The sequence below is a fragment of the Meriones unguiculatus genome, chromosome 15, assembly GCF_030254825.1.
Source record: "Meriones unguiculatus strain TT.TT164.6M chromosome 15, Bangor_MerUng_6.1, whole genome shotgun sequence".
Lineage (NCBI taxonomy): Eukaryota > Metazoa > Chordata > Mammalia > Rodentia > Muridae > Meriones > Meriones unguiculatus.
Window position 1 is genome coordinate 8,224,511 of NC_083362.1, and position 144,179 is coordinate 8,368,689.

Genomic DNA, 144,179 nt, shown 5'->3' on the forward strand with positions numbered 1-144,179 from the left:
ATGACTTGGAGTTTCTGGCCCCCCTGCCCCTACCACTTGAGTGTTGGGTGTGTATGACACCACCACGCCTGGTTTATAGGGTGCAGGCAATAGAACCCAGGGCTTCCTCCATGCTAAGCAAGCAAGGGACTCTACCAACTCAATCACATCCCCAGCACAAACCTGAACTCTGATCCTCCTGTCCTCATAGTTTAAGTGCTGGGATTAAAGGTGTGTAGAGCCATGCCAGGTTTTTTTACAGACAGGTCTTGTTCTTTTTTGAGACAGGGTCTCACTAGATAGCCTGAGCTGGCCTAGAATTCAGAGATCTGGTGGTGTCTGCATCCCAAAGTGCTGGGACTAAAGGTATGCCTGCCTAGAAATAGTCTTTTTGTTGTTGTTTGCTTTGTTTTGTTTTGTTTGGGTGGGGGTGTTTCAAGACAGGGTTTCTCTGTGTGGCCCTGGCTGTCTTGAAGCTTGCTTTGTAGACCAGGCTGGCCTCAAACCTAGAACTTTCCCTGCCTCTGACTCCTGAGTATTGTCAATGTATTTTTGCAAACCACCTTCCTTCTCTCAACTTCAGTCTATCAATAAGAGTGAGGGGAGGCAATTTTTGTTTGTTTGTTTGAGACCGGGTCTCTCTGTGTAGCCTTGGCTGTCCTGAAACTCACTATGTTGACCAGGCTGGCCTTGAACTCACAGAGACCCTCCTGCTCTGCCTCCCAAGTGCTGGGATTAAAGGCCTGTGCTCAGCCTGGGAGGCAATGTTTTTTAAAAAATTGAAAATGATCTGACCCTAGTCTGATTGAAAGTATGTGAGTGTTACTGCTTGGTCTTTGGTATAACGTCACCTGTAAAAAAATACCTGTAGCTGGACCCAGGATAGAAGAACAATGGAAAATGTAAACATAGAAGTTTTGGACTGCTAGGCTCATTTCCTTCCGTTAAGATGGTCCTGTTATATATAACATGTAAATATTATAAGCACGGTCTCCAGGTCAAGAAGAGAAAGAAAGAAAGAAAGAAAGAAAGAAAGGAAGGAAGGAAGGAAGGAAGGAAGGAAGGAAGGAAGGAAGGAAGGAAGGAAGAAAGGAAGAAAGGAAGGAAGAAAGAGAAGGAAGGAAGGAAGGAAGGAAAGAAAGAAAGGAAAGAAAGAAAGAAAGAGGAAGAAAGAAAAAGAAAATCTTTCTGAAAACGAATGGCTTGACCTGAAGAGTGCATGGCCCAGAGAATGGGAGAATGGAAGGAGAGAAGTCACATTTGCCAGATCTCTGTGCTTGCTAAGCACACTCTGCCCCTGTACTATACACCAGGCCAAAATTCCCAACTTAGATAGTTGTGATCATCTACTTGAATAGCCCAGGATCCCGCAGTCACCCAATGGCTGTCTGTCCTGCATCTCCAATCAGTATGAAGGATTTTTATTATATATATATAATATATATATAATATATATATATAATATATTATATATATATATTTTCCCTCTTAAACAGTGCTTTGGATGGATTTGGGCTGTGCACTGCCAGGGAAGTGCTATAACTCTGAGCCACAGCCACAGTTCCTTACTGGGAACTCTGTGCAGATGTTCTACTGTTGGACCACAACCCCAGTCCCTGACTGGGGAGTTCTAGGCAAGTGCTCTACTGCTGAACCACACCCAACGCCCTGAGGACCTTTCAGTTTTGAGCAGAGAAGGCAAGGCTAACAGATCTTTCATGGAATCCTTGGGCTTGAGCACATCAAGTTAAAAATTAGTACAAGCCCCCACCACCACCACCACACACACACACACACACACACACACACACACACTGCAAAAGAGGAAGCCAATTCCACAGCTGTGGGGTAGGATCTCAGATTAATGAGAGAGGAATCTTGAAAAGGGAAATCCATATAAACAAATTCCTCAAATTAAGTGGCTGCAGAAAAGAAAAGCCTTCTGGGAGGAATGATAAGGGAAAGTGGAAGAAACAGCCCAGGGCAGAAAATTCAATAATAGCAAATAGAAAAATTAGAGCCACAACTTCTGGAATGCTCACACTAGAAATTCCAGAGGAGAAAGTGTGTGTGTGTGTGTGTGTGTGTGTGTGTGTGTGTAACATGACACAAGCTAGAGTCTTAGGAAAGGAGGGACCCTCAATTGAGAAAATGCCAAATGCCTCCATAATACAGTGCTACAAGGCATTTTCTTATTTAGCAATAGATAGGAAAAGGCTAAGCCCGTAGTGGGTGGTTCACTCCTGCACAGGAGATCCTATGCACTAAAAGTCAGGCAGGCTGAGCAAGCCTTGATGGCAAGCCAGCACACTGATGCACTCTGCCACAGCCTCTGCATCAGCTCCTGCCTCCAAGTTCCTGCTGTGTTTTGAGTTCCTGTCCTGACTTCCATGTTCAGTGATGAACAGTGATGCCGCATAAGGGAAAGAAACCCTTTCCTCCCCCAAGCCTCTTTGGTCACGGTGTTTCCTAACAGCAGTAGTAACCCTAGCTATGACAGTGTGTGTGTGTGTGTGTGTGTGTGTGCTGTGTGAAGATCAGAGGACAACTTGAGCAATCAATTTTTTTTTCTTTCATCATGTAGGTTTTGAGGACAGAACTCAGGTCCTCAGGCTAATAGGCAATAACTTCAGCCACAGAACTATCTTGCTGTCCTATCTCATACTCCCACCCCCTTTTTTATATTTTGAGATAGGGTCAGCCCTGGCTGTGCTAAAACTTTGTAGCTAAAACTCACTTTGTAGACCAGGCTAGCCTTAAACTCAGAGATCCACCTGTGTCTTTCTCCTGAGTGCTGGTGTTAAAACTGTGGGCCACTGTGCCAGCTAGTGCTCTTCTTACTAAAGATTTATTTTTATTAATTGTGTGTGTGTGTGTGTGCCTGTGCATGCACACGCACTGGGGTGGTGGGCTGTACACATGAGTGTGTATTTTTAAAGTGCTGAAGAACAGGATTCTAGGCTTCAAGGCTGATGCTTGGAGATCTAGATGTGAGTTTTCTACACAAGCACTACTACTCACTTAAAAACACTGCAGAGAAGGGGCTGGAGAGATGGCATAAGTGGGCAAGAGTGCTTGCTTTGCAAGAATGGAGATGTAAGTTCAAATCCCCAACACCACATGAAAAGGTCTTTATGCTGTCCACGCCTGCAACCCCAGCATTGTGGCGCAAAGACAGGCAGCCCCGAGAGTCCCTTGGCCGGCCAGCATGGCTGAGATGATAAATTCTGACTCACCGAGAACTCTTGTCTCTAGTCAGCCAGGCTAACGCCTGATACCCTGCTCTGAGCTCCTCTCGCAAACACAGAAGGTTGGACACACCTGGACACTCATGTGCAGGTGCCCCACATACACCTCTTGCTATCAAAAGTGTCACTGCTATCAAAGTGTGAGGACTTGAGTTCAGAGAACTAGGTCCCATACAGCTGGAGAAAGCAGTGTGTGTCTCTCTGATTCCTGAGTTTCTACTTCAAAATGGGGGAAAGAAACTAGAGAGATGGCTCGGTGGTTAAAAGCACTGGCTGCTCTTGCAGAAGACCTGAGTTCAGTTCCATCAACCATATGGAGACTCACAACCATCTGTAACTCCAGTTCCAGGCTATCCAATATCCTCTTCTGGCCTCTTTGGGCTCTGCATGCACATGGCACATTTACACACTTACAAGCAATCATATACATAAAAATAAGTCAATTTTAAAACTGAAATCATATGCATTTATTATTGTTACAAGTGTATGAACCAGAGATGGACACGGTGGCGCACTCCTGCGATCTTAGCACTGGGAAATAGAGGCGGAAGGAACTGTTCAGGGCCAGCTTTGCCTACATGGGGAGTTTGAGGCCAGCTGAAAACACGAATCCCTGTTTCAGAAAATGAAAAGAAAATACCAAACACCAAAACTCAACATAATGACAGGAAATATTACATTCTTTTCATAACAACTGTATATTAATGATCTCAATTCTACAGTCAAAAGAAACAGACTAACAAATGGGAACATAACAGCAAAAACAAAACAAAAAACCCCTGGTCCCCAGCCAGTTAGATTCCTCAGTAAAACATTTGCCATGTATATTTGACTACCTTATTTGAATCCCCAGAACCTATATTTAGTCACCTGATGTGGGAGTGGGCACTTAAAATACTAGCTAATGTGTGATGATATGGGGGGTAAAAACAAGCCATTATGAAGTTCAAGGGCCAGCCAGTCTGGAGTGTGCAAAGACAACAGTAGGCACCCTGGCTCAGCAAGCTGGAGGAGGAGAAGCGAGTCCTGAACGTTGTCCCTGACCTGCACTCACATCCACACTCTAACTCAGAACAGGTTCCATTTCTGTCACCTCTGGGAAATGCACCTTGCCGTCAAAGGCAGATGCAAGCTCGGGTGGAAGGGGAAGAACCGAACCAGAAGGACAACAATCACGCCCAGCATGAGGGCAGGGTGTTGTGCAGTGGCCTGGAGCTCCCGGGCTAGAAGCACAAAGGCTGAGCCTCAGGGAGCCTTGGGCTTCAGACTTTAAGGATGGAGAGGAGTGCAGCAGCCAGGAGCTCACACTGAACCTGTCCCAGACTCCCGGCCTAGCCACACCCTGACTCTAGGCAACAGCAGGATAGCCGAGAGGAGTCCCGGCAATGGACTAGTATTTACTGTGCTCCGGAAACCTAGAACCAGACCAGCAACTCATTGCAATGAAGATTTGCGTGTAAAAGCTGTTTGGGCATAAAAAATATACTCATTTGGCAGTTTCCAATATGGAGAGGTAAGAAAGGTAGAGGACAGGAGTGGTGAGTAGGCAGTGGAGGCACAGGAACAGAGACAAAAAGGTGGTGACGTGTGATAGAAGGCTGAGACAGACTGGGATGAACATGTCCTTGCTGAGTGGGGCTGACAGCGTGGTGCCCAGCAGCCTGGCGCTTGTGCAGGCTCACCCCCCTCCTCCCAACACACTGCCCAGCCACACAATTGCCCTGGTTCTGAGCAACAATGACAGCATGTCTGACACGAAGGGTTCATTTTCTGGATTGGACCTCCTTGAAAGACCGCTACAGTCCATGCCTCACTTGGAGGCCACCTTGATATCTGTATCCATGGCCTGCTGTCCCAGGCTGTGTTGAAGCCACAGGTTCATGTGGATGTCCAAGTTATGTCTGTGGTTCATGCTGCTGCCCAGAGCCAGGCTTGGGTTCATGGTCCTGATGTGGCTGGAGACTGTTAATGTCTGTGGCCTGTGTTACCACAGAGGGCCATTGTCTCTGGTCTGTGCTGCCCCTGAAGCCACATTGATGTGCTTAGCATCTACTGCCAATGAGGGTTTTGATGCTGACCATGAGCCTCGCTGCAGAAGAGGGCCCTGTTGATGTCTGAGATCTGTCCTGCTTCTGTGACAACCCCCACCCACCCCCAACCCCAAAAGTAAGAGCCTAGACAGAAAGCGATTGATGTGAACTCTTTAAAATTGTGGTGAGGAGGTATCCTCACCACAATTGATGATGGCCTCTGTCAGGGGTACAGGTAGGGAAGGGTTCCGTTTTCTTTAAGGGGCTGGCCACTGTGAGTTTGACCATGGTCTAATGAGAACATGGGCAACACAAGCTGATTTTTTTTTCCTTTTCTTTCTTTTGGGGTGGCAGGTCTCAAAGGTGGGGGGCAAACCTGGAAGGACTGGGAAGGGATAGTGATCTGGATTCATGATGTGAGATCCTGAAATATTTTGTAAAAAATTAAAATCGCTTAACTATAAAAGTCCAGGTACAGATGGGTTCGCTGTTGAATTTTAGCAGACCTTCAGCCAGTGCTTATCAAATTTTTCAATAAACGAGAAAACAAAGAGATGCTCCCAAACTCCTTTTTATGATGCAAGTACTAATACTGATATAAACCCAGACAGATACACTGACAACAAGAGAACATTAAGCCCAGCCTCCCTGATGAACACAGATCCAAAGTTCTCATGAATTCACAAGAGGACTGAGGGTTTCAGAGGTGTTCGGTAGTTAAGAGCATGAACTGCTGTAGCAGAGGACTAAGCTCAGTTCCCAACACCCACACTGGCAGCTCACAACCGTATGTACCTCCAGCTCCAGGCAATTCAACTCCCTCATCTGACATCTGCCGGCAACTGCAATTACATGGCACATATTCAGACAGACACATACACATAGATAGACACAAATAAAACCTTTTAATAGGAAAAACACTAGCAACAAACGATGGTGACGATGCGGGGCAAGGGGAAATCTTATGCACTGTTTGTGGGGCCATAAGTGATCCTTCACTACGGAAGTCAGCATGGAGATGGCTCAACAAACTAAAAGCAGATGTACCCTACAACCCAGCTGTACCACTCCTAGGTAGTCACACCAGAGGCTCTAAATCAACACAGCACAGAAGCACCTGCACTCCAGTGTTGACTGTAACTTCACAATAGCTAAGTTATGGAACCAGTCTGGGTCCCCAAAGATAGAGGAACTGTAAAGGTGATCATGGCTTCTACACACAACGGAGGTTTCTCAGCCGCAAAGCAGAGTGAAGTCCTGTTTTCCTCAGGAAAATGCACGTAGTGAGGTGATCACATTAATGAATTAGCCTCAGAAAGACCGAAGATTGTGTTTGTGACATCAGTGCTTCTCGGATACATAGAGACACGTAAAAGCATAAATGGATGCCTGCCACAAGAGGAGATGTGAGGCTGCCTAGGGGAGCCAAGGGATTAAGTGTGGAAGAGGGGCCAGAAGGGAGGCCACAGAGAGGGAGTTATGCTCAACATACAGTATATGAAAATATGCTGGTACCGACGCTCAGTGGTGAGGACACTTGCCCCAAGGCTGATGATGGAAGTTTGAGCCCTGAATCCACATTTCAGTAGGAGAGAACCAACTCTCACAAGTTGTCCTCTGACCTCCACACACACACACACACACACACACACACACACACACACTGTGGCATGCGCATGCACACATGAATAAGTGAAAACAATTATAAAATACCCTAATGTATTATGAATATACACAATGAAAAATGTAAAGGAATTTTAAAACAATCCAAATCTCTGACGGCTAATATTGTTGCCTTGATGGTATCTAGCCATCTTCCCAGCCCCTGTGAAAGATTTTTTTTTTTTAGATGTGGTTAACTGAGGTGGGAGGAAACATTCTCATCTCAGGTAGCACTGTCTCATGGATGGGGGCCCCAGGCCACATAGAAAGGAGACAGTGAGCTGAAAACAGCATTTATCTCTCTTTGCTTCCCAATTATAGGTGCAATATGACCAGTGGGCGCTGGCTCCTGTCACCATGCTGGGCTGTACCCTCAATCTGTGAGCCAGAACAAATCTTTCCTTGAGTCACTTTTGTCAGGTACTTTGTGATAACAAGAAAATTAACGTGAAGCTGCATATAAGAAGTAAAAGTGTTAGATTTTTTAAATTAAGTTTTGAAAGCTTTATAGGTGACAAACTAAAAGTTAGGGGTGGTGTTCCTCAAAGATGTTAACTCTGTGTTGCCTGGCTATCACGAGGCTGTGAGAAGTCTCTGTTTTTCAGTTGCTTCATGACTCACACTCACGGCCCCAGACTGGGGAAGCTGTCATCATCTTCATCCTTAAAGGAAGAACAAACATCCTCCGTTATGGCCCCGGGTCACCAGCCTGCTGTCACAGCACCTTTGACTCTAATATCCCAGCTGGAACTACAGCTTGCTCGAGTGAATTCTAGAACTCATCTCGAGTGACCTTGTGACCCCGCAGAGGCACAAGCCATCCGCTACTTCTTAGGGTGGGCTTGTGGGGCTGGATTTGGGGAGGGGGTGTGTGGAGCATGAGTTCTCGGCAGCTGTGACCTGCTCAGTGAGGGTGCTGTCAGCTGAACTCGGGTCCTCCGCAAGAGCAGTGTGTGTACGTAACTATGGAGCACCCCTCCAGCCTCCACCTAGTTTGAGAAAGAGCTTTCACTGGTCTGTGCTCACACGTTAGACTATGCTGGCTGGCCATCAAGCCCCACATCCCCTACTGCCTTCACTTCCCAGCTCTGGATGACAAGTGTATGACATCATGCTCAGCTCTTACGTGGTACTGGAGCCTGAACTCAGGTCCTCGTGCCCGCAAGGTAGGCACTCTGAACTGTCTCCTCAGACATAAACAGCCGTGCATGGCAACATGTACCTGGAACACGTGAGGGTTTAACATGGGCTCTAAACACAGTTGTATATGTGGTAAAATACAGACAACGAAAGGCAATCTGTTTTGTTTTGTTTTGTTTTGTTTTTTCCCCTTTTGAGTCAGGGTCTTGTTGTGTAGCCCAGACTGGCCTCTAACTTTCAGCCTTCCTCAGTCTGGGATTACAGTTGTACACCTTCATGAATGACCCTCTTAGCTTTTCTTTTTCAGAGAGATTCTCATGTAGCCTAGGCTGGACTAAAATTCCTACTATGCCTGCCTTTGCCTCCCAAGTGCTAGGATTACAGCTGTGGAGCTTCCGTCTAACAATATTCGAACAATATTGTGTGAGTGTGTGTGTGTGTATGTTTGAGAGAGACAGACAGACAGACAGACACAGAGAGAGACAGAGACGGAAGTAGAGCAAGCGAGAGAGAATACACATGTACGTGTTCCATAGCATGTTGGCAGTTAAAGGACAACTTGGGGAGGTTTCCTCTCTCTCACTTAGTGGGTCCCCTTAATCAAACTTAAATCCTCAGGTTAGACAGCAAGCGCCTTTACACACTGAGCCATTTTACAGTTCCATATTAAGGATTTTTAAGCAGACCTGGCTGCCACTGAGAACATGTGTGCTGTGTACCCATGACCTCTATCCATCTCCATCTTCCTAAACCGAATCTCTTTGTCCCTCACACTTATTTCCATCTTCCTCTGCCCACAGCCGCTGGGACCCAGCATTTTCTACTCACGGTTGCTATGAGTTTGCTCACTCTCAGGACCTCATGGAAGTGGAATCAAATGAGATCCGTCCTTTCATAACTGGCTCTGTGGCTATGTGCAGTATGTGTGCCTAAATGTGTGTGCTACTGTTCACATGCACTCATGTATACAGAGGCCAGATGTTGACTTCAGGTATCTTCTTCCTCAATCGTGACCTTAGTTTTTTCAGACAGGGTCTCTCACTGAATCTGCAGCTCACTGGTTTGTCTCAAAAGCAAGAGGATTATAGATGCAGGCACCATGCCCAGCTTTCTACATGGACTTTGGGCTACAAGCTCAGGTCCTCATGCTTGTCTGACAAACAATTTACCAACTAAAGTCCCCATGACCTTGAGCTCACTACGCACTCAAGGATGGCCTTGAACCTGTGACCCTCCCTGTCTTTACTTCCTGTGCACTGGGGTCACAGTCCTGTGTCATTTTCCCCATTTAAATGGTCACCTGGTAAACTTAATGTTATGGGATTTTCCCCCACTCAACAGGCTTTTATGAAAACTTGTTATCTGATCTCCGCTCCCCCAGGCAGCAGGCAATGCAGACGTTTTGTGGAGTAACTCATCCCCAAACTATGTATTCTAGAAACAGACAAATGCAATCACTGAAAAATGTTTTCCGAAAGCTTGGTCAGACTACATTGTTTGCATTCTTAGATAGAAAATATTTTTTAGAATGCCTGTCCCTTCCCTTCCTATTCCCCCTGCTCCAGAAAAAGTGGCAAGAAAAAGGCAGTTTTAAGCAAAAAAACCCCACAACAACAAAAACAAAAAACCAAAAAAACCAAAGAGATAAACTTCCACTTCCAGATGTAGACTGGCTTTTTTTTCTGTATGCTAGGGAGGCAAAGGTCAGCTTCAGCTGTGGTTCCTTAGGAGCGGTCCGGTGTTGTTTAACAGTGTCTGTGTTGTGTGTGTGTGTGTGTGTGTGTGTGTGTGTGTGAGTGAGTGTGTCTGTGTTTAAGGGGGAAGGGATGTGTGTGTGCCTCATTGTGCATGAAACTCAAGTTGTGGAGCTTGAAAGCAAGTACCTTTATACAAATATGCTGGATAGTTTTTTATTTTATGTTAATATATATTTATTTTTCTTTTTTTTTTAAATTCACTTTACATCCTTGTAGCCCCATCCCTCCCCCCTCCCCTTTTCCTCATCCCTTTCCCATGCAGCCCAGCTCATCAAGTTGTACCAGGACTGAGCATGTCCTCTTCCCTGTGGCTTAGCAAAACAGTCCTACCAGGAGAAAGTGATCAAAAGCTGTCAAGTGAGTCTGTGTCCAATGCAGCCCCCACCTCCCTTACTAGAGGACCCACATGAGGCCTAAGCTGCCCATCTGCTACCTCTTTGTAGGGGGTCTAGGTCCAGTTCATGCATGGTCCTCGGTTGATGCTCCAGTCTCCACAGGCCCCTCTGGACCCTGGTTAGTTGGCTCTGTTGGTCTTCTTGTGGAGCTCCTGTCACCTCCAGGTCCTTTTCTCCTTCCTCCCACTTTTCCACAAGACTCCCTATACATCACCCAGTGTTTGGCCATGAGTCTCAAGCCTCTCAGAGGACAGCTCTGTCAGGCTCCTGTCTGCGAGTTTAGCCCAGCATCGTTCATAGTGCCAGGGGTTGGCACTCTCCAACAGGGTGGGGTCTTTGGTTGGGCCAGGCACTGGTTGGCATTCCCTCAGTCTCTGCTCTATCTTTATCCTTGCACATCCTGTAGGTGGGGTAAATTTTAGGTCGAATTTTTTATGGGTTGCTTGGTGTTCCCCTCCCTCTACTAGAAGACTAGTCTAGTTAGCTGGGTGTCCTCCTCAGTCTCTATAGCTTCTGATACTAGGAGTCTCTGCTTCAGTCCCCCTCATATTCTTCCAGGAGCCTACCCTGACTTAGGTGTCCAGCTTGTCACAGAGATGCCCCCACCCTCAGTTTCTTTCTTCTCTACAGGCCTTCTGTCCTCTTGCGCTTGCTCTCCCCAGGTCTGTTTCTCTACCCTCTTAACTCTTTGAGCCCCCTCTCCTATATTGTTACCTCTCTTTAGCCACTGCTATGCTGGATAGTTTTATGTCATCTTGACACACTTTAAAATTGTTTTAGAGGAGGGAACTTTAATTAAGAAAATGTCTGCAGGGGCTGGTGAGATGGCTCAAGAGTTAAGAGCAGTGGCTACTGCTCTTCCAGAAGTCCTGAGTTCAATCTCCAGAAACCACGCTGTTGCTCATGAACACCTATAAAGAGGTCTGATGCCCTCTGCTGGCCTGAAGGCATTCCTGCAGACAGTGCTCGTGTTAAAAAGAAGGAAAAGAAGATGATGCCTCCATAAGACACGCCTGAGTCTATGGGCTACATCTGAGCCGGGGTTTTAGGTCCTCTCCATGCATTGTCCTTGGTTGGGGTATAAGTCTCTATGGGGCTCCCAGGGATCAGTTTTTTTTTTTCTCTGTTGGTCTCCTTTTGGAGCTTCTGTCTCTTCCAGGCCTTTCTATCTCCCCCTTCTTTCATAAAATTCAATGCCCTCTGCCTAAAGTTTGGCTATAAGTCTCAGCCTCTGCTTCGATACCTCAAGCATGAGTCTTTCAGAGGCCCTCTGCGGTAGGCTCCTGTCCTGTTCCCTGTCTTCACCTGCTTCCAATGTCTATAGTGTTTACCCTTCTGAATGAGGATTGAGCATCTTTCCTAGGGTCTTCATTGTTGTTTAGCTTCTTTAGCAGTATAGGTTTTAGTATGTTTATCCGATGTTATATGGGTAATATCCACTTAGGATGGCTGGGGGAGGGCCCAGCCCATTGTGGGTGGTGCAGTTCTTGAGCTGGCGGTTCTGACTTCTGTAAGAAAGCAGAGCGAGCAAGCCATGAGTATCAGGCCAGTAAGCAGCACTCCCCCTCCCCCACCAATAGCCTCTGCACCAGCCCCTGCCCAGTTTCACGTGTGTTTGAGTTCCTGTCCTGACTTCTTTCAATGGTGAACAGTGACATGGAAGCAAAGCCAAATTAACCCTGTCATCTCAATTTGGTTTTGGTCATGGTGTTCCATTATAGCAATAGGAACCCTCAGAAACCGCTGATTCGTCTCACGAGCCCCTCCACATCGTTTTGTTTGTTTGTTTGTTTTGTTTTGTTGTTTTGTCTGTGAGATAGGATCTCTTACTGGATTGGCACTCCGTTGGCTGGACCGGCTCGCCATTGAGTCCCAGGGGTCTCTACTTACCCAGAATTGGGATTATAAACATGTATTAACATACCTGGCTTTTTCACATGGCTTCAAACTCAGGACTTCACACTTGCATATCAAGCACTGGACCAGCTGAGCCACCTCCAACCTCACAGACAAGCTTCTTGATACTCAAAGGCCACCTGAAGAACAGGGGCCAGGGAGGTAGCCCCCTAAAAATCACAGGAGGGCATGGAGAGAAGTCAGCCTGTCTGATCTCAGGGTTGATAGCAAGAGCACTGGAAGCAGGGCTCCAGAGAGGTAGCTCCAGACATGGGGCCCTTGTTGCTCAATGTTTCTCTATGATGTTCAGGGCACTCTGGCAAATACGACAGTTCTAGCGGTGCTGTAAGACTCAGCTTTTTTTCTAAAGCCACCAACTTCACTTATCTGAAAACACAGCCTTTTCTTCTCCTGAGGCTGAGTAGGAAACCAGCAAAAAGCCAGTAAGAGCCAGCATGTATTTGGAGAGGAGGGAGGTGGTTGCATAGAGCTTTAGCTGGACAGATCTAAAGAAGCTTTTTTAGTTGGATTCAGACCTGATCCAGGCGGAGTAGTCACAGACCCATTGAAAATGCCAATATTTTCCTCTCATTTCATTAATTAATTTCCTTAATAGTGCTTGTGTGCATTCATTTACAAAATTACCCATGGATTCACTCATTCACAAGTCACCCATGAATTCCTTAATTAATTCACAAAATTACCCATGAATTCATTAGTTCACAAATGCATCTGTGAATTCATTCATTCACAAAATCATCCATGAATTCATCCAATCAGAAATACATTCATGAACTCACCCATGAATTTACTTGTTCACAGTCATTCATTTACTTTTCTACTCAAAATTTTTCAACATTAGAGAATACCAATGTAATAAACATATTAAAAAAGATTTTATCCAAAGCACCAAAGAATTCAAAATGAAAAAGTATGAAAAGGTATTTAATATAAAAACCAAGTCTAGATGAGCATTACAGGACTCGTGTAGCCCAGGCCAGCCTTGAACTTGCCTACGTAGCTGAATATACTAACTCAACTCCTGATCCTCCCACCTCCGCCTCCCTGGTGTTGGTTTGACAAGCACATCCAGCTCAAACATGAGAAGAATTCATGGTATCAGTATATGATGTTTATCTTTTCACCTACATCCTTACTGCCCTTGGGGATGATGTTATCATATCTGGGTACCACTCAGGAAAGATTTACCAACCTGCCCTGTGTCCTTCTGTGACTTAATCCCCTGATGGTTCACCAGATCTTCCTCCTCCTCCTCTTCTTCTTCTTCCTCTTCTTCTTCTTAACTGTTTGATATAGAGAAATGGTTCACTGGCCAAGAATATTGACTATTTTTTACAAAGACACCAGTTCAGTTCCCAGATCCTACAGAGAAGCCCACAACCATCTCTAACTACAGGTCTAGAGGATCCCATGCCCTCTTCTGACCTCTGTAACTCCTGCAGGCATGTGGTGCATGGGGGTAAAATTCTCATTCATATTAAATTAAAAAAAAGAAATCATTCTTTAAACAAAACATGATACAGGAGTGGACATGGCATGCCTGTAATACCAGCATTTCGGCAACCTCATGATGCAGGAGGATTACCAGGAGTTCCATGTATGGCTGGGCTATAAAGGGAGACCTTGTGTCAAAAGCAAAAGAATAAAAAAAAAAAAAAAGTTTGGGGATGGAGAGCTGGCTGAGTGGTTAAGAGCACAAACCAGTCCTACAAAGGACTTCTGATTGTGGCTCACAATCTCCTGCAGCTCCACCTTCAGGGGAATCTGGTGTCTCTGGCCACCACTGGCACCTGTGCAGATATCCACACAGAGACTCAAGTACACACAATTGGAAATAAAAATAAAACTTGTCTCCTAGCTTAGTTTCTTGATTTTGTTGTATTTGAACCTTCTGTGCTTTTCTCAGCCTGAGGCAGGGCAAATCCACATCTTTACCAGCTTGTCTCATTTACCCCAGTCAGAGCTTTTAGGTCACTCCTTCTCCATTTTCCAGTCATGTGCTATGCCTCCCTCTTGTCCTTATTTCTTTGCCTAGAATGTTCTTCCACAAGACACACACACACACACGCACACACACATATTCTCTGCTTGAGACACTTTCATTGAATGTTCCCTGCCCTGAGTGAGCAGTGACTGTTCAGTCTGACTTTCTTCATGTGACATGCCTGCAGTCTCCCTGTGTCACTCACACACATGCTCCCTAGAACAAGAATTTGAACAGGTAGGTTCGGAGCACTTATCACAAAAAGGCTCCTGTGAGAAAATAGCCTCGAAAACATGCTCCTTACCCGAGGCTGCCCTCAAATTCATGGCCTCCTTCCTCTGACTCCTGTGTGCTAGGATGACAGCTGTACACCGACAAGCCTGGACTGGAGTCCTTTTCTTGAATGTTTTTTTTTTCTTTGTGTTATCCATAGGATGTGGAGAGAGTGGGAAGAATGGCAATAGTTCATACTGGGGATTGATCGATCGATCGATTCATTCATTCATATTCAGGGTCTCATGCAACCCAGACTGACACTAAGACGTTGTCTAGCTGAGAATGACCTTGAACTCCTGATCCTCGTACTTCTACCTCCCAAGTGCTGGGATGATGGGCACATACCAGCAAGCCCGGATTATGTGGTGCTGTAAATGGAATCCAGAGCTTCATGCGTGTTAGGGTGGCGTGCTGCCAAATGAGTTACATCCCAGCCCAACCTACTTGTGTTATTTTTCTTGAACTTTTTTAACATTCACTTTCTCTCTCACCCCCTTCCCCATTGTGTGTGCATCCACACACCATTGCACACGTGCGGGTGTCAGACAACTTGCAGGGGTCAGTTCTCTTGGTGGCAAGTATCCTTACATACCGAGCCTTCTTGTCCCCTTCAGTGACAACCCCATGTTACTAAGAAGCAGACTCAATGTCTTCAGCTGGGGACTGCCTAATCAGAATAACTCTCATGAAGGAAATGAGAAAATATGTCAAAGAAGAAGAAGAGGAAGAAGAAGAGGAGGAGGAGGAGGAGGAGGAAGAGGAGGAAGAGGAGGAGGAGGAGGAGAAAGAGGAGGAGGAGGAGGAGAAAGAGGAGGAGGAGGAGGAGGAGGAAAACCTCCATGTCTGGGGCAGTGAGCAGATTCAGCAGCGGCTCCAAGATTCCTGAGTGGACAAGAATAGTCAGCTTGCACTGAGAATCCCCTGTTACAAAATTAGCTATGCAGCTTCCTTTGGACTTTAAATTCTGTCTGCAAAGACAGAGGTTTGGGGTCTCTATGGAGCCTAAGGCCCACCATAAAGTGATGCTGCTTGATTACTTTTTGGTTGTTGTTGGTTTTATCTGTTTTTGAGATAGGCTCTCATGAAGACTATGCTGGCCGCCAACTTGAGGAGGACCTTGAACTTCTGACTCTCCTACCTCTACTCCCAAATGCCATCTTTATGGATGAGCACCACAATGCCAAGTATTTGTGGTGCTGTCAATCAGCCCCAGGGCTTTGTGCATGGTAGGCATGCACTCTACAAAATAAACCACGCCCTCCGCCTTTCGTTTCGTTTTAGCTTTTAAAAATGGGACTCTAGGACTCACTATGAAGCCTAGGCACGCCTTCATTTGCATCCCTCCTGCAGCGGTCTCCTGAGTGTTGGGATTGCAGGTGTGTACCACCAGACCTGGTTTGGTTCACTCTCTAGGTCAGCTGTAAGAGCTGAGCTTACACATGAAATTTATGTCCAACACCCTAACGCCCTGCCTTCAGTTCTTGATCAGAACGCAGCGTCTAAGAGAAGCCACGAAGCAGGCAACACAATTCCCACCAGAGAATTTTCTTTTTCTATTTCTTTTTTTCTTAGACAGGGTCTTATATAGCTCAGGCTGGCTTTACTGCAACTATGTGGGTCAAACATGACTTTGAACTTCTGACTACCCTACTTCTATCTCTCTTTTCATGTGGACGCAGGAGATTGAGCTCATATCCTCACGTCTGTACAACAGACTCTCTCCCCGTATTTGCCACTTACATTCTGTAGTAGGGCCACCAATGGAGACAGCAGGTCATATGTTGTCAACGGGTAGATATGGTGTTTGGGACCAGCAGCTATGTTGTTCATGGCCCAGGCAGCATCCTTCTGAAGGGAGAACACTGGGTGTTTCAGGGGCTTGCCCAGTACCTTCAGCATGCCAACATCGGTGGCTATCTGAGTCCGTTTATCTGCTCCAGTCACAAGGCTGCCCATAGTGCTGAGAGAAGGAATCTAGAAGGACAAAGAAAGGTGTCTAAGAACTGTAAATGTGTCACAATACAGTTGAGTAGCTGTGCTAAGAAATGTCTGGAAGTTTGTGGTGTTTTATTCTGTCAGCATGCCCACAGCTGCTTTCACGCGGTTTCAAGTGCTTGCTATCTTTCCTAAAGTTCTTGGCCAAGGAGAGTAGACAAGGGACACTTTTATCAGAAAGTGATGGTACACTGGGGCTGGGTGTGTAGCTGTTGGAAAAGTGCTAATCTGTCATGTATGAATTTCTGTGTATAAACCTGGTATAGTGATACACACTTGTGATAAGTCTCTGTGTCTGTCTGCCGCTCTGCCTGTGTGTCTATGCCTATCTGTCTTTGTCTAGTCTGTCTGTCTATCTTTGTCTCTGTTTCTGGCTGTCTCTGTCTCTCTATGTGAATTCCTGTTTCTGTATCTGTGTGTCTCTTTATCAGTGTCTGTACATTTTTGATCTGTGTCTGTCTGTGTCTTTCTGTCTCTGTCTGCCTTTGTCTGTCTCTTGTCTCTGTGTCAGTATGGCTAAGTGTCTGTGTGATGCTTTTTCTCTCTTTTGTCTCTCTGTCTCTATATTTGTCTGTCTGTCTTTCTGTCTTTGAGTCTGTCTGTCTCTCTGTCTTTCTATCCCTCTGTCTGTGAGTCTGTCTGGTTCTCTTTCTGCCTATCTCTTTCTATCTGTTTTTTATTCTCTCTGTATCTCTGTCGGTCTAATTTCCAGTCTGTCTCACTGTCTGTCAGTTTGTCCCTCTGCCTGTCAGTCTGTCTGTGTCTGTCTTCCTGTGTCTGTCCCTATGTCTGTCTGTTCCTGTCTTTGCGTCTGCCTGTTTGGGTGTGTGTCAGTCTCTGTGTCTTTCAGTTCCTCTGTTTGTCTGTCTCACTGTCTATTTATCAGTTTTTCTGTCTGTCTCTGACTGACTCTATTTGTGTCTTGGTCAGTGTCATGTCTCTTCTTAATTTCTATCTGTCTGTGTGTCTGTCTCTGAGAATACATCCTGTCTCTCCATCTCTGTGTCTGTATCTGTCTCTGATTCTGTCTTGGTTATCTGTCTGTATGTCAGTCTCTCTCTGTTTACCCCTCTGTCTGTCTGTCTTTTTGTCTGTCTTTCTGTCTCTGTGTATTTGTGTCTGCGCTTGTGTCTTTCTGTCTCTGTCTGATTTTCTCTGTCTCTGTCTGTCACTGTGTCTGTCTGTCTGTTAATTTGTATCTTTATCACACTGTTTATTGCTGTCTCTCTGTGTCAGTATCTGTCAGTCTATCAGTGCTTGTGTCTGTCTGTGCCTAGGTTTAGCTGTCTCACCCTGTGTTTGTCACTCCCTGTGTCTGTCTGTCTGTCAGTTTGTTCATATATCTGTCTCTCCCTGTGTATTTCTATTCACCTGTCCTAGTGTATGTCTGTCCTGGTGTCTTTCTATCTTGCTGACTGTCTATCTGTCCATCTGTCTCATTGTCTATCTGTGCTGGTGTCCATTTGTCAGACTGTTCCAGAGCTTAGCTGTCCCAGTGTCCAGCTGTCCTGGTGCCAGTCTGCCTGGCTGTCAGTCTGCCCTGCTGACAGTCTGTCCTGCAGTCTCTCAGTCTCTCAGTCTCACTGTCTACCTGTCTTACTGTCTTCCTCTGCCTGTCATCTCTGTCTTTTTGTTTCTCCTCAGTGTCTGTCTGTCTTTGGTTTCTGCATCTGTGTGTCTGTCTCTGTCTAAATGTTTGTTTCTATCAGTCTCTATAACTGTGGATATGTCTGGATATTTGTGTCTCTATCTGTCTGTCTCTGTTTTCTGTCTTTTGTTTCTTTCTGTTCTTGTTTCTTTCTTTCTGTCTGTATCTGCCTGTGTCTTTCTGCCTCTTTCAGTTTGTCTTTCTGTCAGTCTGGCCCTCTATCTGTATGTTGGACTGTCTCTCTTTATCAGTGTCTATCTTTGTGTGTCTCTGTGTCTGTCCTTATGTCTGTCTCTTTCTGTCTGTATGTCTTTGTCTCTGTGCTGTACTGTTTCTGTCTCTCTCTCTCTGTCTCTTTCTGTGTCTGTCTGTCTGTCTCTATCCCTGTTTGTTTCTCTCTGTCTATCTGATGATTCGGTCTCTCTATGTGTCTCTGTCTCTTTGCCTTTCCATCTCTCTCCCTGTTTGTTTCTCATATGCACACAGTGGGTCCACACAGTCACATACATACAGACAGACACATGCACATATACATATGAATGTGCCCACAGAGGCATGCATACTGGCATGCACAGGGTGGAGAAGGAGAGAGAGAACAAACCTATTTGTTCAAGTTAAACTCCGTTGAACAGTAGGAAAATATGTAAGAAAAGTCCCTGGGTGGTAGGATTTTAAGCACTTCACTGACTGCTTTTCTAGTTATCATATCAAGAGAAATCTAAGATTTTAACACCTACTAGGATCTGAGATGGAAGTGGATGTAAGAGTTAGTCTAGAAAGTCTCAAAGAACAGAGGCTCAGGAAGACAAGCTGAAGGTAAAGGCTTAGAGCTGACAGGAAGACCTGGGGTGGGAGATGAAGATGACAATCTGATACAGTTAATCTGACACACATGATCTAATCTGTTTTTGTATTCTGAGACCTGATGTCCCATCCTCAAGGCTAGTCTTGAACTCACTGTGCAGCCAAGCATGACCTTGAACTATGATCTTCTTGCCTTCATCTCCCCAGTGCTGGGATGATAGGCATGTTTCACTGTGCCCAGATTATGCCGTATTAGGGATGGAACCAGGGCTTCATGCATGCTAGGCAAGCAGTTTCCTAACTGTCCTGTGATCATAGCACCCACACACTCTGACCTGAAGGCTCTTGAAGGTGGGAACCAGGATGACATTTACCAAGTCATTGAGTTCTGAGCTGGTCACGAGATCTATGAGTCTGGGCAGGAACCCTGTGGTCACCACAAGATGGATTTACTCTTTGCAGCATACAGTCAGGTAGGACAGAGCCCATCTGGAGTGGAGAGAGGCTGGGTGATATCTGCTTCACCAGCTCCTAACAAGGGTATAGACTTTTGTTTTGGTGTAAGTTGGACCAAGTCCATGTGTTACAAAGAAATATGATTTGTGACGGGGTGCAAAGGAGACAGCATGGAAATTGTGGCCTTTCCAAACCTTCCCATGATTAGTGTAGACCAAAGCTTTTGAGCATCAAAAGAAGTTCTTTCAGGCAGTGATATGTGTCAGGGACAAATACAATGAGCCTTATATTTAAATATGTAAATGTCACATGAAGGTCTCTAGGTATTCTTCATAATGCCTTTCTCCACTCTACTCAATGGATGACTTAATTATTTTAAGCTTCTATTTTTAAATATGTGCACAGTCAGCTGTCTGTGTTTGAGAATGTGCTTGTGTGTACACATGCTTATGGAGGCCAGAAGATGGGGTGGATCCCTTGTCCAATGAAGCTGAAGTCACAGGTACTTGAGAGCCACCTGACATGGGTGCTGGGAGCCAAACTCTGGTCTTATTCTAGAGCATAATGGTTTAAAAATGTTACCGTGTGTGTGTGTGTGTGTGTGTGCCTTTGTCATGCCACGCATGTCATGACAATCTCAGGTGTCAGTCCTTCCCTTCCCCTTTCATGTTGTCTGAGTAGGGTCTCTATGTTTGTGTTGTGTTCTGGGTTTGTGTATACCAGGCTTGCTAGACAGCAAGATTCCAGGGACTCTTCTCTTTTTGCCTCCCATCTCACTGTCTAAACTGGGGTTACGGCTGTGTGCTACCGAACCTGGTGTCGCGTGGCCTTTTGGATCTGAACTCAGGTCCTCCCACTTGCAATGCAAGCACTTTACCCATGAAACCATCTCCCCAGCCCTTGATTTTTTTCTACTCACAAAAACAAACAAACAAACAAACAAACAAACAAACAAACACCAAAAACAATAATCAAGCAGCTGAGTGCAGAAGCACATATATAACCCCAGTCACGGTGGAAGAAGAGGGATGCTGAGCATGCACATTGAGTTTACAGCCAGTCTAGGACACATGAAACTCTGTTAAAAGCAAAATCAGGAATTACTTCTTCTCGCTGTCTATAACTCTACTGGCCTGCTATAATTCCTTATATGCATATATATTGATATATATACATATATCTATATGATAAGTTCTATTAAATACATAATAAAATAATTATTGTTTTTATATTATACAGTAAATTATATATTTTATTTTATATATTAAATTTATTATAGTTTATATATATATATCAATTTTAGTTATAATATTTTAAAAAAAATCCCAGGTTCTTGTGTATGCTAAGCAAGCATGCTACCACTGAGCTACATTTCTATTCCTTTAAAAAAATAATTTATTTTCTTGTGTAGCTATGTGTGTGTATATGACATGTAAGTGTTGGTACCTAGGGAGGCCAGAAGGGGGCATCAGATTCCTCACAGCTAGAGTTATGAACTGTTGTGAGCCACCTAATGAGGCTGCTGGGAGCTGAATGCAGGTCCTCTGGAAGAGCAGGAAGTGTTTGTGACTTCTGAAACATCTCTCATGTTCCATTTCTAGTCCTTTTAAATTTTTATTTTGAGACATGGTGCTCCTAAGTTGTCCAAGCAGGATCTGAACATGAGATCTTTCTGCCTCCACCTCCCAAGTAGCAGGGATTACAGGCCAGCTATATTAAGCCCAGCCATACCCATTTCCTTTCCCTCTCCCCTCTTTTCCATTGTTTGAGACAAGGATTTATCATATAGCTCAGGCAGCTTAAAAAATGTTTTAAAATTACGTTTATGTATGTGTGTTTGAGCCATGATGTCTTGCAGGAGTCAGTTCTGTCCTACTCTGTGGATTCTGAGGGTTAAACTCAGGTCCCCAGGCTCTGCAGCAAGCACCTTTGCTCACTGAGACATTTTGCCAGTTTAGACCTCAAACTCTTGATAATCCTCCTGCCTAAGCCTCCTGCTAAGCCTTTCTGATCCTTTAAGATCATTCTTCTGGCCAGGCAATGACGGTGAACACCTTTAATCCCAGCACTTGGGAGACAGTAGAAAGTGGATGTCTGAGTTTGAGGCCATCCTGGCCTACAGAGGGAGTTACAGGACAGCCAGGACTACACAGGGGATTCCTGTGATTAGAGTGGAAACAATCTGAGATCATCAATCCTACCCCCGTCAATTCTCCAGCCACTACCCCGCTTGTACTTTTCAGAGTAGATGATGAGGCAGGGTCTTCCTATGCATCTCTAGCCTGACCTTCAGGTTCACTCTATAGCCCAGGCTGACCATAAACTTGCCATCCTTCTGCAGAAGCTTCTCAGGTGCTGAGATCATTTGTGAATACCACTATGGCAAGCTTTCCACTTTCTGTCTGAACACTGGAGGCCCAAGGGCCTGATCTCAGGCCCTCTTTCTAGGTTAAGGGTTGGCAATGCTTTCCATAAAGAGTAACACAATGACAACTTTTAGCCTCTTGTCTCACATGATTCTTTTGTGAGTGTTGAAATGTATCCTCTTGGGCTGGACCACGGTTTAGTTGGCGGAGTGTTTGCTTGAATGAATCCCTGGGTCCCATCTGGTTTGGGTGGTGTAAATCTGGTAGTGGTGGTATACAACTATCACTGGTAAGATGAGATAGAGGTAGGGAAATCAGAAGTTCAAGGCCATCCTTGACTACATAGTAAGTTTGAGTCCTGCTGTGAATCTGTGAGACTGTCTCAGAAGAAGAAGAAGAAGAAGAAGAAGAAGAAGAAGAAGAAGAAGAAGAAGAAGAAGAAGAAGAAGAGCAACAACAACAACAGCCAGCATGATGGCTCAGCAGGCAAAGACACTTGTTAAGTGTGACTACCTGAGTTCAATCCCTTGGTTCTTATAGTGGAAAAGGAAAACTAGCAGCATAAGCGCACATGTATGTGCACGCAAAGACATTCACATGCATGCACGCACACACACACACAGGTACGGAAATATACACACACCAAATAAAATGCAATAAAAATAAAATCTCAACTGGTATGTTTGTTGAAATAAGGTTGAGCAGGTGTGTGATAGCATTGTTGGAAATGATAGTGTCCTAATTCTGCATAGTCACCTACAAGTGGAGGAGAGCATGAGAACAAAGATGCCGGCAAACACCTTTGAGCCCAACATTCAGGAAGCGGAGGCAAGCTCGTCTGTGTGTTCAAGGCCAGCCTGGGACTCATCTCAATCTCCCCTCTTCAAAAAGTCAACAAGGAGAAACTCAAATTGGGTGTCAGTTTTAAAGTTTATACATAAACTTTATAGAGTTTATACATAATGGTGCTGGAGAGATGGCTTGGTGGTTAAGGCTATATACTGTACTTGCAGTGTCTCTGAGATCTGTTCCCAGCACCCATGTCAGTAACTCCAACTGTCTGTAACTCCAACTCCTGAGAGATCTCTCTTCTGGCCTCAGTGGGCACCTGTACTCACAGGCGCATGCCAATACACACACATACAAACTTTAGTTAGATGGCTTAGTGGAACTTGCAGCTAAGCCTGATGACCCGCGTTCAATTCCCTGGACTCACATATGGGAAGGGAGAGTCAGTTCTTGAAAGTCATCCTCTTACGTTCTGAGACAAATGAGCTGTGGCATGTGTACAATCCCCACCCACCTCAAAGAAATAAAATGTAATTTTAAAAGTTTATACAAAGGGTGAGAGACTAAAACTGAGTTTGGGGTATTTGGTATGTAGTTAGAATGGCTGTATAATAGATCCTGGTTTTCCTAGGTGTCTAGTAAGTGCACATGCCTAGGGATGGAGAGATGGCTCAGTTAAGAGCATTGTCTGTTCTTCCAGAGGACTAGAGTTCAATTCCCAGCACCCACATGGCAGCTCACAACTGTCTGTAATTCCAATTCCAGAGGATCTGGCATCCTTGAGTAGACATGCAGGCAGAACACCAATGCATAGAAAAGTAAATAAATCTTTTTTTTTAGAAAGTGCACATGCCCAGTGCCGCTAGGAGGCATTGACAGCTGCAGTTGTTCAGAGCAGAGGTCGTGGATACAGACTAAAGACAGCAAGCTCTGCCAAGGTGGTCATACGTGATTGTAAACACTAGCTGCATGTCATACCACAGCTGCCAGAAGGACTGAGGTTGGTAGAGAACACAGCAGTTCTCTGAGGAATATTGGTAGGAGCATTCATTTCCAAATGCAATTCAGAACACACTCTGGGGTACACAGAGGGGGCAGATCAGCCATAAGAAAATTTGCCCTGTGTACTAAATTTTTTTTGAGGTGGGATATTATATGTTGTGCTCAACTCAGAGATCCACCTGCCTTCTGCCTCCTGGGTGTTAGGATAAAAGGCAAATGATGTCATGCCTACCCAATTTTTGTTGTTATTTTTTTATGTATCTCAGGCTGGCCTCAAATTCAGTATGTAGCCACGGGTGTCCTTGAACTCCTTATTCTCCTGCCTCCACCTTCCAAGTGCTGGGATCAGGGCACCACCATGCCCAGTGTTGCATAGTCCTGAGGGATGAAATCCAGTGTCTCCTTCATGCCAAGCAAAGACTCTACCAACAGAGCTACATTTCCAGGCCCAGTACACGACTGTGACACTCAGGAAGCCTTGGTTTGTTCCATTAGCCATCAAGACAAAGCCCAAGTCACACCTGCCATTCGGTCTAGTTAGTTTCCTACTGATCCAAGTGAAATGAACCCAACCACTGTCCGAGAGGCAAGGCTTACTGAAGCATTTTCAAAGCAGTTGTTTTCCCTGGGAGTGGTGGTGCATGCCTTTAATCCCTTCACTTGGGAGGCAGAGTCAGGCCTGCTCTGAGTTTGAGGTTAGCCTGACCTACAGAGCAAGTTCTAGAACATCCAGGATTACACAGAGAAACTTTGTCTCAAAGACAGACAAGAATGAGGAGGAGGAGGAAGAAGAGGAGGAAAAGGAGGAAAAAGAGGAAAAGGAGGAGGAGGAGGAGGAGGAGGAGAAGGAGGAGGAGGAGGAGGAGGAGGAGGAGGAGGAGGAGGAGGAGGAGGAGGAGGAAAGCATCAGAGGGGTCGTTTTGTATTTCCCTGGAGCATCAAGGCTCTGCAGTCCCTGCAGATTGAAGTGCTGACTCAGCACATTCCAGCTTCTCTGAACTAACACTAGGTGGGTTTTAATTTGTCAAAATCCTGAGGGACCCAACTGAACCTTCCCCAGAGATAACTGTTGTATTCATTTCAGCCAGGAACATGGGGCTCAAGTCTTCAGAGCTAACTCCCTTTCTTGGGTTTTCCCATACCATACAGGGCATAAAGCATTAACCTCCCAGACCACTCTGGGCTTTTCAGGGAAAACATCTCATTCTAAGCTCAGGAAACTCTGTCTCTGGCTCTGTATCTCCATCTCTCCAGATCTATATCATCTATATGTCTGGACACACACACACACACACACACACACACACACACACTCTTACTGAATTTCCTTCGACATACAGGTTTCTAAGGTCCTGGATTAAGTACAAATAAACACATACTGCAAGGGCCAAGGACTTATTTTTATTTCCTTTTGAGACATGTTCTCATTTAGTCCAGGTTGACTTCAAACTCACTGCAAAGAATGACCTTGAACTTCTGATGCTCCCTCCCTTACCTCCTTAGTGCTAGGCCTTTGGACAGAAACCACCATTCCTGGTTTATGTGAGTTGGTGATGTAACCCTGGACTTCATGCATGCTACTTTTCCAGACTATGTTTTTTTGAGACAGGGGCTTGCTGTGTGTCCTGACTGGCTTAGAACCCATTTGCTTTACCAAGCTGGCCTTGAACACAAGATACTCCTTTTACTTCTGTGTTCTAAGTGCTGAAATTACAAGCATGCCACCGAGAAACATTCCCAGTCCCTCACTGGGGGATTCCAGGCAGGTTCTGAACCACTGAACTACACTCCTAACGTCTCACTGGGAGATTCTAACAAGTGCTTTACCACAGAGCCATACCCCCAGGCCATCACTGGAGGATTCTAGGTTGGTGCTCTACCCCTAAGCTAATGCCCCAAAACTTTAACTAACTATCAGATAAGAGAGTTAGCTAGGGCTACTGTTACTTTTGCAACTCTCTGCAGCTGTCCTAAAGCAACATTTACCCTTCACAGATTATTTATGACCAAAAATTCCTGCAGAGGCCAGTGTAAACTAAGCAATTCATCTCTGACCACAGAATGCATTTCTTAAGTTGCTGTTAAGGATGATGGTAATTGCCTCAAGCTTTTGGGTGCACTAACCTTTCTGCATAGTATGGGCATTTTGCCAATGCCAGGAAATCCAACAGGCTACTAGAACTCACTTTTGGCTATAAAACTACATATGCCAGAGCTGTGCATGGTGATACCTGGCATATTGGATTTGAACTATTCACACCTTTGATTATGTCTTCCATACTGAAGCTGGCTTGTCAGAAAACAAAAAAACAAACAAACAAACAAAAAAACACATCCAGGTCAGCCATCCATCTCTGTCAAAGGAAAGCAAAGGGCCAATGAGACGGTTTAGAGGGTAATTGGCATTTGCTGCCAGGTCTGATGACCTGAGTTTGATACCCAGGACCTCCAGGATGGAGAAAACTGACCAATTGTCCCGAGATCTCTGTGTGCACACGGTTATACACAGTCGTGCAGAGTAAACAAGCGCCTTAAACAACTTACAATCGTAATAAAAATACAACTCAGGCAGGCACAAACATCAACTAGATCAGTCATCCACCTGATTTGAGCAGGGTCCATGGTGCACCCACCTCTACACTAAGCAGTGAGGAATACTTGCTGACCCGTAGGTCATATGTCAAAGTACAGAACTCTCCGTGCTTAGGGAGAGCATCCTGGTGCCTTCAGCACCTTTCTGAAAAAGATCGTTTTTATGATTTTTAAATGAGTGTTTATGGCACATGATAGCAGGTGCACACCAAGGCTAGAGGTGACTGAACTCTCTAAAGCTGTAGTAACTGGTGCTTTAAGACCAGTTACATGGTCCTGAAAACCAAAGTTGGGTCTTCTGTAAAATCAGCAAGTGCTCTTAACTTTTGTGTTCAGCAACCCTTTTTAAAATTTTTATTTGTGTGAATATGGATGGGGTTTTGGTTTTTGGAGGACGGTGCGGTTTTCCACATGTATGTCTGGGCACCCTGTATGAAGTACCATGTTTTGAAATACCAGACAGGGTATTGAATCTTTCTGGTCTGGAGGTGCAGATGTTTATGAGTGCTGGAATTGAACCTGGTTTCTTTGAATCACCAGCCAGTGCTCTTAGCCACCAAGCCACCTCTACAGTTTCATTTAACATCTTTTCATCACTTGTCATAATAATATGACAGTGAAGGGGTGTGGTGTAGCACAAGGATGTCATGCTTGCCCAGGATGCACACGTGTTCACCTTCCAGAAGAGAGAAATGGGGGGAGAGGCAAAGTGGGAAAAGAGAAAAAAGAAAAAGTGAGAAAGGAAAGGAAAGAATGGAAGGAAAGACAAAGGAAGGAGAAGAAAGGAAAAAGGAGAGATGGGTAAGAGAAGAGAGGAAGAAGGGGAAGGAAAAAAGAGAATGGAAGGACAGGCAAGGAGGAATTATACAAATAAGAATGTCCAAAATATCCCTCATCCGTAAACGTAAAAAGAAAATTTACAAGAACAAAAAACCACAGAGGAAACAATGAGCACCTGATCCAGAGAATTGCAAAACAATCAGGTCAACAAATGACAAGCCTTGTAAAAGCCAGACAGAGCGAGATAAGACCCCCAGGCCATTAAAATCAGAAAACTGGTGAGGAGATCACTTCTGCACTTAAAAAAATGAAATAAAATCAAGTAAAAAGTGGAAAAAAAACCCCCAACAAAACAAAGGCAAACCAGAGGACAGCAAGTTAAATAATGCGGGGAAAAATATATAAGTTCTGGTAAATATACCATCAAGATGACGATAAGAGAGAAAACCTTGGGCTGAGGCTCAATTGTATAAAGGCCTTGCAAAGCAAACATGAGAACTTGAGTGAAAATTTCTCCACCCACTCACACCACTGGAGGATTTTAGACAGGCACTCTACTACTGAGCCATGTGCACAGCCCCTCACTGGGCATTCGAGGCCAGGGATCTACTGCAAAACCATACCCACAGCACTACTCTTCCTTTCTTTAAACTGAATTAAATAGCAAGATCTGACTCTATTAAGCCTTCTCATGCTAGAGATACTACTAATGCTATCCCCTGCACAGGAATGCCTTCAACACTGAGTTCCAACATACCACTTTGACTGATACTTGAGTAATCAGGTCAGTAGAAAAATGGCTGATATTGATTCTCTTTAAAGCTTGTTTATCTTTCTTGGCCTTCTGGAGTTACAGGCTGGCAGCCATCCTCTGTTATCACCTAATCTAATGAAAATAACAAATGATTGAAGTTGTGATAACCAGGTTGATGGTGAACCAGGGCATTATTACATTTATTATCATTACTATTATTATTATTAGTATTAGATGTTTTGCTTGCTTGTAGGCATGTCTGTGTACCGCGTGTGTGTATATGTGTGTGAGAGAGAAAGAGACAGATAGATAGATAGGTATAAAAAGATAATACTCACCTGCCAGAGGAAAATACTGAGTCTCGGATAGGCAGAGAGAGAGAGAGAGAGAGAGAGAGAGAGAGAGAAAGAGAGAAACAGCCAAACAGTCAAGGCATGGCTGCTTCAGAGGGAACTTGAGATAACTCAGTGTAGGTGATGCTCTGTCTTAAAACAGTTGAGAACAATTTGAGAAGACTGCGAGCATCTTCTCACACATGCATGTCCTGACATTCACTCTAACACTGCAGTATACTAAGACTGTGGTTTGGTTTCAGAGCCATGAGCATGAGGGTTCACAAGACCTAGCAAGTCAAGCCAAGCCAGAGAAGTGATCCTGGGCCATGGCTGGTCTGCTTGTCAGTGACTGACCACTAAGAGAGGCTTCAATACTGATGCATTTTCCTGAATTCCAAGCCTGGGCAAGGGAGTCTTGAGTACTATGGCCACATCAGGAGAGACAGTACAAGTGAGTACAGTACAGTAGAGTAGAGTAGAGTATAAAGTGGACATTTTATGTCCTGGTCACTGGAGGGAGCCTGTCAGCTTATGATTAGGCTGACAGCCTCAGCAACTTCCCTTCCCTTACTGCCTGCCTGATGGACAGGTGCACTGAGCATCAACTATTCGTACCAAGACCTACACACATTGGCCAGTAATATTCACTGGCCAGAGGAGAATACTGAGTCCCAGAGAGGTTTGGTAGCTTGCTCTTTTGGGCAGAGAATGATCAGTTGGTGCACTGTTTAATTCCAAACCAATTCTTTGACCCCGATGTGATGACCATTGTGGTAACACACTGGGACCTTTGTAGTCTCAGTGGTCAACTTCAGAACTCTCTGTCCCCTTCCTTTCTTTCCCTGAGTTAAGCAGGTCCTGATGGACATGTTCTGTGCTCAATGCTCATTTTAAACAACTATGCATCCTATCTCATCTAGGCTCCTGGAGCCTGTTTATAGCACAGCGGCTGGGAAGCCAGGCCAAAGCAATGCCTGCAGGCAACGTTCCCTGAAGTGACACCACTGAGCTCTTTCTCAGGAAGGTCACATAAGGAGAAAATGGACATTGTCCCTGCATCATTGGGTAATGAACAGAATGCAGAATAACCTATTCTTTCCTGAAAAAACATGGGTCTTGGGCTGAATGAATCTTTCTGCCAGCTTTATCATTGGTCTAAAATAAGCCTTCACATTTAGGTACCACCTTGAAACAGGTGCCTTGAAAATTTCAGACTGAATATGTGCACACTCAGCATTAATGACGCTGAGGGAGGAGAGTGCCTTTCATCACAGCTGCTCTGGAAGAATTGCATGTCATTGGCTGAGCTTAAACGGAGCTCAGAGGCTCCACACAGCATCAGGAGGGCATTCTCTGGAGGACAATGAAATGCTTTTTTTTTTCCCCTACTATCCACCTACAGACACCACCTCAAATTGCCAACAATATCTGAGGACTAGATAGAAGGATCCCTCTTTGAGAGCTACCCAGTGGGTAGATACTGCTGAATCCTTGCCCAAGATAGGCACTGCTTGCAATTTGACAGTACAGAAAGGTCATATATGCTTCCCTGTCTTCAAAGACATCCCAGGAAACCTGCCTGAACACACCAGGAACATAGTCCTAACCCCATAAGAAATGGCAGATTTCTCAAGGTCCTGCACTCTGGTTGTAGCACTTCTCACAAAGCCTCAGAGATACAGAATGTGCTACAGGGAAGTAATGGACATTAAATACTGGGTCTGATCACAAAGCCCAGCAAAAGACCCACCTAATAAAAGGAGCTAATAAGCACTGGTCACTAGTGTCTATCAACATCAGTAAACTCAACTCTCCAAGAAAAAGACAGACTGACAGAATGGTTATGGAAATATGACCCAACATTATGCTGCCTTCAAGAAACACACCTCAGTAACAAAGATAGACACTACCTCAGAGTACAGGGCTAGAAAAAGTTTTTCCAAGCTAAAGGACACAAGAAGCAAGCTGGAGTAGGCACCCCAATATCTAATAAAATAGACTCTCCACCTAAATAAATCAAAAGAGATGGGGAAGGACATTTCATTGTCATCAAAGGAAAAATTCAAAAGAGGACATCACAATCCTGAGCATCTAAGTCCCAAATACAAGGGCACCTGCATTCATAAATATATCATTGTTAAAGCTTAAATCACACCTTGATCCCAACACATTAATAGTGGGAGACTACAACATCCCACTCTCACCAGTGGACAGGCTACCAAGGTAGAAACTAAACAGAGAGCTAATGAAACTAACATACATCATAAATCAAATGGAACTAGCAGACATCTGCAGAACTTTTCACCCAAACACAAAAGAATACACCTTCTTCTCAGCACCACATGTTACCTTTTCTAAAATTCACCATATACTTGTTCACAAAGCAAACCTCAACTGATCATTAAAATTGTATCAACCAATCTTTTTTTTTTTTTAGCAGATCACCATGGATTAAAGCAAGACCTCAACAACAACAGAAACAACAAAAAGCCTACAAACTCCTGGAATCTTCACAACTACTTGCTTAATGATCACTGGATGAGGGACAAAATAAAGAAACAAATTAAAGAGCATCTAGAATTCACTGAAAATGAGAGCAAACTTACCCAGACTTACTGGACACCATGCATGTAGTGCTAAGAGGAAAGTGCATTTTACTACGTGCCTTCATAAAGAAATTGGAGAGAGCCCATAGTAGCAACATAAAAGATCACCTGAAAGCTTTAGAAAAAAAAAGAAGCAAACACACCAAGAGGAGTAGATGGCAGGAAATAATTAAACTCAGGGCTGAAATCAATAAATTAGGAAGAAAGAGAGCAATACAAAGAATCAATGAATCCAAGAGTTGGTTCTTTGAGAAAATCAACAAGATAGACAAAGCCATAGTCAAACTAAGTAAAAGGCAGAGAGACAGTTCCCAAATTAACAAAATTAAAAAAGAAAAGGGGCCATAACAACAGACACTAAAGAAATCCAATGAATCATTAGGTCTTATTTCAAAAGCCTGTATTCCACTAAATTGGAAAATCTAAATGAAACGGGTGGTTTTCTTGATAGTTTTCAACTACCAAAGTTAAATCAAGAACAGGTAAAAAGTGTAAACAGCTCTATAACCCCTCAGAAAATAGAAGCTGCCATTAAAAGTCTCCCAACCCCCAAACACACAGACACAAAAACAGTGGAGGGCTGGATGATTTTAGTGTGGAATTCTTTGTGGAGCCATAGAATGGCTGTTTGACTCTTGCCTACTTGGAATCTATGATGCACATTGTGCCTTGCATGGTACAGTGAGTTTCCATCCCTGGACCGCAGGTGCTGCTTTGAACTTTGTAGAGGTTTGTTCAACCGTTTAGATTTGGCAAGGTATGCATATGAGAACTTGCCTCCCACTTACCTGAGAACTGTCCTCCCGCCTTCTAGAATTTCCTTGAGAATATCCTGCTTTGTGATTTTCACTGAAACTAGTTCCTCCCCCCGAGTTGCCCATTCTTACTCTTTATAAGCTGTAACCTAAAGTACAATAAACTGAGACTTGATCAGAATTCTGTCTTGTCTCCATTCTTTGCGTCTCCTGTTCCATCTCATTCCCTACCCCCCCTCCAGATTCCACGCTGACAGTCCTGCAGGTCGGGACAGAAGTCTACCAGATATTCAAAGAAAATCTAAGAACAATACTCCTCAAACTACAAAGTGCAAACAGAAGGGACTCTACCAAACTCACTCTATGAAGCCAGAGTCACCCTGATACCTTAACAACACAAAGACACCCTCCCCACAAAAGAGAACTTCAGACCTATCTCTCTTATGAACATTGGTGCAAAAAAATTCAATAAAATACTTGCAAACTAAATTCAGGAACACATAATAGATATCATCCACCATGATCAAGTAGGCTTCATCCTAGTCATGCAGTGATGGTTTAATATAAGGAAGTCCATTAATGTAATCCACCATATAAACAAACTGAAGGAGAAAACCCACCTGATTATCTCCTTGGATGCCAAAAAAGCATTTAACAAATTCCAATATCCATTCATGTTTAAAGTCTTAGAGAGACGAGGGATACAAAGCACACACTTAAACACACACACACACACACACACACACACACACACATATATATGACAATATACAGCAAGCCTATAGCCAACACTAAACTAAACGGAGAGAAACTTAAATCAATCCCACTGAAATCAAGTACAAGGCAAGGCTGCCCACACTGTCTGTATCTCTTCAAAGCAGTACTTGAAGTCCTAACTAGAGCAATAAAACAACTAAAGGAGATCAAGGGGATACAACTTGGAAAGGAAGAAGTGAAAGTATCACACTATCACACTGTTTGCAGATGATATGATAGTGTACATGAGTGACACCAAAAATTCCATCAGAGAATTCCCGCAGCTGATAAACTCCTTCAGCAAAGTGGCTGAATACAAGGTAAATAAAAAAAAAAAAAAATCAGTAGCCTTCCTGTATACTTATGACAAATGGGCTGTGAAAGAAATTAGGGAAACCACATCTTTCACAAAAGCCAGAAGTAAAGTATCTAGGGGTAACAGTAACTAAGGAAGTCAAACACCTGAATGACAAGAACTTCAAGCGAATGAAGAAAGTAGTTAAAAAAAGATACCAGAAGATGGAAAGACGTCCCATGCTCAAGGATTTGTAGGATTAACATAAATCAATAAAAATGGTCATCTTACCAAAGGCAATCTATAGTGTCAATGCAAACCCCATCAAAGTACCAGAACAATTTTTCACAGACCCTGAAAGAACAATTCTAAACTCCATATGAAAAAAAACAACCCATGAAATACCTAATACAATTCTATAAAATAATAGAACTTCTGGAGGAATCTCCATCCCTGACTTAAGCTATACTATGGATCAATAGTAATAAAAACTGCATGATACTGACATAGAAATAGGCTCATTTCTCAATGGAGTCAAATCAAAGACCCAGAAATAAACCCACACAGCTATGCATGCCTGATTTTTGACAAAGAAGCCAAAACCATAAAATGGATAAAAGATAGTATCTTCAACAAATTGCGCTGGTTCGACTGGGTGTCTACATGTAGAAAAAAAAATGCAAATAGATCCATATTTATGGCCCTGCATACACTCAAGTCCTAGTGGATCAAAGACCTCAACATAAAACCAGATACACTAAATCTGCTAGAGAAGAAAAAGTGAGTACGAGTCTTGAGCTCATTGCCACAGGCGGCAATTCCTGAACAGCACAACAGAGCAGGCTCTAAGATCTACAATTAATAAATGGGACTTCTTGAAACTGAAATCTTTTGTAAAGCAAAGGACACTATCAATGGAAAGAAACGGCAGTCTACAGACTGGGAAGAGATGTTCATGAATCCTATATCTGGCAAAGGGCTAATATCCAGAATATACAAAGAACTCAAGAAATTAGATACCATCAATCCAAATAATCCAATTTAAAAATTGGATACAGAGCTAAACAGAGAATTCTCAGCAGAGGAATCACTAAGGGTGGAGAAGCAGATAAAGAAATCTTCAGTGTCCTTAGCCACCAGGGAAATACAAATCAAAACAACACTGAGATTCCATCTTACAGAAGACTCAATGGCTAAGGTCAACAACTCAAGTGACAACACATGCTGGAGAGGCTGTGGAGAAAGGGGACTTCAACTGCTCTGGAAATCAACCTGGTGCTTTCTCAGAAAACTTGGAATACCCATACCTCAATACCAATCTATACCACCCCGCAGCATACACCCAAAAGATGCTCCACCATGCAACAAGGAAATTTCTCAACTATGATCATAGCAGTTTTATTTGTAATAGCCAGAAACTGGAAACAACCTAGAAGTCCCTCAACTGAAGAATGAATAAAGAAAGGTGTGGTACATTGACACAATGGAATACTACTTAGCCATTAAAAACAAAATAATCAGGAAATTTGCAGGGCTGGAACTACAAAAGATCATCCTGAGTGGGGTAACCCAGACCCAGAAAGACACACATGGTATATACTTACTTATAAGCAGATTTTCATTATATATTACTGGATAGGCATACTGCAATGCACAGACCCCAAGAAGATAAGCCTAATGGACATCTTAGGCTTCATGTGGGCCCAGTAGCTAGGGAAGTAATTGAATTAATTAATAAAAGAAAGTATAAAGCAACTAGAGAGATAGCTTAGCAGTGAAGAGCAATGGGTGTTGTTACTGAGGACACAGAGTTCCATCCTAGAAGCCACAAGGTAGCTAACCATTTGTTGAAATGGCGTCTCCTCCATTCTTCTTACTTCATTTGGCAAACACCCATATGTATAAAATAAAAATAAGCTTACAAAAAATAGAATTCTATACAGTGGTGCAACAGCTATGAGCCAGACAGCAGCCAAGGCTGTTAAAATGACCACCTGCTGGGCCTGCATGGAAGCAGCTGTGGCTTTCCTCTGAGCCAGCCTGCACAAAACAGCCTTATTCTGAGGTAAGAACAGCTCAGCAAAGCTGATCTTCTAAGAACAGTGTCCATAGTGCTGATAGGTGGCTTTTTCTTTATGTATTATGAATTTGTGTTCTTGTCCTTTGCAGATGTGAGAACTGTGGCATAGACGCATCTATCTGTTAGATCATACCTCATGATTAATGGGTAGCATTTGCTCTAACCAATCTGCTTTCACAGTTTTATTTACTTGACTTTTAGCTTGTGGTACAAGATGAACATTCCAGAGGCATTTCTATAATTTTTATAATTTACAGATGTTTCTGCATGACTTTGAGCTAAGAATTCACTTAAATTTATCTGCTTTTACACTGTGACTTACCATGCTTAGGAGTAGGCAAACCTATATGTGGCTGAATCCAGAGTCCCTAAATTAATCTCAATGTGTCTTTTGTTGAAGAAAAGCATTGCTTTGAAAATGATTTCCATGCTCTCTTTGCCTGCCACAGGCAGAAAAAAAAAATCTTAGCTCTTTTGTCTTGGCTGTTGTGATGGCTATTCTTGGTAGTCAAATTTGCTACATCCGGGATTAACTAAAACCCAAAGACTTGGGTACTATGGGAACTTTTTCTTAATTATACCTTTGAAGTGGAAAAACACTTCTTTAATGTGGATCCCCCCATTTTAAATTAATTTTTTGATTATTACAATTTATTTACTTTGTATTCCAGTTGTAGCCCCCTCCTTTGCCCACTCCCAATCCCACTCTCACTCCCTTCCCTCCTCCACTTCCATTTGACCCTAGCTTATAAGGTCTCATTAGGACTGGCTGCATTGTCTTCCTCTGTGGCCTGGTACATCTGCACTCCCTAATCTGGATCTTTTAAGGTTTTAAGAACTACCTTTAATCTAGGCCATAGCTTCTGGTGGCAGCCTACATATATAAAGGAAAACGAAGAAGTCAGCTCTTTTTCTTTGTCTGCTTGCCCTACCTCTGTCTAGTAAGTTTCTTTTTCTTTTCTTTTCTTTTCTTTCTTTTTTTTTTTTTTTTTCGTCTGGCATTAGAGACTACTTCATCAGAATTCTGGTAATTACCGAGGACCATCTGAGACATTCAGCTTCACGGACTGAGCCTCTACTGGATTCTTCTACTGTGCATTGATAGACAGCCCTTGTTTGACTAGTTTGATCACAGCCTGTGAGATACTCTATGAAGCCCACATTCTAGACACATGGATTCATTCTATCCCTTCTGCTCATCTGCAGCCCTTGACTAATGCAGCTGTTTGTTTCCTTTTCCCTTTCCCCTAAGGAAGATGGGCTGGCTAACACAGGAGCTCCACAGGGCCTGTTATCTATTTCCTGCTTTTCTCCGGAGACGTCTCCTATCTACTAGGTGAAAAGTAGCTGCAGTTTACATGAAGCCACAAAACAAATTCTTGTTTCCCAAATTCACTCTTTAATTGTTAATATTCTGGGCATGCTTGTACTTTGTGGGGCAGATTGATAACTCCATTGCAAGTTGAGAAATGGGCTATGCAAATTATCCACCTTGATGCCAGGAGGAAGAAGTTTTTCCTGGGAGCTATGGGGGAAGCTTAGCCAAGCTCCAAACAAGGGACAAGGTGAACAGGAAAGGGGAGTGTCAGGAGGCTGCGCTGCAGGAGTTGGAGTGATGGGTCCTCCTCCGGGCCAGGGGTGGGGAAGATGGAGAGGAGATTAGAGGAACCGCACAATTACTACTGAAATGCAAATCTCTGTGTATCTGGAAAATGTCTGGCCACTAACTGAAAGCCTAAGCCGGGAACTTCTATGCTGTGTCCCTGCTTGTCATTCCAAACTCACTGGCGAATCAGTGAGTCTCCAGGCAGACCTGCCAGTCAGACGAGGCGGGCCCTCTCAGGTGCCGTTTTTTTTTTTTTTTTTGTTTTTTTGTTTTTGTTTTTTTTTTTTTTTTTTCAGGATATGCTCTGTAGCCGAGCAGGCTCGACAGGTTCCTTGTTATGTACTCTGAGCGCTGCTGCTGGGTGCTGCGGTGGGATCAAGCAAACTTCATGCCTTGGTTAGCTCAGGGCCCGGAGCAGGGAAGAGCAGGCGGCTGAGCAGCGGGAGCTGCAGTGCTGGGTGCTTCCCGGGCTGGGCGGGACGACAGGCGGGTGGGCTACTGTAGGACGAGGCACAAGTGCTACTGAAAGGCAAATCTCTGCAGATACGGAAAAACTCTGCAGATCTGGAAAAACTCTGGCATTGGACTGGAAGCTAAGGCAGGAAACACTATGCTGTGTCCCTCCAGTACACTCCAGCCCTAAGGGAGGTGCTGATGTCACTCAAAACTCACCGGCCAATAAGGGCCTTTACGCGGACCTGTCAGTCAAATTCGGAGGAGAGATTTTTCCGGGTTGCGAGGTGTAGCTTCTGCTGTGTAGCTGAGCAGGCTTGAATCTATCCCTGTGATCTACTCTGAGTGCTGCTGCTGGGTGCTTTGAGTGGATTCAGACAAGCTCCGAAGTCGGGACATGGTGAGTGCAGGGTCACTGCCCACAGCGGGGAAGAGCGGGCGGCTGCACAGCGGGGAAGAGCGGGCGGCGGCACAGCGGGGAAGAGCGGGCGGCTGCACAGCGGGAGCTGGTGTAGTGGCTCCTCTCTGGGGCTGGAAGGTGAGCGGCGGCCAGAGGCGGCCGCGTGTGAGATCCCCTGTGGTTCTAGTCACTGTCTGGACCCCGCGGTGGCCTCTGAACAACTTCGCTATGGGGGCTGCATCCGGGCAAGGCGTTTGGAGCAAGGCCTATGTGTAGAAACATCCTAGGCAGGATGCCAAACTCGGGGAACCTTAGTTTCTCCTTGTCTTTTACAAGTTCGGCTCTTACCATTTAACATTTAGGGATAACATCCATTTGGAGTTGATTTTATGGAGGCTGTGAAAGGCAACTCATGTGTAGAGTAGGACTCCAATGTTAACTGTGATGTAGAAGATTATAATTGATGATGGAAAGGATTTGCCAATGCTGAGAACATAGTAAGAGAAAACAAAGTAGAATTTAGCTGAGGGAGGACGTCTCTGAAATGTCCCCACAGAGAACTCCTATGCTGACCAGGCCTCTTAGGGATTAGTATGCTATGAAACACATGCTTGTTCACCAGAAGTGTCCAGAAATTTGGCTCCAAACTATGACAAAGGAGACACCTCTTATGTACAACCAGCTGCTAGGTCCATCCTCACATCAACAAACAAACAAACAAACAAAACAAACAACAAACCCAGCGTCTGACAAGCTGCTCAGTGGGGCATTACAGGGTCACAAGCAACGCTAAGGCGGGGTGTGACATAAAGGTTCACTTTTCTTCTTGAGAAAAGCAGAGCTTTGCCACACGGGCAAGACTTCCCAGGTGACAACTCTTTGAAAAGGAAAAACGCTGTTGTGTTGAGTGGCTGGCCTGATGGGGCAAGGCTTTCTATGAGGCCCTCATGCATGGAGAATGACATAGGTCCTTCTCAAACCCAGGAACATGCTTGGCAAAGCTAGTAATGGCCTGGGGCCTCGGCCTTGGGTGCTGCCCCTAAGGCCCCTATGTATTGGGTAAGGAATTGAGCTCCTTCTCTAAAGCAAGGGATACTGTTTGGGAGAGCTGGTAATGGTCTCAGGTCAGGGCCTTTGGGGAGGGATTGCTTCAGATCCTGAGAATAGAACTCATTCCACCACATGGGGCTGTGGTTATCAGTCCCAAGTCCACTGTGGGCTTGGTCAGTGGAAATACCCTGTGTTCCCCTTGTGCAGTATTGTTTTATTAGACTCTCCTGAGTTTGTCCCATTGCATAATAGTTTCTGCTGACTTCGTAGAAATTTCCCATTTTGACCAAGCCCTCTCAGTCAGTCAATGGAGATCACAGCTATGGGAGTGAGGATTAGAAGAAGGCAAGAATGAAATAAGCCCAGTCAGGACTTGATGAGATAGGAAACCAGTTTTATTTTTCTCCAAGCTCCTTCTGTTCTGAAGAACAGCTTATATGAGCACAACCTGCCACATATGAAGACAAGGAGTAAAAATTAGCTCTAAGTTGCTCTTCCAACTTCCTTATGGTTGCTCTTCCAACTTCCTTATGACATGTATTCTTGGAACATTCGCTCTGAATAGTTTCTTTGCAAAAACATCCTGATGGTAGAAAAACAAGTCTAACTTGGCCAGGGGAAGTTGAATTAACAGCAGCCTTCTGAGATAGCTGCACCATGGCTCCTGACACCATTTCTTTCCATTGCCCCCCGTAAGTAGTCTACAAGATGCTGTTCTGAAGATGCTTGGACATTGTAAGACATAGCTTACGGAAGAACTACTCACCCCAGCTGTTATGCTTTCCATCTTCTACCTTCCCTATGGTCTCATCTTCTGGCATCTTCAACTTGGGACCCTGTCGATGAAAAGTGTCCTGATGTTTTAGAGCTTAGGGTACTTAAACAATCCTGGGAACATCTTTGCTGTACGAATCTCCCATCTGTCTAGGTGGCTAGACTTGCAGTCTCCAGTCCATATTAAATTGTTCAAAACCTAACAATTTCAGGCCTGAACCTGAAAGAGGCTTACGGGTGTCAGCATCTGTGGCATGCAGAATCTGTTCTCGACTGGCTTTTCTTGGAGCATTAGCCAGAGCTGGATGCATGCTGTCATTAAAGAGATTTTTCTTACTCTTTTAATTTTGTGTGGAGTGATTTCTTCCTAGGAAGGCATATTAATTCTAAGACAGCTATATTTTCAGGCTTTGAGAAAAATGTGTCAGAGAGAAGCTATTTTGACTCAGGTTTCCTTGTTCCTGGTCTGTTGCTTCCCATGGCAATGACTTTGCTTTCCTCTATGAAAATTTCTATATTCTTTAAAGGACTGCACCAAAAGAGGGTTTTAAAATAACCCATCTGAGCCATGAAATGAACTTTTCAGTGTAGTAACAGGGAAAGGATTTGCATGTGGAGCGTGACTTCTTCCTTCAGACCAGACAGGAGGAAAGGCTTGCTGTGTACACTGCAGGGTGAAACAGGATAAGCAATAGCTAGATCTCAGACTCAAGTTTAAGGAAGTTAGCTGTGGTTGTCATCCTCGTGAAGAAGGACTTGTTTGATGCAGGGTGGGTGATTTTTAGCAATTTCCCAGCATGGATTAATTCATGCATGTGAATAAAACAGACCAGATTGGTGGGTGTACAATTTGGGTAGGTTAGCTTGAGCCAGTGAGTAAAGAATTTTCACTTTAAGGGGGTGTCCTATGTAGATATGTGCAATCCTTATTGACACAGTGAATTCAGCTCAGGAATTTGAAAACATATGCCATTAGTGGTAGCTGTGTGTATCGGGTTACAGATCTCAGCAGCTGACATTGAACACAGGGACAAGGTCAAACAGTATCTTATTAATGTCATTCCCTCTATGCGGGAAGGACCTGCTCTTTTTCAAAGTCAGTATTCCTGTGTGTTTCTTCAGTTATGTTTATCTTTTTGTTTGTTTTAGTTTCATTTTCTACAGAGGATTTCTCTGTGTAGTCTTGGCTGTCCTGGATTTGCTTTGTAGACCAGGCTGACCTTGAACTCACAGTGATCCACCTGCCTCTGCCTTCTCGAGAGTGCTGGGATTACACGTATGCTCCACTGTGCCCAGTTTATATTTATCTTTTTAAAATGTCATTGTTGTTATTACTTATCAGATTTTTTTCTTTATGCATCACTGCTCTAATCTCTTATTTGTCTCTATTTTTTCATGTTTCCCAGTCATTAAGAATTTCATTCCTTTTTCTCAGGGGCTTTCATATTTGTTTCTGTTTAGAGCAATGTCTCCTGTAGCTCAGACTTTCTTCACGCTGTGTGGTTAAGACTTGCTTTGTACACCTAATCCTGCCTGTGCTTCCCAGTGCCTAGAAGACAGTTGTGGAACTCCTTTCAGGCTGGGCCTTGACAGGTTAGTGAGAAAGAAAAGACAACAGTAAATGAGTATCTTCCAACCTTTCTGGATTTGGGTGGAGAAATTACAAATTAGAGGGAACTGTATAAGAACTGAGATCACTGACCAGTTTTGAAGCTGCTGTAATCAGAACACAGAAAAAGAGGACGAGGAAGGAAGGTGAGAGCTTTCTTCCTTTGACAGCATTTGATACGAGCAATGAGGAGTTAGGTATTCAATTTTGGATGATGGGTAAAAGTCCAAACTGGCTGTTTTTGGGGGGCTGGAGGGCGGAGGTGTTGTGGGCATGGGTGTGTGGGTCACAGACCAAGGCGATCAAGAATATGGATGAGGAGCTGAACTTATTTCCAGAAAGCAAATTTCTGTTATTACACTGGCTTACCCAATGCAGAAGATCTGGACAAACTAACAACTCACAATATCAGAGAAATGATGTAATGGTTGGCTTGCTCTAGTATTTATGTTTAATCCCTGAAGTGTATTGAAGCATAAAGCCTGCTTCAACTTAAAAAAGAAAAGTTTGAGATTATAAATAAGTGATGTCAACCTTCTTGCTTTTCCCTACTATTAAGGCTCAGATCCTGGGAAAAACGGCCAATGTGTCTGTTAAACAAATCAAAGCATACCTGCCTGTCGGGTTCTCTCAGCATCCCTCAGTTCCCACCTGTTGCAGGGTAATGGTCTGTATACACTGTCCTCTAGCCCAGGTATTGGACTGCCCTTCTCCCAGCTGCCCTTCCTTATGTAACCCAAACATTTTGGTTACCTGGTCTTTTTCATCTATCATTTACCCTCCTGGCCTCTTGGACTGGCTCTCCCCTCATCCCTGTCTTCACACAGCTCAGAGTCATGTCCATTATGGACTCTCCAGATGGCCCTGTGTCTGGCTGTGCTCTCTCTTTCATCTGTAATAAACTTTCTACTCCACCATACTTAGGAGCAGCCATGTCCTTTCCTTTATCTTTCTTTCTTTTCTTTCTTTCTTTCTTTCTTTCTTTCTTTCTTTCTTTCTTTCTTTCTTTCCTTCTTTCCTTCCTTCCTTCCTTTCCTTCCTTTCTGCTTTCTTTCTTTCTTTCTTTCTTTCTTTCTTTCTTTCTTTCTTTCTTTCTTTCCTTCCTTCCTTCCTTCCTTCCTTCCTTCCTTCCTTCCTTCCTTCTTTTTTTATTCATCTCCACTTATAGTCAAAGTTCTAGAGCATAGGGCCTCTCTGTTTGGAAAAGAGATCAGTACTATCTGGAGGATCAGAAATGTAACAGTTTAGCTGTCACTTTGAGTTACTTTTGTTAGAGTCATGGAGTCTGTTTTTATTTAATTTCTAAATACTAACAATCAAAGGCAATATTGGTGAAGTTCACACTTTTCCTGGTGGAGTTTCCTCATGTATTTTGATGAAAACTTGAAAATATATTTAGGCTTATGTCTTTGGCTTTTTCTATCCATCCTCTCATTCTTTCACAAATGTTGAACACATTCTTAAGTGTTGTAAATTTGTGGTAAGGACAGAAGTTACATTGAGCCAATGTGTACTCTTTCTTCATAAATCTATTGAGAATTTTGTGTTTTCTCACATGGCATATAGGTTTGGAATTGGCTTTCTTGTTATAAATTGTTAGGAATTTTTTTTGATTGTATTGAATTTATGCTGCAAACTGAACAAAGCCAACATCCTTTTTTTTTTTTTTTTGGAAAATACATTATCTTAATGATGTTGTTTACTGTAGTACATATGGGTAAAAGATATTCTTCTACATAATCATTCATTTAGCAAACTACAGTGTGTGTAACTGAAACTGAAATTGATGTGAAATAATGTAAAAAGCCATAGAAAGAGGACTTAATTATAGAGTTTAGTGACACAGAATACATCATAAAAGCTCTCACAGCAAGTATCATTTAATTGATAAGACAAAATATGAAAATAAAATGTGTTCCAGAATTGAACAATGAACATGAATGTGACATGGGATTGTGTATTAGCATGCAAAATAAACTCTGATAGCAGTAATTTGGGAATTTCCACAGATATAAACTAAAGTTTGTTAAAACCATGTTCTATTGTTAGAGTTGACGTAAAATTGCACATATTCAGTGTGTGTATTCTACTGCATCTGGACCTATTATCACATTACCACACACACAAAAAAAACCAACACAGTAAACCATGCTCTCACACACTCTCACTGTATTCATGCTGATGTGTGCCTACAGAGTTTTCATAAAGTGACAGAAATGCTATGGATTCCAGCAAATCTCGGTATATTTTCCATACACTTGAAATTAGTATTATGACACATCAGAATTCTCATGTTCATTGCAGTTATATTCACAGTGCCCTAAATAGGAAAGTCACCTCAGTGCTCAGGAAGACATTGTGCTAAATGAATGAAGACAATAGGTTTGTGTATAAAGGATTATCCACTTATAAAAGACTGCCGCAGTTAGTGTTATATTCATTACGAAACAGCGTGTAATTACCACTTAGTCAGTGTCAACCAACCCACTTCTTTCTCCCACCTGATTTTCTTCTGTAGTGCACTCTCATCTGTCAGATGGGTGTCAGGACTTCAGCCATCTTCTCTACACTACACGTAGCAATAGAAAACAAAGGGGAGAAGGAACACAGAATCTAGCTGAAGTCTTCACCTTCAAAGAAAGTTTCTAACATTTTTTTTGGTTGGTATGTGCAGAAGAAAAAGTCAAGATCAAGCTTTTGTAGCAAGAGTTGTTATAGAGATGATAAGCCAATGTGCCATTATAGTATACAGTAAAATGCAGAAAGTCAGTTCATATGGATGGTATGAGAACTTTTTGCGAATGATCCATACTACACAAGAAGTAAAAATGGGGTTATGAAGCAAACTGACGTGTATTATTTGAATTTCAATAATCACAATAAATTGTAGTTGAATAAAATAATAACAGCCTCAGACAAGTGACCCATCTCTCAGTTTTCTTCTAGTCACTTAACATGCCTTCAACGGTAACACTTTCATTTTTGCTTTGGAGAATTTGTTTAAACATTTAACATTTTTATATATCATTTTGTATATGTTTAGCACATTACACAAATAATGTAGCAATACTACATAACATTACATAAGTGTTTTGATTATTTGAATATGATTAAAGCATTAGTTTTTGCTTGTTATTTTTATAGAGAAGTAAGAGTACTCTTTTGGAATTAAATGAGCAGGAAATAGAGGTAATTAATTCCACAAACAAAACTAGTGAAAGCTAACACAGGGAAATGACCTGTGTTCATTTTCTTTATGATACGTGTTTCACATTTCTGAGAGCAAAACTTCTAATTTCACAGATCTGGACAGGGTCCCAAAATGAGCTTGTCCCGAACTTCTGCATGACGCTCACCCTCTGCACACCATGAGAACTGTGTCTGTGAAAATCATGCTTTTTCCTGTCTTCACTGTTCTGCTTCTCTTTGCTCACTGTTGCTTCCCTTCTTTGCATTTTCATTTAGGAAAATTTGAATGAATGTTTTTTAATGGAAATAGATTTTTTCTCTCATATAATATATTTTGATAACTGTTGTCTTCCCTCAACTCCTATTTCCAGCCTTTTTCTCTCTTTCCTAGAGCCACTCCACTGTTGCAGTATATTTGATCCCATTGTGAACCCCCAAATTGTGAACTCTAAAACGCTGTTTCTTGTTTGGTTCAGTTAAGCCCCATCACACTCCTTTACTCCAATACCTTTTTATTGTAAACGGGTGAATAAACAAACAGGGTTTCACAGTTCACAATTTTGGGGTTCACAACGGGATCAAATATCTTTCAACATTTACCCCTTTTGTCTAATAAAAGACTTTTTCTGGAACATCAATGAATTGTAAATTATCAGGGAAATATTATATTCACAGTGTCTAGTCTATATGTAATTAGCAACCTTGAAGAAAGTATTCTACTAACCTATCTTGGTGAGTCCAAAGTACTGAACCTAAATCACTTTGTATCAAAACTTGCAATACCAATTAAAAATCATCTTTTTAGACCTAAAACATCTTTCTAAATCCTAAAGAACTTAATCTTAATTCTAAGATGATAACTATTCAGTCTTCAACCCTTCTCAGAGACCTGAGAAGGATTAATATCTGAATAAACAAGAAGTGCAGAGCAAGCAGCTTCCAAAACTATAGAAATGACAGAGACTGCTGGCTGCCTGGACATTTAATGAAGCTATCTCTAAAAGGATGGAGCATCACCTTCAGCCTTCTGACTCGGAATATCTGACACATTTTTCTGTGTAACAGGTATTATTCAGAACTTGCATACCTTGTCCTTGCAAAGCTCAGCATTTGACTTTCTTCACCCAGTTTGTCCAGCATTCTGTCTGCAGTAGAAACAAGAGCATTCCTTGCTTGGTGGGTTAGCTTGCCACATAGGAAGCCATCTCCTAAAGGAGAAAATTTTTTGATGGTCATCATCTTCTTCAAAGTCTAAAAGGGATGCTGTGGGAGCTGACATGTCTCATTGTAAAAAAAATTCTCTAATTAATAAAATATCTTTAAATGCCATTATTTAACTTTATTAAGTCCTATGTACAGAAAGCTCTTGGATTAAAAGTGTGTGTTAGGGCTGGGTGAGCCACACCATAATCCCCTGTTTACAATGAAAAGTTGTAGGATTAACGGTGTGTGATAGGACGCAACCACACCAAACAAGATACAGGGTTTTACAGTCCACAATGTTGGCATTCACATCGGGATCAAATATCCTGCAGCACTCTACCTTCTCTGTTTCCTCTTCAGAAAAGAGCTTTCCTCTCTAGGACAGCCAAACAAGACCAAACAAGATATAAAAAGACAAGACAGTAGTCCTCTATTGAGGCCGGACAAGGCAACCCAATAGGAGGAAAAGTCACAAGAGCAGGTGAGAGAGTCAGAGCTACACCTGCTCCTGCTGTGAGGAGTCACACACACACAAAATACCAAGCTAACAGCCATAATATATCAGCAGAGGACCTGGCGCAGACCCGTACACTCACCATGCCTGCTCTTTAAGTCCCTGGGAGTTTCCTGGGCACCCACGCAGTGGAAGGTATGGATTTCTTTTTGTGGCATGGGTCTCAAGTTAAACCTAACATTGGTTGGCCGCTCAAACAAATTTGGTGCCACCATGCCTCTGCATATGTTGCAGGGAAGACAGATTTTAGTTAAAAGGTTTTTCAGGTGGGTTGGTGTCCAGGGTGTTCTTTAGGCAGCCTATAGATACCTTCTCCCCCCAAACAGACTAGAACATAGGGTGAAGTCTCCAGGCCTGCACCTGCTTGACCTCTCTTAATTCGGTGAGCTCTGTGGAAGTTGCCCTCAGAGATGTGGCCCTGCTGTAAGTTCTCAGAGAGCAATGTTCTGTCCTGCATCAGCCTGGGTTCTTTAGGGATCTCCATGAGACCTGCTCTGCCAATAGCTCAATGGAATGTAACCCAGAACCACCACTGGAGCCCTGCCTATCTAGGTCAGACTCCATATCTCCATTGCTAGGGCTCTTCACTAAGGTCCTAGATTCCAGGGTGTCACCAGGGCACTAGGTTTCTACACTAACCCAAATGCCCCCTAATTCCAGCTGTTCCCCCTGCACTGAATTCTGTCCCTCTATCCACCCCTACCTTATCACTCCCAATCCTGTCTGCATTCACCCCTGGTCTACCCACAGACTCTGTTCTATTTCCTTCTTCTGGGAAAATTCATGCTGCAACCCTATACCTGTCCTCTCTTGTTGATTATAGACGGATTATCATTTATGTAATAGGTAATATCCATTTATAAGTTTCTGGGTCTTGGTTCCCTCACCTGGCTTAGGTTTTTTTTTTTCCTAAGTTGCATCTATTTTCCTGTAAATTTAATGATGTCATTTTTAACAGCTTAAGTATATACTCCATTGTGTAAATGTACCAAATTTTCTTCATCTGTTCTTCAGTTGAGAGAAATCTAACTTGTTTTCCAGTTTCTGTCCAGTATGAGTAAAGCCAACATAGATGAGCAAGTGCCCTTGTGGTAAGATGGAACGTCTTTTGGGTCTATGCCCAGGAGTAGTTTAGCTGGGCCTTGAGGTGGATTGATTTCTAGTTTTCTGAGGAACTGAAACACTGAGCTCCACTGGGGCTGTCTTAGTTTGTCCTCCCACCAGCAATGATGGGGTGTTTCCCCCTTTCCACATCCTTGCCAGCACGAGCTGTCACTGTATTACTGATTATTGGTCTTAGTCATTCTGACATGTGTGAGAAGGAATCTCCAAGTAGTTTTCACTTGCATTGCTGTGATGGCTAAGTTGCTGAAGATTTCTTTACGTGTTTCCTAGCCATTTGAGATTCCTGTTTACATTTTTACCCCCTTTCTTTCAATCGAAGTTTTCATTTATTGAATATCTAGTTTCTTGAGATCTTTATACAGTTTGTATTTGTGGAGTTGGTAAAACTCTTTCCCCATTCCTTAGGTTGTCTCTTTGTCCATTTGACTCTGTGTGTGTGTGGGTCTCTGTGTTTGTATGTGTATTTGCATTTGTGTGTGTGTTTTACAGGAGCTTTTAAGTTTTATGAGGACCCATTTATTAATTGTTGATCTTAGTGCCTGTACTATTGGTGCTCTGTTCAGAAGATTGTCTTTTGTGCCACTGCATTCATGGCTGTTTCCCACTTCTGTTGTATCAGTTTCAGTGTGTCTGGCTTTACTTTGAGGTTTTTGATCCACTTGGACTTGTGTTTTGTGCAGAGTGATGTATATGGATTTCTTTGCATTCTGCATGCAGAGATACAGTTTAACCAGCACCATTTATTGAAGGTGCTGTCTTTGTAAAAATGTTTTATTTGTTTATTATTAATATAGTGTTCTGTCTGTATGTGTGCCTGCATGCTAGAAGAGAGCACCATATCTCATTATAGATGGTTATGAGCCACCATGTGGTTGCTAGGGATTGAACTTGGGACCTTTGGAAATACAACCAGTGTTCTTATTTATCCTCTGAGCCATCTCTCCAACCCCAACAGCTAGCACTCTTAACCTGTAAGCCATCTGTCCAGCTCCAAAGGTGCTGTCTTTTTCCATTGTGTATTTCTGGATTCCTTATAAAACATCAGATGTCCATATGTGGGTGGGATTATATTTGGGTTTTTAATTTGATTCCATTGATGGACATGTTTGGTTTTTATGTTAATTCCATGCAGTTCTTTTATTGTTCAGAATTGGTTCAGCTCTCTTTGTTTTTGTTATTCTATATCAGGAGTGAAATGTCTTTTCAAGGTCTATAAAACAATTTTGTTGTAATTTTATGGGAACTATGTTAAGTATGAAGATTGGTTTTGGTAGTATGGCATTTTTATTGTGTTAATCCTAATGATCCATGAATGAGAGATTTTTATATCTTGTGACATATTCTTCAATTTCTTTCTTCAAAGACTTGAAGTTTTTATTATACAACTTTTTCACTTGCTTTGTAAGAGTTACTCCAGCATATTATTTTTTATTGGAGCATATGGTGAAGGGTAGTGTTTGCTCAATTTCTTCCTCAATCCTTTTGTCATTTTAATATAGGAGGGCTACCGATTTTTTTTTTTTAGCAAATTTTCTATCCAGCCATTTTTTGTGAAAATGTTTATGAGCTGCAGATGTTTGGTATTATATACTGTTATATCACCTGCTGATTAGGATACTTTGAGTTCTTCCTTTTCAGTTATTTCCCTATGATGTCTTTCTTTTGTCTTATTGCTCTAGCTTATTGATCTTATTGATCTTCAGGTACTATGTTGAATAGACATGGGGAGAGTGAACTGCCTTTTCTTGTTCCTGATTTTAGTGGAATTGTTTTGTGTACGTCTCCATTTAATCACATGTTGGCTATAGGCTTGCTGTAAATTTTCTTTATTATGTTTAGATATATCCCTATTATCCCTAATCTCTTTTATTATGAATGAGTGTTGGATATTGTCAAAGGTTTGTTCATTGTTTAATGGAACGATCCTGTGTCTTTTTAAAAATTAACTAATTATTTCACTTTACATCCCTGTTATAGCCCTCCTCCCTCCTCTTCTCGTGGTTCATCCTCCTCCCCCTTTCCCCACTACCCTCTCCCCTACTACTCAGAAAACGGGAGGCCCTCCTAACCCACCTCAGCACATCAAGTCCCATCAAGACTGAGTGCATCTTCTTTCTGAGTGGCTTGGCAAGAGAGCTTTTCCAGGAGGATGTGAGCAAAAAGTATTCAACAGAGTCCTTATTACAGACAGCCCTACCCACCCCTATTCCCCTTACTAGGTAACCTATCTGAAGACCAAAATGCCCACTGGGTACATATATGTAGGGGTCCTAAGTGTAGTCCGTGCATGGTCCTTGGTTGGTGCTTCAGGTTAGTTGGCTTTATTGGTCTTCTTGTGAAATTCCTCTCTTGCTGCATGCCCTTCTATCTTTACCCCGACTCTTCTGCAAGGCTCCCTGTGTTCCACCAAGTGTTGGCTATGAGCCTCAGCAGGTGATTAGATCTGCTGCTGGTTGGAGCCTCTTAAAGGACAGCTATGCTAGGCTTGCATCTGCAAGCATAACAGAGCATTGTTAATAGTGTCAGGGTTGGCCCCCTCCCTTGGTTTGGGTCTCAGCGTAGGCCAGGCATTGGTTGGATATTCCCTCAGTTCCTGCTCTATCTTACTCATGCACATCTTGTAGGCAGGGTAAATTTTGGGTTGAAGTTTTTTTTTGTGTGTACTGGTGTTCTCCTTCCTCTGCTATGAGTCCTGTCTAGTTAGAGGGTGGTCTCTTCAGTCTCCATGACCACTGCTGCTAGGGTTCTCAGCTAGAGTCACACTCATATCCTCCCAGGAGCCTACCTGGTCTCAGAGCTTGTCTCAGAGGTGCCTGGCCCACAGTTTCTGTTCTCTCCGCAAGCCCTCTGTCCTCCCTTCCCTCCCCACTCCCCACATCTGATACCCACCCTCATTTCCCTTAGCAATCCTGAGGAAGTACTTCCCTCTTATATCCTTTTTCATCTCTTCACCCACTTCCACAGTCTATTCTATTTCCCCATCTGAGTAATATTCAAACATCATCCCTTGTGCCCTCCTTGTAACTTGGCTTCTTTGGGTCTGTGGAGTGTAGTATGGTAGTATAAGGCCTACATGTGCTTATAAGTGAGTGTATATCATATGTTTCTTTCTGGGTCTGGGTTACCCCACTTAGGATGATCCTTTCTAGTTCCATTTGTCTGCAAATTTCATGATTTCTCTCTCTCTCTCTCTCTCTTATAATAGCTGAGTACTATTCCATTGTGTAAATGTACCACATATTCTTTATCCCTTCTCTGTTTTGTTTTTTTTTTTCAGTTTCTGGCTAATACTAATAAAGCTGCTATGTACATAGTTGAGCAAATTTCCTTGTTGTATGTTAGAGCACCATTTGGGTATATGCCCGAGTGGTATACCTGGGTCTTGAGATAGAACTATTCCTAGTGTTCTGAGAAAGTGCCAGATTGATTTGCAAAGTGGTTGTGCAAGTTTGCACTCCCACCAGCTATGAAGGAATGGGCCCCTTTCTCCACATCCTTGCCAGCATGTGCTTTCCCTTGAGTTTTTGATCTTAGCCATTCTGACAGGTGTAGGATGGTGTCTTAGAGTCATTTTGATTTGCATTTCCCTGATGACTAAAGACTTTGAACATTTCTTTAAGTGCTTCTCAGCCATTCGAGATTTCTCTGTTGTCAATTCTCTGTTTAGCTCTATTTTTTGACTGGATTATTTGGTTTGTTGGTGTCTATTTTCTTGAGTTCTTTATATATTTTGGATATTAGCCCTTTGTTAGGTGTAGGATTGGTGAATAACTTTTTCCAGTTTTGTTGCAGACTGTTGTTTTGTTCTATTTGCATTACCTTTGTCTTACAGAAGCTTTTCAGTTTCATGAGGTCCCATTTATTAATTTTTGGTCTTAGAGCCTGAACTGTTGGTATTCTGTTCAAGAACTTGTCTCCTGTGCCAATGAGTAGAGGCTCTTCACCACTTTCTCTTCTAATAAATCTTGTGCATGTGGTTTTATGTTGAGGTCTTCAATCCATTTGGACTTGAGTATCATGAAGCATGATAAATATGACTATATTTGCATTTTTCTGCATGTAGACATCTGGTTAGACCAGCACCATTTGTTGAGGGTGCTTTCCATTGTCAATTGTATGGTTTTGGCTCCTTTGTCCAAAATCACGTGTCCGTAGGTATGTGGGTTTATTTCTCTGCCTTTGTTTCTATTTCATTCATTGACAAGTCTTTTTTTGATGACTGTACCATGCAGGTTTTATTACTGTTTATCTGTAGTACAGCTTAAATTTGGGGATGGATATACCTCCAGCAATTCTTTTATTCTATAAGATTGTTTTAATTATTCTAGGATTTTGTTTTTCTGTATGAAGTTGAAAATTTTTCTTTCAAGATCTATAAAGAACTGTGTTGGTATTTTGATAGAATTGCATTGGATCTGTAGAGTGCTTTTGGTAAGATGGCCATTTTCACTATGTTATTGATGCTGATCATGACCATCTTCTGATATCTTCTTCAATTTCTTTCTTCAGAGACTTGAAGTTCTTGTCACATAGGTCTTTGACTTACTTGGTGAAAGTTGTACCAAAATACTTTATATTATTTGTGGCTATTGTGAAGGGTGTAGTTTCCCCAATTAATTTCTCAGCCTGTTTGTTGTTTGTATATAAGAGGGCTACTGATTGTTTTGAGTTAATTTTGTGTCCAGCCACTTTGCTGAAGATGTTTATCAGTTCTAGGTGTTTTCTTGCATAATACTTGGTGCCACTTATGTATATTATCATGTCAGCTGTGAATGGGAATACTTTGACTTCTTCCTTTGCATTTTGTATTCCTTTGATCTCTTTAAGGCTAGGACTTCTAATACTATATTGAAGAGATATATTGAGATTGGGCAGTCTTGCCTTGTCCCTGATTTCAGTGGGATTGCTTTAAGTTTCTCTCCATGTAATTTGATGTTGGCTATAGGCTTGTTTTATATAGCCTGTATTGTGTTTAGGTATATGCCTTATGTCCCTGAACTTTCCAAGACTTTTACCATGAAAAGGATATTGGATTAGGTTGAGTGCTTTTTTGGCATTCAATAAGATGAGCATGTGTTTTTTTTTCTTTTTGTTTGTTTACATGGTAGATTATGCTGATGGAATTTTGCATAGTGAACCACCCCTGCATGCCTGGGATGAAGCTTGCTTGATCATGGTGGATGATATTTTTTTGATATGTTCTTAGATTCGGTTTGTGAGTATTTTGACTTTTTTTTTCATCTATGTACATAACGGAAATTGGTCTGAAATTCTTTTTTTGTTGGATCTTTGTGTAGATTAGGTATCAGGGTGGCTGTGGCCTCATAGAATGATCCTTCTGTTTTTATTTTGTGAAATAGTTTGAGGAGTATTAGTGTTAGCTCATCTTTGAAAGTCTGGTAGAATTCTATGCTGAAATCTGGTGCTGGGGTATGTAGGATGGGAGACCTTTAATGACTGATTCTATCTCCTTGGAGTTATCAGTTTTGGAGGAAGTTTCATGAATTGCTGAGAATAGGGTATGTTGCTTGTGTGTGGGTGGGATGTCCTGATAATTTCTGTTGTGTTCGTTTGCTTTTTAGCATCAGTTAGCTAGAGCATTTTTCTGTTTGGTTTTTGTCTAGAGGACCTGTCCATTGGTGAGAGTGAGATATTGAGGTTTCCCCCATTACTGAACAAGGGCCAATGTGTGATTCCAGTTGCAGAAGTGTTCCTTTTAGAATGGCTTGCTACCTCAGTGTGAAGGGCTGAAAAAATGCTTTTCAAGCAAACGGACCCAGGAAACAAACTGGAGTTGCTATCTTAATATTGAGTAAAATAGATTTTCAACCAAAATTAATCAAAAAGATGAGGAGGGGCATTTCATTCTCATCAAAGGAAAAAATCCACCAGGGGGACATCACAATCTTGATCATCTATGCCCCACATACAAGAGCACTTGCATTTGTAAATGAAACATTATTAAAGCTAAAATCACATATCAATCCCAACACCCTAATAGTGGGAGACTTCAACACTCCACTCTCATCAAGGGACAGATCATCTAGACAGAGGCTAAATAGGGAAATAATGATACTTACAGAGATCCTAAATCAAATGGACCTAATAGATGTCTACAGAACTTTTCACTCAAACTCAAAAGAGTATACCTTATCTTCAACTCTTCATGGAACCTTCTCAAAAAATTGACTGTACATTTGGGCACAAAGAAAACCTCAACAGATACAAGAAGATTGAAATAATCCCTTGCATCCTATCAGACCACCATGGCCTAAACTAGACCTCACAATAGAAATAACAAAAAGCATACCTACAAATGGAAACTAAACAACTCTCTACTCAATGACAGCTTGGTCAGGGAAGAAATGAAAAAAGAAATTAGAGATTTCCTAAAATTCAATGAAAATGAAGGCACAACTTACCCAAACTTATGGGATACAAGGAAAGCAGTGCCAAGAAGAAAGTTCATAGCACTCAGTGCCTCCTGAAAGAAGTTTGAGGCATCTCATACAAGCAACTTAATGGCATGCCAAAAAGCCCTAGAAAAAAAAGAGACACACCCAAGAGGAGTAGACTATTAGAAGTAATCAAACTCATGCTGAAATTGATGAATTAGAAACAAAGAAAACAATTCAAAGAATCAATGAGAAAATCAACAAGATTTTGAGAAAATCAACAAGATAGACAAACCCTTAGCCAAATTAACTAAAAGGCAAAGAGAAACTATCCAAATCAGCAAAATCATAAATGAGAAGGGGACATAATGACAGACACTGAGGAAATCCAAACAATAATTAGGTCACATTACAAAACCTATATGCCACAAAATTTGAAAATCTAAAGGAAGTGGACAATTTTTTGATAGATTTCATCTACCAAAATTATGTCAAGGTCAGGTAAATTGATTAAATAATCCTATATCCCCCAAGGAAATAGAAGCAGTCATCAAAATTCTCCCTTCCAAAAAAAAAGAGCCCAGGGTCAGACTGTTTCAGTGCAAAATTCTACCAGACTTTCAAAGAAGAGCTAACTCCAATTCTCTTCAAACTATTCCATAAAATAGAAACAGAAGGAACATTACCAAACTCATTCTATGAAGCCACAGTCACACAAAGACCCAACAAAAAAAAGAGAACTTCAGGCCTATCTCTCTTATAAACATTGGTGCAAAAAATACTCAATAAAATACTTGCAAACTAAATCCAGGAACACATAACAATATCATCCACCATGACCAACTAGGTTTCATCCCAGGCATGCAGAGGTGGTTCAATGTATGGAAATACATCAATGTAATCCACCATATAAACAAACAGAAGAAGAAAAACCACATGATCATCTCCTTAAATGCTGAAAAAGTATTTGACAAAATACAACACCCATTCATGCTTAAAGTCTTGCAGAAATCAGGGATACAAGGAACATACCTAAACCTAGTAAATACAATATGCAGCAAGCCTATAGCCAATATCAAACTAAATGGAGAAAAACTTAAATCAATCCCACTGAACTCAGGGACAAGGCTGTCCACTCGCTCCATATCTCTTCAACACAGTACATGAAGTCCTAACTGGAGCAGTAAGACAACTGAAGGAGATCAAGGGGATACAACTTGGAAAGGAAGAAGTCAAAGTATCACTATTTGCAGATGATATGATAGTATATATGATCAACCCCAAAAATTCTGCCAGAGAACTCCTTCAGCTGATAAGCATCTTCAGCAAAGTGGCTGGATAAAAAATTAACTCAAAAAAATCTCTACCTACCAGTGTATCAAAGCAGATGCTGAAACTCATTACCAAATCTTTGGCAGAAAGCAGGGAATCATATGAAAGAAGGCAGAGTTAGTATGACCTGGAGAGGACAGGAGCTCCACAAGGACCAAATATATCTGGGCACAAGGTCTTTTATGACACTGTATCTTCAACCAAAGACCATGTATGGATATAACCTAGAACCCCTGCTCAGATGTAGCCCATGGTAGTTCAGTATCCAAGTGGGTACCCTAGTAAGGGGAACAGGGACTATTTCTGACATGAACTCAATGGCTGGCTCTTTGATCTTCCCCTCCTCTCCCCCACACCCTGAGAAAGGAGCAGCCTTGCTAGGCCACAGAGGAGGACATTGCAGCCAGTCCTGAAGATGCCTGATAAGTTAGGATCAGATGGAAGGGGAGGAGGACCTCCCCTATCAGTGGACTTGGAGAGGGTCATGGGAGGAGTTGAGGGAGGGAAGGTAGGATTGGAAAGGGATGAGGAAGGAAGGAGGCTACAGCAGGGATACAAAGTGAATAAACTGTAATTTATAAAAATATAAATAAAAATTTAAAAAGTGAAAAAAAAGAAGAATGGATTGTCTTTTAACAGCCATTCTGTTAGCCTATGTATTTTTATTGATGAATTGAGGTTATTGATATTAAGAGGTATCAATGGACAGTGATTTATAAACCCTGGTATTTTGTTTTTTGTTGTTGGTGGAGTGTGTGTGTGTTTCCCTTCTTCTGGTTTTGCTGATAATGTGAGGTTGTCTATTTCCTGTGCTTTTATGTGTGTATGTAAGCTCTTTAGGTAGGAGTTTAGTTTTAGCATCCTGTGTAGGGCTGTTTGTAGATAGATATTGTTTAAATCTGACTTTATCATGGAAGGTCTTATTTTATCCATTTTCAGTGATTGAAGATTTTCTGGGTATAATAATCTGGCCTGACATCTATAGTTTCTCAGAGTCTGCAGTACATCTGTCCAATCGCTTTTGGCTCCTAGCGCCTTCATTGAGAATACAGGTATAATTTGGTCTGCTTTTATATGTTACATCTTTGTTGTTATTTCTTGGTTTGTTTTTCCATTGCAACTTTTTGTATTTCTTTTTGGTTCTGTGTGTTTAGTGTTTTGATAATTATGTTGCAAGGGGTCTTTCTATTCTGGTCCAGTCTGGTATTTTGTATGCTTCTCATATCTCAATAGGCATCTTCTTTAGGTTAGAAAAATAAAGATTTTGTCAAAAATATCTTCTGGGAATTTAATATGATTTTTTTCTTTCTCTATTCCTATTATTCTTATGTTTTGTCTTTTCATAGTGTCCCAGATTTATTGGATATTTCATGTCAGGATTTTTTAGATTTAACATTTTCTTTGACCCATGTATCTATCCTTTCTGTTATATCTTCTGAGATTCTCTCTTCCATCTCTGTTCTAGGATGTGTGAGTGGTAACCTTTCCTGTGTAGTTCCTCTTTGCAGTCCTAAAATTTACATTTCCAGGATTCTCTCAGTTTCTGCTTTCTTTATTACCTGTATTTCCATTTTTAGGTCTTGAATAGTTTTGTGTGCTTCCTCTAACTATTTGGGTTTTTTGGCTTTATTTAAGGGATTTGTTGGTTTTCTCCAATTGTTTAATTGTGCTTTCTTTTTTTTTTAATAAAAAAGGATTTATATAATTCATATCTAAGGACTTCTATTATCTTCACATAGTTGTTCTTAAGGTCTTTTTCTTGTGCTTTCCATTATGTTGGAACATTCAGGACTTGCTGTGCTAGGGTATCTTGGCTCTGTTGGTGACACATTTCCATGGTTATTTTTGATTATGTACCTATGTATCTCTCTTTTGGGTGATTATAACTCTAGGTGCTGATTTCTGGGTTCGTGTTTTTTGGGTGGGTGTTTTGTTCCAAGATTTCTGTTTGCTGTCTGTATTTTCAGGGAGTGTGTTGGCTGAGTATTGCCTCTTTTACTGACCTGCTTGTTGGATGTGTTCAAAAGGAATACTTGTTGGTGTAGGTAGCTGTGGGATGAGGTGGCCAGGGAAAGGTGATGTTATCAATCCACAGAAGGTGTAGACAGGGAGAGAGGTAAAGCTGCCCCTGGTGTTGTAGTCCAGTGCTAGGGACAACTGTGAAAATTTGGTCTGGGATAGACAGTGTGGTAAATCTGTGGACATTCTACTTGGTATTCTGGTCAGTGTGATATGTATTGAGCAGGGGTGTCCACCCAAGTGGGGGCTGCGACAAAGACATGAAGTGGGAAAGGGAGGGTGGTTTGGATGTTCTGTGGTATCTAATACAAGAGACATAAAAGGGGGAAGAGTAGGCTTCCCCTGATATTCTGTTCCTGTTCTAAGAGCAACTGTGATAATTGGTTCTGGGGTAACTGATAATAGGGTAGGTGTTTGGACCCACTACCTAGTCTTCTGACAGTCTTGGCCTCTGGATGAGCAGGGGGTGTTCTTCCATAGTTGGGGGGCTAGGCACAGCGATGAGATAGGAAAAGAAGGACAGTTGAAGATGAGGTGTGGTATCTACTGGGTTGTGGAAAGGGGATGATGAAGCTACAGCACTACTAGCAAGCTGAGTAATGGGTCTCAGGAAACAGAGTGGAGAAGGTCGGGAGACATCCTACTTGGTCTCATATGTTATGTCTTAATACTGAGGTGTCAGGTTCTCAGGGATCATTTATTTACTTCTACAGTCATGTAGGTTTTGTTGTTGTTAATCAGTGAAATAATTTTTGCTCATTGGATAAAAAGTACTATGTGGGCTACGTAGGCCACTCAGCAAATATTATTTTGGGGGTTGACTTGAGATCACATACCAACACCCACTCAAGTTGGAGGGCTTATAATCCAAGGGACCTGACATCTTCTCTAGTGTGTCGGCTGTACACACATGGAAGAATTCTCTCTCACACACAAGCATACACAGAAAAATGGGAATAGGCTTGTTTGGTCATGACTTATAAAGGAATTACTGAACCAAACTGTTTAGGTGTATAATAGAAATCATAAACTGTCTTTAAATATCTGTTACCTTGCATTTGGTTTCTGAAAATTTGCATTTCCTTACACTGGTGCAGATTTATATCCTGTCATCCAGATCATCAATCATAGGAAACAAAATGGGTTCTGATTGATCTTAACAGGCATCCTGATCTTTATCATAACACAATGAGATACTTTTAGTAATCAAAATTGTTTTCTGCAGTGTTGAAACATTTGTATCCTTTAAACAAAACTCCTCAATTGGAATCACGCCCCACCCCCATCCATTTTCTATTATTGGCAAAGAAGAGTATGAGAGTGCACAGGTTGAGTGTTGGTCAGTAATTTCTGTGATTTTGATTTTGACATAGTCCTGTCATTCTTGTTTTAAAGGACGGTGTTACATTTATAGGTGTGTCTTTTTTTTTCAGTTTTTATCATTCTATGTCTTTTTATTTTATTAATTATAATCTATTTATATTATTGTTTCTCTAGAAAATGATAGACCTTCAGTAATTACTGTCTTCTGAAAATTAAATATGTTATGAGTTCCTTGAGTTTTTGATAGTTTGGGGACTTTCTGTGGAGAAACACTTTTAGTTTTCTCTTTTTGGTCCTAAAGACCCGCCTCTCCTCATTTCTTGACAAATCTGTGTTTTCCACCCGTTGCAATCATCATTGTTTGGGTTTTTGCGACTTAAGTGATTGATATGGTTTTGGGTTTTTCATATTTTCTCATATATTATTGTCTCTTTGTCCTTATTAGCTTCAGTTCTCAACATTTCAGAGCCTACAGTCCTTGGAGGGAGACTCAATTGAGGGAGTGCCTCCATCAGAATGGCAGTTGCTATGTCTGTGAGATCGTGTATTGATTGATGATAGATATGGGAAGGCTCTTCCACTGAGGGTGGCAATATCCCTAAGCCAGTTGGCCTGTGCTAGATAGGAGAGCTAGCTGAGACTGAGACAGTGACTAGGGAAATAGAAAGAGGACACAATAATTGTCCATAGTTTTGCCTTCATTTTCTGCCTAGAGTTTCTGTCCTAAAATGGTTCTAGCATGATGGATTATGATCTGACAGAACCATGCAAAAACAAAAACAAACAAAAACCCAAAAAGCCCCCGTTGTTTGCTTGAGTTTCTTTTAGTTACAGGATTCAATCATAACAGCAGAGTAGCAAGTTAGAATGAAAAAAATGATATGGAAAAAGTGATTTTGCTGCTGTACACAACCTGGGAATATTCTCTTTGTGAGAAATGTGCAAAATATAATGACTTGATAAGGAAAAAAGCATAGAAAACTGTACTTTGAGCTTAACAGACTGTTCTTGTAGAACCTGAAATATTGGAGTGTTGAGATTAAAGCAGGCAGAGGAAAGCGAGGTCAAAGGATTGCAGTGGAAACTAGAGTGTGGAAATTTTAGCTAGAGGTCATTTGTGTGATATTCTGGCCCCAAATCTTTCTTATTTTGGCTGTACTCTAACATTTGAGTCAGGAAAAATTAAAAAATAATGGAGTGATTTCTTAGAATATTCTGTGGGTTGGATGGTTATTGCTAGTGACTCATTCAGGAATACAGTGGGGGAAAAAACAACAAGTCCAGTAAAAATGAATGCAACATCACTGATTTGTAGGAAAAGATAGCACTAGACAGTTTCTTATGGCAGTCGAATGCTGAAACAGAGGCAGGGATTTTCAAGATTATCACCATTAAGAGAAGCCTTTTGATCTGGATTGGAAGCCTAAAAAGGTGTCTGAAGAGTAACCACCCTCCCTCCTGCTAAACCTTCTTTCAAGAGAAGGAATTGGCAAAGTGATTCCTAATCCCAGGAAAGGACCTCATATAAAAGCTGCTGCAACTGTGGTCTAAGTGTGACAGGGTCCAACCCAAGTTAGAAGCCATATGACAATATATTCCATATTGTGCTGGTTCTGGTAACAAGGAAGATGCCAGACTTTAGGTCATGGATTCTTCTTCTGTGGTTTCAATTCAGCATTTTTCCAGCCATCTATGTTTGGTGGAGTCAAAGCCCCAGTGAGGACACTGTGAGAGTTCATTCCAAGAAGCTGTGAGGATGAAGTCTAAGTTGCCTTTTGAGACCACAAGATGTTGAGATACCTAAGCTCTGAGACACTTGCCATAGAGAGATGCATATTCAGAGTAGAAGTAATGAAACTGAGAGATGTCTGAGAAGTTTCAGGGATAGGGCCCTCTTTACCCTTTGAAACTGAAGCACCGTGTGTCTGAGACAGAGCTACAAGATTTGGTGTTTTCTCTTTTGGGTTTCTTGCCTTGAACCAATCTTCCCTCACTATGTACACATTCTTCTGTATTGGAATTGGAAGGGGTATTCTGTGCCATTGTATGTTGGAAGGATATCACTTGTTTTCTGATTTAACAAGATATGGCAGTCAAGAGATTCTCTTGAGTGTCAGAAGAGACTTTGGACATTTGGACAGTGTACATACAGGCTGGTGCAGACTATTAGGATCATTGAAGTTGGACTAAATGTGTGTTTCTTATGGGATGACTCTGAGCCTGTAGAGACCAATGTTAGAATGTATTTGATTGAATCAAAAAGCTCCCAGATAGGATGTTGTCTTTGTACACTTGTCTGCTTTGTGGCTTTCTTTGGGGGAGCTTATGAAAGCTTTTGTAGTAGGATTCTTTCTAGATTTCTCTTGGGGATGGGATTTTAGTGTCTACAGACTCAACCCATTTCCTGTTGTTTGTGTTTACTATGTTGCTGTAGAAACTGACCATTCACCTTCCTTCTCTTGTTGTTGTGGCTTCACCATTATTGACTCTATGCCTAACCACTTAAGGTACAGTAGACACAATTGCTATGCAATGCTGAGATACTTTGCTAGCCTGATCTTTTTGTACTTTTAGTTTTGTTGTTTTTATTTTTTATTTTGAAGACAAAGTTTCTCTGTTTGTCCTGGCTATTTTAAAAGTAGGTCTATAGACTAGCCAGTCCAGTTTCAGAGATTAAGTGGAATCTGGCTCCAGTGTGCTGGGAATAGATGTGGGCCAATATGTCTGGGTTGTTTTATTTTTATACTATTAGCTGGTGAGCTCAGAAATGTAGGTTTTTGTACATGCAAGCACATGCTGTTGTGTTGACCTTTATCATCCACATCTTGAATTTTGAAATTTGGCAGAGAGTATATTCTATTTCTCAGGATGGCATGTATTCATGACCCTAACAGCACTTGAGCCCTCTGAGTCCTTGGAATACTGGTTTGTGACATTCTTCCTACCTGTTGTGTTTGTTTTGAATTTGTGCATGATTATGAGTAGTTTCCTATATGAATGAACATGTATGTACATCATGTGTACCTGGTCTTTACAATAGTCAGAAAATGTCTTCAGAACTCCTGAAACTGATATAATGGAAAGTTGTGACCCTCTATATCAGTATTGTCAATTTACTCCATTGTTTGCCAAATCAGCAAGAGCTGTTAATGGACAATCAATGTCACCTGCCCTAGGTTATGTATGATAAACATTTATTTTGGTAATATTTTCATCTGTCCATTTGTAACTGTTTAAGCATGCATTCCCTTTTACTAAGATCATGTTAATGTTACAGTTTAAACTGGGGCACTTCAGGTTTCTGGACAATGAAAAGAAAACTTCAGTGAATGTATAATTCTTTGTAGAAGGTTCAGTAAAGATCTGTGTGTTCTATCTCTTTTGCTTGTTTGATTGATTTATGTAAGGTAGTCAGGTGCTAAATACGGACCTCTTGTTTGAAACTGTTTTCATAGACCAGGCTGACATCTACCTCAATGAGATACACCAGCCTATGCCTACTGAGTTCTGGGATTAAAGGCATGAGCAAATATAACCATCTTTCTCATTATTTTTGTAGTTAGTAATTTTTCTGATGTGTGCTCAGTAATGTTGATCTACTTCCTCATCTGTGTTTCTCTTTCTCCCTTTTTTCTTTATAAACACACACACACACACACACACACACATTATATTTGTTAGTTGGCATTTCTCTTACAAAGGTATAGCCTATTCAAAGAGTGCAGGATATGTCAGAGGTGAACCTCATTCTGTTTCTTTCTAAAATGGCTTGGTGATACATTAGAACTTCTTTGTGAGGAAATACAAAGAGGAAGCAGCAGAATTATATATCAATGAAGTATATATTTACAGTATTGTTGGTATCAAGCTTTTACATATATGGGATATTTTAGGATTCAGTGACCTATGATGATGTGCATGTCATTTTCACTCGGGAAGAGTGGGCTTTGCTGGATTCTTCCCAGAAGAGTCTCTACAAAGATGTGATGCTGGAGACCTACAAGAACCTCACTGCTATTGGTAAGACAATGAATTAACTTTCAGTCTTTAAAATAAGGGAACAACTTTTCCTTGTTACTGATGTTTTTCTGTAATTTCTTTTGAGATTTAGGAAGAATTATGTGCATAAATCAGGCATGATTGTTTCTTCCCTGAAGATAGTAACTTTAATTTTGCCAAATATCCAATGATTTATCATATATTTTCTGGTACTATGTTTTTTTCTATGAAATTTTTTTCAAATTTGTTTTTTAATTTATTAAAATTGATTTACTTTGTGTCCCAGCTGTCAGCTTCTCCCTTGTCCCCTTCTAATTCAGCCCACCCTACCTCTTCTCTTCCCATGCCCCTCTCTAAGTCCAGTGATAGGGAAGGATCTCTTCCCCTTCCATGTGACCCTAGTCTATCAGGTCTCATCAGAACTAGCTGCATTGTCTTCCTCTGTGGCCTGATAAGGCTGTCCCCACCTCAGGGGGAGGTGATCAAAGATTCAGCCACTGAGTTCATGTCAGAGACAGCACCTGTTCCCCTTACTAGGGTACCCACTTGGAAACTAAGCAGCCATGGGCTACATCTGGCAGCTGTTGTAGGTTATCTCCATGAATTGTCCTTGGTTGGAGTATCAGTCTCACAAAAGATCCCTTTGTCCAGATTTTTTTGTTTGGTTGCTCTCCTTGTGGAGCTCCTGCCCCCTTCCAGCTCTTTCTATCTCCCACTTCTTTCTAAAATTCCCTGTACTCTGCTCAAACATTCCCTATGAGTCTCAGCATCTGCTTCAATATCTTGATGTGTAGAGTCTTTCAGAGGCCCTCTGTGGTAGGCTTCTTTCCTCTTTCCTGTTTTCTCCCTCTTCCCATGTATATCCCCTTTGCCTTTATAAATGAGGATTGAGCATCTTACCCAGGGTCCTCCTTCTTGCTTAGCTTCTTTACATGTAAAGATTTTAGTATATTTATCCTATATGTCTCATACCCACTTATAAGTGAGTATATCCCATGTATGTCTTTCTGCTTCTGGCATACCTCACACAGGATTATCTTTTCTAGTTCCCACCATTTTCCTGCAGATTTCATGATTTCCTTGTTTTAACTGATGCATAGTATTCCAATGTATAAACATGGTACTATGTTTTAGGCTATAATTGGGAAGAGCAAACTACTGAAGAACATCATCAACATTCTAGAAGACATGGAAGGTAATTTTCATGTGCAAAGTGATATGACTATGCCTCTGAAGAAATTTTAGTGTGCCCTGGAAGTTTGAAAGAAAAGCAACAGTGTAAAACACTGCTCTAAGTGTGTCAGTGATTTTAAATTCTAACCATGTACTTCAATATCAGGTGTCTGATTGTGTTTGCAAGTCATTCCTTTAAGAAAGAATATAAGAAAATAATGCCTTAATAGATATCATCATTTGAATCGTAGTTCCACTAGAGCTAGTTTGTAGATCTGCCATCCTGTTTATTCTCATACCACTTACATATTGCAAAAGGTATAGAATAGGTGCTAAGTATGTGTGTAAATCCTCTAATAAGTAAATAGTTGGCAGTAAAGCAGGTATTACTCATATACTTGTAGGAGTGTTGCTACATTTATTGGGAGGGACAGTTAATGAGAGTCTAGTGTGTTGTTGAAGAGAAGCCTCAATCTCAATGCCAAATGTGTATGAGAGCAAAAAGCAAACTGTGTGAATGCAAGGTAGAGCCCTTTCAATTGTTATTCTTCTTTTAATACGTGTGGCTTATGTCACAATAGATACAAACCATGTGAGCACAGTGATATTCAAAGAAGCCACATACCCCTCTCTCTCCCAGAACAATTATAAAATACTTTGTAGTTCCCACTTTTAGTAGATCTTTTGAATATGATACAAGTTTACAGTTAATTGGTTTTCTGACTTTATTGGGAACCTTCATAAAGTTAAACTTCAGAAAATCCCTATGAGTACTGGAAATCTGCAAATTCTACTGTTTGTCCTGGTTTATTTTACAAATGGAGTATAACTTATACTATAGGAAATGATATGAAAACAATTAGGGTGGAGTGCTATGGGTTCTTTCAGTTTTCACAAAATATGTGAAAACCCTGATGTAGAAAGAAAGATTGGTATAAATATGAACCATGTAATAAATTCTCTGGTATCTTCAAAGACACAAAGAAACTCATAATGAAAGGGAACACCATGAATGTAAAGAGAGTGATAAAACATTAGGATCTGATTCCTCTGCAGCATTAGACCAAATTATAAAATTAATTCATACAGATAAAAGGATTCATCAGTGCAATGACTGTTGGAAAGCTCTCACCTGTACCGATTATTTCTGCAGGCATGAAAGAAGTCACAGTGGAGAGAACCCATATGAAGGTATTCAATATGATGAAGCCTTTGAACATCGCAATAGTCTCCAAACACATAAAAGAACATATACTGGAGAGAAACCCTATGATTGCAAACAGTGTGGTAAAGCCTTTGCACGAAACAGTCATCTCCGAGTCCATAAACTAATACATAGTGGAGAGAAAATCTATGAGTGTAACCAATGTGGTAAAGCTTTTCCACGGCACAGTAGTCTGCAAATGCATAAAAGAACACATACTGGAGAGAAACCCTATGAATGTAACCAGTGTGGTAAAGCCTTTGCACAAAATGGTCATATTTTAAGACATAAAAGAGCACATACTGGAGAGAAACCCTACAATTGTAACCAGTGTGGTAAAGCCTTTGCAAGTGACAGTAATCTCCTAAGACATAAAGGAACACATACTGGAGAGAAACCCTATGTTTGCAACCAGTGTGGTAAAGCCTTTGCACGTAACAGTAATCTCCAAGTACATGAACGAATACATACTGGAGAGAAACCCTTTGAATGTAACCAGTGTAGTAAAGCGTTTGCACATCAGAGTCATCTTCAAATGCATAAAAGGACACACACCGGAGAGAAACCGTATGAATGTAACCGATGTGGTAAAGCCTTTACACGGCACAGTAGTCTCAAAATACATAAAAGAACACATACCGGAGAGAAGCCCTATGAATGTAATCAATGTGGTGAAGCTTTTGCATGTCACAGAAGACTCCATACACATAAAAGAAAACATACAGGAGAGAAACCCTATGACTGTAACCAATGTGGTAAAGCCTTTGCATGTCATGGTAGTCTCCTCTATCATAAAAGAACACATACTGGAGAGAAACCGTATGCCTGTAACCAGTGTGGTAAAGCCTTTACACGCCACAGTAGTCTCCAAATACATAAAAGAACACATACCGGAGAGAAACCCTATGAATGTAATCAATGTGGTGAAGCTTTTGCATGTTACAGCAGTCTCCGTCTACATAAAAGAAAACATACAGGAGAGAAACCCTATGACTGTAACCAATGTGGTAAAGCCTTTGCATGTCATGATAGTCTCCTCTATCATAAAAGAACACATACTGGAGAGAAACCCTACGAATGTAACCAATGTGGTAAAGCGTTTACATGTCTCAGTCATCTTCAAATGCATAAAAGAACACATACTGGAGAGAAACCCTATGAGTGTAACCAGTGTGGTAAAGCCTTTGCACATAAAAGTCATCTCCTAAGACATGAAAGAACACATACTGGAGAGAAACCCTATGCGTGTAACCAGTGTGGTAAAGTCTTTTCCTGTAATAGTCATCTGCAACTACATAAACGAATTCACACTGGAGAGAAAAACATTTGAAGGTAACCAACGTAGTAAAGCCTTTGCACATAACATTCATCTTCAAATGCGTAAACAAATACATACTGGAAAGAATCCCTTTGAATGAGTTATAAAAAAAATTCATCGTGAAGAGAAACCATAGAAATATATTTAATATGATGAAGCCTTTTCAGATTTCTATAGTTTTCATTATCATGAAGGAATTCATACTGGAGAGAAACCTCATGAATATATTTAATACAATAAAGCCTTTGCACGTTTCTGCAGTCTTCATCATCATGAAAGTATTTATAGTGGAGAGAAATTTGATGAATATAAACCATGTGGTAAAGCCTTTGTGTGATGTCTTCTGCTGAGATCCAACACAACTGAAACACCAGGTCAATGGAAATGAACAAGAATTCATTGTAATGAAGCTGCTACTCATTGTTCAGGGCCACAGAACATACTCATAGCTGTAGCACGTTACAGCTACCAATCCGGATTTAGGGATAGGGGCTTTCCTTATGCAGTTGATTTATGTCATCTGTTTCAGAACATAGGTTTTACATCCTAACCACCCATAACCATTTGTTCTTTTGTGGTTAGCAACAGGCGTTATGCTTTAGGAACAAAAGATGAATAACTGAAGCTGGTCAGTTAGTGGAAGGTCTCCAGCACCCCCAAGGCTTAAGAACTCGAACTGAGTTTCACCCTATGACTAAATGGAGGCAGTAACAAAAAGGTAGTACTTAGGACACATTTATTTTGCTTGTTCCTAATGTTTGCATACCACAGTTATCTTCAAATAAAAGAACACATCCTGTAGAGAAACCCTATGAATAAGCAATGTGCTAAAGTCTTCTCATGTACTAGCAGATTTAAAAATCATGAGAAAAATTATTCTGCAGAGAAACCCATGAATGTAGCCAGTGTGGAAAGGATACTAAATGGTATTTTTATACAAGAGTAAAACCTTTGGTGTGTAATCAATCTGTTAAATGCTTTCCATATCACAGCAGTCTTTGAGCATCTTACAGAGACTCATACAGAAACTCTTATGGTAATAAAGGATTTTCTAAAACCTTTAGCTAACACATACTCAGTTACAGAATATTATTTTGGAGAAAAAAGTGACAAGTATCTATAATCTATTCAGACACTATGATGTCTATCTTCATTTTTTTTTGCACTTGCAAACTGATATTGACAAAAGCTTAATGAATTTAACAAGGTGACCCTTTTAGATTTCACAATTCTCTTCCATTACATCAAATAATTCATCCAGATGAAAAACTTTATTGTATTAGTGCCTTTGCTGTTGTTTTAATAAAACACAATAAAATAAATAAAATAAAATAAAATAAAATGTCTAAGGCAACTTATGAAAGAGTTTAATTTGACTTATGGTTCCAGAGGGATGTGGGATCCTCATGAAAGTGGCAATGCAGCAAATGTCACACATGGCAGCTAAAGCTGGAAGCTTGGAGCTCACATCCTCAACCAGCAGCATGTAGCAGAGAAAAGGTGTATGGAAGTAAACTTGTTATAAGCAGTGATTAATATTTACTATTGACATATCTCTTAGTAATGCTTGCTGTTAAACCGAAACAGCTGTATAACCAAATCACCACACAAGAGACTGTGTTTATTTAGTTAACCTAGGACACAATGTTGGGTAATAGTTACTCCCCCCTAAACCTCTAAGCCCTCATAGTTTCCCAACATTTAGATTTCACCACATTATACTTGCTTTTAGTGATATATTAGGTCCAGTCCATCTTGCCACTTTGTCATTCCAAGTTCTGTCCTTCAGCTCTCTATCCTAGCTCTACTCTTGCCCCTTCTCCTCCCACTCGTTTCCTGCCCTCTGGCTCCTCCCCTCTTTACTGTCTTCTGGCTCCTCTCAGATCAACATTGTGTCTAGTTGCTTTATTTTGGCATGTTTACATAAGAGTTGAGACAGGATGCTTAGAATGAGTATCACAATGCAATATCCGGATTGAAACCAGAGAGTGTGGGGGGAGAAATCAGCATTTGAATGAACAAGGGTAAGGTGCATACAATTTGAAAGAACATTATACCAACATAAACTTTCAAGCCCACCCCAAGTGACATATTTCCTTTAGCAAGGCACAATTTCCTAAATTGTCCCAAATTATATCTCCATCTGAGAAGCATTTCTTGTTACGACATGCTTGCTCTCTGTTGAATGAAGTAATTCATGATGAGGAAAATCTTTGTAGGTGTCCCCACAGCTGAGTTACAGGAATAAATACTTACACAAGAAAACAGTGATGAATAAACTTTTGTTTTACAAATTGTTTCCATTTTGATTATGTGCTGTTAGTGCATGTTTGTGAATGTGAGCATGTCCAGCCTGGTTCTGAAGAAACCTGGACCCATGCATGTTCTTGTAGCAGGAACTACAGAAAATTTCAAAGACCTGACCATGTGTCCTAGGAATGAACTTGTCTTAGTTGCACAGCGATCTTTCTAGCCCTGTAATATTTTAAAGCCTATAAATATCATCTTGGTGTCAGGAAGTAGGAAGAACTCAGACAAGCGAAAAATGCTCCTCATGTAAATGATTTGATAAAGACTGCAGATGTCATAATTATCTTCAGTTTAAAGACAAAGTCTTTTTTGATCTGTTTTTCATCACAGCCTTGAAGGAAGTAAATTATTTACCATGCTCACTCGAGTGTAATGGAGGAGGTCATCAATTGTGGTTGTTGTTTGTATTTTGAAACATTTGGAGTAGGTATTGAAGTTTGTCATATGTGTGGCCTATCAATTTAGAGAAGTTGATTAGGCTTTTCTTATATATCTTCTGTGGCTGCTGTTCATCCTCTATTGATATTTTTCTTGGAGATAGATATTTTTCTGCTGCAGTGTATAGAGTGGGATGCCCATTACCTAAGTGGTCCATTGTTTATGTAAATGTCAGGCCCTGTGTGATCAGACTTTACAATTAAGGGTGCCTGGGAATGGGTGGTTGCTCCTGGTTTAGTTTTACATACTTTCACAAATTCCTTTCACATGTTGCTGTTCGTTGCCCAGGCTGAGTTAAATGTCAGTCACTAGTGAAGGCTACATTTTAACTCCTAATTCTCATGTGTTAGCCTTCTGACTACAGTCCCAAGGAGAGTAGATGTACCCCCAGTGTCAACACTTTTTATCAATGATAATGTTAAAATGGTAAATAGAAGAGATAGGAAACATTAAATACCTTGTATGTGTATTCAAGGCAGCCTATCTGGTAGAGATATAATGCAGTGGATAATCAGCAATCAACTGTATATCTCACAACATAGCTTGATTGGTATGGATATATATATATTATTTGATGTTCCATGCTACTTCATGTTCCCATCAATTACCATTTGTAAATTCATCTTGAAGTATTAACTCCTAAGGGAATTATTTAGGGCTGCTAGATAATGTAACAGCAATGAGATTTATTTTTTAAAAATTTGAGAGAGAGAGTAAAATGAGTATAGGCTCTTAGGCCATGACATATATGTGAAGACTGGGAGACAATGTGTGGTGTGTACTTTGACTCTCTATTTATGAAGGTCAGGTTACCAAGTTTGCACACCACAGACATTTCCCACATAGCTGTCTCAGTCATGATCAAATAAGAATAGTTGAAACATTACACTAGTACAAAAATTTCTTCTTTTCACATTGTGAACATATTGTTATCTAAGGATGGAGAATTACAGGACGATTTGAGTAAAAAAAATGCTATTTTTTACTTTCAGTTTCTTCTTAGGAGTAAATACTTGTTCATAACACTTTCTCAGAATCACAAATGCATGCCAGAGAATTGCCTTAGCGGGCAAGACAATTACTGAGTAAAGTTGGTTGCTGCTAAGTCTGATGACCTGAGTTCAGTCTGTGAGAGACCCTTATAACTCCTCCAATTTTTTCTTATATTTACACTTGGGCTGTGGGATATTCACACACACACCAGCACATACATAAATAATGTTTAGGCCCAAATAAGGGCCAATGAGGTCATTTGAACCTAACGACGCCTTGGGTTTTATGTCTAGAACACAGAGGGGAAGTAGGTACTAGACAGCAATAAGCTATCCTGTCACTGCCCCATGTACACCATGGTACAGGTGTGTACACACAAACACATTTCACACAGTTTTTTAAACTTTTATTAATTACACTTTATTCACTTTGTATCCCCCATAAGCCCCTCTCTTCCCCCCTCATTTCACAGATTTTTAAATGGATGAAAGTAACAAATCAGAGAAATAACCTAATTCTTGAGACTATATCAAAAGATTTGCCAGTTTAAATTGTTATTTTAGATTTTCCAGAAGTACAGTACTCTTCATCCAAACAAGGATGGTTTCTTTTAAATTTTATTTTATTTTTCATTCTATGATTGAAAAATAGGTTATTTTGAAAACATCTCAGCTAGGCTGAGAGAGAGAGAGAAACAGGGAAGGCATAGCTCCAGAGAGAAGTTGAGATAAAGCATAACCTACACTGAGGTTATGCTTTATCTTAAAATTGTTGAGAAGGAACAATTTGAATCAAAGATTGTAAGCATGTTCTCACACATGTGTGTCCTGACATTCACTCTAACACTGAAGTTTACTAAGACTGTGGTTTGGTTCCAGAGCCATGAGCATGAGGGGTCACACAACTTAGCAAGAGAAGTCAGAGAAGTGAGCCAGTTGTTACTGGGCCCTGAACTGGTCTGCTTGTCAGTGACTGACCACTAAGACAATCTTTAATCCTGATGCATTTTCCTGAATTTTGAGCCTGGACAAATGAGTCTTGGTCACATCAGAGAATCCCAGGAGAGACAACACAAGTGGACATTGGCTGCAGCCATGGGTGATGGTCCTTAGGAATGTGAATCTCACAATGTGAAGTTGATTCCCAAGAGGCCAGTAGAGTGTATAGTGGACTTTTCATATCTTTGTTGCAAGATGGAGCCTGTCGAGTTATGATTAGGCTGACAGCCTCAGCAAACTCCCTTCCCTCACTGCCTGTGTGATGAAAAAACCAGGACAGGTGCAGTGAACACCAGCTACTCATACCAGGACCTACACACATTAGCCAGTATGTCGTAGGTGATGATTAATATTTACTATTGGTTTATTTTTTATTAAAGCTGTTGTTAATCCCAAACAGCTGTATAACCAAATCACCACACAGTGACTATGATTTATTTAATTAACCTAGAACACAATGCTGGGCAACAGTTACTCCATCCTAAATCTCCAAGCCCTCATAGTTTCCTAACAGTTAGATTACCCACATTATACTTGCTTTTAGTGAAATCTTAGGTCCGGTTCTTTCTCCATGTCATTCCAAGACTTCTCTTCCAGCCTTGCTCTCCCAGCTCTCTCCTGCCCTTCTCTCCTCCTCTCTTCTTCCTCTGCCTCCCACTCCTTCCTGTCCTCTGGCTCCTCCCTTCTCCCTCCTACTCCTTCCTGTCCATTGCTCAACATTGTGGCTGTTTTTTTGTTTGTTTGTTTTTGTTTTTGGCATGTTTACACAAAGTTGAGACAGGTGATGCTTAGAATAAGTATCACAATGCAATGTCCAGATTGAAAACAGAGGTGGGTGAGAGAAATCAGCATTTGAATGAACAAGGGTAAGGTGTATACATTCCAAAAGAACATTATACCAATTCCAGTAATATTTACCTGCTAGACGAGAATACTAAGTCCCAGAGAGGGTTGGTATCTTGCTCTTTTGGACAGAGAATGATTGGTTGGTGCACTGTTTAAATTCCAACCAATTCTTCGACCCTGATGTGATGACCATTGTGGTTACAAACTGGGACCTTCGTAGTCTCAACCGTCAACTTCAGAATTCTCATTGGCCTTCCTTTCTCTCCTGAGTTCTGCAGATCCTAATGGACATGTTCTGTGGTCAGTGCTCATTTTCAACATCTACACATCCTATCTCATCTAGGCTCCTAGAGCCTGTTTGTGTCACAGCGGCTGGGAAGCAGGCCAAAGAAATGCCTGCAGGCAGCCTTCCCTGAAGTGACCCCACTGAGCTCTTTCTCAGGAAGGTCACATAAGGAGAAAATGGACATTGTCCCTGCATCATTGGGTAATGAACAGAATGCAGAATAACCTATTCTTACCTGAAAAAACATGGGTCTTGGGCTGAATGAATCTTTCTGCCAGCTTTATCATTGGTCTAGAATAAGCCTTCACTTTTAGGTACCACCCTGAAACAGGTGCCTTGAAAATTTCAGACTGAATATGTGCACACTCAGCATTAATGATGCTGAGGGAGGAGAGTGCCTTTCATCACAGCTGCTCTGGAAGAATTGCATGTCATTGGCTGAGCTTGAACGGAGCTCAGAGGCTCCACACAGCATCAGGAGGGCATTCTCTGGAGCACTATGAAATGCTTTTTTTTCTACCATCCACCTACAGACACCATCCCAAATTGCCAACAATATTTGGTGACTAGATAGAAGGATCCCTCTTTGAGAGCTACCCAGTGGGTAGATACTGCTGAATCCTTGCCCAACATAGGCACTGCTTGCAATTTGACAGTGCAGAAAGGTCATGTATACCTCTCTGTCCTCATGCATGTCCCAGGAAACCTGCCTGAACAGACAAAGAACATAGTCCTAAGCCCAGTAGGTATAGCCGAGGACAGAAAAGATTCTTCAAGACCCTGTACTTCTGGTTTCAGTGCTTCTCACAAAGCCTCAGAGACACAGACAGTGCTACAGGGAAGGAAAGGAGATTGAACACATGGTTCTGACCACAAAGCCCAGCAACTTACTCACCTAATAAAAGGAACTAGCAATTATTGCTCACTAAGGGACTCAACTCTTCAAAATAAAAATACAAGAATGGTTGCAGAAACAGGATCCAACATTCTGCTGCATTTAAGAAGCATGCCTCAGTAACAAAGATATTCACTACCTCAGCTTTCAAGATGAACATGTGGTTTTTTTTGTTGTTGTTGTTACACTTTGTTTATGTGGTGAATCACACTGATGGATTTTCATATGTTGAACTATCCCTGTATCCCTGGGATGAAGCCTACTTGATCAGTAGATGATGTGTTCTTGAATTGGGTTTGAAGATGTCTTATTGAGTATTTTTGCATCAATGTTCATAAGAGAGATTGTTATGAAATTCTTTCTTTGTTTGGTCTTTGTGTGGTGAGATTATCAGGGTCACTCTGGCTTCATAGGATAAGTTTGGTAGTTTTGCTTCTGTTTCTATTTTTCAGAATAGTTTGAGGAGTATTGGTGTGAGCTCTTTGAAAATCTGGTAGAATTCCACACTAAAACCATCTGGCCCTGCACTTTTTCTTTTCTTTTTCCTTTTTCTTTTTGGTGGGTGGGGTAGGTTCAGAGACTTTTAATCACTGCTCCTATTTTTTTAAAATTCATTTATTTTTTATTAATGACAGTTTATTCATTTTATATCCCAGCTGGCTGTAGCCGCCTTGCTCATCCCCTCCCAATCTCACATTCCCCTCTCATTTACTCCCACCCCCCTCTCCACTCCAATGATAGGGGAGGTCCTTCCCCTTCTATCTGACCCTAGCCTATTAGATATTATCAGGCCTACGCTGACTTCCTTTGTGGCCTGATAATGCTGCTCCCCTCCAGGGGGAGTTGAGGGAACTTTTCTTAATTATAGCTTTTGAAGTGGAACAAAAAAAAAAAAAAAAAAAAAAAAAAAAAAACAAACAAACAAAAAAAAACAAACTTCTTTACTCTGGATCTTTTTTTCCCCCTTTTTTAAAATTTATTTTTTTTTTTTTTGAGTATTACAATTTATTCCCTTTGTATCCCAGTTGTAACCCCCTCCTACTCCACTCCCAATCCCACAATCCCTCCCTCCTCTCCTCTCATATCCCTCCTCCTGCTCTCCTTATATCTGACCCTAGCTTATCAGATCTCTTCAGGACTGGCTGCATTGTCTTCCTCTGTGGCCTGGTACATCTGCACTCCCTAATCTGGATCTTTTAAGGTTTTAAGAACTACCTTTAGTCTAGGCCATAGCTTCTGGTGGCAGCCTACATATATAAAGGAAAACAAAGAAGTCAGCTCGTTTTCTTTGTCTGCTTGCCCTACCTCTTTCTAGCAAGTTCATTTTTCTTTTCCTTTTCTTTCATTTTTTATTTTTTTTTTCGTCTGGCATTAGAGCCTACTTCATCAGAATTCTGGTAATTACCGAGGACCATCTGAGACATTCAGCTTCACGGACTGAGCCTCTACTGGATTCTTCTACTGTACATTGATAGACAGCCCTTGTTGAGCCTCTACTGGATTCTTCTACTGTGCATTGATAGACAGCCCTTGTTTGACTAGTTTGATCACAGCCTGTGAGATACTCTATGAAGCCCACATTCTAGACACATGGATTCATTCTATCCCTTCTGCTCATCTGCAGTCCTTGACTAATGCAGCTGTTTGTTTCCTTTTCCCTTTCCCCTAAGGAAGATGGGCTGGCTAACACCGGAGCTCCACAGGGCCTGTTATCTGTTTCCTGCTTTTCTCCGGAGACGTCTCCTATCTACTAGGTGAAAAGTAGCTGCAGTTTACGTGAAGCCACAAAACAAATTCTTGTTTCCCAAATTCACTCTTTAATTGTTAATATTCTGGGCATGCTTGTACTTTGTGGGGCAGATTGATAACTCCACTGCAAGTTGAAAAGTGGGCTATGCAAATTATCCACCTTGATGCCAGGAGGAAGAAGTTTTTCCTGGGTGCTATGGGGGAAGCTTAGCCAAGCTCCAAACTAGAGACAAGGTGAACAAGAAAGAGAAGGAGCAGGAGTTTCTGCTGCGGGATCCTCCCCCGGGCTTGGCGAGGGTGTAGGTGGAGAAAGCGAGGAGACTGGAGGACTCGAATGAGTGCTCCTGAAATGCAAATCTCTGTGTTTCGGGGGAAAATGTCTGGCCACCAACTGAGAGCCTGGGCCGGGAACTACAGCACAACGTTCCTACTTGTCATTCAAAACTCACTGGCCAATCAGGACCTCCAGGCAGACCTGCCAGTCAGACGAGGAGGAGGGTCCTTTCCGGTGCCCTTCTTCAGGCTCTCCTCTGTAGCCGAACAGGTTCGGCAGGTTCCTGAGTGCTGCTGCTGGGTGCTGCGGTGGGATCAGGCAAACTTCACGCCCGGGTTAGCTCAGGGCTGGAAAAGGGGCTCAGCAGGCGGCTGAGCAGCGGGAGCTGCAGTGCTGGGTGCTTCCCGGGTTGGGCGGGAAGACAGGCGGGTGGGCTACTGTAGGACGAGGCACAAGTGCTACTGAAAGGCAAATCTCTGCAGATCTGGAAAAACTCTGGCCCTGGACTGGAACTTAGGGCCAGGAAACACTATGCTGTGTCCCTCCAGTACACTCCAGCCCTCAGGGAGGTGCTCATGTCACTCAAAACTCACTGGCCAATCACGGCCTTTAGTCTGACCTGCAAATGAAAACAGGAGGGTTTTCCGAATGGCCAGCTGCAGCTTCTGCTCTGCAGCTGAGCAGGCTTGAATCTATCCCTGTGATGTACTTTGAGTGCTGCTGCTGGGTGCTTTGAGTGGACTCAGACAAGCTCCGAAGTCGGGATATGGTGAGCTCAGGGTCACTGCCCACAGCGGGGAAGAGCGGGCGGCTGCACAGCGGGAGCTAGGGAAGATTTCCTCCCTTCTCCCTCCCTCCCTCCTTCCCTCCCTTGCTCCCTTTCTCTCTCTCTTTCTCCTGGCCTTTCTTTCTTACTTTCTTCCTGCCTTCCTTTTTCTTCCTTTCTTCTCTTCTTTTTTCCTTCCTTTCCTTCCTTCTTTCTTCCTTCTTTCCTTTCTCTCTCTCTCTCTCTTTCTTTCTTTCCTACCTTCTTTCCTTCTTTACTTTCTTTCTTTACTTCCTTCCTTCTTTTCGTTTTTTCCTTTCTTTTTTCTTTCTTTTCCATTCACCTCCACTTACCGAAAATTCTCTAGCGCACGGGGCCTCTCAGTTTGGAAAAGACTTTAGCTGCAGAGTCAGAAATGGAAAAGTTTAGCTGTCACTTTGAGTTATTTTTGTTGGAGTCATGAAATCTGTGTTTATTTAATTTCTAAATGCAGTCAAAGGTAACATTGTTTAAGTTCACATTTTTCAGGGTGGAGTTTCCTTATGCAATTTGATGAAAATTTGAATATATATTTAGGCTTATGGCTTTGGCTTTTTCTGTCCATCCCCTCATTCTTTCACAAATATTGAACACATTCTTGAATGTTGTAAATTTGTGATAAAGACAGAAGTTACACTGTGCCAATGTGTACTCTTTCTTCATACACCTATTGAGAATTTTGAGTTTTCTCACGTGGCATATCGCTTTGGAATCGCCTTTGTTGTTATAAATTGTTAGGAATTTTCTTTTGATTATAATGAATTTATGCTGCAAATTGAACAAAGCCATCATCATTTTTTGGTTTTTGTTTTTGGAAAATCATCTTTTTAAAATTAATTTATTGTTTTTGTTTTTATTTAGTATTTTATTTCTTTTTTTAATATTAATTACAGTTTATGCACTTTGTATCCCTGTTGTAGCCTGCTCCCTCATTCCCTCCCAATCCCAACTCCCCTCATCTCTCTTGCTCCTGTAGCCTATCAGTTCTCATCAGGAATGGCTGCATTGTCTTCCTCTGTGGCCTGGTAAGGCTGTAACCCCCTCAGGGGGAGGTGATCAAAGAGCCTGCCCCTGAGTTCATGTCAGAGAACTTACTAGGGAACCCACTGGGAGACTGGGTTGCCATGGGCTACGTCCAAGCTGAGGTTCTAGGTTAGATCAGTGAATGGTCCTTGGTTGGAGTATTAGTCTCAGAAAAGACCCCTGTGCCCAGATATTTTGGATCTGTTGCTATCCTTATGGAGCTCCTGTTCTCTCCAGGTCTTACGGTCTCTCCTTCTTTCTTAAGATTCCCTGTACTCTGCCCAAAGTTTGGTTGTGAGCCTCAGTATTTCCTTTGATACCCTGCTGGGTAGAGTCTTTCAGAGGCCCTCTGTAGTAGGCTTCTGTCCTGTTTCCTGTTTTCACCCTCTTCTGATGTCCTTCCTGTTTGCTGTTCTGAGTGAGGATTGATCATCTTACCCAGAGTCCTATTTCTTGCTTAGTTTCTTTAGGTGTACAGATTTTAGTATGTTTATCCTATATTATATGTCTAAGATCCAGTTATAAATATGTACCATGTGTATCTTTCTGTTTCTGGGATACCTCACTCAGGGTGATCTTTGCTAGATCCCACGATTTCCCTCCAAAGTTCATGATTTTCTTGTTTTTAATTGCTGAGTAGTATTCTATTGTGTAAATATACCACAATGTATCCATTCCTGAGTTGAAAGACATTTTTTTTCAGGTTCAGGCTATTATGAATGAAGCTGCTTTGAACATGCTTGAGCAAATGTCCTTGTTGTATACTTGAGCATATTTTGGATATGTGCCTAGGAGAGATATAGCTGGATCTTGAAGCACTCCTTCTAATTGTCTGAGAATGTGCCAGATTGATTTCCAAAGTAGTTGCACAAGTTTACATTTCCACCAGCAAGGAGGGTTCTTTTTTTACATCCTCTCCAGCATGTGTTGTCACTTGAGTTGTTGATCTTAGCCATTCTGATGGGTGTAAGGTGAAATCTCAGGGTCGTTTTGATTTGCATTTCCCTGGTGACTAAGGATGTTGAGCATTTCTTTATTTGTTTCTCTGCCAATCAAAATTCCTCTATTGAGAATTCTCTATTTAGCTCTGCACCCCATTTTTTAATTGGATTACTTAATTTGTTGCTTTTTAACTTCTTGAGTTCCTTATATATTCTGGATATTAGCCCTCTGTCAGATATAGGGTTGGTGAAGGTCCTTTCCGAATCTGTAGGCAGTAGTTTTGTTCTGATGACAATATCCTTTGCTTTACAGAAGCTTTTCAGTTTCATGAAGTGCCATTTATTGATTGTTGCTCTTAGAGCCTGTGCTGTTAATGTTCTGTTCAGGAAGTTGTCTCCTGTGCCAATGAGTTTAAGGCTCTTCCCACCTTTTCTCCTGAGAGGATCAGTATGTCTGGTTTTATGTTGAGGTCTTTGATCCACTTGGACTTTAGTTTAGTGTGGGGTGATAAAGATGGATCTATTTGCATTTTTCTACATGTTGAGATCCAGTTAGAACAGCACCATTTGCTGAAGATGCTGTCTTTTTTCCATTGTATACTTTTGAATTCTTTTTAAAAAATCAAGTAGCCGTAGGTATATGGGTTTATTTTTGGGTCTTCTGTCTGATTCCATTGATCCACCATTTTATTTCTATGCCAATACCATGAAGTTTTTATTATATTGCTCTGTAGTACAGCTTGAGATCAGGGATGGAGATGCCTCCAGATTATCCATTTAATATGTTTACCTGATCTTGATTTAATTTTGGTAAATGAAATCTACCAAGAAAATTGTCCATTTCCTTTAGATTTTCAAAGTTTGTGGCAAAAAGGCTCTTGTAGTGTAACCAAACAATTATTTGGATTTCTTCAGTGTCTGTCATTATGTCCCCCTTTTCATTTCTGATTTTGTTGATTTGGATAGTTTCTCTCTGCCTTTTAGTTAATTTGGCTAAGGGTTTGTCTATCTTGTTGATTTTCTCTTAGTCTCTATTCTTTAAATTGTTTTCTTTGTTTGTAATTCATTGATTTCAACTTGAGTTTGATTATTTCCAATCATTCAGTACTCTTGGTGTGTCTGCTTCTTAGTTTTCTAGGGCTTTTTGGTGTGCCATTAAGTTGCTTGTATGAGATGCCTCAAACTTCTTTCAGGAGGCATTGAGTGCTATGAACTTTCTTTTTAGCATTACTTTCATTGTGTCCCATAAGTTTGGGTAGATTGTGCCTTCATTTTCATTGAATTTTAGGATTTGTAATTTCTTTTTTTTTATTTCTTCCCTGACCAAGCTGTTGTTGAGTAGAGAGTTGTTTTGTTTCCAAGTGTAGGTAGGCTTTTTGTTATTTTTGTTGTTGTTGAGGTCTAGTTTTAGGCCATGGTGGTCTGATAGGAAACAAGGGATTATTTTTATCTTCTTGTATCTGTTGAGGCTTCCTTTGTGGTAAATTTTTGAGACGGTTCCATGATGTGCTGAAAAGAAGGTATACTCTTTTGAGTTTGGGTGAAAAGTTCTATAGACATATAGTAGGTGTATTTGTTTTAGGACCAGTTGTGGGTTATTAGTATTTATTGATTTATCACTTAGTTAAGCAGTGGTTAATTCTAATCTAGCTGTATACCCAAATCATAGAGAGACTAGGATTTATTTAATTAACCTAGTGCACAATGCTGGACAATAGTTATTTCATCCTAAACCTACAAGCCCACATAGTTTCCTACCATTCATATTTAGCTCATTGGTCAGTCCATCTCTCCATTTGGTTGTAAGATCTCTCTTGCTGACCTTGCTCCTCTCCTACTTGCCTCCTTCCGGATCAGGATGTATCACACTATCTTCTTAATGGCACAGCATTGGGACTGGTTGTTTAATTGACAATATAGAGAACAAATGATGGCATGTTTACATACACTTGAGACAGGTGATGCTTAGAATAAGCATCACAATGCAGTGTCCAGAATGAAACCAGATAGTGGGGTAGAGAAATCAGCATTTGAATGAATAAGAATAAATTGTACACATTCCAAAAGAACATTATATCAACAAGAACCTCTGGAAGTGTCATGTTCTGGTTGCAAATCCCTCTTATTCTGACTGTGCTCTAAAAATTGAGTCAGGAAAAATTAAAAAATAATGGGCTGAATTCATACATAGAATATTGTATGGTTAGGATGGTTATTTCTAGTGAGTCATTCAGAAATGAATGAAGTGTCTCTGGTTTGTGGGGATTGACAGCACTAGGTAGTTTCATATGGCAGTCAAAAGTTGAAACAGGTAGGGATTTTCAGGATTATCACTATTAAGGAGAAGAATTTTACTCTGGATTGTAAGCCTAAAATGGTGTCTTAAGAGTAACACCCCTTCCTGCTAAACCTTTTTTCAAGGGAAGGAGTTGGCAAAGTGATTCCTAGTTCCAGGAAGAAACTCATATAAAAGCTGCTGCAGCTGTTGTCCAAGTGTGGCAGGGTCCAACCCAAGTTAGAAGCCATATGACAGTATCATCCATATTGTGCTGGTTCTGTTAACAAGGAAGATACCAAACTTTAGGTCATGGATTCTTCCTCTGTGGTTTCAGTTCAGCACTGTTCCAGCCATCTGTGTTTGGTGGAGTCAAAGCCCCAGTGAGTAAACTGTGACAGTTCATTCCAAGAAGCTATGAGGATGGAGCCTGAGTTGCCTTTTGAGACCACAAGATATTGAGATACTTAAGCTGCCATAGAGACATGCATATAGAGTAGAAGTAATGAACCTGAGAGATGTATGATAGTTGCAGGGATAGGGCCCTCATAACCCTTTGAAACTAAAGTACCATGTGTCTGAGACAGAGCTACAGGATTTGGTGTTTGCCCTTTGGGTTTCTTGCCTTGGTCCAATCTTCCCTCATTATGTACACATTCCTCTGTATTGGAATGGGAAGGGGTATTCTGTGCCATTCTATGTTGGAGAGGCATCACTTGTTTTCTATTTTGCAAGACATGGCAGTCAAGAGAGCCTCTTAAGTGTTAGAAGAGACTTTGGACATTTTCAGAGTGTACAGGCTATTATAAACTATTAGGATCATTGAAGTTGGACTAAATGCATGTTCCACATGGGATGACCATGAGCCTGTAATGACCAATTTCAGAATATATTTGATTGAATAAAAAAGCTCCCAGATAGGATGTTGTCTTTGAACACTTGTCTCTACTTTGTGGCTTTCTTTGGGGGAGGTTTTGGAAGGTTTTGTAGTAGGATTCTTTCTAGATTTCTGAACCTGGTATAATGGAAAGTTGTGTGGCTCCACATACTCACAATTTGCTGAAAATTTGCCCCATTATTTGCAAAACTAGCAAGAGCTCTTATTGGGTGAAACCTCTCTCCTGTTCTAGGTTACTTATGATAAACATTTGCTTTGCTAATATTTCATCTGTCCATTTCTAACTGTTTAAATATGCATTCCCTTTTTGGAGGATCATGTTAATGTTACAGTTTAAACTGGGGTACTTCAGGTTTCTGGAAGATAAATACAGAACTTCAGTGAATGTATAATTCTTTGTAGAAACTTCAGTAAAGATCTCTGAGTTCTATCTTTTTTGTTTGATTGATTTTGCCAGCAATCAGGCACTTAATATGAACCTCTTATTGTTTGGCTTCTTTTTCATAGACCAGGCTGACATCTAGCTCAATGAGATATACCAGCCTATGCTTCCTGTGTTCTGGGCTTAAAGGCATGAGCAAATATACCCATCTTTCTCATCATTTTTATAGTTAGGAATTTTTCTGATGTGTGCTCAGTACTGTTGATCTACTTCCTTATCTGTGTTTCTCTCTCTCTTTATAAAAAGCACATATACTATATGTGTTAATTGGCATTTTTCTTGGAAAGCTATATCCAATTCAAAGAGTGCAGAAATGACAGAGGAGAACCTTATTCGGTTTCTTTCTAAAACGGTGTGGTGATACATTAGAACTTCTTTGTGAGGAGATACATAGAGGAAGCAGCAGAATTATATATCAATGAAGTATGCATTTACAGTGTTGTCATATTGAGCTTTTACATATATAGGATATTTTAGGATTCAGTGACCTATGATGATGTGAATGTCATCTTCACTCGGGAAGAGTGGGCTTTGCTGCATCCTTCCCAGAAGAGTCTCTATGAAGATGTGATGCTAGAGACCTATAAGAACCTCATTGCTATTGGTAAGACAATGAATTATCTTTCAGTCTTTAAAATAAGGGAACAACTGGTTCTTTGTTATTGATACTTTTCTGTAATTTTTGTTAAGAATGTGGAAGAATCATGTGCATAAATCAAGCATGATTGTAAGGTTCCTTGAAGATAGCAACTTAAAATTTGCCTAATTTCTAAGGATTTATAATATATTTTCTGTATTATGTTTTTATGTAAATTTTTAAAGTTTATTTTTTATTTATTAAAATTTTTTTACTTTGTGTCCTTGCTGTAGTCCCCTACCATGTCCTCTCCCAATCCCACCCTCCTTCCCTCTTCTCCTCCCATGGCCTTCCCCCAGTTCACTGATAGGGGAGGACCTCCTCCCCTTCCATTTGACCGTAGCCTATCAGGTCTCATCAGGACTGGGTGATGTTCAGAGGTCCAGCCACTGAGTTCATGTCAGAGACAGACTCTGTTTCCCTTCTAGGGAACTCACTTGGAGACTGAGCTGTCATGGGCTACTTCTGTGCAGGGGTTCCAGGTTTTCTTAATGAGTGATCACTGGTTGGAGTATCAGTCTTAGAAAGACCCCTATGCCCAGATTTTTTGGTTTTGTTGCTCTTCTTGTGGAGCTCTTGTCCCCTTAAGGTCTTTCTATCTCCCCCTTCTTTCTGAGATTCTCTGTACTCTGCTCAAACATTGGCTATAAGTCTCAGCATCTACTTCACTACTGTGATGGGTTGAGTCTTCCAGAGGCCCTATATGGTTGGCTCCTGGCCTCTTTCCTGTTTTTTTCCTCTTCTTATGTCTATCCCACTTGCCTTTCTAAATGAGAACTGAGAGTTTGACCCAGGGTCCTCCTTCTTGCTTAGCTTTTAGCTTTTACAGATTTTAGTATGTTTATCTTATATTATATGTCTAATATCCAATTATAAGTGAGTATATACCATGTGTGTCTTTCTGCTTCTGGCATACCTCACACACAATGATCTTTTCTAGTTCCTACCTTTTTCCTGCAAATTTCATGATTTCCTTGTTCTTAATTCCTGCATAGTTTTCCAATGTGTAAATGTGCTACTATGTTTTAGGCTACAATTGGGAACACCAAACTACTGAAGGACATTGTCAACATTCTAGAAGACGTGGAAGGTAATTTTCATGTGCAAACTGATATGAATATGCCTCTGAAAAAATTTAGAAATGAACAGTGTAAAACATTGCTCTAAGTGTGTTAGTGTTTACTAAATTCTCACAAAAACATGTCTTTCAATATTAGGTGTCTGAAATATGTTTGCAAGGCATTCCTTTACTAAAGAATACAAGGAAACAATGCCTTAATAGATATCACCATTTGAATCGCAGTTCCATTAGAGGTAGATTGTAGAGTTAGATTGTAGATTGTAGACCTGCCAACCTGTTTATGTTAATACCACTTACATGTTGCAAGAGTGTTGTAGTTGACAATTAATATTTACTATTAATTATCTTCTGGTAAAGCTGCTGTTAGTTCTAAACAGCTGTATAACCAAATCACGAGACAGAGACTGGGTTTATTTAGTTAACCTAGAACACAATGCTGGGCAATAGTTACTCCATCCAAAACCTCCAAGCCCTCATAGTTTCCTAACATTTAGATTTCCCACATTATACTTGCTTTTAGTGATATCTTAGGTCCAGTCCATTTCTCCATGTTGTTCCAAGATCTCTCCTCCAGCTCTGCTCTCCTAGCTCTCCTCCTCCTTTTCTCCTCCCACCTGTTCCTGTCCTCTGACTCCTCCCCTCTTTCCTGTCCTCTGGCTCCTCCCCTCTCCTGCCTACTTCCTTTCCCTGCTCAACATTGTGTCTAGTTGCTTTATTTGGAAGTTTACACCAAGTTGAGAGAGGATGCTTAGAATAAGTATCACAATGCAATGTCCAGATTGAAACCAGAGTAGGGGTGGGGGAGGAGAAATCAGCATTTGAATGAACAAGGGTAAGGCGTATACATTTCAAAAAAAATTATGCCAATACAAGAGGTATAGAATAGATAGTAAGTATAAACCTTCTACTAAGGGAATTGTCCACAGTAAAGGTGGTTTAACTCATATAATTGTATGGATGTTGCTACGTTTGTTGAGAAGGACAGTTTATGAGTGTCAAGAATGTTGTTGTATAGAAGCCTCAATCCCAATACCAAATGTGTCTGAGGTACAAAAATTCAGAATGTGTGAATGCAGTATGGAGCCCCTTCATTTGTTATTCTTCTTTTCATAGGTATAACCTATGTTACAATAGATATTAGCCACATGAGCCCAGTGATATTCAAAGAAGCCATATGCCTCTCTCTCTCCCAGAACAATTATAAAATATGTTGTAGTTCCTACTTTGAGTAGACTTTTTGAATATGATATAAGTTTACAGCTAATCGGTTTCCCAACTTTTTTTGGAACCTTCTTAAAGTTAAACTAGAGAAAATCCTTATGAGTTCTAGGATTATGGAAATTCTTCTGTGTGTCCTGGTTCACTTTGCAAATGAAGTATAACTCATACTATAGGAAAATTTATGAACACAATCAGAGTGGAAAGCTCTGGGTTCTTTGAGTTTTCGTAAAATATGTGAAAACTGTAATGTAGAAAGAAAGGATGGTATAAATATGAGCCATGTAATAAATTCTTTGGTATCTTCAAAGACACAAAACAGCCAATAATGTAGGGGAACACTATGAATGCAAAGAAAGTGATAAAACATTAGGATCTGATTCCTCTCTATCATTAGACCAATTTATAAAATTAATTCATATAAATAAAAGGATTCATCATTGTAATTACTGTGGGAAAGCTCTCACATGTACCAATTATTTCTGCAGGCATGAAAAAAGTCATTGTGGAGAGAAACCATATGAAAGTATTCAATATGGAGAAGCCTTTGCACATCACAGTAGTCTCCAAATACAGACAAGAACATATACTGGAGAGAAATTCTATGAGTATAGCCAATGTGATAAAGACTTGGCATGTCACAGTAGTCTCCAAGTTCAAAAGAGAACATGTACTGGAGAGAAACCCTACAAATGTAATCAAAGTGATAAGTTCTCTTCTCAATACAGTCATCACAGAAAACATAAAAGAAAAAGGGCTGGAGAGAAACTCTATGAATGTAACCAATGCAGTAAAGCCTTTACACGTAATTGTTATCTCCAAATTCATAAAAGAACACATACTGGAGAGAAACCCTATGAATGCAATCAATGTGGTAAAGCTTTTGGATATCCCTACAGTCTCAAAATACATAAAAGAACACATACTGGAGAGAAGCCCCATGAATGTAGTCAATGTGGTAAAGCTTTTGCATGTCACATAAGTCTCCATGTACATAAAAGAAAACATACAGGAGAGAAACCCTATGAATGTAATCAATGTGGTAAAGCCTTTTCTATTCATGGTAATCTCATTAGACATGAAAGAACACATACTGGAGAGAAACCCTATGAATGTAACCAGTGTGGTAAAACCTTTGCCCAGAAATGTCAAGTCCTAAAACATAAATGTACACATACTGGACAGAAATCCTATGATTGTAAACAGTGTGGTAAAGCCTTTTCACGACACTATAGTCTTCAAACACATAAACATACCAGAGAATGTAATCAATGTGGTGAAGCTTTTGCAAGTTACAACAGTCTGCATCGACATAAAAGAAAACATACAGGAGAGAAATCATATGAATGTAATCAATGTGGTAAAGCTTTTGCATCTCATAGTAGTTTTCGATATCATAAAATAATACATAGTGGAGAGAAGCCCTATGAATGTAATCAATGTGGTAAAGCTTTTGCATTTCACAGAAAGCTTTATATACATAAAAGGACACATACTGGAGAGAAACCGTATGAATGTAACCAATGTGGTAAAGCCTTTGCACATAACAGTCTTTTCCTAAGACATAAAAGAACACATACTGGAGAGAAACCATATGAATGTAACCAGTGTGGAAAAGCCTTTGGATGTAACTATCATCTCCTAAGACATAAAAGAACACACGCTGGAGAAAAACCCTATGGTTGTAACCAATGTGGAAAAGCTTTTACATGTCACGTGAGTCTCCAAACACATAAAAGAACACATACTGGAGAGAAGCCCTATGACTGTAATCAATGTAGTAAAGCTTTTGCACGTCACAGCAGTCTCCAAAGACATAAAAGAATACATCCTGGAGAGAAACCCTATGAATGTAACCAATGTGGTAAAGCCTTCTCCTGTCATGGTAATTTCCAAAGACATAAAAGAGTACATACTGGAGAGAAACCCTATGAATGTAACCAATGTGGTAAAGCCTTTTCACAGCCCAGTAGTCTCCAAAAACATAAAAGAACACATACGGGAGAGAAACCCTATGAATGTATCCAGTATGGTAAAGCCTTTGCACAAAAGAGTTCTCTCCATCAACATAAACGAATACATACTAGAGAGAAGCCCTTTGGATGTACCTAATGTGGTAAAGCCTTTGCATGTCACAGTCATCTTTACACTCATGAAAGAGTTCATCCTGAAGAGAAACTGTAGTAATGTTTTTAATATGGTGAATGAAGCCTTTTCTCATCATCATAAAGGAATTCATACTGGAAAGAAACCTTATGAATGTATTTAGGCTAGTAATGCCTTTGCACATTTCTGCAATCTTCATCATCTGAAAGTATTTACAGTGGAGAGAAAATTGATGAATGTAAACCATGTGGTAAAGCCTTTGTGTAATGGCTTTTGCTGAGATCCAACACAACTGAAACACCAGGTCAAAGCAAATGAATAAGAATTCATTGTAATCATGGTGCTACTGATTGTTCAGGGCCACAGAACATACTCATAGACATCTGTGCCAAGTCACAGCTACCAATTAGGATCTAGGGAGAGGGGCTTTCTTTACCTAGTTGATCTATGTCAACTGATACAGAATGTAGGTTTTAGAGCCTAACCACCCATAACCATTTGTTCTTTTGTGGTTAGCAACAGGCATTATGCTTTAGGGAACAAAAGAGGAATAATGGAACCTGATCAATTAGTGGAAAGCCTCCATCACCCCTAAGGCCTAGGAAACTGAACTCAGTTTCTCTCTATGAATTAATGGAGGAAGGAACAAAAAGGTAGTATTTATGGCACATTTCTTTTGCTTTCTCCTAATAGTTGCGTACCACATTTATCTTCAAACATATAAAAAAATATATCCTGTAGAGAAACCCTATGAATAAGCAATGTGGTAAACCTTTTCATGTAGCAGCAGACTTAAAAATCATGAGAAAAACCATCCTACAGAGAAACGCATAAATGTAGCCAGTTTAGAAATGATGCTTAATGGTAGCTTTATAAAAAAGTAAAACCTTTGGTGTGTAATCAATCTGTTAAAGGGTTTGCATATCATAGTAGTCTTTAAGCATTTTAAAGAACTCATACTGAAGGAGACCTTTGTCTATAAATGATTTTCTAAAATCTTTAGCCATACTCAGTTACACAAGATTATTCTGGAGGATAAAGGTGACAAGTGTCAATAATCTATTCAAATAATATGATGTCTGTTTTTACTTTGTTTGCACTTGCAAACTCATTTTGACAAAAGCTTAGAGAATTTAAACTAGGTGACCATTTTAGATTTCAGAATTCTCTTTCATTATATCAAATAACTCATCCAGTTGTAAAACTTTATGGGTGTGTATTAGTGCCTTTGGTGTTGTTGTGATAAAACACAATGTCTAAGGCAAGTCATGAAAGAGTTTAGTTTGGCTTATGGTTCTAGAAGGATGTGGGATCGCCATGAAAGTGGCAAGGCAGCAAGTGTCATGCATGGCAGCTAAAGCCAGGAGCTTAGAGTTCGCATCCTCAACCAGCAGCACTTAGCAGAAAGTGTGAAGTAGAGAGGTGTATGGAAGTAAGCTCTCAAGCCCACACATGTGGCATGTTTCCTCTAGCAGGGCACAATTTCCAAAATCGTCCCAAATGATAACTCCACCTGAGAAGCATTAATTTTTATGACTGCAAGGCTACATGCATGAACCAGTTTCTGTTGCAAGAACCAGTTCTGTTGCATGAACCAAGGCTGTTGCGTATGCATATGCACAGTTCAAAATGAGAAAAATCTCTGTCAGTTACAGGAATAAATGCTTACACAAGAAAAATAGTGAGGAATAAATTTTTGTTTCACAAATTGTTTTAATTTTGATTATGTGCTGTCAGTGTTTCTTTGTTTAATGTGAGCGTGTCAGGCTGGTTCTGAAGAAAACTGGACCCAAGCATATTCTTGTAGCAGGAATTACAGAAAGTTGCCAAACACCTGAGCCCGGTACTAGGCATGAACTTGTCTTAGTTGCACAGCGATCTTTCTACCCTGTAAATAGTTTGAAGCCTGGATGTATCATCTTGATGTCAGGAAGCAGGAAGAACTCAAAGAAGAGAAAAACCCTACTCATGTAAGTGATTTGATAAAGACTGCAGTTATAGTTATCTTCAGTTTCAAGAAAAAAAGTCTTCTTATGTCTGTTTTTCATCACAGCCTTGAAGGAAGTAAATTATTCACCATGTTCACTTGAGTATAATGGAGGAGGTCATCAGTTGTGGTTGTTGATTGTATTTTGAAACATTTGGAGTAGGTATTGAACTTTGCTGTATGTGTGAACAATTTAGTGAAGTTGTTTAGGCTTTTCTTGTATTTCTTCTATGGCTGCTTTTCATAATCTATTGCAATTTTACTTGGTGATAGGTATTTTTCTGCTGCAGTATATAGAGTGCAGTGTATAGAGTGGGATGACTATTACCTAAGTTGTCTATTGTTTATGTAAATGTCAGGCCCTGTGTGATCAGAGTTTACAAGTATGGGTGCCTGGGAATGGGTGGGAGGTGGTTGTTCCTGGTTTTGTTTTTCATATTTTCACAAATACCCTTCAGATTTTGCTGTTCATTGCCCAGCCTGAGTTGAATGTCAGTTATTAGTCAAGGCTACGTTTTAACTCATGATTCTCATGTGTCAGCCTCCTGAGTACAAGCCCAAGGGTAGAAGATTTACCCCCCAGTATCAACACATTTTCAAAATGCAAATGCTGAACTGCTAAATATAAGAGAATATAGGAAATGTTAAATACCTTGTATGTGTATCCAAGGCAGAATTTTCTTTTATCTGGCAAAGATATAACAAAGTAGGATCATCAGCGATCAACTGTATATCTCACAACATAGCTTGATTAATATGTATATGTATATATTATTTGCTGTTCCATGTTTCTTCATGAGTCTGTAAGTTACCATTTGTCACTTCATCTTGAAGTACTAACTTCTAAAGGAATAATTTAGAAATAATAGGCAATATAAAAGCAATGAGATTTATCCAAAATATTTGAGAGAGAGAGAGAATTTAATGTGGTTATATGCTTTTAGGCCATGACACATATGTGAAGACTGGGAGACAACTGTGTGGCATGTACCTTGGCTATCTATATGATTCTGAAGGTCAAGTTACCAAGTTTGCACACCACAGACCTTGCCCACTTAGCCATCTCAGTGAGGATCAAATAAAAATAGTTGAAACATTACACCAGTTCAATATTGTCTTCTTTTCAGGTTGTAAACATACTGTCATCTAAGGATGGAGGATTACAGGATGATTTGTGTAATAAAAGCTATTTGCAAATGAAAAGGATATACTGCTATTTTTTACTGATAGTTTCTTCTTAGGAGTAAATGCTTGTTCATAACACTTTCTCAGAATCACAAATGAATGCTAGAAAATTGTCTAGTGGGTAAGACAAGTACTGAGTAATGTTGGTTGCTGCTAAGACTGATGACCTGAGTTCATCTCTGGGAGACCCATATATCTCCTCCAAATTTTTCTTATTTTTACACTTGGGCTGTGGTATATGAACTCACACACAAGCACATACATACTGTTTAAGCCCAAATAAAGGCCAGTGAGGTTTCTTGAACCAAATGACTCCTTGGGTCTCATGTGTAGAACACACATAGAAGAAGTAGGTACTAGACAGCAATAAGCTATCCTGTCACTCCCCCATGCACACCATGGTACAGGTGTGTACACACAAACACAGGTCAAACAATTTTGAATGGAGGAAAGGAAGAAAGCAGAGAAATGACCTAATTATTGAGAATATATCAAGGGATTTGCCAGTTAAATCATTATCATAGATTCCAGAAGTATTACTCTTCATCCAAACAAGGATGATTTCTTTTTAAATCTTACTTTATTTTTCAGTCTATGATTGAAAAATAGGCCATTTAAGAAAACATCTCAGCTAGGCTTGGAGAGAGAGAGAAACACTGAAACAATTAAGGCATGGCTTCAAAGGGAACTTGGAGAAACTCAGTTTAGGTGATGCTCCATCTTAAAAGCATGAAGAGGAACAGTTTGAATCAAAGATTGCGAGCATCTTCTCAAACATATATGTCCTGACAGTCACCCTAACACTGCAATTACTAAGTCTGTAGTTTTGTTCCAGTGCTATGAGCATGAGGGTTCAGACAACTTAGCAGGTAAAGCCAAGCCAGAGACATAAGACTGTCATTCCTGGAACCACAGCTGGTCTGCTTGTCAGTGACTGACCACTAACACAATCTTCAAACCTGAGGCATTTTCCTGAATTCCAAGCCAGGGCAAGAAAGTCTTGTGAACCATGGCCACATCAGGGAATCCCAGGAGAGACAGTACAAGTGAACTCCATGGTCCAGCCATGGGTGATGGATGTTTTTTAGGAATGTGATTTTCACAATGTGGAGTGGATTCCCAAGAGGCCAGTAGAGTATAAAGTGGACTTTTCATACCTTTTCCACTGGATGGAGCCTGTCATTTTATGATTAGGCTGATAACCTCAGCACACTCCCAGTCCTCACTGCCTGCCTGATGAACATACCAGGACAGGTGCAGTAAACACCAGCTATTCATACTAGGACCTATATACATTACCCAGTAATATTCACCTGGCAGAGGAGAATACTGAGTTCCAGAGAGGTTTGGTAGCTTGCTCTTTTGGACAGAGCATGATCAGTTGGGACACTTTTGAAATTCCAAACCAACTCTTTGACCCCGATGTGATGACCATTGTGGTAACACAGTCAGACCTTTGTAGTCTTAGTAGTTAACTTCAGAACTCTCTGTCCCCTTCCTTTCTCTACTGAGTTCTTCTGGTTCTGATGGACATGTTCTGTCGTCAGTGCTCATTTTCAACATCTATGCATCCTCTCTCATCTAGGCTCCTGGAGGCTGTTATAGCACAGCAGCAGGGAAGCCAGGCCAAAGCAATGCCTGCAGGCAGAATATCCTGAAGGGACTACACTGGGTTCTTTCTCAGGAAGGTTACATAAGGTGAAAATAGACATTGTCCCTGCATCATTAAGCAATGAATTGAAAGCAAAATAAGCTACTCTTACCTGAAAAAACAAGGATCTCTGGCTAGTGAATGCATCTTTCTGCCAGCTTCATCACTAATCCAAAATATGCCTTCACCTTTAGGTACCATCCTGAAACATGTACCTCAAAAATTCCTGACTGAGGATATGCACACTCAGCATTAGTGACACCGAGGGAGGAGAGAGCCTTTCACCACAGCTTCTCTAGAAGGATAGTATGTCACTACCTGAGCTCTAATGGTGCTCAGTCTCCACACAGCATAAGGAGGGCATTCTCTGGAGGACAATGAAATGCTTTTTTTTCTACCATTCAACTACAGACACCACCCCAAACTGCCAACACTATCTGAGGACTACACAGGAGTAGTCCCTCAATGAGAGCTATCCAGATATTGCTGAATTCTTGCCCAACATAGAAACTGCTTGAAATTTGACAGTACAGAAAGGTAACCTCTGCCTCTCTGACTTCACAGATATCCCGGGAACCCTGCCTGAACACTCAAGGAACGTAGTCCTAACCCCAGAAGAAATGGCAGATTTCTCAAGGTCCTGCACTCTGGTTGCAGCACTGCTCACAAAGCCTCAGAGATACAGAATGTGCTACAGGGAAGTAATGGACACTGAATACTGAGTCTAATCACAAAGCCCAGCAAAAGACCCACCTGATAAAAGGAACTAGTAAGCATTGGTCACTAATATCTATCAACATCAATGAACTCAACTTTCCAAGAAAAACACACACTGACAGAATGGTTGTCGAAATATGATCCTGCATTATGGTGCCTTCAAGAAACACCTCAGTAACAAAGATAGAGTAACAAAGATACCTCAGAGTTAAGGGCTGGAAAATTTTTTTCCAAGCAAAAGGACACAAGAAGCAAGCTGGAATAGTCATCCCAATATCTAATAAAACAGATTCTCCACCTAATTGAATCAAAATTGATGGAGAAGGACACTCATTCTCATCAAAGGAAAAATCCAAAAGAGGACATCACAATCCTGAGCATCTAAGCCCCAAATACAAGGGCACCTGCATTCATAAATATATCATTATTAAAGCTTAAATCACACCTTGATCCCCACACATTAATAGTGGGAGACTACAACATCCCACTCTCACCAATGGACAGGTTATATATATATATATATATATATATATATATATATATATATATGTATATGTATGTGTGTGTATATATATAAAACAATATACAGCAATCCTATAGCCAACATGAAACTAAACGAAGAGAAACTTAAATCAATCCCACTGAAATCAGGGAAAAGTCAAAGCTGCCCACTCTCTCCATATCTCTTCAACATAGTACTTGAAGTCCTAGCTAGAGCAATAAGACCACTAAAGGAGATCAAGGGGATACAAACTGGAAAGGGGGAAGTCAAAGTATCACTATTTGCAGATGATATGATAGTATACATGAATGACCCCCAAAATTCAACCAGAGAACTCCTTCAGCTGATAAACACCTTCAGCAAAGTGGCTGGGTACAAAATTAACTAAAAAAAAATCAGTAGCCCTCCTGTGTATGAAAGACAAAAGGGCTGAGAAAGAAATTAGGAAAACTACCCCCTTCACTACAGCCACTACTAATATAAAGTACCATGGTGTGACTCTAACCAAGCAAATGAAAGACCTGTTTGAAAAAAATCCTCAAGTCTCTGAAAAAAGAAATTGAAGAAGATATCAGAAGATGGGAAGATCTCCCATGCTCATGGATCAGTAGGATTAACATAGTGAAAATGGCCATACTGCCAAAAGCAATGTGCAGATTCCATGCAAGTCCCATCAAAACACCAACACAATTCTTTACAGAACTTGAAAGAACAATTTTCATTTTCATAAGGAAAACCAAAACACCCAAAATTGCTAAAACAAACCTGTACAACAAGAGATCATCTGGAGGTATCTCCATCTCTGATCTCAAATTGTACTACAAAGCCATAGTAATAAAAAAAAAAACCTGCATGGTACAGGCATAGAAACAGAATATTGAATCAATGGAATTGAAGACCCAGAAATAAACCCACACACATATGTATACTTGAATTTTGACAAAGAAGCTAAACCCATACAATGGAAAAATACAGCATCTTCAACAAATGGTGCTGGTCTAACTGGATGTCTACATGCAGAAAAATGCAAATAGATCCATATTTATCACTCTGCACAAAACTAAAGTCCAGGGGCTGGAGAGATGGCTCAGATGTTAAGACCACTGGCTATACGTCCAAAGGTCCTGAGTTCAATTCTCACCAACCACATGGTGGCTCACAACCATCTATAAAGAGATTTGATCTGGTGCCCTCTGCTGGTCTGCAAACACACATGCAGGCAGAATACTTTATAAATAAATAATATATTAAAAACCAAAGATTTCAAAACAAAAACAAAAAACCCAAAGTCCAAGAGGATCAAAGACCTCAACATAAAACCAGACACACTAAATCTGTTAGAAGAAAAAGTGGGGAAGAATTTTGAACTCATTGGCACAGGATACAAATTAATGAACAGCACAGCAACAGCTCAGGCTCTAAGATCTACAATTAATGAATGGGACTTCTTGAAACTGAAAAGTTTTTGAAAAGCAAATGACCCTATCAATAGAAAGAAATGGCGGTCTACAGATTGTGAAAAGATCTTCATGTGTATCTGAGGAAGGGCTAATATCCCCAGCTTCTTCCCAACCTCTGGTGCTTTTCCCCACCTCCGATATTTCCTCCTCTTCCTCTTTTGCTTCTTCAAAACCCTCACCCCCCTCCCCAGCAACAAGCTATCCTAGTTGTCCTACTTTGGCACCCACTTTCACCCCACCTATAGTTATTAGCTCCCCTGCTTCCCATTGTTACTCTAGAGCAAAGCCTACTACTTAGCCTAAACCAACCTCAATTCTTCCTTTGTGGGAGGTGGCCGTGTAGATGGCTTGGTTAGAATGCATGTTCCCTTCGCATTAACTGCACTTTCTCAAGTAGAAAAGAGACTAGGATCCTATACCTCTAATCCTTCCACTTTTATTAAAGAATTTCAATACCTCACTCAACCTTATAGTCTCACCTTCCACGGTATATATATGATTCTTACCAATAACCTATTACCTGAGGAGTGCAGGTGAGTTTGGGATCAGGCTAGAACGCATGCAGTTGCGGTTCACCAAACAAATGCAGCACACCTGGTGGCAGCTGAGGTGGTGCCTGACCAGGATCCACAATGGGGTTATAATACTCCGGAAGGCGTTTTAACCAGAGGTCAGTTCACAACTTGCCTCCTGGATGGTCTCTGCAAGGCTGTCCTTAAGCCAGTTAATTATGAAAATCTCCAGGAGGTTGTTCAGGGCTGGAAGGAAAACCCGTCTCAATTCCCAGAGTGCCTTACAAAGGCCTTCTTACAACATACTAATCTAGACACCGAAAGTACAGAGGGTAGGCAACTTCTGATGACCTATTTTTTTCTCCCAGAGTTACCCCAACATCAGGGCTAAGCTTAAATGCTTGGAGAGAGGACCTCTGACTCACAGGCAGAAGTCTTTGTGCTGGCCTTTAAAGTGTATATGGGAGAAATGAAAAAGCCCGCAAGCAAAAATACCAAATGTTGGCCAAGGCCATGCGACAAGCCTTAGCCACCACCCAGAATCTCTTGCATCCTAAGGCATGAGGACCACAGGGTCCTTGTTTTGAATATGGTCAACAAGGTCACTGGGCCTGGTTTTATCCTAACCCCTGCAAGCCACAGGGGCCATGTCCAAAATGCCACCAAGGACAGATTGACTCACCCTGTTTAATTAACTTCCTCTCTACATTCCTCCAACAACGAATGAAAAATTTCTCTACCAAACCATTAATTAGTTTCTCTTACTGGGTTTTCAACCTCTGCCCACAGAACCAAATGATAATGACCTTCCAATTGACCCTGATGGTGGGGATCATCTATACACTGAGAATAACAATGTCCCTACTCAGCAGGAAGTAGCTTGAAGAGCAAAGATCATCTTTATGCCCTCCACACCATCACCCCTTCCTAGCTCCTCACTTTTTAATAAAACAAAATGAGAGGGAGGTTGGAATCCATAAGCAGGCATCTCTACAGCCAGCCCCAAGAGAACTGAAGCGCTGGTTATCAGGCATCTGTGAGGCCACCTATGCACCACCTGGGGACCACCTGAAACCACCTGCACATGCTCTGGGTCGCCTTATAAGAGAACCTGAAACCCCTCTTTTCTCTCTCTCTCTCTCTCACCTGCCCTGCCCGGTGACGGCCTCTGTGACCCCTTCCTCTTCTCTTAATAAACCTCCCATGTGGGGACCAGTCCTTTGGTGTGATCTGTGAACCTGCTGTGTAACCCTGTTGCACAATCCTGGCAGTCTCATATCTACTAGGTGAAAAGTAGCTACAGTTTTCATGAAGCCACAAAACAAATTCTTGTTTCCAAAATTTATTCTTTAACTGTTAATATTCTGGGCATCCTTCTACTTTGTGGGACAGACTGATAACTTCACGGCAAGGTGAGAAATGGACGATGCAAGTTATCCACGTTGATTCCAAGAGGAAGGAGTTTTTCCTGGGTGCTTCCAGGAGGAAGCTTAGGTCGGCTCCAAACTAGGGACAAGGTGAACAGCAAAGAGGAGGAGCAGGAGGTTCTGCTGTGGGAACTGGAGTGGTGGGTCCTCCTCGGGGGTTGCGGCTGAGGGTAGAGGGAGATGGCTAGGAGACTGGAGGACTGCTGCTGGGTGCTGTGGTGGGAGCTCAGGCAAACTTCATGTCGTAGTTACTCGGCCCAGAGCAGGGAGGAGCAGACTGCTGATCAGCAGGAGCTGCAGTGCTGAGTGCTTCCCCGGCTAGGAGGGAAGACAGGCGGGTGGGCTATTGTAGGACAAGGCACAAGTGCTACTGAAAGGCAAATCTCTGCAGATCCAGAAAATCTCTGCAGATCTGGCCCTGGACTGGAACTTAGGGCCAGGAAACACTATGCTGTGTCCCTCCAGTACACTCCAACCCTCAGGGAGGTGCTCATGTCACTCAAAACTCACTGGCCAATCAGGGCCTTTAGTCTGACCTGCTAATGAAAACAGGAGGGTTTTCCGAATGGCCAGCTGCAGCTTCTGCTGTGTAGCTGAGCAGGCTTGAATCTATCCCTGTGATGTACTCTGAGTGCTGCTGCTGGGTGCTTTGAGTGGACTCAGACAAGCTCCGAAGTCGGGACATGGTGAGTGCAGGGTCACTGCCCACAGCGGGGAAGAGCAGGCGGCTGCACAGCAGGGAAGAGCGGGCGGCTGCACAGCGGGAGCTGGTGAGTGGGACCTCTGGGGCTGGAAGGTGAGAGGCGGCCAGAGGCGCCCACGTGTTAGGTCCCTTGTGGTTCTAGTCACTCTCTGGACCCCGCGGTGGCCTCTGAACAACTTCGCTATGGGGGCTGCATCTGGGCAAGGCGTTTGGAGCAAGGCCTGTGTGTAGAAACATCCTAGGCAGGATGCCAAACTCGGGGAACCTTAGTTTCTCTAGTGTCCTTTACAAGTTCGGCCCTTACCATGTAACATTTAGGGGTCAGATCTATTTGGAGTTCATTTTGTGCAGGCTGTGAAAGGCATCTCAAGTGTAGAGTAGGACTCTGAGAGACCAAAAGATTAAAAATCAGTAGCTATTATTAATATTTAAGGCTGAACTAGGTGGGTGGAGAGTTCCAGTAATACCCTGAGGGGAAGAACCTGCTGTACTGCATTCTTTCCCCACTCAGTAGAGATATAGTTGCTAGGAAACTGGCCCATCCCCCTAGGGGGGACACCAGATCAATAATAGTTTGGGGACCTTCCTATAGCCAATCAATTCAAGATGTAGCATTTTGACCAATAGATGTTTGCCAGGCAGGAATCGCCCCTGCCTTGGGCATGCTGGGAGGGACCAGAATATTTAAATCACCCAACTAACCTGAGCACGAGACTGTCAGCAGTGGGGGGTGTGAGCCCATGTTGCAGCTTTTAATGCTTTATAATAAAAAGAGACATGTATTTACAGCGGAGTCTATTTATTTCTTGTCTTTTGGGGTTCGCGAACTGGGCAGAACAACTCCAATGTTAACTGTGATGTAGAAGATTATAAATGATGATGGAAAGGATTTGCCAATGCTTAGAACATAGTAAGAGAAAACAAAGTAGAATTTAGCTGAGGGAGGACGTCTCTGAAATGTCCCCACAGAGAACTCCTATGCTGACCAGGCCTCTTAGGGATTAGGATGCTATGAAACACATGCTTGTTCACCAGAAGTGTCCAGAAATTTGGCTCTAAAATATGACAAAGGAGACACCTCTTATGTACAACCAGCTGCTAGGTCCATCCTCACATCAACAAACAAACAAACAAACAAAACAAACAACAAACCCAGCGTCTGACAAGCTGCTCAGTGGGGCATTACAGGGTCACAAGCAACGCTAAGGCCCGGTGTGACATAAAGGTCCACTTTTCTTCTTGAGAAAAGCAGAGCTTTGCCACACGGGCAAGACTTCCCAGGTGACAACTCTTTGAAAAGGAAAAACGCTGTTGTGTTGAGTGGCTGGCCTGATGGGGCAAGGCTTTCTATGAGGCCCTCATGCATGGAGAATGACATAGGTCCTTCTCAAACCCAGGAACATGCTTGGCAAAGCTAGTAATGCCCTGGGGCCTCGGCCTTGGGAGCTGCCCCTGAGGCCCCTATGTATTGGGAAAGAAATAGAGCTCTTTTTCTGAAGCAAGGGATGCTGTTTGGGAGAGCTGGTAATGGTCTGCTTTATAGACCAGGCTGGTCAAAAACTCACAGTGATCCCCCTGCCTCAGCCTTCCTGAGAATGCTGGGATTACATGTGTGTTCCACTGTGTCCAGTTTACATTTATCTTTTTAAAAATGTCATTGTTGATACTACTTATCAGAGTTTTCCTTTATGCATCACTGCTCTAATTTCTTATTTGTCTCTTTTCCCATGTTTCCCAGTCATTAAGAATTTTATTCTTTTTTCTCAGGGGCTTTCATATTTGTTTGTGTTCAGAACAATGTCTCCTGTAGCTCAGACTTTTTTCATGCTGTGTGCTTTGTACACCTAATCCTGCCTGTGCTTCCTAGTGCCTAGAAGACAGCTGTGCAACTCCTTTCACTCTGGCCCTTCACAAGTTAGTGAGAAAGAAAAGACAACAGTGAATGAGCATCTTTAACCTTTCTGTAAATGGGGGAGGGTTTTTTTTACAAATATGAGAGACCTGCATAAGAACTGAGTTCACAGACCAGCTTTGAAACTGCTGTAGTCACAACACAGAAAAAGAGGGCGAGGAAGGAAGGTGAGAGCTTTCTTCCTTTGATGGCATTTGATACAAGCAATGAGGAGTCAGGTGGTCAATTTTAGATGATGGATAAAAGTTCAAACTGTCCATTTTGGGGGGATGGGAGAATGGGTCGGTGGGTCATAGACCATGGCAATCAAGAATCTGGATGAGGAACTGAACTTATTTCCAGAACAAAATTTCTGTCATTACACTAGTTTATCCAACACAGAATATATGGACAAACTAAAAATTCACAATAGGAGAGAAAAGTAATAGTTGGTTTGCTCTAGTACTTATGTTTAGTCTGTGAAGCAAATTGAAGCATAAAGCCTGCTTCAACTTTAAAAGACAATTGTTTGAGATTATAATTAAATCATTTCAACTTTCTTGTTTTCCCCTACTATTAAGGCTCAGATCCTGGGAAAAACGGCCAGTGTGTCTGTTAAACAAATCAAAGCATACCTGCCTGTGGGGTTCTCTCAGCATCCCTCAGTCCCCACTGGTTGCAGGGTAATGGTCTGTATACACTGTCCTCTAGCCCAGGTATTGGGCTGCCCTTCTCCCAGCTGCCCTTCCTTATGTAACCCAAGCATTTTGGTTACCTGGTCCTTTTCATCTATCATTTACCCTCCTGGTCTCTTGGACTGGCTCTCCCCTCCTCCCTGTCTTCACACAGCTCGGGGTCATGTCCATTATGGACTCTCCAGATGTCCCTGTGTCAGGCTATGCTCTCTCATCTGTAATAAAACTTTCTTTCTTAACTAAGTTTCTTCCTTTCTCTTTCCTTTCTTTCTTCCTTCCTTCTTTTCTTTCTTCTGCCTTTCTTTTTCTTCCTTCCTTTCTTTCACTCTTTTCTTCTTCCTTTCCTTGCCCTCTTTCTTTCCTTTTTTCTTTCTTTCCTTTGTTCCTTCTTACCTCCCTTCCCTCTTTCTTGCTTTCCTTCTTTCTTCCTTTCTTTTGTTTGTTTCTTTCTTTTCCATTCACCTCCACTTACCAACAATTCTCTCAAGAATGGGCCTCTCTGTTTGGAGAAGAGGTCAGTAGTAGCTTCAGTGTCAGAAATGTAACAAATTAGCTTTCACTTTGAGTTAATTTTGTTGGAGTCATGAAGTTTGTGTTTATTTAATTTCTAAATACAAACATTTTTCATGGTGGATTTTTTTAATGTAATTTGATTAAAACTTGAATGTATATTTAGGCTTACGTCTTTGGCTTTTTCTGCCCATCCTCTCATTCTTTCACAAATACTGTACACACTTGATTGTTGTAAATTTGTGGTCAAGACAGAAGTTACATTGTGCCAATGTGTACTCTTTATTCATATACCTACTGAGAATTTTGAGTTTTCTCATGTGGTATATAGCTTTGGAATTGGCTTTCTTGTTATGAATTATTAGGAGTTTTCTTTTGATTATAATGAACTTATATTAATTAGGGTTTATTCATTTGTATCTCAGCTGTAGTCCCGTTCCTCATCCCCTCCCAACCCCACCTGCCCTCTCTCATCTCCCATACTCATCTCCAAGTGCAGTGACAGGGGAGGTCCTCCTCCCCTTCCAGTTGACCCTAGCCTATCAGGTATTATCAGGAATTGCTACATTGTCTTCCTCTGTGGCCTGGTAAGGCTGCCCCCCCTCAAGGAGAAGAGATCAAAGAGCCAGTTCCTGAATTTATGTCAGAGACCCTGTCCCCCTTACTAAGGATCTCACTTGGAAATTGAGCTGCCCTGGGCAACATCCCAGTAGGGGTTCTAGGTTATATCCATGAATGGTCCTTGGTTGCAGTATTAGTCTCAGAAAAGACCCCTGTTCCCAGATTTTTTTGGTTCTGTTGCTCTCATTGTGGAGCTCCTGTCCCCTCCAGGTCTTTCTATCTCCCCCTTCTCTCCTAGGATTCCCTGCACTCTGCCCAAAGTTTGGCTATGAGCTTCAGTATTTCCTTTGATACCCTGCTGGGTAGAGTCATTCACAGGTCCTCTGTGGTAGGCTTCTGTCCTGTTTCCTGTTTTCTCCCACTTGTGATGCTCTTCCCCTTTGCTCTTCTGAGTGAGGATTGATCATCTTACCCAGGATCCTATTTCTTGCTCAGCTTTGTAAGCTGTACAGATTTCAGTGTGTTTATCCTTTATTATATGTCTAATATCCAGTTATAAGTGAGTGTATACCATGTGTGTCTTTCTGGTTCTGGAATACCTCACTCAGGGTGGTCTTTTCTAGTTCCCACCATTTGCCTGAAAATTTCATGATTTTCTTGTTTTTGATTGTTGAGTAATATTCCATTGTGTAAATGTACCACAGTTTCTGTATCTATTCTTCAATTGAGGGACATCTGAGTTGTTTTCAGATTCTGGCCATTATGAATGAAGCTGCTATGAACATGGTTGAGCAAATGTCTTTGTTGTATAATTGAGCATGTTTTGGATATATGCTTAAGAAATCTATAGCTGGATCTTGAGGAAGTGCTATTCCTAATGGTCTGAGAAAGTGCCAGATTAATTTCCAAAGTGGTTGTACAGTTTACATTCTCACCAGCAATGGAGGAGAGTTCCACTTTCTTCACGTCCTCTCTAGCATGTGTTGTGTTGATTTTAGCCATTCTGATGGGTGTAATGTGAAATCTCAGGGTCATTTTGATTTGCATTTCCCTGATCACTAAGGATGTTGAGCATTTCTTTAAGTGTTTCTCTGCCATTTGAAATTCCTCTATTGAGAATTCTCTGTTTACCTCTGTACCCCATTTTTAAATTGGATTACTTGTTTTGATGCTGTTTAACTTCTTGAGTTCTTTATATAATCTGGGCATTAGGCCTCTGTCAGATATAGGGTTCCCAATCTATAGGTTGTCATTTTGTTCTGATGACAGTGTCCTTTGCTATTCAGAAGCTTTTCAGTTTCATGAAGTGCCATTTATGATTGTTGATCTTAGAGCCTGCACTGTTAGTGTTCTGTTCAGGATGTTGTCTCCTGTGCCAATAAGTTCAAGGCTCTTCCCCACTTTTTCTTCTCAGAGGTTTGGTGTGTCTGTTTTTATGTTGAGGTCTTTGATCCACTTGAAGTTTAGTTTTCTGCACAGTGGTAAATATAGATCTATTTGCATTTTTCTACCTGTAGACATCGAGTTAAACTAGCACCATTTGTTGAAGATGCTGTGTTTTTTTCCACTGTATGGTTTTGGCATCTTTGTCAAAAATCAAATATCTGTAGATGTATGGGTTTATTTTTGGGTCATCTGTCTGAGTCCACTGTTCCAGCATTCTGTTTTTATGCCAGTACCATGCAGTTTATATTACTATTACTATTGCTATTACTATTACTATTATCTATTTAATCTCTTTACCTGATCTTGATTTAATTTTGGTAAATGAAATCTATCAAGAAAATTGTCCATTTCATTTAGCTTTTCAAATTTTGTCACACATCGGCTTTTGTAGTGTGATCTAACGATTGTTTGGATTTACTCAGTGTCTGTCATTATGTCCCCCTTTTCATTTCTTATTTTGCTGATTTGGATAGTTTCTCTCTGCCTTTTAGTTACTTTGGCTAAGGGTTTCATAATCTTTTTGATTTTACTCTTGGTTTCATTGATTCTTTGAGTTGTTTTCTTTGTTTCTAATTCATTGATTTCAGCTTGAGTTTGATTATTTCCAATCATCCACTTGTCTTGGGTGTTTATGCTTCTTTTTTTTTTTCTAGGGCTTTTAGGTGTGCCATTAAATTGCTTGTATGAGAAGCCTTAAACTTCTTTCTGGAGGCACTGAGTGCTATGAAGTTTCTTCTTAGTGCTGCTTTCATTGTGTCCAATAAGTTTGGGTAAATTATGCCTTCATTTTCATTGAATTTTAGGAAGTCTCTAATTTCTTTTTTCATTTCTTCCCTGACCAAGCTGTCGTTAAGTAGAGAGTTGTTTAGTTTCTATGTGTATGTAGGCTTTTTGTTATTTCTGTTGTTGTTGAGGTCTAGTTTCAGGCCGTGGTGGTCTGATAGGCAACAAGGGATTATTTTGATCTTCTTGTATCTGTTGAGGCTTGCTTTGTGCCCGACTGTATCATCAATTTTTGAGAATGTTCCATGACATGCTGAAAAGAAGGTATATTCTTTTGAGTTTGGGTAAAAAGTCCTATAGACATATATTAGGTCTATTTGATTTAGGAGCAGTTATGGGTTCTTAGTATTTATTATTGTTTTATCTTTTAGTTAAGCAGTTGTTAATTCTAATCTAGCTGTGTACCCACACAGAGACTAGGATTTATTAACTTAACCTAATGCACAATGCTAGGCAATAGTCATTCCATCCTAAACCTCAAGGCCCATATAGTTTCCTTCCATTCAGATTTAACCCATTATACTTGCTTTTAGTCATCTTAGGTCCTGTCCATCTCTCTCCAGGTTCCAAGACCTGTCTAGCTGACCTCATTCCTCTCCTATTCACCTCCTTCTCCTCCCCTCTCCGAACCACCCTATCCTCTCCATTGCACAGCATTGGAGCTGGTTGTTTAATTAATAATATAGAGCTCAAATGATGGCATGTATACATAAACTTGAGACCGGTGCATGCTTAGAATAAACATCACAATGCAATGACTGGATTGAAACCAGATAGTGGAGTAGGGAAATAAGCATTTGAATGAATAAGGATAAATTGTATACATTCCAAAGGAACATTATACCAACAAGGACCTCTGGAAGTGTCATATTCTGGTTGCAAATCCCTCTTATTCTGACTGTGCTCTAAAAATTGAGTTAGGAAAAATTAAAAAATAATGGGCTGACTTCATACATAGAATATTGTGTGGGTAGGATGGTTATTACTAGTGACTCATTCAGAAACACAGTGAAAAAAGCAACAAGTAGGGCAGAAATGAATGCAGTGTTTCTGGTTTGTGGGGAATGACAGCACTAGGTAGTTTCATATGGCAGTCAAATGTTGAAGCAAAGGCGGGGATTTTCAAGATTATCACCATTAAAGAGAAGTCTTTTGCTCTGTACTGGAAGCCTAAAAAGGTGTCTTAAGAGTAACACCCCTTACCTTCTTTCAAGGGAAGGAGTTGGCAAAGTCCTAGTCCCAGGAAGGAACCGCATAATGAAAGCTGCTGCAACTGTGGTGCTAGTGTGGCAGGGTCCAACCCAGTATAGCAGGCAAACAACAGCATCGTCCATATTGTGCTGGTTATGGTAACAAGGAAGATGCCAAAATTTAGGTCATGGATTCTTCCTCTGTGGTTTCAGTGCAACCCTGTTCCAGCCATCTATGTTTGGTGGAGTCAAATGCTTAGTTAGGACACTGAGAGTTCATGCCATGAAGCTGTGAGGATGAAGCCTGAGATGTCTTTTGAGACCGCAAGATATTGAAATATCTAAGATATGAGACATCTGCCAAAGAGCGATGCATATACAAAGTAGAAGTAATGGAATTGAGAGAAGTCTGAGAAGTTGCAGGGATAGGGCACTTATAACTCTTTAAAACTGAAGTACCGTGTGTTTGAGACAGAGATACAGGATTTGGTGTTTGCCCTTTGGGTTTCTTGCCTTGGTCCAATCTTCCCTCACTATGTACACATTCCTCTGTATTGGAATGGGAAGGGGTATTCTGTGCCATTCTATGTTGAAACAATATAAATTTTTTTCTGATTTTACAAGATATGGCAGTCAAGAGAGCCTCTTAAGTGTTAGAAGAGACTTTGGACATTTTCAGAGTGTACAGGCTATTGTAAACTATTAGGATCATTGAAGTTGGACTAAATGCATGTTCCACATGGGATGACCATGAGCCTGTAATGACCAATTTCAGAATATATTTGATTGAATTAAAAAGCTCCCAGATAGGATGTTGTCTTTGAACACTTGTCTCTACTTTGTGGCTTTCTTTGGGGGAGGTTTTGGAAGGTTTTTTAGTAGGATTCTTTCTAGATTTCTGTTGGGGATGGGTTTGAGTGTCTATAGACTCAACCCATTTCCTGATCTTTGTGTCTACTGTGCTGCTGTTGAAAATGATCATTCACCTTCCTGCTCATGCTGTCATGGCTTCACCATTATAGACTCTAGCCCTAAATCCCCTAAGTTACAGTAGAAGCAATTGCTATTCAATGCTGAATTACTTTGCTAGTCTGATCTTTTCATAATTTCAGTTTTTACTTTTTATTTTGATGACAAAAGTTGCTCTGTGCTGTCGACACTATATTGGAAGTAGGTCTGTAGACCAACCTGGTCAGTTTTAGAGATTAAGTGGAATCTGTCTCCAACATTTTGGGATCAGATTGGGCCCACATGCCTGGCCTGTTTTACTTTTATACTATTAGCTTATGGGCTCAGAATGTAGGTTTCTGTACATGCAATCACATGCTATTGTGCTGACCTTCATCATCCACCTCTTGAAGTTTGAAATTTGGCAGAGAATATATTCTATTTCTCAGGTGCATGTATTCATGACCCCAACAGCACTTGAGCACTCTGAGTCATTGGATTTCAGGTTTATCACATTCTTCCTCCCTGTTGAGTTTGTTTTGAATTTGTGCATGTATATGAGTAGTTTGCCTGTAGGCATGGATGTATATGTACATCATGTGTCTATTACAAATAAAACTTCTACAAACATGGTCGAGTAAATGTCCTTGTTGTATACTTGAGCATCGTTTTGTTATATGCCTAGGAGTGGTAAAGCGGGGTTTTGATGTAGTATTCCTAACTGAGAAAGCACCAGATTGATTTCCAAAGTGGTGGTACAAGTTTACATTCCCACCAGCAATGGAGAAGGGTACCTCTTTCTCCGCATCTTCTCCAGCATGTGTGGTCTCTTGAGTTGTTGATCTTAGCCTGTCATTTTGCTCTGATGACAGTGTCCTTTGCTTTACAGAAGCTTTTCAGTTTCATGAGATCCCATTTATTGATTGTTGCTCTTAGAGCCTGTGCTGCTGGTGTTCTGTTCAGGACGTTGTCTCCTGTGCCAATGAGTTCAAGGCTCTTCCCCACTTTTTCTTCTCAGAGGTTTAGTGTGTCTGGTTTTATGTTGAGGTCTTTGATCCACTTGGACTTTAGTTTTGTGCAGGGTGACATATATGGATCTATTTGCATTTTTCTACATGTAGACATCCAGTTAGACTAGCACCATTTGTTGAAGATGCTATCTTTTTTCCATTGTATGGTTTTAGCATCTTTGTCAAAAATCAGGTGTCCATAAGTGTGTGGGTTTATTTCTGGGTCCTTTATCAACTATCAACCATTCTGTTTCTATGCCAGTACCTGCAGTTTTTATTACTCTTGCTATATAGTACAGCTTGAGATCAGTGATGGAAATACTTCCAGAACATCTTTTAACGTTGAGGATTGTTTTAGTGATTCTGGTTTTTGTATTATTTCTTATGAAGTTGAGAATTTTTCTTTCAAGGTCTGAAAAGAACTGTGTTATTAATTTGATGGTAACTGGATTAAGTTTTGGCAAGATGGCCATCTTTACTATGTTTATCCTGCCAACCAATGAGCATGGGATATCTTTCCAACTTCTGATATCTTCTTCTGTTTCTTTCTTCAGAGAGTGAAAGTTTTTTTCAAACAAGTCTTTGACTTCTTTGGTTAGACTTATAGTAAAGTACTTTATGTCCTTTGTGGCTGTTGTGAAGGGTGTTGTTTCCCTAATTTCTTTCTCAGCTTTTTTTGTCATTTGTATACAGGATGGTTACTGATTTTTTTTTTTAGTTGATTTTGTATCTAGCCATATGGCTATAGGTGTTTATCAGCTGTAGGAGTTCCCTGGTAGAATTTTTGGGGTCACTTATGTATACTATCGTATCATCTGCAAATAGTGATATTTTGACTTTTTTCTTTCCAATTTCTATCACTATGATCTCCTTTAATTGTCTTATTGCTCTAGCACTATTTTAAAGAGATATGAAAAGAGGTGGTAGCCTTTCCTTGTCCCTGATTTCAGTGGGATTGCTTTAAGTTCCTCTCCATTTAGTTTGATGTTGGGTATAGCCTTGGTGTATATTGCCTTTATCATGTTTAGGTATGTGCCTTGTATCCCTGATCTCTCCAGGACTTTAAACATAAATGAATGTTGGCTTTTATCAAATGCTTTTTCAGCATTTAAGGAGATTATCATGAAGTCTTTTTCTTTCACTTTTTTTATTTGGTGGATTACATAGATGGATTTCCATATACTGAACTACCCCTGCATGCCTGGGATGAAGCCTCCTTGGTCCTGATGGGTGATATCTTTGATGTGTTCTAGTACTCGGTTTGCAAGTATTTTATTGAGTATTTTTGAATCAATGCTCATAAGAGAGATTGGCCTGAAATTCTCTTTCTTTTTTGGGTCTTTGTGAGGTTTAGGTACCAAGGTGACTGTGGCTTCATAGAATGACTTTGGTAATGTTCCTTCTATTCCTGCTTTGTGGAATAGTTTGAAGAGTATTTGTGTATTCTTTGAAGGTCTGGTAGAATACTGCGCTGAAACCATCTGGCTCTAGGCTCTTTTGGGATGGGAGGCTTTTGATGACTACTTCTATTTATTTAGGGGATATAGTATTATTTAATTGATTTACCTAGTCTTGATTCAGCTAGGTAAGTGGAATTGATCAAGAAAATTGTCCATTTCATTTAGATTTTCAAAATTTGTGGCATATAGTCTTTTGAAGTAAGACATAAATGATTGTTTGGAATTCCTCAGTGTCTGTTATTATGTCCCCCTTATCATTTCTGATTTTATTGATTTGGATGGTGTTGCTCTGCCTTTTATTTTCTTTGGCTAAGGGTTTATCTATCTGGTTGATTTGCCCCAAGGACAACTCTTGGTTTCATTCATTTCTTTGAGTTGTTTTATTTGTTTCTAATTTATTGATTTCAGCTCTGAGTTTGATTATTTCCAATCATCCTCTCCTCTTGGGTGTTTCTCCTTTTTTTTCCCAAGGGCTTTCAGGTGAGCCTTTAAGTTGCTTGTATGAGATGTTTCAAATTCCTTCTTGAAGGCACTTAGTGCTATGAATTTTCCTTTTAGCCCTGCTTTCATTTTGTCATATAAGTTTGGGTATGTTGTGCCTTAATTTTCATGGAATTCTAGGAAGTCTCTGATTTCTTTCTTTCTTTCTCCCCTGACCCAGCTGTCATTGAGTGGCGAGTTGTTCAATTTCCATGTGTGTGTAGGCATTTTGCTACTTCTGTTGTTGTTGTGGTCCAGCTTTAGTCCATGGTGGTCAGATAGGATACAAGGGATTACTTCCATCTTCTTGTATCTGTTGTGGCTTGCTTTGTGACCAACTATATGGTGTATTTTGGAGAAGATTCCATGAGGTGCTGAGAAGAAGGTATACTCTTTTGAGGTTGGGTGAAAAGTTCTGTAGCCATCTATTAGGTCTGTTTGATTTAGGACCTGTTGTGGGTTATTGTATTTACTTAAAGTATCCAAGCACACAAACATTACTATCACAGTCAATATCAATACCAAAGGATCTAACAGTCACTGGTCATTCATCTCTCTCAACAGTAATGGCCTCAACTCTCCAATAAAAAGACACAGATTACAGAATGGATACGTAAACAAGATCTAACAACCTGTTGCATAGAAAAAATGCACCTAAGTCACAAAGATAAACATTACCTGAGAGTAAAGGGCTGGAAGACAGTTTTCCAAGCAAATGGACACAAGAAGCAAGCAGGAGCAGCCTTTCTACTATATAATAAAATTGACTTTCAACTAAAATTAATCAAAAGAAATGGGGAAGGTCATTTCATACTCATCAAAGGAAAATACACCAAGAAAACATCACAATTCTGAACATCAATGCCCCAAATATAAGAGCAACCACATTTGTAAAAAAACCATTAATAAAACTGAAACCACACATAGATCCCCACACATTAATAGTAGGAGACTTCAGCACCCCACTCTCAGCAAGGGACAGGTCAACAAAAAAGAAATTAACAAAGAAACAATGACTCTGACAGAGGTCATGAATCAACTTGACCTAACAGACATCTAAAGAACCTTTCTCCAAACAGAAAAGAAATATTTGTTTGCCAATATTTTCATCTGTTCATTTGCAACTGTTTAAACATCCATTCCCTTTGAATAAGATCATGTTAATGTTACAGTTTAAACTGCGGCACTTCAGGTTTCTGGACGATAAATACAGAAATTCAGTGAATGTGTAATTCTTTGCAGAAACTTCAGTAAAGATCTGTGAGTTCTATCTTTTTTATTTGATTGATTTTGCAGGGAAGTCAGTTTCTTAATTTGGACCTCTTGTTGTTTGGAAACTTTTTCATAGACCAGGCTGACATCTACCTCAATGAGATGCAGCAGTCTATGTGTTCTGAGTTCTGGGATTAAATGCAACAGCAAATATACCCATCTTTCCCATCATTTTTGTAGTTAGTAATTTTTCTGATGTGTGCTCACTACTGTTCTACTTCCTCATTTGTGTTTCTCTCTCATTATAAATACACACACACACATACACATTATATATGTTAATTGGCATTTCTCTTTCAAACCTATAATCTATTCAAAGAGTGCAGAAATGACAGAGGTAAACCTCATTATTGGGTTTCTTTCTAAAACGGTGTGGTGATACATTAGAACTTCTTTGTGAGGAAATACAGAGAAAGTAGCAAAATTATATGTCATTGAAGTATACTTTTAGAGTTTTGTTGATATCAAGGTTTTACATATATGGCATATTTTAGGATTCAGTGACCTATGATGATGTGAATGTCATCTTCACTCGGGAAGAGTGGGCTTTGCTGGATCCTTCCCAGAAGAGTCTCTATGAAGATGTGATGCTGGAGACCTACAAGAACCTCACTGCTATTGGTAAGACAATCAATTAACTTTCAGTCGTTAAAATAAGGGAACAATTGTTTTTAGTTGTTGCTGTTATTGATACTCTTCTGTATTTTTTACTGAGAAGGAGGAAGAATTATATGCATAAATCAAGCATGATTGTAAGGTTCCCTAAAAATAGCAACTTAAATTTTGCCAAATTTCCAATGATTTATCATGTGTTTTCTTTACTGTTTTTTTCTATGTGAATTTTTTAAGTTTATTTTTTAATTTATTAAAGTTTATTTACTTTTTGTTCCTGCTGTAGGCCTCTCCCTTGTCTCATCCAAATTTCACCATCTTTCCCTCTTCTCCTTCCATGCCCCATCCCCAGTTCACTAATATGGAGAACTTTTACCCCTTCAATGTGATGTGACCCTAGCTTATCAGATCACATCAGGACTGGCTACATTGTCTTCCTCTATGGCCTGCTAAGGCTGTCCTCACCTCAGGGGGAGGTGATCAAAGATTCAGCCACTGAGTTCATGTCAGAGACAGCCCCTGTTCCCCTTACTAGGAAACCTGTCATGGGCTACATCTGTGCAGGGGTTCCAGTTTATCTCCATGAATGGTCCTTGGTTGAAGTTAAAACTTTTAACTCATATACTTGTGTGAATGTTGCTACCTTTATTTAGAAAGACAGTTTATCAGAGTCAAGAATACCCTGTGCCCAGATTTTTTTGTTTTCTTTCTGTCCTTGTGGTGTTCCTGTCTCGTTTAGGTCTTTCTATCTCCTCCTTCTTTTTAAGGTTCCTGTACTCCTCCCAAACACTGGCTATGAGTCTCAGCATCTGCTTCAATATGGTGATGGGTAGAATCTTTTGGAGACCCTCTGTGGTAGGTTTCTATCCTCTTTCTTGTTTTCTCCCTCTTCCCATGTCTATCCTATTAGCCTTTCTGAATGTGCATTGAGCTTCTTACCCAGGGTCCTTCATCCTTAGCTTCTTTATGTGTACATATTTTAGCATGATTATCCTATATTATATGTCTAATATCCACTTATAAGTGAGTATATACCATGTGTGTCTTTCCGCTTCTGGGATCCCTCACACAACATGATCTTTTCTAGTTCCCAAGTTTTTCCTGCAAATTTCATGATTTTCTTGTTCTTAATTGTGAGTAGTGTAAATGTGCTACTATGTTTTAGGCTACAATTGGGAAGAGCAAACTACTGAAGAGCATCATCAATATTCTAGAAGATATGGAAGGTAATTTTCATGTGCAAAGTGATATGACTATGCCTCTGAAGAAATTTTATTGTGTCCTGGAAGTCTGAAAAATAAGCAACAGTGTAAAACACTGCTCTAAGTGTCAGTAATTACTAAATTCCCACATAACCATATACTTCAATATCCAGTATCTGATTTGTGTTTGCAAGGCATTCCTCTAAGAAAGAGCACAAGTAAACAATGCCCTAATAGATATCACCATTTGAATCGCAGTTCCATTAGAGCTAGGTTGTAGACCTGCCAACCTGTTTGTCATACCACTTACATATTACAAGAGATATAGAATAGATGCTAAGTATATGTGTAAACCTTCTCATAGGGGAATAGTCCACCGTAAAGCTGTTTTAACTCATAAACTTGTGTGAATGTTTCTACCTTTATTTAGAAAGATAGTTTATCAGAGTCAGAATGTCGTTGTAGAGAACCTCAATCCTAATGCCATATGTGTCTGAGGTACAAAGATTCAGACTGTGTGAATGCAATATGGAAGCCTTTCACTTGTTATTATTCTTTTCATAGGTATAACCTATGTCACAATCGACACAAGCCATGTGAGCCAAGCGATAGTCAATGAAGCCACACACACTCTCTCTCAGAACAATTATAAAATATGTTGTAGTTCTCTCTTTGAGTAGAATTTTTGAATGTGATACAAGTTTATAGTTAATCAGTTTTCCAATCTTATTGGGAACCTTCAAAAAGTTATACTACAGAAAATCTCTATAAGAACTAGGAATACGGAAATTCTTTTCTTTGTCCTGCTTCTCTTTGCAAATACTAACACATAGTATAGGAAAATTCATGCATACAATCAGGATGGAAAGCTTGGGTTATTTCAGTTTTTCTAAAATATGTGAAAACGCTAATGTAGAAAGAAAGGATGGTATAACTATGAGCCATATAATAAATTCTCTGATATCTTCCAAAACATGAACCAATAATGTAGGGGAACACCATGAATATAAAGAAAGAGATAAAATATTAAGATCTGATTTTTCTGTCATATTAGACCAAATTATAAAATTAATTCATACAGATAAAGGATTCATAAGTTCAATGACTGTTGGAAAGCTCTCACATATACTAATTATTTCTGCAGGCATGAAAGAAGTCATAGTGGAGAGAAACTGTATGAACGTATTCAATATGGTGAAGCCTATGCACATCACAGTAGTCTCCAAATACAGACAAGAACATATACTGGAGAAAAACCCTATGCGTATAACCAATGTGATAAAGACTTTGCATGTCACAGTAGTCTCTGGCTTCAAAAGAGAACATGTACTGTAGAGAAACCCTACAAATGTAATCAAAGTGATAAGGTCTCTTCACAACACAGTTATCATAGAAAACATAAAAGAAAAAGTGCTGGAGAGAAACTCTATGAATGTAACCAGTGTGGTAAAGCCTTTGCGTGTAATGGTTATCTCCTAAGACATAAAAGAACACATACTGGAGAGAAACCCTATGAATGCAAACAATGTGATAAAGCTTTTATATATCACAGCAGTCTCCGAATACATAAAAGAAAACATACAGGAGAGAAACCCTGTGAATGTAATCAATGTGGTAAAGCCTTTTCATGTCTTAGTAATCTCCGTAGACATAAAAGAACACATACTGGAGAGAAACCCTATGAATGTAACCAGTGTGGTAAAGGGTTTGCCCAGAACTGCTCTCTCCTAAAACATAAAATATTACATACTAGAAAGAAATCTTATGATTGTAAACAGTGCGGTAAAGCCTTTTCACAGCACATTATTCTGCAAATACATAAGAAAACACATACCAGAGAGAAATCCTATGAATGTAATCAATGTGGTAAAGCTTTTGCATATCACAGCAATCTCCAAAGACAAAAGAATACATACTGGAGAGAAACCCTATGATTGTAACCAATGTGGTAAAGCCTTCTCCTGTCATGGTAATCTCCAAAGACATAAAAGAACACATATGGGAGAGAAACCCTATGAATGCAACCAGTGTGGTAAAGCCTTTGCACAAAAGAGTTATCTCCATCAACATAAAAGAATACATACTGGAGAGAAGCCCTTTGAATATAACTAATGTGGTAAAGTCTTTGCATGTCACAGTTATCTTTGGAGTCATGAAGAGAAACTATAGAAATGTTTTTAATATGGGGAAGCCTTTTCTCATCATCATGAAGAAAATTCATACTGGAGAGAAACCTTATGAATATATTTAGAATCGTGATGCCTTTGCACATTTCTGCAGTCTTCATCATCTGCAAGTATTAACAGTGGAGAGAAATTTGATGAATGTAAACAGTGTGGTAAAGCCTTTGTGTGTGATTGCTTCTGAGATAGAACACAATTATAACACCAGGTCAATGGAAATGACAAGAATTCATTGTAATCAAGGTGCTAATGATTGTTCAGGGCCACAGAACATACTCATAGACATCTGTGGCACGTTACAGCTACCTGTTCCACCAATTAAGATTTAGGGAATGGGGCTTTCTGTAGTTGATCTATGCCAACTGAAAGAGAATGTAGATTTTTACAGCGTAACCCCCCATAACCACTTGTTCTTTTGTGAATTCCAACAGGCATGATGCTTTAGGGAACAAAATATGAATAAAGGAATCTGGTCGGTTAGTGGAAAGCCTCCAGGACCACTAAAGCCTAGGAGTTTGAATTCAGTTTTACCTTATGACTCAATGGAGGAAGTAACAAAAAGGTAGTAGTTAGGACACATTTCTTTTGCTTTCTCCTAACATTTGCATACCAAATTTATCTTCGAATACATAAAAGAACACATCCTGTAGATAAATCCTATGCATAAGCAATGTGATTATGTCTTTTCATGGAGCGCTAGTCTTAAAACTCATGAGAAAATCTTTCTTCAGAGAAACCCATCAATTTATCTAGTTTGGAAATGATACTTAATGGTATCTTTATAGAAGAGTAAAACCTTTGGTGTGTAAAGTATCTGTTAAAGGGTTTGCACATCACAGTGGTCTTTGAGCATCTTAGAAACTAATAATGAAGGAGACCTATGTTTATGAAGGATTTTCTAAAATCTTTAGCCAACACATACTCAGATACACAAGATTATTGTGGAGAAAAAAGCAAAAAGTATCATTGATCTATTCAAACATTATGATGTCCATCTTTATTTTGTTTGTGCTTGGAAACTCATATTGAAAAAGCTTAATAAATTTAAACATGGTAACCCTTTTAGATTTCATCGTCTTTTGTGATTTTACTTGGAGATAGATATTTTTCTGCTGCAGTGTATAGAGTGGAATGCCTGTAACCTAAGTGATCCATTGTTTATGTAAATGTCAGGTACTATGTGATCAGACTTTACAAGTACCTGTGCCTGGGAATGGTGGAGATGGTTGTTCCTTGTTTTGTTTTACACATTTTCACAAATTCACTTCAGATGTTGCCAGCCTGAGTTGAATATTAGGCATTAGTCAAGACAACATTTTTAATTCTTTGTTCTCATGTGTCCGTCTCCTGAGTACAAACCCAAGGGTAGAAGATGTACCCCCATTATCGGCACATTAAACAATGAAAATGTTGAAATGCTAAATAGAAGAGAATATAAATGTATGTGTATCCAAGGCACCATTTCCATGTATCTGGTAGAGATGTAATGAAATAGGACATTCAGCAGTCAACTGTAGATCTCACAACATAGCTTGTTTAGTATGTATATGTATATATTATTTGCTGTTTCATGCTTCTTCATGTTCCATCAGTTAACATTTGACACTTCATTTTGAAGTACTATTAAGGGAATAATTTAGTAAATGATAGGTAATGTTACAGCAATGAGATTTATCCCAAATATTTTAGATAGATAGATAGATAGATAGATAGATAGATAATCTAATATGCTTATACGCTTTCGGCCATGACACGTGAAGAATGGGAGACAACTGTGTGGTATCTAGTTTGACTATCTTTATATGATTATGAAGGTCAGGTTATGAAGTTAGGACATGACATATATGGAAAGACTGGGAGACAGCTGTTTGGTGTCCACTTTGGCTATCTTGATATGATTTTGAAAATCAGGTTACCAAGTTTGCACACCATAAACATTTCGCTCTTAGCCATCCTATTTTTTTCTTTATTAATTACACTTTATTCACTTTGTATCACCCCGTGGTTCTCTCCCTCCTCCCCTCCCAATCCCTAATATCCATTTATAAGTAAATGCATACCATATTTGTGTTTCTGGGTCTTTGTTACCTCACGTAGAATGATTTTTCTTTTTTCTGGTTCTTGTAAATTCATGATGTCATCTTCTTTAACAGCTGAATAATACTCCATTGTGTAAATGTACCATATTTTCTTCATCCATTCTTCTGCTGAGGGACATCTAGGTTGGTTTACAGTTTCTGACTCTAATGAATAAAACTGCTATGAACATAGTTGAACAAATGTCCTTGTGGTAGGCTGGAGCATCTTTTGGATGCTGAGAGATATAGCTGGGTCTTGATGTAGACCGATTCCCAGGTTTCTGAGGAACCACCATATTGATTTTCATAGTGGCTGTATTATTTGCACTCCCACTAGGCATGGAGGAATTTTCCCCTTTCTCCACATCTTTGCCAGCATGAGCTGTGTGTTATGGCACCTCTATTAACATAGCTGTAGAAACTTTTTTACTCTGTTTCCTAGAGACAGTGAGTAATAGCTGACACTAACATTCCCTGCCAGAGGGCCAAGCTGACCTTATACCTAGCTATACTCTAGCTATACTACTCCTTGTAGTCTGTGATTCAGTGGTATCATAATTCCTACTTTGCTATGCCCCTTGCATGATAAGCTATAGATTTCATTTCAGTTCCACCAGCCACATCACCTCAGCTCATCACTGAATCTGAATGTCAGAATGTATTTGATTGAATCAAAAAGCTCCCAGATAGGATGATGTCTTTGAACACTTGTCTCTACTTTGGAGGTACGTTCTTTGGAGGTACTTATGGAAAGTTTTGTAGTAGGAACCTTTCTATATTCCTTATTGGGAATGGGACTGAGTGAATGGGACTGACAGAAGCAACCTACTTCCTGTTCTTTGTGTCCACTGTGTTGTGGTTGAAACTGAACAGTTAGCTTCCTCCTCATGCTGTCATAGCTTCACCATTATAGACTTGATCTCTAAATCACCCAAGATGCAGTAGAAGCAGTTGCTATTCAGTGCTAAGCTATTTTGCCAGCTTGGTGTTTTTGTACTTTTAATTCTATTGTTTTTGTTTTTAAAGACAAAGTTTCTCTGTGTAGCCCTGGCTGTTTTGAAAGTAGGTATGTAGACCAGACAGGCCTCAAACTTAGGAGCTCTACCTGACTTTGGCTCCAGCATGCTGGCATTAGATGTTTTTATATTATTGGCTGATGGGACTGGAATGTAGGGTTTTGTACATGTCAAACAAATGCTTTTGTGCTTATCTTCATCCACATCTTGGATTTTGAAATTTGGCAGAGAGTATATTCTGTTTCTCAGGATGGCATGTATTCATGACCCTAACAGTACTTGAGCCCCCTGGGTCATTAGATTGTAGGTATGTGATCTTCTTACCTGTTGTGTTTGTTTTGAGCTATTTATTTTTAATGAACTTGAGTATTTTGCCTGCATGCATGAATATGCACCTCGTGTGTACCTGTCTTTACAGTAGTCAGAAGACAGTTGGAGACCAGCTCCTGCAGTGTGCTCAGTGATTCAAGGTACAGCTTGGTGACAATGTAAAGCAAGCACACACTCACACTTGGTGAATGAAGCAAGGCTCCAACCGCCCCAACTGTAGCATTCTTACTATGATTGACAATCTGAACTCACACCCTAGCCCTTCTCTACATCTTAGCTTTGCTTGCATAGTACTATACTCTCTATGGCCCCAGCATAGGATCCAAGTCAATAGGGTGGAGGTGTGGTAAAGCACTCATAACCGAAACAGTTTTAAAAATTGGGCACTGAAAATGTGTTATACTTTGAGGGACCACGAAATGACTTGTACAAAGTATGCTTTATATGTGAACTAGTATTTATAAACATTAATCTTTTTTATTATCCCTTCTTGTTTTTTCTAAATATTATTAGATACCCACATATACTGTGTGTGTCCGTGTGTGTACATTTTAGACTGGAGTCCATGGAGAAAACGTGGTTTCTTTTTGCTTGCTATACTTCTAAGTCCACTCATTTCCTACACATTTTGTGATCTCATTATTCTTTTGAGCTCAATATCAGCTTTTAAAAATAAGCCAAGTTTAAAAAAAATGTCTGATGAAAGTTGGAGTAATCACCAGCAGAGGGTGGAACTCATGAATGTACAGAAATCAAGGATGGTCCTCAGTGTCCTACAATGGTAGTCTCTCATAACAGAACTGCCCAGCCCTGTGTCACTGGAGCTGAGGTTGAGCAACCTGCCATAGAGGAGCTCACTTTGAAGCCATTCCTGACCTTGGGAGACAGTGTGTACTCACCCAAGCATTTTCAGGTTACAGTCTTTGTGATTCAAAGCGTCACACTGCACCACCATCCCAGCGGGGTCCAAGGTTATCCAGTCCAGATTTAGGCTATTCAATATTCTGCAGGTGGTGAGAGCCAGGGCCAGGTCTTCACAAAGATCGGTGGTGAACTCACACATGTCTAACCTGTGACAGAGAAAATGCCAGAATAAGACTCTGTTGTTCCATACCAGTTTCAGGCTTCTGAGCAAACACCTAAACAGCCTCAAAGGTCCACACTAACAACTCTGAGCAAATCCTGGTTTCAAATCCAAAGGGGCTGTGACCCACAAGTTGAGAACTATTATTCTAAATGCATAGCATTATTCCAATGCATTAGTTCAGCTCTGGAGTCTTATTAAAGACTTTTTTTCTTTTGCACTTGATTGGTTAATATGAAGGCTAACAGCTGGTCAACATTCAGAGAGTGACTATAGAGTACTCAAATGGGGCATGTATATCACCCCCACCCCCCAAGGCCCAGGGGAACACCAGAGAACAGGGGGCAGAAAGACTAAACGAACCAGGCATTGTGGTGGGGGAAAAACATGACAGGAGCATTCCACTCACACTCACAGACGCTGTTGCTCCCTTGCACCAGACCTGTGCATTACCATTTTCTCAAAGCTCATGAGCCCATGGCAGGTGGGATTCTTCTTAATCCTATGAACCTTCTAGCTTGTCCTCATCAAGCTGGGAGCCCTTCCCACCGTTGCAGTAGAGACGCACCCAAGATAATGCAATTTATACTTCGGATGCCTCAGAGCTTCACAAAACTGCTCGACTCCGGTGTCTTGTACGTTACGGTTGCCCAGTTCCAGGGTCTTCAGATTTTTATTTCATGTAAGGACAGCAGAGATGATCTCACAGCATTAAATTTTTATTCCAGGTAAGGACAGCAGAGATCTCCTCATAGCATTCTGAAGTGAAGTAGCAACCAGACAACCTGGGAAAACACACATGCAAACATACTTTCTCACTAATCCTTTTGTTTTGATTTAGAACTTCAGTATGAGCACTGTATCCAGTTCCTCCCGGTTTCACCTTCTAAATTAATACTCTTCTTTAATTAATATTGTTACATATTTACACATATGTGTTCATGTATGCATGCATACATGTATATGTAACCTACAAAGTCCATTTAGCCTTGTTTGCATGTATGTGTGTCCAGTGGATTGGATAATGTATGTCAGCGTTTCCCCCGGGGGGAAGACTGGCTCTCCCTCTCTCAGCATCCATTCACTGAGCACCTTTCCTTTTTGAGACATGGTCTCATGTAAACCAGTCTGGCTTCAGACTCATTACATAGCTGAGGATGTCCTTGAACTTCTGACCCTCCTAGTTCTATCTCCCAGTACTGAGACTTTAGGTGTTTAGTTACCACAATTTTTTTTTTTTTTTAGGATATGATGGAGAATCAAACACAGGGCTCTGTTTGCTAAGTAAGCTTGGCTTATTTATATTTACTTGTATGATCCAGAAATGCCCAACCACTGCTGAGAGGCTGATGAGGCTTCTCCATCTCCGGGACTCTGTTCCATTTTGGCTCACTGTAGTTCTTGTGACAGTTAATGCTAAACAGGATAAAACTAAACATTTTGGAATTGTTTAAAATGAAGGCTTTAACCTGTAAGTATGACTGGCTAACTCCAAACTGAACTTTCACTGAGGATGGGGTAAGAGAATGATAGCTACAGAACACAGTCCTGACTTGGTTCCTCCGGGGACTGGCCACTAAGCAGTATACCGCCAAAACCCACCTCATTAGAATAAAAGGTGATCCTATCACCTGGAAAATGCCAAGCGGTTGGAAGCCTCACGTTGAGACTCAAGGCAACATGCCAAACATCAGAGAAATGGTTCTGCTACTAACCACTAGGCACTTGTGAAATTACAAAGGTTTGTCATTCCTCTGCACAGCTGGACAAAGAGACCCAACTGCATACTGCTTAGCATAAGCCAGCATCCCACAAACGCCAATGGCAATAAACTCACATCTGAGCCAGCATGTCACTTCAAGACAACACATCATTGGTTCCCTGCCAACCTCAATTCATTTTCATGCCATTTCCTAGCCCAGTTGCACAGCTACCTCCTAGTTTTCTTTTCTAGCCTCCGGTCAAAGACCTCATGAAGTTTAATTTATGGATTGTTTCTGTGCTAATAGTTTTTACAAATGTCTCTGCAAGTTGACCTCTGACATCTATGGGTGTCCTGCCACACACACTAAGTAAATAAATGTAATAGAATCCAGATATACTATTATGTTGGTATTCAAACCACCAGAAAACAAAACAAACAAACGAAAAAGAAGTCATCAAACTACAAGGGGAACAATTTTAGAAAGGAATGGAAACCAACAGAACATAAGGGAATGTAATCAAAGTACAATGAAAAAATGGGTGAAAATGTCATAATGAGAGAGCTGAATCAGCAGTTACGAACACTTGCTCCTTCAACAGAGGACCAGAGTTCAGTTCCAGGCACCCACATCAGGTAGCTCGCAACTGCACATAACTCTAGCTCCAGGAGATCTGACTAATGCCTTCTTCTGGCTTTTTAAGGCACCTGCATACAGGCTTCTGTTTAACAATGAGAAAAAGAAACTGTCAAAATAGAACTTATTTTGTAAAACATGCACTCATGCAGAAACAAAACTTTCAAAGTTAAAGCCTTAAAAGGTTTTTTGTTTTTTTTTAAAAATCATGAAACTCCTGAGTGTGGACAACACATTGACTTACAGTGACTCCTTCATGCTGCAGGTTGAGCATTGCAGAGCAGAGTACAGATTATCATCCACATCACTGGAGAGATTGGTGGCATACAAGTTCAGGGACTTCAGATGAGGTAGCTGAGGAAGTGTGTGAAATAATGAACCATTATTTAGTTAGTCCTGAAGGAACACCTGCAGAATAAGACAAAAATGTACAGTATACCAGGATGTGTAGGACCATGGCAAAACAACTTGTATACACACTCTTCCACGCTTTGTCATACATGCACTGGCTGTTTGGGCATTGTGGTCACCCCATAAGTTCTCACTGGTTATTTCTAGGTACCAGACAAGCACTAAGGCTAAAGAAACTCAGATCTCTCCCTTTTCTTCCATTTCCCCCATAACTGTGTAACACCCAGAACATTGTAAGGAGACTCACACTTACCCTCCTATTAAACTCTGAACATTGCCTGTTGTGGCTAATCAAGGTTCACAACTTGACATTATCTGGGAAAAAAGAACCCGAATTGAGGAATTGCTTCCATTAGATTGGCATGTCTGTGGGGCATTTCTCTGATCAATAATCCATCTAGAAATGCCATTGTGAGGGGCATTACCCCTGGGCAGGTTGGTCTGATCTGAAGAAAGGTTGTGGACAGGATATGGAAAGACAAGCCAGGAGGCAGCATTCCTTTATGGGCTCTGCTTCAGTTCCTGCCTTCAGGTTCCTGCCCTGACCCCTCTTGGTGTCAAATTATGACCCTGGAGTGGTAAAACCATAAAAACACTTTACTCCCAAGGCTGCTTTTGGTCATGTGTTTGTAACAGCAACAGAAGCCAAACCAGAACAACACCTTATGCATCATAGAGACACTTGTTTTGTATTAATGTTCCCAGCTGTGTATTCCAAGGGAAAGGCTCATTTTTTAAGTACTAATGAATTTCTGGGTCTTTTTTTGTTTGTTTGTTTTTTGAGACAGGGTTTCACTGTGTAACACTGGCTGCCCTGAAACTCACTCTGAAGACCAGGCTGGCCTCAAACTTAGAGATCTGCCTGCCTCTGCCTCCCTAGTGCTGGGTTTGAAGGGGTGCCACCATCACCTGAATTAACAAATACTAGTTTTGTAAGATATCACTATCTATAAAGGTCAAAGAGTAGATTCCAGAGTTCAAAAAATTAGATGAGAAATGTTTGCTTTTTGTATTTATTCCCTTTTCAAGGTTGGAAAAATTTAGCCAAATTTATGTCTGACCAAATTTCTTCATGATAACAAGCAGATGTCAGCATAATGACAGACAGATGGCTCAGTGGTTAAGAGCACAGATTGCTTTTGCAGTGGACTACAGTTCAGTTCCCAGCACCCACATCTGGAAGCTCACAACTAATTATACCTCTAACTCCAGAGGACCCAATTCAGATACACACATACATATACATAATTAAAAATAATTTAAAAAATTAGACCTTTAATTAATATTCATTGCAGTCTATACAATATAGTCAATTCCTATGGGGCATTACTTTAGTACACACACACAGAAGATGTATAGGTATTTAGACAGACACACTATATGAATTTACAAACTATATGAACATCAGTTGTATGTATGTATGTGACACAGAAATCTTCAACTATCTTGGTAGTATTTCCTACTTTGGAGTTTAGTTCTGTGTTTATTTATGCATTAGTAGCCTCTACAAAGAAGAGAGGGAATTTCTTCTACCTACTTAAAGGCTGGGTCAAACTTACAACAAGCTTTGAAGCTTAAAAGCATTCAGAGGCACTCCAGGAGATGGAGACATCGAATCACAGAGATGACAAATGGCCTCTTCATTGAAATTACAGCTGTCCAGCTCCAACACATCCAAGTTCTGGAAAACTTTGCATAATATAGCCCAATATTTTATTGCATTTCTGCAATGAGATCACACATCATTCTTATCTAGTGGCTAAATTCAATTCAAGGCATTCCTAAGATAGGCAGATCACTCTCAACTGCTGGGAGCAGTTACATGCTGGGTTGGCAGAAGCAAGTAAATCTTTCTGGAGGTAGCCCACTTATTTCTGCATAGCTGACGAATGGCTATATCCCTCGTATAGGCAAGGCCCCAAGGATTTTGCCTCAGGACAGCTTATTGTTGCTATGCTACCTTTCCATGCATGTCGCATATATCTGGCATGGCAGAGACCCTCACTGCTCATTGCTTCACTCTGTTGGGCAGATTTCCTGCTGATTATTTTGAAGATATACCTTCATAGTGCTGTTTCAACAAACTGATGATTTCATAACCCCTGATGATGGTTTTAAAGAATTTCTGACTTGATTCAAGTAATTTAAAACCCTCCTGCAGTATAGCAAAAACTGCTAGGAGCTCTGTGGACATGTGGATATATGTCATGCACTTGAATTACACCAAGAAGAAAAAAATAGATATAGAAGAAAAAAATATAATATAGGATATAATATAGGATAGAAACAAATTAATAATCAAGGAAATACACTCATTCTAGGTTTAGTCCAAGGATAAGGCCCAGGTGTGCACCATGATAAGAAAGACCATATGAATGCAGAAACAAAAATAAATAAATAAATAAATAAATAATAAATAAATAAATGGTCAGCTATGTAAGGCAAGACAGCTACCTGTTCCTTAGAAAAACCTTGACATTAAAAACTTGCTTTGAATACATAATGTACATTTGAAATAAAATGAAGATAAAACTTCTGCTTTGAATTCATAATGAGCATATAGATAAAACCACTGCTTTAAACTTACAATAAACAAAGTATCTAGTTATCAATAGTCCTATTGTAACCTGCTTCTTATGTAGCTATCTTTGAATGATGTAATTTTTTCTACAGAGAACCTTTGTATTAGATAGTATAAAAACCCAATACAAGATTAAATAGTTGCTGAAGGCTCCTGCTTCATCTAAAAATGTGTCTGTCTATTACAAATAAAGCTGATATGGAAACAACCTAGATGTCCTTCAACCAAGGAATGGATACAGAAATTGTGGTACATTTACACAATGGAATACTACTCAGCTATTAAAAACAAGGAAATCATGAAATTTACAGGCAAATGGATGGAACTAGAAAAGATCATTCTGAGTGAGGTAACCCAGAAGTAGAAAGACATGTATGGGATGTACTCACTTATAAGGGGATATTAGCCATATAATATAGGATAAACATACTAAAATACTACAGAGCTAAAGAAGCTAAACAACAAGGAGGACCCTAGGGGAGATGCTTCATTCTCATTCAGAGGGGCAAACAGGATAGACACTGGAAGCAGTAGAAGAGAGAGAACAGGATGAGAGCCTACCACAGATGTCTTCTACAAGATTCTACCCAGCAGGGAATTGAAGCACAGCCAAACTTTCATCAGAGCACAGGGAGTGCTTTTGAAGAAGGGGGATCTAGAAGGACCCAGAAAGGACAGGAGCCCCACATGGAGACCAACAAAGCCAAAAAAGCTGGGTCCAGGGGGTACTGCAGAGACTGATGCATCAATGAATGATCATGCATAGAGAAGACCTAGACCCCCTGCTCAGATGTAGCCCATAGATAGCTCAGTCTCCCTGTGGGATCCCTAGTAAGGGATAAAGAGACAGTCTCTGACATGAACTCGGTTGCCTGTTCCCTAAGCACTTCTCCCTGGTAGTGCAACCTTGCCATCCCACAGAGGAAGAGGATCCAGGCAGTCGTGATGGGACCTGATAGGCTAGGGTCTGCTATCTGTGGACTAGGAAAGAGGAAGAGGGGAGGAAGAGGGAGGGAGATTGAGACTGGACTGGGAGGAGATGAGAGAGGTGGCTACAATCAGGATACCAAGTAATTCAGCTGTAAATAATAAAAAGAAAAAAACCAAAAATATGTCTGTCTTAATAGTTTGAATATATTGTATATATGTACATATGTGTATTTATATCTGTATGCTTACATATATGTGGATGAATATCTTTGAAGGCTCCCCTGTTTTGTCTATTGTTTGTATGTACGCATGTGTGTGTGTGGTTTGTAAATATCTGCCTGCTTTGTCTGCCAAATGTGTTTTTGCATGTTTCTAAATTATTGTTTAGTAAGTGATAAGCAGACCAGATTGTTCTATCATTCTTCTTAATTAGGACTCTACCTTCCAGGAAGCCACTGTTCACTGCTGAGCCATTAAGTTAAAAAAAACAACAAACAACTAAGGTTTTTCTTCTTACAACCCCTTATATTTACAGCAAGAAGCTGTCAGGGCTGCGGCCGCTTCTTGTACTCTGAGCTAAAGGAGCCACCTGGCTTGACTGATTAAGACCTTCTGCTGTCTTGTCCTTTGGAGGCTCTCGTGACCAGCGGCCCCTGGGAGTTAAACTGTACATATAGAATTAAACTGTATAGAGAAAGAGCCCCAAATAGCAAGGCCACCAGCCTAGAAGTTTAAGACTGAAAGTGTGTGTAGAGAGTAGCAAGGCTATCAGCCAGGAAGATTAACAGTTGAAGTACAGAGAGAAACACCAGCCATCAGCTGGTCACCGCTGATGCTGCCACCCACCGGGGTTCACCCTGTAGGCTAGAGAGGGTTTCTACCCCCTCAAAGCTGACAGTTGCCCTTGACACAGGGACAAGTTCCTTAGGTAAGTGAGTCAACATAGCACTGTGATTAAGGAAGTGATCCCTGGGCAGGGGATAACTGAAAGATTAAGAGCACTTGGTGCTCTTGCAGAGGACCCAAGTTTGATTCCCAGAACCCGTGTAGCTCACAACCATCTGTAACTTCAGTTTCAAGGGATCTAATGGCCTCTTCTAGATTCCACATGCACTGTGTGTGTGCGTGTGTGTGTGTGTGTGTGTGTTCACAGGGTATATACACATACATGCAGGCAAAACACTCATACACATTAAATAAAAATAAATAAAACATTAAAGAGATGAAAAGTAAGTAAATAATAATAATAAATGAGAAAATAAGTATGTATTTCAGCAAAATATGAACCAATAAGCATAGAGTCCTAAACTACATTATCTGTGTCTGTTGGGATGATGCTAAACTGACTTAATGAGCTGTGGATCTCCTTACCTTTTCAACATTCGTGTCTTTCCCTTTACATCACCAAATGTTTTCACATGTATCCATGATCCTGACGCCAGTGTTGTGTTACGGAAATACATCATGCTTTTCTTTCTTGTGAACATTCACTCTGAAGGAGAAGACATTTTAAAAATTAAATGATTTTGACATGACAAAATAGTTCGCAAATAATTGCATAGTGAGATTCATACTGCAGTATAATGGAGACCAATTTAAATCTTTATTTTATTATGAAAAATGATATATCAGCCAACCTGATACCCCAGACAAGATAATAATATGAAGATGGTATTAAATCTGTGAAGAATGTCAAGTGCCCATCTGTACCCAGTTCTTCGGAATGTGTACTCCTGTCTCTTTGACTACTGATATCTACCAGTGATGTGTTTGCCCTGTTCACAACTCTTCACTTTTGATAAATTAATTTATATTCATTCAATTTGGACCACATATTTCGTGAATTAAGCACATTCATGAGTATGAACTCCTCAATAATTTGTTATCATTTCATAAAATGGAATTAATTCTCAGAGAACTACACTTTGAATCCTCATTTTGGGTACCGTACATTTGCACCAACGTGTCAGACTTTCTGTGCTGCAGGCCTGACAGTGTCTTGAGTCACCAATCTGTCCTTTTACAGTACAATAGCTGTGACTGTGACAGAATAAGGGGAGGGTAAATTATGTCAAATTCTATAGTTAAATTAAATACTTAGGGAATTAGTTCATTATGATGACTTTTTAAAATACATTTTCATACAATAAAAGAGAGAGGGGAGAGAGAAGGGAGTGGAGAGAGCACTGTGAGCTACAAAATTCCTTCCTCTAGGCATGGTATGGACATTGCAGTCTTGATCCTGTAGTGGCTACAGATGCCTCCATTGACATGCAAAAGACAGCACCTGATATAAGTCAATAATAAATCTGGGAGAGGCTCACACACAGCTCTGCCCTGGCTGAACCATTGGCTTCTGGGGCACTCATCTTCAGAGCTGTACCCACGGGTGAGCCCACCAGGCTCCAGCGCACAGTTCCAAATCCTAGTTAAACTAGATAACTGACAAAAAGTCATGAACGTGAGAAAAGAACTTGTAAACAAGTTGGGGTGATGGATAGAAGGGAAACAGAACTGAATAGAAGGTGAGAGTAGCCAGAATGTGTTATAGGAAGGTATGAAATCACAAAAGAATACAATGAATAAAATTTATAATAAAGAAGCATGGCTTGAGATGAGATTAAACTAGAATTGAGTCTCTGTGGAGGAAAAATATTAACAAATATCTCTGTATCACTGCTAAAGACATCCAACCTTACTCTGTTCTCTAGTGCCTCCTCTTAGTGAAAACAAACAAACAAACATGATTTCTATGTGAATTAGGGTGGATATCTGGGACTTCTGAGGAAACAGCAAACTATGCCCAATATCATAAAAGATTTACACAGTTGAAAGATCAAGTATGAGCTAGCAAGCTAAAGTCAAAGCAGGGCAAGTCAACGAGAAAACATTCCATAGGATGTAAACGCAAAGTGACAGTCTTTCCTGTTGCTCTCTGCCTCTCTTCCCCTCCAAACCCAGATCAGATTAATAATATCCTTCAAATGCACTGACGATTGCAGTTTTCAAGGTAAGTGAAGTTAGGTATAAACTAAATGCAAGGTTATCAGAGATAAAAGACCTACATAAAACTAAATACTATATCCTAATTAGAGGAACTGACAGAATGCAATCAATGCACACAGAAAGCAATCAAACTCAGGTTGGAGAAGAAAACCAACAAAGCAACACTTGAAAGGTGATAATAAACTGAGAACAATGATGAAATATGTGTGCTTTTTAAAAAAAATATTTTATTATTTATTATTTATACAGTGTTCTGTCTTCATGTGCACCTGCATGCCAGAAGAGGGCAGCAGATCTCATTATAGATGGTTATGAGCCACCATGTGGTCACTGGGAGTTGAACTCAGGACCTTTAGAAGTACAGCTAGTGCTCTTAACCTCTGAGCCACCTCTCCAGCCCCACATGTGTGCTTTTAAAGGCAGGAGCAGGGAAGGGGAGAGGAAGCATTGATGTCAAAAGGAGAAAATTCATAAAACTATAAAAAATGCAGAGATGCTTAAGGCAACATTCTGGGGTTAACTAGGAAGTGAGGACACATGGCTAGATGTAGTAAATGGACTGAAATAACCGAGGAGTATAACAGAAGGCCTTAAGTATCAACCTAAGAAGCTTAACTCTTTTATTTTAGGGAGGGCAGTCCAAATGTCTATACACAAAGAGCATGGATGGGGGCAGAAATCCTCGTCACGTGCTTTCCACTGTACAATTTGCTGTCTCTCTATAACTCACAGGTAAACCAACACCAATGATATACAATTAAAAAAAAATCCTTGTAGCAACTGAAGTTCAAAAGTATGACCTAACAGCTGGGTGCAGTGGCTCACTGCGTGGAATCTCAGCTCTCAGGGAAGGGGAGTCATAAACAAACAAACAAACAAACAAATAAACAAATGGTTTTTTCAAATCATCTCTTCTTGGCCAAGTAAGAAAGCACAAAATTTAACTGCATTATAACAAATTTTTAACCACTGCCCGGTGCCAATTTTGTACAAATATATTACTCAGAACCATGTAACTTTAAAAGCCACAACATTACACATATAACTGTTAAGACATTTAAATGCTGACATTCTCTACGAGGCCCAGACTCACTTCTATCTTAGGTTTACTGTGCTCGTTTGCACATCTCTACCTCTCCTTCTCTCTTGCCTGTTACACTTGCACGTGTTTCCCCTCCCTTAATGTCCATGCTTACATCAGTATTAAGCTCAAGACGACAGTTCTAGAAGCTCGAGATGGAGAGGTGGCTACATAGCTAAAACAACAACAACCTTGCTGTGCAATCACGAGGCCTGGAATCCAAATCCCAGCATCCTGCAAACTCCTATAACTACAGCTCCCAGGGAATCAGACATCCTCTTCTTAGGCAGAAACAATGAAAAGCTGCCAGTAATTAGGAGGAACATAAATTTACAAATTATATGACAAAAATGTAAAACCTTGTCCTTTTAAAATGTAGCTCACAAAAAAAGTCAGGACCCTGGGTCATGAATGCGGGGGAAATAAGAATCCAGGTTCCCTTTGTACCATATAACCTAGCCAAGCATCATCTCCACAAACCTGTTTCTAATTATGCCATTGCTATATGGTGCTTCTGAATATTAAGTGAGAAAGCACTCAGCAAAGGGCCCCAGAACACAGTCCATATACAGTAATTTACCTATCATAATTAAACTTTGTAACAAAGGTTAAAAAGACAAGCAGTATTTCATCATATTCTTTTTTAAGTTGAAGGCACAAGGCTTAAGACTGAGATGTAAAAAGAACTACAAAAAGTCATTTTGCCAAGTACAAACATTAAGTAAATATATCTAGTGTTATACAAGTATAATTACCACAGGCAGAATCTTAAGTTTATAAGAATAACTCAAGATGCATTAGCTCAGAGTCATGATCTCATTTCCAAAACACTAAAGGGAAAATTCCTTGTGAAAGATGGCAGAAAACCTCACACTAAAGATAATAAAACACCCCTCTTCCTAAACACTACAGAAACAGACTTCCAGGCAATCTTCAAGGATTTTCCTGTCTGAGAACAAGAAGCTCCCACAAGTTCTTTCATCACCATAACCATATTTCCAATAGAACCTCAAAGCAAAACCTATGAAAGCCACTCTAATTGGAGGCTGTAGGGATAATCACTTAGCACCTTCTTTTGATTGAAAAATAAAAAAATAAATCTTACATGCACATTAAGACTACAGAGAGGCAGTTTTCATTTTATTCTAGGCAGAGAAACTATTCCAAAAGTCAAATAAATTTTGGTAGCCAACAAAATTTCATTCAAAACACAAAATACAAAAACTAACTTGATTTTATCTCATGCCAACAATAAAAAAAATGTTTTTAGAAGCCAGGCAACGGTGGTATTCACATTTAATCCCAGTACTCAGTTTGAGGCAGGCAGAGCTCTTAAGTTTGAGGCTAGTCTGGTTTACAGGATGGTCTAGGGCAGCCAGAGCTACACAGAAAAACCCTGTCTTCAAAAAACAAAAACAAAAACAAAAACTGATGTCAGTATGTGAAACAAAATTTTAAAAGATTTTCGTTGTTTTGTTTTGTTTTTTAAGGGTTCAGGAGAAGGCTTAGTAAGAAAAGTGCCTGCTTTGCAAGTATGAGGATTTAGGTTCAGATCTTTATCCACATAAAATATGGTGCAATGCTGCACACTTCTTTCCAAGTCCAGCTTTGGGGTGATAGGAGACAGATCCTAGGAGGCAGCCAGTCTAGTCAAAATAGCAAGCTCCAGCTGAGAAGCTAAGGTAGAGAGCAACTGGAAGACACTGGACAGAGACCTCTAGCCTCCACACAAAGTATAGAAAAACTCAGACCTATGTCCTTCAACATGTATTAACTCAATTACTCACTGCAATGCCAAAAGTTAGGTACTAACCAGTCATCACATACAGCTGAATAAGATGAGGCAGCACAAGTCATTAACCTGTCCAGAGTCATTCAATCAGTAAACAGAAGCAGGTAGATCTTGGCTGAGGCTGTCAAATGTTCAAATCAACTACAACATTCATCTAGTTAACAACTTTTACTAAGAGCCTATTAAGTGCCAGGCACAGCTAGGGAAAAAATTATGAATAAATCTAATAATATCTCTACCTTGTAGTTACAGAGAGCCAACAAGTCTAATGGAAATAATTAACAAGTGAAAAGCGTTATCTGATAATAAACATGAAGAAGAAAAGGAACAAAATTTAAAACATTAATTTAATTTAAAAGCAAACAAAAAGGTCAAAACCGCAGGAAGAGAGAGACTTGCTTCTGTTTTAGGAACCGGAAGAAGTTCCCTAAGTAAAGAAGAGCAACAGAAACCAAGAACAACTGCCATCGCCCAGAAGGAGTGTCCAGTATCATTGTCTGGGTAGCATCCTGAAGCCAAAGAGCGAAGAGTCATGGGGAGAGAACCAATCCAACCATCTAGGGAAGGTAACATTCGTACTTGAAACTTGAACTTGTGCGTGGTTTACAAGTAGATGAAACACTAAAAGAAGCTGCAACCTATCTCTAAAAAGACTCGAATGATCACTTTTCTCACTCTCAAGTTGTGTTCAAATGAAATTAAAAATTTCAAATATCCATTAATATCCACGTTAGTGTTTTAGTTGGTGCTGTTATTACAAGAAAGAAAGGAAGTCTTAAAGTAGGCCTTCTTTTGTTTTTCTAATATTCTGTTCAACTTGACCCTGTGATTTATTTTGTTTTTTGTGTGAGACGGGGTCTAACCATACAGGCCGTAACTGGTCTGGACCTCATAGATCAGGCTGGCTTCAAATTAGCAGAAAGCCCCTTGCCTCTGCTACCTGGTGCCGGAACTAAAGGTGTGTGCCACCAAGCCCAGTTTATGCTATGCTATGATTTACAATTCCTTACATTCTAACGAAGCACAAAGAATCAGACCAGCATTCAGAATCTGCCACTTGTTGGTAACTGGTACCCAGGGTCTCCGGTTGGTTAATTTTTTCTCATGCTTTATCTCTGGGATGTCCTGCTGCAAGAATACACACAGGAAATTCTTACACAGAACCTGCAGACTCAGTCTCACCAAACACCTTTCATTTAAGAAATAATTTATCAGTACCCAAGCTGGAAAGTGTCTTCAAACTATGAATGAAAAGCTTGCCCAAAGTTATACAACCAGCAGAAACAAAATCCAAACCCATATCTAAATGCTTTGATCTTTCAAAATGTGGTCATTAGAACTTATTAACAGTGACTGGTTGTTGAGGACAATTTTTGCTTTTGTTTTTCCTATTCACAATCTTAGGTTTTCATTGCAGTTAAGGAAATGGAGTTGCATATTTAAGCATGTTAACTTGGAAAGTTTGTATTTTTCTACTGAGACGACATAGAAATTAATGTTGAAAGTGATTCCCATGTCTTAAAAAGAACAAATATGCATCATTTACCATAAAGAGGCGTAGAGGCTTCATGACAAGATCGGTACATACTGACCTCAAAGGACCTTCAAGACACAAACAAGAAAACAGTAGTTAAAGGAAAATGGCAAATACCTAGGCTAAGCAGCGAAGGACTGCATTCCTAGACGGAGAGCTTCAGGCCAGCTTCCTAGTGTGCGGCACAGGTAGCACCAGGAGGGCAGGAAGGGTGCTCTAGCAGCATTTGCCTGGGGAGAGCCCTTTCAATGTAGGAGAGCAGAGTGCTAGGTTCGGAAAGCGAAGGAGACATACCATAACATCAAGTGCACTCCATAGGAAAAAAGAATATGGTGTCTTACTCTACCTGAAGGAGGAACTGACGTTCTCGGCGACTCGAGGAGCCAAGGACCAGGCAGATAACTTAAGAGTTGTTACACAGTCCTTAACAGTTACAAATCCTCCTTAGGATGTGTCTCTTTTTATCCACATCCTCCTCTTTCTGAGAAGGAAAAAGGGGTGAGGAAGACAGTGCCTCGGGAGAGCAGCCAGTGCGCCTGGAGGAGCGGAGGACTGAGCACCGCGGCGTCGGTCCCGGGCGCCCTTGCTACGTTCTGCAACCGCTGGTGGAGCGGACCCTGGACCGCCCCCGGCCACCGTGCCCCGTCCCAGCCGCTTCCTTGATCCTCGCGGGCGCCCCCTCCACACCAAGCCCTCGCCTCGGCCGCGAAGTCGCCCCCCGCCGCGGCGCACGCCCCCTCGGTCTGCACGCTCCCCTTCCGGTCGCCCCTCCCCACGGCCCCTGCAGCGCACGCCCGGCCCCCTGTCCCGTCCCTCTCCGCGGGATCCCGTGCTGCCCCCGCTGCGGCAGTCCAGCTAGGAACGGCTCGCGGCGGACGGGCGCGGCGCACGCGCGCTGCTGGCGCCGGCGGAGGCGACCCGGCCTCGCCCTCCTCTCCTGCTCTAGCAGCCTCGGACCAAGTCGCGGGCTGGCCGGGAAGCCAGGCCCGGTAATCCTGCTGCGGCGGGTGCCGGGGCTAACCGGGTTTACGACCGCGCAGGGTCTGCTGAGGCTGTTGCAGCGTGCTCGCAACCCATGTGCAGCGCACACACTGACCTGTAGAAAGAAAATTGCTTTCCCGTGTCATGGTGAGAGAAAGAGAGACAGAGACAGAGACAGGCAGACAGACAGACACAGAGAGAAAAAAAATAAAGAAAACAGGTACACACATTTATTCTTGTATGCAAAAAAGCAATCCGTCACATGTTTCTCTGGACCCACACTGCAAAGGTAGATGTAGCTTCATTTCAGAAGTTTCAGGCAGAGCTCCTATCTGCAACACCAGTAGGTCCTGTTCTGAAACACCACGGGGAGGGGAGGGACAATGACGCTTATGAGGAATTTTTTTAAAAATTCTCTCTACACAGTAGTTTTTTCCATGAAAGTGTGACAAAACTTTATTTTTAAGACAGAAAAGTAACTGCAAACTCTATAAGCAATGAGCCATTGTATTTCAATTTCAGTTTTGCTCCTTTTCTTTCATAACCAGAGATTACTTTTTTCTGTATTTTCTCAAGCAAACATGTAAACTGACTGTCCGAGTTTACTTTCTGTTGCTGTGACAAACATTATGCCCAAAAGCAACTCGGGGAGGAAAGGGTTTATTTTACCTAATGACTTTCAGTCTGCCATGACGGGAAGTCAGGACAGAAATCTGGAGGCAGGAACCAAAGCAGAGATGACTGAGAAAGAAAAAAAAAAAGTCTTTTTCTGTAAAAGAAACAGAATAAAGAAACAAAATGTAGACAAACTGTGGAGTCCTTATTATGAACAACTTTTCCCAGGGTTTATCTTTTCTCTATTTCAGAATGTTTTTATTTCAACTTTATCCCATTGTCTACACTCACTCAACCCATCTATTCATTCTTATAGCGACTATTTTTCTTATCTAAGGTGATCTGGGCTCTCGAGACAGCACCTAAGATGGCCCATCTGGACCCCCACACTTGGGAAACTGTACCTTTTCACTCCTTCTCTAGCTTTGTTAAAGTTGATTCTTTTAAAAAGCCAGTCATTACTGATACCTAAGAGGCCCATAGGATTGCAGGAAAATGACCCTTTTAGGGTCATGGATAAAAGGACATGATTTCTGCTCTGCATTCACTTTGTCTCTATCAGAAAATTCCTTGGAAAATGCACATCTCGCCTCTCTCTGTGTGGCTGTAGGTTGTGTTGATTATTTTTTAAATATATATTTATTTATTATGTATACAGTGTTCTGCATGCATGAACACCTGCATGCCAGAAAAGGGCACCAGATCTCATTATAGATGGTTGTGACCATCATGTGATTGCTGGGAAGAGCAGCCAGTGCTCTTAACCTCTGAGCCATCTCTCCAGCCTGGTTGTGTTGATTATTACAAAGCATTCCATTCAATGTGGTGAAAGATGAAATAACAAAAGGTTGTGGCCCAAACCCACATGAATGGAAGATGTTGGAAGTAGAGCTGGTTTGCCAAGACTTCATTCATTCAAACATGCACACATATTCACATTTAACCAACAGTTCCCAAAATTCATTGCGACCCAACACTTGGTCATCCTGTGCATTCTGAATGCCACTTACTGCACCACCTCTTTTGTACCACTCTGAGTTTTTAACTGGGCCAGGCCAGCCATTTGGCCGGCAAGCACCCTGGGTCTTGCTGCACAGGGCACAATGGTGAACCAGCCCTGTAGCTTTTGAATTTAAAAAAAAAAAAAAAGCTTGCTATGCGCTGTGTCTCATGGATGATTGCTCCCCTCCCCCAACTATGCAGGACTCCAAGTGTGCTTTCTAAACACTGACTTTCAAAATCTCTGATCTCTAAGGCCCTATTGCCTAGCTTTTAAAAATTCTTTTCTTTCTAATTTCTGTACACTCTGCTCTTAAAAAACTGTTTTAAAACGCTATAAATTCTTATCTAATGATTTATATAAATTGCTCATTGGGTTTACATTTATAAGACTTCCTTAGTCAGAATTAACTCTGTTTATCTTATCTCCTTTTACACTAACAAAGTAACAAGTCTCATTTTAAATGAGTATGGATTTATAAATTCAAAGTTATATTGTTGTGCCTAAATCTCGATACCCCAAAAGACCACCACCAGGAGTCAAGTCAGCTGCAAAACACATGAGGATCTTTTTATTAAAAATTATTACAAGCTACAGCTTGGGCTCACACCTCCATGAAAGAAGTGGTGAGAGCCTAGAGCCTCGTGCTCAGGTTAGTTTGGTCATTTAAAGATTCCGGTCCCTCCCAGTGTGCCCAAAGTAGGGGGGTTTCCTGCCTGGCCAGCATCTATTGGTCAAAATGCAAAAGGGAGGTTGTATTTTAAATTGATTGGCTATAGGAAGATCCCCAAACCATTAATGATCTGGTTTCCCTCCCTAGGGGGAATGGGCTGGTTTCCTAGCAACTGTATCTCTAGTGGGTGGAGAAAGAATTTGGTAAGGTGGGTTCTTCCCCACAGGGCATTACTGGACATGACTCCACCTAGCTAGCCTAGGTTCAGGCTTTAAACTTTAAAACAATACCCACTGATTTTTTTTTTTTTTTTTTTATCTTTCGGTCTCTCAATATCTTTACAATGTGCTATATATATACACGATGCAATCCTGGTTCATAATTTTTATATGATGCTAAAATTTCAAGGTTATAAGGTCTATTCAGATTAACAAGCTAACTTAAAATTTATGCCTAACTGGCCTGTGTCTTTATCAAGCTCATAAATGAATAAATAAATGCTGTTTCTTTTGCCATCAGCTGCCTATGATCCGGGTTCACCACTAGGCTTTCTGGCTAATTGATTTGGTATAATAAATCCTAATATAATTTAAAATTTGTTCATACTGTTCTACTATGTTGTTTATTCTAAAACTCATAACTTGGGGGTTACTAGATAAAAGTTTTTGCCTAGATATCCTTAAAGTATATAATATGATTCCAAGGTACTCTAAATTGGGATCTATTAATTTTAGAGACATTCATTTCTCAATGTTAAAACTTGGTCATTGTGTTATATCTTCACTATCAAAAAGGTTAAAATATGTAAAATAAGTTAAAGTATATAAATGAAAGTTCATTGGAAACAGCTCTTGGGCACCATGCAAGGGGGTAAGACAGAGAGGGGAAAAAGTAAGAGCTCCAAAATGTCCAGATTACATGGTGAGGAGGAGAGGAAGTTGCTGCCCTGAAAAGTCCAGGGTAGAGGGTGGAGTTGCCAGCCTTGTCCAGCAGCAGATAGGGACTGAGGAATGCTGGGAGAGCCTGGAGCTGTTGGTCCTGGGCCTGAAGCATACCATTTCAGCCTTTTGTTGATAATAAGTGGACCACAGGCAAAGAAATCAATCATCTTTAGCTACTTCCTACTAACACTACAGTGGCAATTGGAAGGTCAAGAGGCTGAAATGTTGGCTAAGCCCAGGAAGAGTAGGCTGTTTTCATGCTCACTAGGGTCTGTGAGAACTTATGTGGCTGGGAGAGAAAGTGCAGGTCCAGCTTGACACAGTCTGTGAGGTCAGACTGGAACACCTGTGGTAGCTGCTTTGGCTCTGTCTTGGATGTAAGAAACACCCAGGTCTGGCAGGATTCTGGAATATATGTATACACACACAAACACACACACATATATATATGATAAAGTTAAGTCTTTAGGTGTACATTTCTTTAGATGTACATTACTTTTAGGTGTACATTTGAAACTTTTTGGGAGAGCGAACAGAGACAGAAGAAGAGACTTAAACATAAGACCTCCATTTACCCAATTGCTGACAGTAATTGAAAAGATTTTGCTTTGGATCTATCATCTAAGGAAATTGAGGTCAAGTTTGGTTGTAGACACACGTAAGCCTAGAGGATTTTAAAGAGGGTGCTATGTGTACGAATCTAAAATTATTTAGAAGGCATCTTAGAGGAGAGGGTAGGGTGGCAGACACAATTTCTATGGGTGAAGAGAGAAAAATCAGTTCTGCCAGTCTTTGGGGCATCCCCACAAAGTACAGGAGAACCAGAGGTATGGGGGCACAAGCTGGCAAAGCAGATGGTTACAAGCAGTGCCAGGGGCCACAGGGAAGACTCCCGGGAGACACAACTCATCTAGTACTAGGATTTTCTGAGGGCATATCCAATGTGTGAGAGGAAAGGAAAAGCTGAGACTGTGTTGGTAAAAAGATTATTCATCCAAGGGAAGGCATCTGTGTGAGGGTCAGTGAGAAGGGAGGGTACCTCCATTCCCCAGTGAGACAGAGAGATAATGGTCAGTCTCTCAGACAAAGGAGACTTTTTAAGCAGACCATGGAAGGGAACTCACCAATCTGCCAGTGTTGGATATATGGATGCAGTGATTGCGTAGTCAGGAAAGAGGAGTCGGCAATCCAGGGAAAGTGGAGGAGGAATCCCACTTTTTGAGATAGGCAATAGGTGCAGTACTTGTCTGGAGCCCAACTGACCTAAGAGGTGGATTTGGGTGGAATTATTGTAGCTTACGAGAATTCCTTTTTAAGTTTTACAAAGGAGATAAACTTTAGACATGTTAGCGTCACCATTATAATCTGTAGTGAAATACATATTATGTTTTTAGTTGTGAGCTTAGCCTTTAATGGCTGAGCCATCTCTCCAGCCCGAAATATACGTTATGGAAAAAGGCAGTAGACATACACATTTGTGTTAACAACATAAACATTCTTTAAGGTGAGCTCTGAAAAGGCAGAAAAGCCTTTCGTGAGGTAGAAGGGACAAAAGTTCACTTGGTCTTAACTTTTAGTATGATTATACTTTATGAAAAAGAGCCTTAACCAATTTTTAAGTTTGCATTTACCAACCTTAAAACACTTTTTAAACCCTCAAACATTTGTAATTTGCATTTACCAACCTTAAAACACTTTCTTAGACCCTCAAACATTTATAACCTGTGTTTATCAACCTTAGGCCTTTGTACCTAGTTATTTACCATGAGACATATGTGAGACCGCTATGAACACTTATTGTCCTTTAATTAAAGGGAGGGTAAACAGTTACACCTGAGGCCTGATGTAACATTTTGAGTCTGATAGAAAACTAAACTGTCTAGACCTGACAATAGTATCTCTCAGAGTGAGGCTTAAGGCCTGGTCTCCTGCATATGAACAGAGAACTGAGAAGGCATCTGAAGTTTTCCAATACAGAAATTGGTAGTATGACCATGGGACCCAAGTGGGGGGTTAAAATACACCTGCAGTGTTATCTGGACTTGGCAAGGCTGATGGAGGTCACTCAATCTAGGAGCCATTTGTCCTCCACCAGACCAAGGAGCTCAAGGCTAGAAGTGTCTGTGGCTCTTGTGCTAGTTGAGCCGCCATGGCTGGGCACCGAGGCCCAGGCTGCATGGGAGCATTTTGACTTCTAGAGGCCAGTTTGCCAGCAGGCAGTGTGTGGCTCATTGAGGCAGTCATGGGACCAGTCTCCCCTTTGGCTGCATTTCAAACAGTTACCTGGCAGAGTTGACTTTTGGCTATATCCTGGTGGGACGGGGCATTGCAGACCTCTTGTCTTCTGTGTGGGAATGCCAACAGTCTCAGAACAGAAGCTGAGGCCAGGAGCATATTTTTTCTGTAGATGCGCCTGTTGGGAAGACTCCTCTCTTATCATTTTTACCAACTCCCATATGGTGACTCAGGGACCACCCTCAGCTGTTAATTAAAGATGTCAGTGAGACCATGTTTGCATCTTAGGACTATAAATATATTTTTGGACATGGTATTAAAGGACTTGATCATCTATGAGATGACTATTAACTTGCATGTGTAAGACTTTACATTTCATTCCTGTTACATTGGAGCCTTAAAACTCATAATCATAGTCCATTAAAACAAGAGCATATCAGTTTCCTGTATGAACTGGAACAGAATATCAGGGGAAGCTTCCTCTTCCCCTTTCCATGCTTCATGTAGATATCACAGAACATCCATACAGTCCTTCCTTTTCTGCATCATTTTGTGTCACAGCCTCTACTTGGGTGGACACCCCTGCTCAAACACAGATGCCAGCATACCAGGTAGACTGCCCACAGATCTACCACACTATCTGTTACCAAAGATCAAACTTTCAGTTGCCTCTAGCTTTGGACTAGGACACCAGAGGGAGCTTTACCTCTTCCCTGTCTGTACCTCCTGTGGATTGCTGGGATCATCTTGCCCTGGCCACTTCTTACATCAGCTACCAACACCAGCAAACATTTGCCCTTGAACAGGCCAACCAAGTAGGTCAGTAGAAGAGATAACACTCAGCCAACACACTGAAAATTAGAGGGCAAACAAAAACCCAGGAACAAAACTCCCTCCCAAGGAGGACAACCCCAAAACTCAGCACCTAGAACTACAACCACAGATGCCTAGATACCAGCATAGGAACATAATCAAAAACAGCCAGGGAAATATGTCACCTAAATGGGGAAGGTAACTTACCACAGCAGGTCCTTAATATTCCAACATAACAAAAAGCACAAGACCTTAAAAGCAACTATATGAAGAAGATAAAGATCCTTAGAGAGGAAATGAATATATACCTTTTTAAAAAATTGAGGAAAACACAATTAAACAATTGGAGAAAACCAATAAATCCCATAAATAAAGACTAGAAAAAAACGTTGAAGAAAACACACAAAATTATTCAAGACCTAAAAATGAAAATAGATGCAATAAAGAAAGCAGAAACTGAGAAAATCCTGAAAATGTAAATTTCAGGACTGTAAAGATGAACTATGGAGTAGTAAAGGGTAAAGGTTCACCCTTTTACAGAATAGAGATGCAAGAATCTTAGCTACTGTAGATAGAAGAAATGGATACATTGGTCAAAAAAAATGTTAAGTCTGAAAAATTCTGACAGGAAATATCCAGAAAATCTGGAATACTATGAAAAGACCAAACAAAAGAATAATAGGAATAGAGAAATGAGAAAAATAACATACCAAAGTCCCAGAAAACACTGTCAACAAAATCCTGGAGTACTCTTCTGGAGTAGGTTGATGTCAGTTGTCTTCCTATAGCCATTTATTTGAGCTCGGTCTATTATGATAGACTCCCTTTTCCCAGCGGGGTTCTAAAAGTCTCCCCCTCATCTGGGTGAACCTATGTCTTGTATAGAGGGTCACATAGCCCTCAGGGCAGATTACAGTAGGCCAGACCTTGCCCTGATAAGCAAACTGCTCTAGCAAGCATCTAGGAATTCCTAGAAAAGCCCCACCCTGCTAAAGAAACTTAGTCTTAAACAGTGACCTTCAACTGTACTTGGAGATTTCTCTCCTCACAATTAGGATAATTAAGTACTGTATTTTCCTTCTCCTGACAGGACCATTAAGTACACTTGACCCCACACCCCCTGACCTCAGAGAATCAAACACATTTACCCTTGAAATCCCTCACTCTACCAAGGGTTATATTGCCCTTGATTTCACACAAACAATCCTACAGCTTTCTCAGTTCAAGACCCTGTGAGATTCTTCAGTTTTCCTCTGCTGGGTTGAGTCTCACCAGGTCTACCCTCCGCAACACTGGGCCTGGGTCTTGCTGGGCCTGTGTCTTGGTTGTAAACTGACCAGACATGGGCTTGGCCCACACCTCTACCATGCTCAGCACAGCAGCTTGACCAAGAGCTGTAACACTTTGGTGGTATAGCTTAGGCTTTGCAACACCTGAGCTTCCATTGCCATGCAACCTCATGCAAAAAGAGCTGTAAACTATAATACTTTGTGGAAAACCTTTTCCACACCACGGCTTAGCACACTCAGGCGTAAAGCACTCTAGCAGCCCCATCTGGAAGGCAAGCTTCAGACCATTATCAAGATCCAAGACCCTGCCAAATGGAAAATGACAAAATCCTTTTTTTTTTTTTTTTATATCTAAAGAAGAAGATGCCTATCAAGGTATGAGAAGTATACAAAATATCAAATAGATTGGACTGGAAAAACAACGACCCCTTGCAACATAATAATCAAAACAGTAAACATTCAGAACAAAGAATATGAAAAACTGCAATGGATAACAAAACAAACAACAACAGCCACAACAAATAAGTAACATATAAAGGCAGACTAATTAGGATCACACCTGTATCCTCAATGCAGACTCTAGAAGCCAGAAGCGATTGGAACCACCTGCTGCAGACTCTAAGAAACTACAGATGCCAGTCCAGATTACTATACCCAGAAAATGTTCAACCACCATAAATGGATAAAATATGACCTTCCATGATAAAGTCAGATTTAAACAATATCTGTCTACAAAGACAGCCCTACACAGGGTGCTAAAACTCCCACAAGCTGCTTAACTACATACATAAAAGTACAGGAAATAAACAACCTCACATTATCAGCAAAACCAAAAGAAGGGAAACACGTGCACACACTCCCCACCAACAATAAAAAACAAAATACCGGGAATTATCAATTACTGTCCATTGATATCTCTTAATATCAATAAGCTCAATTCATCAATAAAAAGACACAGGCTAACAAAACGGCTGCTAAAAGACAATCCATCCTTCTCCTGCATACATGACACATAGATCAACATCAAGGACAGACATTACCTCATGGTTTCCAAGAGTTAGAAAAAGGTATTCAGAGCAAATGGAGCTGAGAATAAAGCTGGTGAAGTCATATCAATCTACCTCAAGACTCAGCTAAACCACTCTTGGGCATATACAGAGCTCACCAAATTAAGAGAGGTCAAGCGCATGCAGGCCTGGAGACTTCACCTATGTTCTAGTCTGTTTGGGAGGAGAAGGTACTGTATAGGCTGCCGAAAGAACACCCTGGACACCAACCCACCTGAAAAACCTTTTAACTAAAATCTGTCTTCCCTGCAACATATGCAGAGGCATGGTGGCACCAAATTTGTTTGAGCGGCCAACCAATGTTAGGTTTAATTGGAGGTCCATGCCACAGAAAGAAATCCATGCTTTACACTGCCTGGGTGCCCAGGAATCTCCCAGAGTAGAGTGGCGCTAGGAAAGAGGGACAAAAGCTGGAAATAGCAGTTGAGGTAGGACAACAATTATCAGGATCTATTATATGAGAGAAAAATCTATTTTCATTAAAAAACATTCATTCAAAATTTCCTAAATGAAAATGCAAAGAAGGGAAGCAACAGTGAACAAAGAGAAGCAAAACAGTGAAGACAGGAAAAAGCATGACTTTCACAGACACAGTTCTCATGGTGTGCAGAGGGTGAGCGTCATGCAGAAGTTCAGGACAAGCTCATTTTGGGGCCCTGTCTAGATCTGTGAAATTAGAAGTTTTGCTCTCAGAAATGTGAAACACGTATCATAAAGAAAATGAACATGTCATTTTCCTGCGTTAGCTTTCACTAGTTTTGATTGTGGAATTAATTACCTCTGTATTTCCTGCTCATTTAATTCCAAAAGAGTACTCTTACTTCTCTATAAAAATAACAAGCAAAAACTAATGCTTTAATCATATTCAAATAATCAAAACACATATGTAATGTTTTGATTACAGTATTAATTGCAGTTTTGATAACAGTATTGCTACATTAATTGTATAATATATTAAACATATACAAAATGATATATAAAAATGTTAAATGTTTAAACAAATTCTCCAAAACAAAAATGAAAGCCTTACCATTGAAGGCATGTTAAGAGATTAGAAGAAACCTAAGAGATGGGTCACTTGTCTAAGACTGTTATTGCTTCATAACCCCATTTTTACTTCTTGTGTAGTATGGATCATTCGCAAAAAGTTCTCATACCATCCATATGAACTGACTTTCTGCATTTTACTGTATACTATAATGGCACATTGGCTTATCATCTCTATAACAACTCTTGCTACAAAAGCTTGATCTTGACTTTTTCTTCTGCACATACCAACCAAAAAAATGTTAGAAACTTTCTTTGAAGGTGAAGACTTCAGCTAGATTCTGTGTTCCTTCTCCCCTTTGTTTTCTATTGCTACGTGTACTGTAGAGAAGATGGCTGAAGTCCTGACACCCATCTGACAGATGAGAGTGCACTACAGATTAAAATCAGGTGGGAGAAAGAAGTGGTTTGGTTGACACTGACTAAGCTGTTTTGTAATGAATATAGCACTCACTGTGACAGTCCTTTATAAGTGGATAATCCTTTAAGTGTTGCTATTGTCTTCATGCATTTAGCACAATGTCTTCCTGAGGCACCCAGTTTGTCCTCAACAAATGAGCACTGAGGTCACTTTCATATTTAGGGCACCGTGAATATGACTTCAATAAGCATGAGAATTCTGATGTGTCACAATACTAATTTCAAGTGTGTGGAAACTATACTGAGATTTGCTGGAATCCATACCATTTCTGTCATTTTATGAAAACTCTGTAGGCACACATCAGCATGAATACAATGAGAGTGTGTGAGAGCATGGTTTACTGTGTTGGGTTTTTTTTTTGTGTGTGGTAATGTGGTAATAGGTCCAGATGCAGTAGAATACACACACTGAATATGTGCAATTTTACGTCAACTCTAACAATAGAACATGGTTTTAACAAACTTCAGTTTATATCTGTGGAAATTCCCAAATTACTGCTATCAGAGTTTATTCTGCATGCTAATACACAATCTCATCTCACATTCTTGTTCATTGTTCCATTCTGGAACACATTTTATTTTCATATTTTGTCTTATCAATTTAATCATACTTGGTGTGAGAGCTTTTATGATGTATTCTGTGTCACTAAACTCTATAATTAAGTCCTCTTTCTATGGCTTTGTACATTATTTCACATCAATTTCAGTTTCAGTATCACACACTATAGTTTGCTAAATGAATGATTATGTAGAAGAATATCTTTTACCCTTATATTCTACAGTAAACAACATCATTAAGATGATGTATTTTCCAAAAACAAAAGAAAGTTGGCTTAGTTTGCAGCATAAATTCAATACAATCAAATGAAAATCCTAACAATTTATACCAAGAAAGCTGATTCCAAAGCTTTATGCCATTGTGAAAAAAACTCAAAATTCTCCATAGACTTGGAAATTCCCTGCTTTCAGTTTTTCCCTTTAAAAATCCTGTCCCCTCAGACCTCAGGGCCATATACCTCTCTGTTTCTACAGAGAATTTGCGACCTGGGCTTGAGCTTGTATTAAACCCTCATGTGTTTGCAGCAGAGTCATTTCCAGGTGGTCTTTGGGGGTCTCAAGAACTGGGCATGCCATTTGGTGGTTTGTCCCAGGATCCCCAAGATTCTAATACTCTGATCCAGAGGGTCCTATACCAGGTGGTGTTTTTTTTTCTCTCTGTGTCTCTGTGCAGTGTTCATGTTTGCATCTACTTTCTGTTCTTTGTTCTAAAAAACCTCAAGGCATCTGTGTTTGTATGGGTGGCAAGATGTGATACACAGCTGCTGAAGCCATAATGACATTTCTGGCTTCATCAGTTTTTTGGTGGGCATTTGAGAAGGGTCTTACTGTCAGGTGGTAGTTCATCTGAAGGCCCGTAAGTCTGAGCTTAATTTGCAGAATGGCTACACAGCCATTATAGAACCCACCCACTGTTCTGGGCCTCAGTAGCAAGGAAACCAGAGTGGGAATCTGAAGGCCATGAGTCTGAGCTTTATTTGCAGAAGCGCTGCCCAGGCATTAGTTTGTGCTTGTCTATTTTGTTCCTTGTGTTTGTGAATCTTTGTTTGTATCAGACCGTGGGACTGTGATGGATGCAATGGGACAGACTGCTTCTAACTCCCTAGACTTGACTCTTGCCAGTTTCTGGGAGGCCCTGGTCTGGCAGATCTCTGCCACTTCTCTGATCTCTGGTGGCAGAGGTCTTCCAGGAGTTGGTTGCTTGGGAATGCAGCTCTCCCACTGAGAGGCTTCTGTGCAGGCACGCAGCTCTTAAAAACAAAACAGCAGCTTCTCAGGTAAGAAAGCTACAAGCTTCTATGGTCATAAGAATTGGATTCAACAGGTAGCAAGATGTTCCTCCCTTGGAATTACGGCTAAAAGAAGTACAACTAAGTTTTGTAGTTTTATCTGTCTGTTATGAATATATAAGTTTCCTATATTTTCTATGTCTTGGTTACTGATTGTTGGTTATTAAGTATATTAAGATTTGACATAATTTCTGTCCTGTCTTAAAAACCAGATTTATAAAAAAAAATAAGGTTTGAAACTCTGTTTATATGAGATATTAAAGCTGCACTTCCATGTGTTTTAATACAAGAACTTTTCTTGCTGGCAGCCAAAGTTTATAACATCAAAATAATACACTTGGTATTGATTCAGTCTTAATGCAATGTGGTAGGATCAGCAAGATTTGCTAGACACTCTATGAACTGTATCTGATTAAAAGTTTTGTTTTATCCTATATTATATGTCTAATATCCACTTATGAGTGAGTATATATCCTGTGTGTCTTTCTGCTTCTGGGATACCTCACTCAAGATGATCTTTTCCAGTTTCCTCATTTACCTGCAAATTTCATGATTTCCTTGTTTTTTTTATTGCTGAGTAATATTCGATTGTGTAGATGTACCACAATTTCTGTATCCATTCCTCAACTGAGGGGCATCTGGGCTGTTTCCAGCTTCTGGCTATTACAAATAAAGCTGCTACAAACATGGTTGAGCACATGTCCTTGTTGTATACTATAGGATAAACATACTAAAATCTGTAAACCTAAGGAAGCTAATCAAGAAGGAGGACTCTGGCTAAGATGCTCAATCCCCATTCAGAAAGGCAAAGAGGATGGACATCGGAGGAGGGAGAAAACAGGGAACAGGACAGGAGCCTACCATAGAGGGCCTCTGTCATGTAGTGCTCTACCCTGCAAGGTATCAAGGCAGATGCTGAGATTCATAACCAAATTTTGGGCAGAGTGCAGGGAATTTTATGAAAGAAGTGAGAAATAGTAAGACCTGGTGAGGACAGGAGCTCCACAAGGAGAGCAACAGATCCAAAAAGTCTGGGTACAGGGGTCTTTTCTGAGACTAATACTCCAACCAAGGACCATTGATGGAGATAACCTAGAACCCCTGCACAGAGGTACCCCAGGGCAGTTCAGTGTCCAAGTGGGTTCCATAGTAGTAGGAACAGGAACTGTCTCTGACAGGAACTGATTGGCCTGTTCTTTGATTAGCTCCCCCTGAGTGGGAAGCAGCCTTACCAAGCCACAGAGGAAGACAATGCAGCCACTCCTGATGAGACCTGATAGACTAGGATGAGAGGGAAGGGAAGGAGGACCTCCCTTATCTGTGGGCTCTGGGAGGAGGATGGGTGGGGAAGAGGGAGGAAGGATGGGATTGGGATGGGAG

At 40.8% G+C, this 144,179-nt stretch overlaps 3 protein-coding genes across 6 annotated transcripts; 2 read left to right on the plus strand and 1 right to left on the minus strand.

Moving 5' to 3' along the window:
* Positions 1 to 15,202: 15,202 nt before the first annotated feature.
* Positions 15,203 to 31,396, minus strand: Kpna7 (karyopherin subunit alpha 7; the record flags this gene model as incomplete). The annotated part of the gene is given in 7 exon segments (XM_060368702.1): positions 15,203 to 15,352; positions 16,129 to 16,362; positions 19,210 to 19,324; positions 23,395 to 23,441; positions 25,680 to 25,738; positions 27,574 to 27,691; positions 31,304 to 31,396. Coding segments are annotated over 7 exon segments (816 nt in total), but the record flags the coding sequence as incomplete, so codon positions are not given.
* A 5,131-nt stretch (positions 31,397 to 36,527) lies between these two features.
* On the plus strand, positions 36,528 to 110,784 carry LOC110540418 (zinc finger protein 431-like). 3 transcript variants are annotated; one of them, XR_009586399.1, is made up of 6 exons: positions 36,528 to 36,860; positions 90,690 to 95,429; positions 108,187 to 108,313; positions 109,072 to 109,159; positions 109,470 to 109,530; positions 110,651 to 110,784. XR_009586399.1 is itself a non-coding variant. In XM_060368136.1 (5 exons), exons 3-5 carry the CDS (start codon positions 61,380 to 61,382, stop codon positions 65,097 to 65,099), a joined length of 1,476 nt encoding a protein of 491 aa, XP_060224119.1. In that variant the 5' UTR covers positions 36,531 to 36,860; positions 40,146 to 40,277; positions 61,287 to 61,379; the 3' UTR covers positions 65,100 to 67,864. The 3 variants fall into 3 exon arrangements, 2 of the variants coding, with proteins under 2 accessions (XP_060224119.1, XP_060224118.1); XM_060368136.1 differs by lacking the exons at positions 90,690 to 95,429; positions 108,187 to 108,313; positions 109,072 to 109,159; positions 109,470 to 109,530; positions 110,651 to 110,784 and adding exons at positions 40,146 to 40,277; positions 61,287 to 61,413; positions 62,527 to 62,587; positions 63,719 to 67,864 and having other exon boundaries at positions 36,531 to 36,860; XM_060368135.1 differs by lacking the exons at positions 90,690 to 95,429; positions 108,187 to 108,313; positions 109,072 to 109,159; positions 109,470 to 109,530; positions 110,651 to 110,784 and adding exons at positions 61,287 to 61,413; positions 62,527 to 62,587; positions 63,719 to 67,864 and having other exon boundaries at positions 36,531 to 36,860.
* On the plus strand, positions 74,136 to 88,492 carry LOC110540417 (zinc finger protein 431-like). 2 transcript variants are annotated; one of them, XM_060368134.1, is made up of 4 exons: positions 74,136 to 74,645; positions 80,728 to 80,864; positions 81,927 to 81,987; positions 83,685 to 88,492. In XM_060368134.1, exons 2-4 carry the CDS (start codon positions 80,831 to 80,833, stop codon positions 85,306 to 85,308), a joined length of 1,719 nt encoding a protein of 572 aa, XP_060224117.1. In that variant the 5' UTR covers positions 74,136 to 74,645; positions 80,728 to 80,830; the 3' UTR covers positions 85,309 to 88,492. The 2 variants fall into 2 exon arrangements, with proteins under 2 accessions (XP_060224117.1, XP_021482872.2); XM_021627197.2 differs by having other exon boundaries at positions 80,738 to 80,864.
* Positions 110,785 to 144,179: the final 33,395 nt, after the last annotated feature.

Excerpts from the sequence above, each read along its gene's own strand:
- LOC110540418 (XM_060368135.1), top strand. Across the intron at positions 61,414-62,526 it reads CAAGAACCTCACTGCTATTG|GCTATAATTGGGAAGAGCAA; the intron begins GTAAGACAATGA and ends ACTATGTTTTAG. Across the intron at positions 62,588-63,718 it reads CATTCTAGAAGACATGGAAG|GCATGAAAGAAGTCACAGTG; the intron begins GTAATTTTCATG and ends TTATTTCTGCAG.
- LOC110540417 (XM_021627197.2), top strand. Across the intron at positions 80,865-81,926 it reads TAAGAACCTCATTGCTATTG|GCTACAATTGGGAACACCAA; the intron begins GTAAGACAATGA and ends ACTATGTTTTAG. Across the intron at positions 81,988-83,684 it reads CATTCTAGAAGACGTGGAAG|GCATGAAAAAAGTCATTGTG; the intron begins GTAATTTTCATG and ends TTATTTCTGCAG.